Source organism: Amblyomma mixtum, chromosome 5 (genome assembly GCF_055824585.1).
Source record: "Amblyomma mixtum isolate Tamu chromosome 5, ASM5582458v1, whole genome shotgun sequence".
NCBI lineage: Eukaryota > Metazoa > Arthropoda > Arachnida > Ixodida > Ixodidae > Amblyomma > Amblyomma mixtum.
The window spans coordinates 93,326,082-93,435,897 of NC_143016.1; the positions used below are offsets into that span (position 1 = coordinate 93,326,082).

General features: G+C 46.7%; 4 protein-coding genes, 1 long non-coding RNA gene and 1 pseudogene across 5 annotated transcripts; 3 read left to right on the forward strand and 3 right to left on the reverse strand.

Moving 5' to 3' along the window:
• Positions 1-6,592: 6,592 nt before the first annotated feature.
• On the reverse strand, positions 6,593-11,674 carry LOC149343070 (uncharacterized; annotated as a pseudogene).
• Positions 11,675-19,747: 8,073 nt separating this feature from the next.
• On the reverse strand, positions 19,748-22,717 carry LOC149343071 (neprilysin-2-like). The gene is made up of 2 exons (XM_089542290.1): positions 20,508-22,717; positions 19,748-19,991 (listed from the first exon to the last, which is right to left on the reverse strand). Exons 1-2 carry the CDS (start codon positions 22,715-22,717, stop codon positions 19,748-19,750), a joined length of 2,454 nt encoding a protein of 817 aa, XP_089398416.1.
• Positions 22,718-33,687: 10,970 nt separating this feature from the next.
• LOC149343072 (uncharacterized) lies at positions 33,688-37,815 on the forward strand. The gene is made up of 4 exons (XR_016283091.1): positions 33,688-34,173; positions 34,562-34,630; positions 35,145-35,209; positions 37,668-37,815. It is a non-coding gene; the product is annotated as an uncharacterized LOC149343072 (long non-coding RNA).
• A 5,148-nt stretch (positions 37,816-42,963) lies between these two features.
• P58IPK (dnaJ homolog subfamily C member P58IPK) lies at positions 42,964-50,486 on the reverse strand. The gene is made up of 9 exons (XM_089545593.1): positions 50,279-50,486; positions 49,684-49,794; positions 48,400-48,524; positions 48,201-48,275; positions 47,889-48,032; positions 46,206-46,387; positions 44,852-45,198; positions 44,119-44,394; positions 42,964-43,559 (listed from the first exon to the last, which is right to left on the reverse strand). Exons 1-9 carry the CDS (start codon positions 50,352-50,354, stop codon positions 43,417-43,419), a joined length of 1,479 nt encoding a protein of 492 aa, XP_089401719.1. The 5' UTR covers positions 50,355-50,486; the 3' UTR covers positions 42,964-43,416.
• Positions 50,284-85,384, forward strand: LOC149343074 (ecto-NOX disulfide-thiol exchanger 2-like). The gene is made up of 12 exons (XM_089545594.1): positions 50,284-50,903; positions 51,036-51,165; positions 56,111-56,283; positions 57,673-57,808; positions 60,118-60,324; positions 66,228-66,461; positions 68,072-68,284; positions 72,043-72,149; positions 75,278-75,398; positions 77,749-77,987; positions 80,097-80,232; positions 81,739-85,384. Exons 2-12 carry the CDS (start codon positions 51,036-51,038, stop codon positions 81,948-81,950), a joined length of 1,908 nt encoding a protein of 635 aa, XP_089401720.1. The 5' UTR covers positions 50,284-50,903; the 3' UTR covers positions 81,951-85,384.
• A 5,391-nt stretch (positions 85,385-90,775) lies between these two features.
• LOC149343075 (uncharacterized) lies at positions 90,776-104,023 on the forward strand. Its single transcript, XM_089545595.1, has 4 exons — positions 90,776-91,023; positions 95,190-95,422; positions 97,104-99,798; positions 102,629-104,023. Exons 1-3 carry the CDS (start codon positions 90,776-90,778, stop codon positions 99,002-99,004), a joined length of 2,382 nt encoding a protein of 793 aa, XP_089401721.1. The 3' UTR covers positions 99,005-99,798; positions 102,629-104,023.
• The last annotated feature ends 5,793 nt before the right edge of the window (positions 104,024-109,816 follow it).

Consider the following 109,816-nt stretch of genomic DNA (forward strand, 5'->3'; position numbering starts at 1 on the left):
AGACACTGATCTGGACACCAAATGGCGACAGTACCAGTTGACGACTTTTGTGGGTGCGAGGTGGCGTAGATCTGCTAGATCACAGAGAGAAGCAATTTCCGGCAGAATAATCGCAAGACTAACCCACCTGTGGCTCGCAACCACCTCAGTGGACTGAAAAATGCTCGGGACAGAGCGAAGCAATAAAGCTGCACGGTGCGAACGCTATACATACGTTGCTTACGTCTCATGTAGTACCTATCTGAATTGAGTGTTCTGGAATGCACTGGCAGTGTGTACTTCTGCTCTTGGGCCGAGTCGTCCTTCATGGCGCAGAAAGAGTGCACTGAACGCATGTGCATACGCCGGGCGGCGCACCTTAAAAGTAAAATTGTTTCCATGTTCACTGCATGTTTTCAAAGGCACATGAGTTCTAAGGTAATCCTCTGAGTTCACGTTCTGTTGGCATAGTCATATTTGGTCTGTGCAATCAATGACTCTGTGCTCACATACTGTCAAAAAGCAAGATTTTTAATCTTTGCCAGCCAGAGATGATGTGCTGGCATGCATAAATTAATATATAGCATCGTAACCGTGTGTTACTGAACACTTTATTATGATGTAACAGCAAGTAATTTCGATGTTTGTGTACGCCAGTGTATTTGCCTTCATTGAAAAAGATATTCAAGAAAGTGTTTTGGTGTTCATTTGAGGCGGGACAGAACTTGTGCACGAAGTATGTGATAGCCAAGTGCTCAGGGCGAAATGTCACCTCTCACTGCCTCTCGCCGGGGCCTCTCTGGAATTCTTTACTTCAGCATACTGCAAAACTAAAATATGTGAAGAGCTGCGCTCAAATTTCACATTACCGACTGTAGTTATTGGCTGTCGATTTTTTTTTTTTGCACGTGGTTTGCTGCTGATTCAATAACACACATGGCTCAGTCTGTGCATTGTACTGTGTGCTACTTACTACATGCAATGTGCAATTCTTCAAAAGCAAGGGTTTGGGCAAGTTGTTTGTTCTAGTTAAGGTTGGTCGCCAAACAGAAAGGGACGACACGGGATGTGTCCGGTTCTCATGTTCGTGCTGTCTTTATTTCTGTGCAATGTGACCAACCTTAGCTTCAAAAGCAGTCTTTGCACTATGTATAGGGAGAGTGCACATGCACTGCTGATTGCAACTAGCCACACTGACATGCTGCACAGAGGGACCCTGGTAATAAACTGTCCATTTTGTGCTTATGTCTGTGTACAGCACCTGGTGCCAACTGCTCGCTATATTGAGCATTAAAATTTAGGTGCCAAATTTACTCCCTTGTGATGCAGTGTGTGCACACCAGAAAATTATCTCGCATTTTGCATGGTGCAGCGAGTACTCTTCTCCTTAACATGTAACAAACTCTAGCTGTCTTTCAAAAATATCATTTTAGTGCATCAGCATCAGAACCCCCCATGCTGGAATAATCCATCCGTCTGAAGCCTCAGGTGACAGAGTGGACGGAGTGAAATCCACCTTCACGAATTTGCAGGGAAGAGGGAAGGAGAGAGGGTGCGAGGAGACTGTTGGCAAGCGGTTGCAAATCAGAGTCGAGGGGTGGAGAGAGTGGATGTGTCACTGATTGATGGATTTCATTGGGTGAGTGGAGTGAGGGTGTCGCGTAGTGATTGATGGGACCCATTCATACAGTCTGACCCTGTCAGTGGCTGCTCGGTCCAGCAGGAACATAATGCTAACTTTGGCTTATGAGGTTTATGTCCCAAAGCGACTAAGGCTATGAGGGGCGCCATAGCGGAGGGATCCAGTAATTTCGACCAACAGTGATCTTTAACGTGCACTGACGTTGCACAGCACCCGGGCCTGTAGCATGTCACCATCGAAATACAACTGCCGCAGCTGGAATCAAACCAGCGTCTAATGGAATTTGTTTAATTTTGTCATTACACTCACAGTAAGATTAGTCTTTGCCAAGTACAAGTTGTATTTAATGTCAAGAGTCCAAGGAAGGGTTGCTTTCCAAACCCACAGCTGGGCTTGTAGGGCATCATTAAAGGTGCAGTGAAGAGGAATCTGAACTCATCTTTTTGCCGTGGGAACTCGATCTACACGTTCCGAGCATTCTTAGAAACTCTGACTTATTGCTTTGTGTGGCCGATTTCCCTAATTAAATTGAATTAACGTCCGGCTCCCGCCTTTATATTTTGAATTCTCCCCGTACGGTGGGCAGAGTCGACCAACGCGTAAAGTCGACCAACACGCTGCAACTAAAGCAAAGTAATGTTACTGTTCAGCAGCACATGCAGCATGGCATCATTTGAAAATGTTCATGGTGCAAGGTCACTGCAATGCTTTTATGTACACCCAGGATGCAACTGTCAAGTATCGCCTTGAGCAGTTCTCTCAGAACAAAATGTCTGAAAGGTTCATGTGCTGCTCAAGACGAAAATGCCCAGTCCACAACACAGCACCTTGGAACACATGTTCTGTTAAGTATACACTCACAGGAGTGTTCAACTTGTTGCCTTGCGTTTGTGAGGTTCTCCTGAATTGGTTTTTGTTGTACTATCGCGCTCAATATGAGTTGCAACGCGCGGTCATCGACCGGGGCTCGTTTCGTAGTGTGCCTCCTCCAAACAGTCCCTCAGAATCCTGGGAGAAACTTTTTCCTGAGCGGGGGTGGTGTTGTTTCCTGGAACAGCAGTTTCTCCCAGAATTCCGAGCGACTGTTTGGAGGAGGCACACCACGGAACGAGTCCCGGTCGATGACCGTGCGTTGCAACTCATATTGAGCGCGATAGTACATACCAATTCTAAGGAACCTTCGCTATGGTAAGTGTACCAGAGCTTATATGCACATGACACTACATGGATGTCAGTAAAGCGCACCACGGCACGAGGCTGCATGCATAAGGAATGAACAATCTGCAACATGAGCAATAGTTGTTTCAAACTGCATGTTTATTCAGTTGGTAAGAAGAAAGGAATCCACAAGACGGTTGCCCGCGGTGCTCCTAAGCGAAACTGCATCTGCCTGTTGGTCCGCGAGGTGCAAGCACCACTACTGTAGACTGTGCTTATCATTGCACTGCACTACAGCAGGTCCCCTATCCGCCACCTGGGGACCGCGCTCTCTAGCAGGCAGGTGCTGCCGAGAGTGCCGCTGCATGGTCTGGTTTCCCAGCCGTTGAAAGGATAGGAAGGTGGAAACGTGAAGCACACAAACACATAATCAGGGCACATAAACAATGGTGCTGGCCGAGGTGATACTCGACACAGTCCAGAGAACACATGGAGTGGCATATACACAGGCAACAATCTTGGAAAAGGATATGCACACGACCGCACTGTGGGCTGCAACACCTCCATACAGCTTCACAGCAACCTTTGCCACAAGACTGAAAAGAAAGAGACACGAACAGACAGACACAGGCACAAACAGACAAAGGGACGAAACAAATGAAACAATGTCATCAGGCATGGCACACGCAAAAGATGAAAACCTACAGGCAACTTTCACGCAACAGACTGACATGCACATGTACATGTGATGCGAGCTGTGCAGCCAGGCCAGGGCACCAAATGTGGCCGGTTGGTCTGAACCTGGGCCATCCAAGCTCCTCTGAAAGGGCCCGTTGAACCAGGCTCAGGCTGAGAACTGGTAGTGGCAGCAGAATGACAACACCGTTAAGGATTCAAGAAATGGGAACCCAGCCTACAAGTGCGCAACACATGTAGCGTCCTAGCGCTGTGCTGCCACTGCAAGCCAGACATTGCTTGAATTACTAAATGCAGCGCACAGAACACATGCAGATGGTTATTTACAATGCAGTGCGAGCTGTGCAGCCAGGCCAGGGCACCAAATGTGGCCGGTTGGTCTGAACCTGGGCCATCCAAGCGCCTCTGAAAGAGCAAGTGATCGTACAACACCATTCTGCCCCACGCCCGGGCGGAAGCTGAAAGTGAGCGGTCTGCCAGCTGGCGGATCCGCCCAAAAACCGATCATACAATGGCCTTAACGCACACACCATCCAAGCCATTGCCACATGGCTGCACAGCATACCACGCATCTATTTACACTACATGCACACATACCCACCAGCAGCACACGTGACAGGGTTGGAGGTGCCTCTCGCGCTCTAACGCACACACCATCCAAGCCACTGCCACATGACTGCACACAGTGTCACACACAACAGCAGCGCACATGACAAGGCTGGAGGCGCCTCTCACGCACCATCCAAGCCATTGATACATGTCTGCACTCTGTGTCACACATCTATTTACACTACGTGCACACATACCCACCAGCAGCACACGTGACAGGGTTGGAGGTGCCTCTCGCGCTCTACTGCCACATGTCTGCACACAGTGTCACACACAACAGCAGCGCACATGACAAGGCTGGAGGCGCCTCTCTCTCACGCACCATCCAAGCCATTGATACATGTCTGCACTCTGTGTCACACATCTATTTACACTACATGCACACATACCCACCAGCAGCACACGTGACAGGGTTGGAGGTGCCTCTCGCGCTCTAACGCACACACCATCCAAGCCACTGCCACATGACTGCACACAGTGTCACACACAACAGCAGCGCACATGACAAGGCTGGAGGCGCCTCTCTCTCACGCACCATCCAAGCCATTGATACATGTCTGCACTCTGTGTCACACATCTATTTACACTACGTGCACACATACCCACCAGCAGCACACGTGACAGGGTTGGAGGTGCCTCTCGCGCTCTAACGCACACACCATCCAAGCCACTGCCACATGTCTGCACACAGTGTCACACACAACAGCAGCGCACATGACAAGGCTGGAGGCGCCTCTCTCTCACGCACCATCCAAGCCATTGATACATGTCTGCACTCTGTGTCACACATCTATTTACACTACATGCACACATACCCACCAGCAGCACACGTGACAGGGTTGGAGGTGCCTCTCGCGCTCTAACGCACGCACCATCCAAGCCACTGCCACATGGCTGCACAGCATACCACATATCTATGTACAGGTGCAAGCAGTATAAAAAGGAACATGTGGCCAAGAACAGTTATTCCAATTTACCAATTCAGAGTGTACTGCTGTTCCGTTTTTCATGGGAGACAACTCAAAAGCGTGACATACCTCTGTTTTTTTTAAAGACAAGTTGAGGAAAGCACTGGCCTGCTTTGGGGCATGCTTGCGTGTTCCCTTCCGTAATGATTGCACCAGTACGTTACACGAGCAGCAGCACACATTAAGTTAGAGGTGACCCTTATGTTATAACAGATGCACTATCTACAGCCTCCCTTATTTATGCTTGCTATTTACTGTTTTCAGTCTATGCAGTCCATGAACATTTTGCTGCACAGGGATAAATTGCACATTTCTCGGCTTTGGTCAAAGTTCGATGTGCAAGGAAGCATTATTTTACTTTACAGTAATCGTGGTCATTTCCAGTATGAATAATCAGGACTTCTTTGTCCAGTTCATGAGAGAGAAGCTGCTGTTTTACTGTTTCCTGCTGCAGCAAAGTGGGAGGACGACCCAATGCAGGCTTGATTTTGGCATGTTTTGGTGCTCCATACCGTGGCTGCTTTTCAATGTTCTTATTTGCAGGCACCAGCCGCGGTTTTTTTTCAATGGGCTGTTTTGTGGTTGCAAGGCTATGCTTTGCAGCAAACTTTGTCAGGTCTTCGTCTATTAACTTTTGCTCCTCAGCAGTTTTCTCTGAAAGCTGGCTAATCAGCATTTGGAAAGTAGACCCAGCTTTCACTTTCAGCATTTCAGTTCTTTCTGCTGATATTTTTGGTGTGGAGCCTTGCTCAATGCTCTGCATAATATGTTGAGCACTGGCCATTAAGGAGCCTGCATCATCAATCATAGCACAGTCTTGGCTGCCATCTTTGGAAGGACAATTGGAGCTGGCCTGGCTGCTCTGCATCTGGCACCACTGTAGCTCCATTATAGCAACAGCATGCATGTGCTTGCACATGTGTGCATGCGTTGCATGGTCAACACATGTGCATGTGTACATGTTGTGGCAAGCCTTGCACTGCTTACAATGAAGCTCGCAGCCACTGCACGATTTGCTAGTTCTTTGCACTGTGTGCTTGAAGTTCACCAAACTTTGTGACTTTACATGCCACTGGCCATCTCCCACTCTCTCAGTACTGGACTTAGAAAGCTCAATCCCCACTTTATGCTTCCTAAATAGGGCAGATTTGCGGTGGTCTGCTCCTCCTTTCACGAGTGCAATAGCCCTGTTGTAAAGCTTTTCGGATGTGAAATTAAAAAGTACTTTGATTAATCTATCCAATCGCCCATTAACCTTGCCACCAAAGTGAGAGTACTTCAATGTCTTGTGCATTGACTCCAAGTGATTATTTGTTGTTAAACCAATGTACTGCCGATAGCAGTAAGCCCACTGACATGCCCTCTTTGCGTATGTTTTCTCAAAATATCTGATGAAGCCATCCAGCTCTTCCAGCTCCTTTGGAGAAAGGCGATTAAGCTGCCGCTCTTTGGAGTGGATACAAAGAAATGCAGGGAGCAACTGCTGAAACTCCGTCTCATCTGTGCACTTCATCAGAGTGTGCAGCATGTCCCTTATTGCACTCCTGCAGTCCTTGTTTGTGACTGTATTCAGGCGCATGCTCCAGTTGTGTAGCACATGCCAGCTGCAAAGCAGTCGACTCTTCAAGGGACCCATCACCTGCTCCCATGCATTGCCATAAACAGGGGCATCATCAGACATAAATGCCTGACACTGTATTGTGTTTGTTTCTTTGATGGCCTCGAAAAACCTCACCATGGTGCCCATGTTCACCCTTTTTGAAATCAAGTAGGCACATGGGATACCAGATCCATCTTGAGAAATTGTGAGCAGGGTTGTCAGTTGGAATTTGTACTTATTTGTGCCATGGGTGGAGTCAATGCACAGTTTCGCTGCCCCCAATTTATGAAGGAACTCTCGTTGTGGGAGCGTCATTAATGCTAGCTCAAAGTCACCATCATGACTGTTGGGGTCACCCTTCTTCCTGTAATACAACAGTGGTGACTCATTTTCTGCCCTCATTTCTTCGACCCATAATTCAACACTGTTAAAATCGTCTGGATCTCTCTGCTCTGTTTTACCAATCCTAAACTTATCTGCAATGTTACGGAGGTCCTTAGTGGTCACTAGTTGCATCCGTGGGCTTGATCCACTTGTGCCTGCTCGGATGTTGTGCACAATAGTTTTTGCAGGCACTCCTTCTGCTAACCGACCTGAAAATTGCACAGAAAAAAAAATTGTTAACATCTCTGGTACATCTGCCTACAGCCATGTGATAAAGTGACAAATACTTCTAGTCACATTCCTTCATCTTCAGCTTCGTTCCTTTTCACAGGTGACTCAAAATTCAACTTTTTTTTGACACAAAATTCATCAACTTTCATTTCTCTTTTCTGGCACTGCAATGCACACGACAAAATGGTTGTTTCTCTGCGTGTTATAAATACAGAATATAACAGCACTGAAAATGTGGACAACAAAAGAATAAGGACATGTGCTTCTCATCCTGTCCCGTTTCATTCTGCATATTCAAAAAATGCACTGATTCGCCTGACAGCAACCTTTAAAGGAGTAGGGACACCAAATTTTTGAATGCGATCTTTGTTTCCTTGGACTTGTGCACAAGACAATACTTTGCACCAGTCACAATGTAGAATTCACTTACGCCAGGTGAATAATTTCTGAGTGAATATTTTTCTGAAGCTGTTTTGGTTTCAACACCTGAATGACTGCTGCTAAGTCAGAGACAATTGGAGGGCATGCCAGTCATGCATAAGCTGAAATATAAATGCTGCTTGTTCGTTCTATATTAGTGGTTTTTGAGGAAAAGAAATGGCACAGTAACTGCCCCGCTTTCTCCATGGACACCTCAAACTGTGCCATGAGGGAAGGGAGGAGTGTAAGAAGCAAGAGAGAAAGAGGTGCTGTAGTGGAGGGCTTGGTAATAATTTCGACCGCCTGAGGACCTTTGAGCACTGACATTGCTCAGCACATTTTGCCTCCATCGAAACTCAGCTGCAGCAGCCGGGTTCTAACCCGGGTACTCCAGCTCAGTAGCTGAACACTCAAACCACTGAGCCATTCCTGCGAGCGTTACTGATGAAGTGCCAAAACAGTCAAATAATTCGAATTAATGAATGCTGACTGCAGACAAACCTGTCTTATGTGAAAAAACATGCCCCCTTATACAACCGTTAGACCGGTGGCGTTGCGTATCTGCAATGAAATGCCTACGCTTTTGACAGGCAGCCAAGCTCAAGCCGACTTCTTACACATAAAGTTCAATGTCAGCCGATTGAGCGACAGACCTAGGATAGTCAATGAAACCAGCAGAAAAACAAAAAAACAGACATTGGAGTAGATCAATGCTAGATGACATTCGTAATTATGTTCAGTTTGAAGGACTAGACCCCTTCCACAAAGCACCTCTAAACTAGACAGCATGAACTTCATACAGACTGTGCTGTGCCTGCAATGTGCCGTGGATCAATTGTTTCTCACCCTTTCATGCGACCAAGCAGGCTTAAGTCAATTGCACTATAGTCAGATACAACTCGAGAATGAAGTGGCAGATGGCTCTCAAAGGAGACCCTCCAGTCAGTGGTGTCAGCTGATTTTCATCAGTTAATCCAATTAAGCCGTAACTAATCCCCTTTCATCTGCCACCCTCCTGCAATGCTACCCCCTAGGATTAACCATGACATCATGAGAATTGGTAGATGCCATTGGCTGGCAGGTTTCCTTTGAGGGGCATTGGCCGCTTGGTTCTTAAGCTGTGTCCTACTATAACCTCTTCCGCCCCCTCGTTTTGTGGGACATTCCTCTTTTGTGCCATAGATGCATTGCAGGAGAATGAATATTATTGAAATGATCACTCAAGTTCAATGAACAATATCTTCCCCCTAAAATACATTTCTATTGCACTTTCGTCTCCTATTTATGAAGGGTTGGCGGAGTGTAGCTTGTAAACGTTCTCACATTCCGGTACAGTCAACACTGCATGCACAAATGCTTTGTACAAGAGGAGTGGCTAACCTGCAAGCACTCTGGCCTCATCCTGGGACAGCCTTTGGTGGCAGGCCTCATTAAAGTGTCCGTAGTGTTTCTTTTGAAACACTACATACACCTTGCCGTCTTTCTCCGTGACCTCTAAAGTAGCAAAGCAGTGTCTCCCGATTTTGCAGCTTCCTTGCCCCTTTTCCTGCCTTTGGCGCTGTTCTATAGGAAGCTCTTCCTGCGAGCCGGAACGGTGGCAGTGCAGGTAGCGTTTAAAAACACTTGATCCACATTCCTTTTTTCCTGTTGAAGCTATGAAATGGCAGCAAGTTTTGCTTTCTTCTCCGTCTTTCCAGGAGCAAAATTCTGAAACGGAAAGATTGTAAACATAACTAAGCACTCCACATAGTATTAGTTAATTATTAGTGTGAAAGCACTATTCCGAACGGTAAACCCCGAGCAAGGTCTTGCGATGTATATGGCTTTGTGCCAAAAGCATAGCAATGACGACATAGCAACCACAGCCTCACAGAAGCATTGTAACATAGTTATGACACGATGCCAACATATGATGTTAAGTCCATGACCACTCATGACACACCACGACTAAAAAAGAAATAAAAGAAAAAATTGAGGCGTGAACAAAGGTGTGCTTCATTTTGATAAAAACATGTACACAATGATAGCACATGAATAACGGCATAAGGCATCCTTAGAAAGCCAACAGTAAAGTAACAAGACGAGGCAATGTTCATGCAGTTCTGCTTTCGCACGTTTAAAGAATTTCGGCAAAACTTCTCTATTCGTTGTGTATCACACTGCTTGCATTGCACTTTTTACATGCAGTAATGAAAAATGCATGTGCTATGGAGTGGGAACACAATGCAATACTGTCGCGCTACTACTGGCGCTCTGCCTCTGCCAAGTGCGCATGACAATCACGGATTTAGCTGCAAATTTTTTAGCCTTTAACCTGCAGTGCAGAACTGCATTTCCCAGCTTTTTTGTTGTTAAGAATTTATCAGTCATTTGCTTACTGTTTTTTCCTGCTACTAGCGCATGGGGAACAATTTTTGGAGAAAATATTAAGTGCAGGTTAAGTGATAGCACAGACTGTTACATGGAAGTATTTCAATTTTACTACCCTCTGCAAGAACTCATTCCTGCACAGCAACCTTTTACATGGCCCTGTACCACAAATTCAGGGCAGCGCTGTTGACTTCCAAAGGCAGAACAACGCTGGGCATTCATCCTACACGCTTCTGCGTGTTGCAATTGCGATGGCTTCAGCGCTGCTAAGCCAGCGCATGCCGCGGCAATGTCGTGTGTCCTGTCTGCGCGTGCCTGCGTCACGTTGCAGTTGCGACGGAGATATGAAGTGCAGTTCTGTCAACATCGCAGGTGCATGCAACGAAGCATAAGCAAGGCCTGAAGCATCGAGTCTGCTGCAAGGACGGGCCGCACGACCAGTTTTTTTCCTGCAGTGGTCAGTCTAAAATATGAAAGAGTGTGCGCTGCTTGCCTCTTTGCTTATGGAGGAGCTAGGATACCAAAAAAAAAAAATGCAGACACACACTCATCAGCGAGAATGCCAAAGCATTAAAGTGCGCAGTCATGCTATGTTGCATTATGACGGGTCATGAGTGCGAGGCATGACTGCAACTTTGTACAAACTGCGCACCTCACATTACTAGTAAAGTGCTGAGTCATGCTACACTTCAGAATGATTTGATTACGTATGCTTTGTACAAACTATACACCTTACATTACAAATAAGTGCAAAATAACTAAGACAAGTCATGTCTTTCAAAGTTATAATACATTACGTTTCACATTTCACTCGAATACCCGCAAAGGCTACCTCTACAGATCTGTTGCACTAGACTATGCCCATCGAAATCATTTCAGGGTCCCTTTAAAAAAACGTGCATGTCATCGCGAAGTTTTTGTGCACAAAACCACGTGCAAGTTTCCCCAAGTGAGTGTAAGCCCGTAAATAAAAAAAAGAACGCGCTTTGTGCTAACAAACTTAAAATGCGCTCATTCGGAAGGTCAATAAACTGCAACTTTTACTAAGCTATGACGAGCGCGCGACTGCCTCCCGCTTTGGTCCTTTGTTGCCTTGATCACTGCGTGCGTGCATGCAATAGTATCGACTTCGTTCTTACCTTTATTAGAGTGGAAGACTAGATTCTCCACTTCTTCCTCGAAGTTGTGCTCTTGCACGTGGTGCCGCCGCAGGTCACGAAGGGTGGCAAAATGCTTCGCACATAAGTCGCATGAGAACGGCCGTGCCTTACTACAGGTGAGCGCTTCCTCGTCTTTTATACGTTGCAACGCTACTTCCCCATGAATATTCTTCACGTGTTTTTTTAAATTACTAGTATTAGAGAACGCCTTGTCACAAAACTTGCACCACTTCCTTTCGGAATTTTTGCCGGTGGCCGCTGAAGGAGCGCCGTCGCACATGTCAGTCTCCATGCTCCAGGCAAAAGGAAAAGAAAAAAGAAGCGAGCAAGAGCAGGTGGTGTTGGCAAGAGATGCACCTTGGGATATGCGCACCAATCGCGGTAAACGCGGCGCGAGCAGGGATTTTCACGAAGAGTTGAAATTTTCCCTGTGGGTTGAAGCGTAATGTTCCCCAAAAGTCCCCAAAAAGTGACGTAGCGTAGCGCTGTGACGTCTGTTCTCGGTTGGCCAATCGCAACGAGGATCACCTTCCTCTGAATACGCCCTCCGGATTTCCGCCGCGCGGCGACAAACATGGCGGCGCCCGTCGAAGCCGGACCTCTCGCTTCGGACTGAATTCTCGTTGTTGCTGCCTTTTTCAGTGCGTTCACTGGCCATAAATAGGGCGCCTGTCTTTCGCTTCGTCTCATCTCGCCTATAAGAAAACATATAAGAGATAAATTTGCTTTATTTTAATAATTAGAGTGACGATTCTGCCGCTCCTAGGCTTAAGTGGTGAGTCGGTTTGTTTACAGCAATGGTTCCCGTCCCGACGACCAGATGGCGCCACTATAGGCTAAGTTTATTTTTGCATCTCTGCTAGCATACGCTGAACTAAAAATGGGAATGTGCCTGCGTTTTGCGTACGTGTAACTATAAATATTCATGTGATTTAAAAAAAAGCGAGCGGTATGCCTTCTACAGTTTACTAGAACAAAACGTGCGGTTCTCTGACATCGGGGCATACAAATGGTACGTAGTATATTCACTTATGCTTCTACAAAAAAAGACTACCACTTTCTTGAACAAAATGAACGTTTGGGGTCGCCACCATGCTTTTTTACGCGACTTTTAACGCCGAAATAAAATATAAATTCCTGCCTAAACCGGGCGCAGACCCCTCGTTATTGATGTTATAGGGTGCCAACTACCAGAATATGCCATTATTTATACACTCATCTCGGTGAGTAGACTGACCCTTTAACAAAAAATATGGAGGGGTACTTAAACTCCGCCTTAACGGTATGACGCGCTAGCGTAATGGGTTATTCCCATATATGCAGAAGGTCATACTCTAGTTTACATTCATAGATCCCTGGGAGGCCTCATTACCCCTCCTGGCGCAGTGGTGCAGCGGTTAAGCGATGCGCCACTGCCCTGCGATGGCAAGTGCTCCCAGCGTTGGACCCTGTGTGGCTCAGGCTGCTCTTCCTAAGTGACCAATCATTAACTTAACTGCCACCTGCCACGGTAGGCAGTCTGCTCACTATCCAGTGGGAAGATTCTGTTGACGTCGCAAGGTCACGTGACCTAGGTGGCCTATCAGCTTCCTTGGTTGCTCACTGGGCACCACCTGCCAGAGTCATTCTCGTGGTTTTTTGCTCACCAAGCCGACTCCGGATTTCCCGGGTAACGGAGCCTTTAACGCCATCGTGTTAAAATAGCTGAAGGGGCGTTAACACCACATGAGTTTCAGTAAGTTTCAGTAGTTAGGGGGGTCATGTTGTGTCATAGGGCCATGGCGGATCACTTGCAAGGGGCTTAATAGGTCACAGCACCCACTACCAATTCAGGGTTCACAGGATAACAATTGGTCACATGGCTTAGTAGTGGTGATCGTTTAAATTGATCACGTGACCCACTGTCCTAGGTCACGTGACAACGGGTCGTGTCAATACGCACGCTAGCTACCTTGCCAATAAGCAGAATATGCGACCAAAAGGCGTAATTTCGCTCACCCTCGCAAGAACGAGAGCCGCGCGAAGACGGCGTCACCGAGATCGTGGGGCTTCCCATCACCGGGGTGTCTTCCTCCTCGAGACTGTCCGGATCGATCGAGAAGGGCGTCGACGAGAGACACGTGTCGTCGTATCCTGAGACGGCGCAGACACGAAAGACATTAACTGCGCGCGATCATCTTGGGACACGCTGCAATGTGGAGGAGTGTATACGATCTGCAGTACATGCTCTTTGAAACTTCCCAGAACACTTAGATTGTGATCTAAAACTGCACAGCCGTGCACTAGACATCCTGCAACATACTTGGAGTTCTGGGAGCGTTAACAACAACAGTAAACAAATAAATAAAGGAGCGCCTTCTCCTCTGGTCAATGCATCCAGAGCCCATTTGGTAGAAATCAGCCTTGCAACTGTTAAGGTGTGAGACTAACCAGCTTGTAACGCTTTCGGTTAACACATTCGCTGCTATCGTCAGTGATCACTGCACCTTGAACGGAGACAGTGCCCCTCCTGGAGGTGCATTTGCAAATTGTTAACGGTACATGTGGCGTTGAATTTCTCAGATTTTGATAATGAAATGCCCGTTAATGTTTTTAGTGCCTTAAATATTGGTCCAAAGCCAAAGAAATTGGCATTAATATTGAAAAAGATTTTCACATTGAAGAACATGCACAAGCGCTGCAGCGGATGACAGCACGCAGTTCCTGGCTGCGACTGAAAGCTTCGCGTTCAGCATGCTGAGGCCGACGAGACTTGCCAGTCAGAAGCCGGTTCAGCGGATGAATCACACTAGAGTTCGCAGAAGCCTTGGATATACATTATAATCAGCCGTATATGTAGCTCTACAAAGCCTTGGCATCCTGAGAACGGTGTTGTTCCATCACCGCTCTATTCTGTACATGAACTGCGATGAATTCTCGTAGCTGTGATGACATGACCAACGTGCTCAAATTGATGTGCCATGTACTTGCATTTTTGTACTTGCACGAAATGGATTCTCTGTCTTCCGCTCGAAAATCAACGTTTCTGAGCCTCCTGACGTTACTCTAAACCCACCTGAGCTTAATATTCTCCATGTACTGTAAGAGTATAGGCACTGCCGTTCGACCCTACTCGTGCACAGCGGAACTCGAAGCCAGCAAAGCAGGCGTGATTCCCGCCATGCGTGCTCATTTCAATGCGACAGCAGATGCGGTTCCACCGAGGGGTTGACGGCTTCGGCAGAAGCCGTTAACCGTCGCTCTCTTACCGGCCATCTTCGAATCCTCCGAGGCGCAGCTGTGTCGGTCGGTCGAGCGGAATCCCTTGTTCACGCGTGGTGCGATCGCGCAACGTGCGCGCGCTGCCCGTGGATAGGGCAGTGACGTCATCAGCCGGCTCCGAGACTGAGTGGCTGCTTAATGACGATGATTATAACGATTTAGGTTCTCAGCCATCAAGAGTGCTGGTGTCGTAAACAAAGTCTAACGACGAAGGTCGATCGTTAGACTTGTGGTTAGAAACTGAGGCAAATTATTATTAGGTGCATTATTCATGGGCAGTTTCTGATCCCTCTCTACAGCACCCGCAAATATTCGAAACGTCGCTCGCCATTTTAATAGAGAAAATTTTCTTTATAAATATTCTGTATAGGCCTGAAGAAAGCTATCTCACGTGTTCTGCAATGAGAAACACCCCCTAATTATTTTTATGAAAGCGCGTTCGCGGTCGCAGATTTGGCACTGGGGAGAGTATAATATAACAGCTTTATTTTATTCCTGTTATCCTCTGCGCCGCTCTCTGACCCAAGTTATAACGAGGGAATGGCGGACATTGAGATAGCGACTAACCGCGAATAGAATGATTCGAGTAAAATTGCTAACTATTCTTGCTTTGCTTTTGGCGATGATGATGATGGTGACGAAATTTAATTCTAATATTGGTGGTCGGTCCCTATATTCCGGGAGTCCGTTGGACCTTGAAGCCGCTCTTGCCTTTTCGATCTGCTCCTGCTCAACTTTCGGGTCGGAACTGGACAGCATTTCCTCCCACCGCTCAATCGTCGGTCAGAATAATCCCTCCCTCTTGATCAAACTGCCTTTCCAAGATTAGAAGTCTACGGTAATCAGCGCCAGGCTGAAGTGTATGTGGCTTACCCTTATGGAGTGGATACTAGCGGAGCTTTCTATTAATTAATTCAGCACTGTCTTACTGTAATCCTGATGAGGCAGCACTGTTCTGAAGACAGATCTCTTCATTCACTTCTTCACCCGCAAGTTGAAAGGTGGCTGAAGCGTAATACACGCTCCATTCTTTCGTTGTCTTTTTTTTTTTCTACGCAGACAACATGCGGGATGGTTCTCGATCTAGGATAAAATGTGTGTTAGGCATACTTTTCTGTCATGCTACACATTTTTTTTTTTGCCGCCGCGGTGGCTCAGTGGCTATGGTGCTCGGCTGCTGACCCAAAAGACGCGGGTTCGATCCCGGCCGCGGCGGCTAGAATTTCTTTGGAGGAGAAATTCTAGAGGCCCGTGTACTGTGCGATGTCAGTGCACGTTAAAGAACCCCAGGTGGTCGAAATTTCCGGAGCCCTCCACTACGGCGTCTCTCATAGCCTTAGTCGCTTTGGGACGTTAAACCCCACAAAACCAAAACCAAACATTTTTTTTTTTTGGGGGGGGGGTGGGGGGGGGGGGGGGGTTGCGGAATTTGGACAAAACGCTAGGAACCCGCAAATACAAATATGCGTTGCTGAGCGCAGCTATAGATGCCCAGATACCCACTGGCCGGAAGCATACATTTCAGTTCCACCAAGGCGCTTTGTGCTTATCTGTGTACATGCGCATATTGTGGTGGTGGAAGGTTACCGCTCCCTGTTATTTGCTGGAATTCGGTGATTGAGTAATGTAAAGATTTTGCAATCAAGTAAAAACTTTTTTTTCTAAGCTGCACTTGACGCCAAAAACCTTGTATAAAATGGCAAAATATGCCTTCTAGGCTGTGTTGAAGCGCGTGCGGGAAAGTTCACATTTTGTGAAACATTATTTACTGAGCTAGTTACGTAAAGTAAAATACACACCACTCACATTATCAGCGTTTCTAGACACGTATGCAAAAGAGAAATCATGGCTAGAGGCAGCATACTCTCACAAAATCTGTGACCTTGCAATGCACACATTGTGTACAGAGCACCTTTAAAGAGTCAAGAAAGAAAATAAACCCTGCACTTAAAGGGACACTGAGGAGAAATTGAAGTTGGCTTGTATCGACAGAATACCAGCTCCTGATTACAAAAACGCCACTCATACTGACAACAAAGCTCTTGTAACGTAGAAAAGAGCAAGAACCAAAATACAGGTATCGCCGCCACAGGCCAAACTCGCAAGTACAAGCGTCATGACGTCATATAACAAAACAGTGTTGCTAGAACAATAGCAACGCTAGGACACGAGAAGCACAAATCACTGAGGCGCAGCCAATGCATGCGCAAATCTCCTTGACGTCGCCAGATGGCGCCACGTGCCGGGCAGCTACGCGCTCGCCTGAAGCATCGGGACCAATCAGCGCCTGCTCGCCGGCGTTAGGCGGGCTCCCGGTATTCCGCTAGCGGTATCAAGGTACACGGTATGCTAAAGGTGTCTATTTGAGAGAACTTCGTTGACGACTTCGAGAACGAGATCCATCGTAACGCTCGCAAAACGCCGGTGCAAACGTAAGCGAAGCGACTGTAGCGACGGCCGCAATAGCCGATAGATGCCTTCAACGTGCGGCCGGCGGTAGCTTTCTTTTCGGCTGCTGCTAGGCCGCACTGCTGGCTGCCAGAAATCACGGAGTCTGCGTTACGTCATGTCACGTCATGTTTCACGTCACTTAGTCCTCTGTCGTCATAGCCGAATCCCAAGTTTGAATCACAGCGGCGGGAAAAACCTTTTCAACTTCGAATCCAAACCTCTTAGAAATAAATGCATTTTTCGCTGCCGGCCAAGTGGCAACAAAGCCATGACATGACGAACTATCGGATTTTGCTATAAAAAATATATTAATAGTGCTCTCCTCAGTGTCCCTTTAAGGTACCTGTAAACAATGCATACGCATGCGTGACACAAATGCGCGCATAACTTCTCTGCAATTGAATTCGGTCCATTCGTTTAGAATTGTGATTAACTCAAGCGCCATTCTTTCTTAACACACAGCACAATGGAGTATGCTTTGTTAAGGCTTTGAGCCAGTAGTTGGCCCAGATCAGCTTCATTGGGGCATTGCTGTGCTTACAGCCAATGGAGCAAGTGTTTAGTGGAGAGGGTCGTGCCGCTCATTGGTGTGTTAGATAAAAAGGGAAAGGAAGAAAACTAAAAAGAGAAGGAATAAAGGTCAGGATGTCCGACTGAGGAGTGCGTGAAGCTTACGGGAGCAGAGAATATCTTTGCGGTCAAGGCCTCATTAGAAAATAGCATGCATGTGCATTTGTGACAAACATTGAAGAAGAGAGCTGCCTATATAGCACCCCTTTCAGAGTGTGATATGGCCCCAGTTTTCCCTCTCTTCCTTATTCCCGTTTCCATTCCCACAGCTGAGATTTATTTTTTTTTGAAAATTAGCCATGTCGTCCCAGCTTCTCGAGTTAACACAGATAGGAATATAAGGAAGTCCGAAAACAGTCGATCAGGACAGGTGATCATCTTTACATTGTGCATTCTTCTAGGCGGAATTGACACGAGATTTTCGATCAAACGCTGATCATTCGCTAAACCATATGGAATCATGTTACACAGACAAGTACAGACATAGTCTTGCAGCTGTCTGCAGTGTGTCAGAGGGCAGTCGAGGGAGCTTGCGATACGACCGAACCAGTGGCAGTCTTACTTCCAGAAATACTTTGATTTGAGCTAGTTGGTTGTAGCATGACATGTGGCGCCAGTCCTGTCTTGTTGTGTGTGTTGTCTCCGTTTTTTAGCGCCAGTACGCTTTTTGCGTAAACATGTTTTACTTCCAGAGTACATTTCCTGTGTGTACTCTATTCAGTATTGACATTTTAATGATAGGGATAACACTCTTCTACACCTCCGAACACTCACAAAGAAATAAATTATCAGGAGCACGTCAGTGGCGGTCCCAGAGCGTGGTTTTAGGGTGGGCAGATTCCCGTATATCAAAAAGAAAAAAAAATAGAAACGATTTCATTTTATTTACACAAAAATTTTGTGCGCTTTGTTGTGAAACAATAAATGGTGAACGGTATAGATGTTATACCATTACTCAATATTTGAATAATAACGTTTACGCGAGCAATATTCATTTCGATACAAGGAGAAACAAGCCGATGGCTGAGATATCCCGCCACGGCATGTCCACGAAGGTCAAAGCACCTGCCCGGACATTTCACAGTGGGATTAGCGACCTTCATTACTCAGTTCTAGGAAGTGACTCTTGGAAGTGAATGAGTGGCTCTTTGCCGCCCCGACGAGGTTGCTGGCCACCGCAACCGCAGGTGAATGGCACCGCCGTCGTCGCCGCGCACCGGCGGCATGGCAAGACAACGGTGGGGTCACGGCAGGACCACGACACCTCGACAATCACTACGAATTGAGCACGTGTAACTACCACCGTGTAGAACGTGGAATTGTGTGAAGTAAGACAGCCGCTAACACAGCGAACGTAAAAAGCAGGGGACTACTTGTCGCATCACGGAGTAAAAAGCTTTCCAGTTGTACGTCAAAAGTCACATCTCGCCCTATGAGAGCCCGAAAACGGACGTTCGGGAAAATGTGCAAAGGCTTTTTTTTTTTTTTGGGGGGGGGGGGGGGGGGACCGCCCCCCCCCCCCCTTTAGGACCGCCACTGGAGCACGTGAAACCTCCGCGCCTCTACGACTCTTCGCAAATCGACCGAAAAAGATTCGTACTAAAGTGCGGGGTTAATGAACACAAGTGCGTTGATGACACTCTGACATCCTTTCATATTTCAACGCCAAAACCAATACACCGAACTCAACACAAACTGGCATTGCTACCGATCCAGCCTCGACTGAAGTTCTTTAATCACTGCAACGCGGATTACACTTAATTGATAAAGAACTGGTGTTATAATTAGCATCGCAATGCCCGCCGTGCATGATAATGAATTATTTATTCAGAGTGGAAACAGAACATATACATATATTTTTTTTTTTATGAGCGCACGGCAAGCCAAAGTTAAACAGTGAGCCTATCCTCTTTCATAATAGTCAGTCGTTCGTGCAAAACTGACCCTTCGCAGGCCTGACAGTGAGCGCCTGTCACAAAGTTACTCTATCTGAACGAATGACACAGAACATTATGGAACTGATTAATTTGTTTGATTGCACACATAGTCTATGTACGAACAATGCACAATGCGGCCAGCCTCCGGCATTTAAAACTTGCTATACAAGCGCCTTCGGCGCGAACAAAATTGCTTCGAATATTTTGAAGCGCCGTGCACTACGCAGCTAATGACGTTGCACCGCGACACACATTATACCTCCCGCTTCCCTATTCCAGCACATCCCCAACTGCCCCAATCCCATGCGCCCTCAGAAAGTGCAAGCTTTCGCTGCAACCATGTCCGACCCGTGGGGACAGCCGAAGGCCTTGGCGAACGGGGCAAAATTGCGCAGCGGTCCATTGACGAAGAACGGGGCCGGAGACCGGACGCCGTGGTGTAGGCGCAGGTGGAAGTAGGAGTCGTCGTACGACTCGCAGCGGTCAAGGGCGAACTCGTAGAAGAACAGCCGGTCCGTCGAGTAGGCGCCGGCTCGAGATTCGCGGAACCTGAACCTGCGACAGCCCGGATAATGCGAGGAGCAGTTTGGTTGTGCGAATCGTTACCTGCGTATACTGGCGCCGCTGCGGCCTTTGTGGCCGATAGTATCTGCCTGCAGGGTCTGTTATATGCGTTTTATTTGATATCAAGCACATATCCAGTGTCGTTACTTCTGTTTGCGGGGAGGTGGACGGGATTCCACTAGATTCCTAGGGAAGGGATGCGTAGGGGGCGGCAGAAAGTTAGGTGAACGGTTGAGATTGAGAAGTTTGCGGGTACCGGGTGGCTGCAGCTGGCATAGGACAGGGTTAATTGGAGAGATATGGGAGAGGTCTTTGTCCTGCAGTGGGCGTAGTGAGGATGATGGTGGTGAGGACGGGGGAGGGGTGTTAGGGAGGGTAACTGGGTGGCGCAAGCCCAACGAGAGCATGCCAGAAGGGGTAGGACAGTGAGTCCCCACGCCCCTCCCTCTCTGGTAAAGTGCCTGTTCGACATGCTATGGATAATTACCCCGTTTCTGGAGAACTCACTTTTGGCTTCCGTGGGCCGCGTCTTGCAGGAAGACTTCCAGGGCCACCGGCAGAGCAAGCAGGTCGCGGGCGTCTTCTCGCGTAGCCACTTGGCTGGAAGACGCGTTCCCGTAGAACTGCTTCTGCAGACAGCTGGACAGCAGCTCTAGCCGAAGGTGCGCCGCGTAACCTGGTGGACCCAGCTTCGAAAGCGAATCCAGGTCTGTGAGGCGAGAGAAGGCTGCTCTCGCCAAATCTAAGCCAAGCCTGGGGACGTGACGAACGAAGAAGGCGTCCTTGCTCAAATTCCTATCGACAGCCGCCGAAGGGATGCCTAAGCAGTCGTTGTCGAAGTCGAGCCAGGGTGTGTCACGAAGCGGTGATCCCTTCCAGAACGTTTCAAAACTGCCGTTGTTCAGCCTCTGGAAGGTGTTGGAAACAGAGGATGCGATGGCACCGTGAAGTGACCACAAGGACGAGTGGCTGCCTTTTCCGACAAGTCGGCGGGTATAATTGCCTCTCGAGTTTCTATCTTTGAACCAGTTCGGCACGAAGATCTGTCTTCGCAGCCGGAACAACTCGTCGCGGAACCTGTTAGTGACGGTCGACGTTAGGTTCAAGTATTCCTTGGCGCGACGCACGACTTCCCCTATCACGTCTTCGGCGAGGGCGTCCGTTGAGTCTCTAATGCGACGCTGGTTGCGTAGCTGCGCGTTCCAGTAAAGGTACGCGAACGGTTCGGGCATGCTGTTGGAAAGTGCCCTCAGGCAACGAAGGTCTGCGGCTTCCTTGGCCGGATCGCCGTCTTCCCAACCGGGCAGTCGCGCACCGGCCAGAAGGACAAGCTCCATGAACTCCACGAAGTTCAGAAAAGGCGAATACCGGATGTATACTCTGAAGGCCAGGTAGTTAAGGATGCTACTGGATCCGAAACGAGCAATCAGCGCAACCAGCATCCTCTGAAAGGCGTCGCCCTTAATTGTCACCAAGGTGGTACTGTGGACGTGGAAAATTCCCTGAAACACCGTGTTGAGGTACCGAAGCCAGTTCCAGTAGCGCGTGCTGAGGAGAGCTGACACTGGCTGCACGACATAATTGTTCACTGCCATCCCTTTACCGGCCAAGTCGACGAGCGCCTGTTCCAGCTTGAGCAGATGTACCATGTCTCGGAGGCCGTGCATTCTCTCCACAGCTGAGTGAAACCAGTCGGCGTTGACGTCTCGCATCCGGACGAACTCTCGGAACAGTGTCTTTGGTGGGCCTATCCTGATGACCCACTGAGCAGGCTTCCCTCTCCTGAGCGCGTACTTCGTGATCTGGACGTCTGCCAAAGCGGGAATGGCCGATTGTGTCAAGACCCTAGCAGCAGTCACGGACACGTCACGCGTGTGATTGTCTCTGAAAGGGAAGCCCCCAAGACCGTGCATGCGCAGAATGTTCTGGAAAGTATCGGTAGAGTCTCGCTCCCCGTGCTTGAGCCGGCAGGTCTTCCACATTTCCAGCGGTAGCCCCAGGAAAACATCGTCCGTGCCACCCTTCATCTCGTCCAAGAGCACGTGTTCGAAGTTTTTCAGACGCAGCATTCGCGGGGACACTAAGGCAGACCCTTTCGGTGGCCTGTGGTTCGCGAGCCATTTGCCGCACACGTGGTGGTAGAAATCGCGGCATGGGTCCACGTTGTGGTCGAGCAGTGCCTCCAGTTCTTCTGCTAGCTGCCGGCAACCGATACCGTGGCAGAAACGGGTGGAAGGCCTCGCCGATGCCCAAGATTGCGAGGGGGGCTCGTGGATGGTCTCGGATTCAGCAACGGGTACTGTGGCATCCGTATGCTTGAGCGATTCAGCAGTGGCAGCAGTTTCTTCTGGAGTCTCTGTGAGTGGCTGGTGAGTAGCAGCACTGCTGGAAGTGGTTCGAACCGGCACATGCCGTCGTGGCGTGAGTCGTTTGGTGCTCGTTCTGGAGGCCGTGAATAAATATTTGGGGGGAGGAGACTGGAACTTGGCGGCCATCCCCGGAATATGCTGCGCATCGCCGTGACCGGGCTTTTCGGGGAAGCTGCGGACGAACGCGGCCAGCAGAAGCACGACGGTGAAGACGAACACGAAGAGGAGGACGTAGTCAACCTTTCTCGACGCGTAGTCTTCGGATCGCTCGTAGAAGCGTCGTGGATAGTAAAAGCTCTCGTCGGTTGTGTCCCGGCTGGATAACGTCAGGCGAGGCGGCGGGCGCATAGCGTGCACGACGTGCTTCTAAAGCTCCTGCGCCGAAAGCCGCCGGGCGCCTTGGTGCTTTTCTTCTTCTATTCTGAACGTGTCGCGTGCGGCACGTGCCTCGATATTTTGGCAATGGTGGTGGTGCTCGCTAGCCGCACGTAAATTTCACGAGGAGCACTTTTCGAACATAGTTTTTTTTTTAATTGGAACATTTTCTATGCGGCGTAGTTTGGGCTGCCTGTACGCTACGGAAAGTCGCGTAAGCAATTGCCTTGCAGGAACCTGAGCAGGCCTTTTGTTGTCCGTCAGCCATTTAGAGATTTCACCCTTCCTTGCGGTCGTGAGTCGCGCTTCCTGTAATATTAGAAGCCCTTCTTCCAGCACAAGTCCACAGCAGGTGGCAAACATCCACCTCCGCGGCCGACATGGAAGACTTGGGGCATATATATATGCTGGGTCCTGCGTCTTCTAGGTGAGCACCATCGGCACGTCACCGATGGGGTAAGGGAAACACCAGCTCTTATTCTTAGAACACCTCTTCGGATCTCGCTAAGTTAAGAATTGAGCTGGAATTACTAGGACAAAAATTTTATCCAAATTGGGACAGATAATACCATGAAACCGGGCACTTTTAGGGACAGCGTGAGTGCTTTTAAAGTGCATTTATTTGCATTTAGCTCAAGCAACACGGTGTCTCAGTGATATTTTTAGCACCGAAACGCATCTTTTTGTTTCGTGAGTTGAATGAAACAGTCATGAACATTTCTAGGGTCTCCTTGCTTAAGCTCTTTCGTTTCACCGTTAAGATATTCTTGAAGGCAGAGAACGATCGCTCCACTTTTACGAATTTTATAGGCAGATATTTCAGCTCTCGTTTTCAGCCAGGTTTTCAGCGTCGGCTCGATTTTGTTTTTTTCTGGTGAGCGCACCCGAATCTGGTTTTTTGTCAAGCGACTTGGCGACTGTCAAGCGAAGATTCTCTTTTGGCGTGTCATTCCACTTCTCTGCGACAGAATCCAGAACCTCAAGCTGGGTCTCTAGCTCGAGTGCCGTCGTTTGCAGTTTTGCAAAGGCGCTGCGTAGAAGTCCGTAATAGGCGAGGTATAACTTTAAGGGTACGGACAAACAGCTCATCGAGAAGCTCAAGTCCACGTACGTAGCTCCCCCCGCCACAGCGCATTACAGAGATTACAACGGACCGGCGAACAGCGAGCTTGACGAGCCCATAACAGTGGCAGAAGTCAGAGCGGAGCTGCACGGCCTAAAAAGACGATCGGCCCCCGGGCCGGACCTCGTTATTAAGCAGATGCTCGGCAATCCGGACGACGAATCGATCAGTGCCCTAACCAGATATCTAAATCAGGTGCGGGGGAGTGGTCAAGTACCCAAAGAGTGGAAGAGGGCTAAGATCACCCTAATCCACAAGCAGGGAAAACGACCGGGCTTAGAGAATCTCCGTCCAATATCACTAACCTCCTGCGTAGGCAAACTACTAGAGAAAGTCATTCAGAGGAGGCTAACCAAAAGAGATATATGATGCGTGGCCGGCTGAATTGGTCGGATTCAGGCCCGGCCTCTGTCGACGCCATTCTCGACGGGCGCGCTGAACTAAGAGTAGGCGAAAGAACCTACAACTACATTAGATCATTCCTGCGAGATAGAACGGCGATCATCAGCTTTCAGGGCTGTTGGGGACAGAGGGGTCCTGGAGATGACTGACTTGTTCAGCCCCGCAGGTCCCGACTCTGAATGACAGTGTCGGACTGCGTTATCGAGGAAACTGTACAGAAGGGTTTATTTTACATATTTACAGACGAGAAGGCAATGCTCTGATCACAACACAACATCCCGTTAAATACGGTTCGTATTCCCCAGGTTCCTGACTGGGGAATTTAGTTCGAAGAACGCTGTCCAATCGGATGGGCAGTTGATGACGCTGGCGGTACCACCCACGGCAGGGGGCGGTGCTGATGCTCTCTCGCTCTCTCACAGCTCGGGGGATGGGAAGGGGAAGACAGAGTCATCAAACACTGATGCGTCACCTTGACCACTGCCGCAAGTCTTCTGTGCGTTGCCTCCGCGGGAAAGGAGTATCCCGCAGTCTCCCCGCAGGTGAATGAACCTCCTCGAACTCCCCCGCCGGATGGCCGAAGCACGAGACCTCTGTCGAGGACACAGCGTCTTTCAATTAGCAGCTTCAGCCTGACCTTGCATAGCATCACCCCGTGCGGTGACCCGAAGACCGACTCGGCCAACCTACTGCTGCTTCCGCCGTGCTTCCTGTGCATCTGTGCTTCCGCCGTTGCTGCTGCTGTCGCAAGCCCTCGCCGCATCTTTTGCTTCGCGATGAGTCACGTCCGGTACTAATTTTTCCCAGACCCATGCTCGTCGATCTTAACAGGGCTTACATTCGGAGGAGTTCCCGCTGGGTAAGAGAGGCAGTCCGCAGGGGGCTGTGCTCTCACCCTTCCTTTTTAACATAGTAATGAGGAAGCTCCCCCGTAAGCTTGGGCATCTCGATGACTTAAAACTAAGCATCTACGCGGACGATGTGACCGTCTGGATCTGCAAAGGGACCGACTGGTACATCACATCCAGGCTCCAAGAGGCAGCAGATATAGACCTTTTCAGGACCCCCGGCAAAACCGGTTTTCTGGGCTGTGCCGGGAACGTGGGGGAGCTTCGTGCCCAACTCTTTTCTGTACTACGACCACAGCCCAGCGCACAATATGGCGGCGCCCATGGACCTCTTTTTGAAAAGGTTAATAATCAGCAAACACGCAGAGGACGTAGGTCTATGCTGTTCGCCAGAAAAATCGGAGCTCCTGGTAATGACCAGCAGTAGCGGGAAGATATCTCCAGATATCAAAATTAAAGTAAACGGGAACGAAGTCCCGAAAGTAGATGAAAGTAGAATTTAGGTACGATTATCAACTGCAGGGGTAGTAACAAAAGCCTGATTAAGAAATTAAAAGACCAGGTGGAGCTCGTAGTGAGCGTATTTAAGATGACGTCCAACACAAGGAGTGACCTCACGGAGGCTAGTAGACTCAGACTCGTACAAGCTTTTTTCATGAGCAGAATCTTCTACGCGACTCCATTCCTAAATATCAACAAGACCGAAGAACTGGAATAAACACCATAATTAAGAGATGCACGAAGTGTGCTCTAGGACTACCCATAACTACTTCTAACGACATTCTAGAGAAAATGGGGTTGCATAATGAGTGGAAAGAGCTGGCTGAGGCGGTCAGGATATCCCAGAGAGAGCGACTCGCAGGAACGACGGCGTGTAGACAAATCCTCGAGGGTAAACCTACTAGCGCCCGGGGAAGGCGAAAGTGTCAGAGGAAGCATAGATCAGAAATCAGAAAGGATCTATACGTCTCGCCCATACCGAAGAACATGCACCCCGTACACGACGAGGGGAGGAGGAAAAGCAGAGCTAAGCACCTCGCTAACACATTGGACAAACTCCCGCCGGGATCGGTCGCCTAACACCGATGCAGCGATCGGGAAAGAAGGCGACGTAACCTCGGTCGCCCTATTAGACATCGGGATCGCCATAGGAATCGAAAGAAACCAAGATCTACAGCCGGTAGAGGCGGAGGAGATTGCAATAGCCATTGCCATTGCACGACCAGGGGTGAAACACATCGTCAGCGATAGCAAAGCGGCGGTTAGGAGTTTTAGCAAGGGTAGAGTCAGCAATCGTGCTGCCAAAATTTGAACGAGTCGTCTCTCGCCGAAAGCGTGATAATAATCTGGACCCCAGCACACGCCGGTCTCGCCGGCAACGAGGCTGCCCACATGCTCGCCCGCTCCTCGCTACCTCGGGGTGCTGCGGACGCCTCCACATCATCTAAAAGCAAAGAAAGTATTGGTACGTTTAGGGATGTAACCGAAAATCTGAAGAAAGACCGGAGGATATATCCGCTACCGGATAGATCCCTGAGTAAAAAGGAGTCGTACGACTGGAGAAGACTCCAAGCTCGAAATTTCTTCTCGCCCCTGTGGAGGAGTTGGACGGGTGCCAGAGGGCGGAAGAGGGACGGGGCAGAAACAGAAATTTGTAAATTTTGTGGCCACGTGGCAGCATTAGATCACATAATTTGGAGATGCGTTCGTGCCCCAGGGCGCAACGCGATTAAATCTAGCGATGAATGGGAGACCATGCTGAGAAGCTCCGACGAAAAAACTCAGCGCTTCGCCGTCCGCCTGGCGGCCAAGGCTGAAGAGACGGGGTCGGATGCGCTTCGGCCGCGGTGCGACAGATTGCCTCCACGGACGCCTGCGTGCGGACCCGGAGGTCCGCACGCAGGTCCGCGCCATATTCGGAGGAAATAAATGTTGTTCCTCCTCCTCTCGATGCTGTGCAGCTCACTGGTAAGAGCATCGCTGGTCACAGTTTCTTGCAGCAACCTTGCAGCAGCAGATGACGCCTTCATTTTTTTTTTTTACACTGTTCTACCTTGACATTTTTCCGCATAATACTTCGCTGTCTTAGGAAAGTGCCCCATCGGGATGCCACTGGTTCAGGAAGCAAGGGAATATTTGAATTCGATACGAAAAGCGAACGTCGCTACGCAGATTTACTTTGCACGCAAACGTATTAACAGTAGGGTGCATGCCGCGAATACCTTCTGCGATGCGGTGCAAAACGTGTGCAATGCAAGTGGCGTGCTTTAGGTTAGGAAACATAGACTTGAGACAGTGGAATGAAGCTTTCGTATAAAAGCTTGGTCACTGTTACGACAATTTCATACTGGACGCGGTCGGGCCACAATCTGTAGTAGTTTGCAAATTCACGCTGAATGGTCCCTCTCTTAGTCTTTAATACTGGACCCCTTCGGGCCACGATCTGTAGTGCACAAATTCACGCTGAATGGTCCCACTGTTAGTTTCCACTACAAAGCTCACACTCACGATCGCAGGTCGACAAAGTGAGGGGGGGGGGGGGGGGGACGCAACCGCGTTAGTAACGAAACGGTGGCCAGAATCAGGTGCTTCGTCCATTTGGAAGTGAACGGCTGAGTCAGCCACATTCGCTCGAACCCTCTCGGTATTTTCCCCGCAAATTGTTTCGAGGTGCGACTTCATCAGCGTTGTCCTCTTTGGGCAGATTTGTCCAGTCAACTTAGAAAAGAAGCCGCTGGATAATCCAGCTGAAAAGGAATGTTAGCACTCACCAGTGCTTTCGGCAGATCTTCGTTGAATTAATATTGGCGATCGTAGATGATCTACTTCTTTCAGAAAAGGTCCTGAATATGTCTACCTGTTTCCCAGAATCACCGGCTTCTTGTTTTTTCCCCTCGTGAAGTTGTGTTCTCACATGCTCTGGGGTCTTGTTTCGATCATACCGTCCATTATTGAGGTGATTTAGATACTTATACAACATTCGCATCTCATCGTGCTTTCCTCTTTTGTTCCAATATCTCCTAGTTTATGCCAACAACCATCTTACACCGGTGCACATGCAAGCACAGAAACAAATCCTTTCAAAATAAAGCCTCCGTCAAAAAAAAAAAGAGAAAAAAGACTGTACAACGGGAAGGATTCAACGTGCTTCACTTTCAGAGCATAATTCGCACTGATGATGATAGTTGCTGCTCTTGTGTACACGGCGCTGTTCGTTGCATGCCAGCGTTGCCATAGGAGAGAACATGAAGGAAGAACAAGACTTGCGAGAATGGGCAGACTGGTGAAATTATAAAACTGCGTCAGTCCGCTGTAAACAGGCTGCCCGATATACTCTCAACCGTTTCTATATAGAGATGGAGACTTTAATTAATAATGGAGAGGTCTGCCTCGCTTCTGAAATGGCAACTTTGACGAGCTCCGCGCCATCTTCTAGATCGTAGCCGAGGGCGGCGGGCAGCGGCGACAAGCAGTGATCGGAAAAATGTAATCATTTGTTTCTTCCAATGTTACTTTGAGGGTGCAGGTTGTCTCAAGACTCGTGCTTTTGAAGTGGCAAGCACGCGTGGTTCGCGTGCTGTAAGTGTCCAGCATTAGCGAAATGAAACACTCGCTTTCTTATGATACGAATATATATTACCCATTGAAAGTGCTTTGGTTGGAGGAGTGTCTTTGAAATAACGACACATTTCGGGGAAAATCTGGATGGACATTCGGGACACTGTAAAGTTTTGCGTGCGTGTGTTTCAATGAGTCTTGCTCCTTCATACTCATACGCTTCATTGTACGTTCATACTTTTATAAGCCCTTGGTAAATTGGTAAATTGGTTTTTAAGGGAACGAAATGGCGCAGTATCTGTCTCACACAGTGGAGGTCTCCGGGATAGTTTCGACCACTTGGGGATCTTTAACGTACACTGACATAGCACAGCACACGAGCGCCTTTGCGTTCCACCTCCATCCAAACGCGGCCGCCGCGGTCGGTTTCGTACCCGGGTACTCCGGCTCGGTCCGAGCCATCGCGGCGGGTTCTGTCGTGAATTTGGTTATTTTCACGATGGGACGACATCATATAGGTGCACCGTGAAATCAGAAAACTGCTTTGAAAACTTTTACTTCCATGTATACCTACAGGCGCTAAGCCTACTTTTCACCCCCAAGTTTTGCAGCCGGCGACGGCAGTGCCACCGCATCTTGATTACGTCACAGATCGGTGACGTAAGCACCGAGGGATCTATGAAGGAAGGAAGAGATGCCGTAGTGGAGGTCTCCAGAATAATTTCGACCACCTGGGGATCTTTAACGTGCACTGACATCGCACTGCTTACGGGCGCCTTTGCGTTTTGCCTCACCGAAACGCGGCTGCCATTCGTTGTCAACGTCCGTAGAGAGAGAGCGCAGGAAGGCGCTCATGAAAGGGATCGCAAGTGGTAAGGAGGAGAAGGTGCTGCCCTGACCGGCACCATGGCGCCTGCCAGCCAGAGCCCCCCGTCTTCACCGCTGTTCTCTGTACATGGGTATGCGCCATTTCTTCAGAAGCAACGATAGCAACGCGCCGTACGAGGCACGTTACACAGTGAGCAAGTGAGCGTTTGGCGGTGCAGTCCCGGCTGACATGGGGACAAAAGGGCACAAGGGAGATCTTGGAGTATCTGCTGTTTCAGCCAGCGTCTTCGCTTCGGCGGACGTGGTTGTGGCGACGCGCGTCTCTTCTTTCACTCTTTGCTCTTATCTTTTAACTCTCCTCTATCTGCACGTGGCAGCGGTGGTGGCTCGACTGGAGCCAGTCGGCAGGCCCATGCACTTTCCTTTTCATCCTTCTCTCAGTCGCAACAACAGCAGCAGCCCCGGCTAGAGATGGACGAGTCGGCTCGGGTGAAGGAAGCCAGAAACAGCTGTTGGAATGAAACCATGCGGCGGCGACGTGCAGAAGAGACCGAAGGTGAAGCTATCGCTTTTTACCAGGTTTAACCATGCTAAACCATCAGCCAATTTTTTTTCTACCCAGATCCTAAAGCACCAAATAAAACAACTCTCTCTCATCATGTACAAATCAAGCGCACTTAATAAAATGCAACGTCATCTGTAAAACGAAAGAAGCGGGTTCGATCCCGGCCGCGGCGGTCGAATTTCGATGGAGGCGAAATTCTAGACGCTCGTGTACCTTGTGATGTCAGTGCACGTTAAAGAACCCCAGGTGCTCGAAATTTCCAGAGCCCTTCACTACGGCGTCCCTCATAGCCCGAGTCGCTTTTGGACGTAAAAACCTCAAAAATCTTTACTTGCAAAACGAAACACTTGCTCAGTGCAGCTTTTCGCCTACAAGGAGCGCGCGGCGCACAGTTTCGTTTTTCGCATGATTTTTCACGTCGATCGCCTCCTCGCGTTGGAAAATTTTGCTCGGAACCAGAGTGTCCATATTAACCATAATAATTTAGACCACCTGGGGATCTACGGGCGCCTTTTGAATTTCTCCTCCGCGGCCGCCGCGACAGGGTTCGAACCCGGGTTTTCCGGCTCGGTAGCCGAGCGCCGAAATGCAAGCTGCCGCTCGTGTGCTGTGCGACGTGAGTGCAAGTTAAAGATCCCCAGGCGGTCGAAATTATTTCGAAGCCCTCCACTACGGCACCTCAATTTCTTCCTTCACGGCGCGGTTGAGGTGACCACCGAGAAGTTAGACTGTTACCAAGGGCGTCCGCAGAATTTTTTGCAGGGGGGGGCCCCATTGGTTGTTGGCGCCGGAGGGGGGGGGGGGGGGGGCATGTTCGTAGCAAAAACCCAACAAGCACAAAACCTCCTCAGAAACTCCAAAAAAGGATGGAATGTCCCAGTCCCAGTACAACGTTTCTCAAACGTTTCCAGACCATAGAGGCACGACATAGAAACACAAGCAAAAAGGCAGTGCTCCCACTAAAGGTCTAGAAACGTTTTTTCTGGAGTGTTAAGCAGCAACAAAAGCGAGTTAATGCATTTTCGTCCCAGAAATGTAACTGGGCATAACGTTTTGGGACCAATGATTTTCAACAAGAAATAAAAATCGACTGCTCGCGCTCTCTTTTCTCTCTCCTTCGCGCCACAAGCTGCGGGGAGAGAAGGTTTTGCTCTTGCACTCGTCGTTTTGAGAGATGAAACGGCAGTTTCATTCGAACAGCCGAAGGAAGCGGTTAACCCCGCATCTCTCTCGGTGCATGCGTTTCTCGCACGTGGGCCGTCGGCTTCATGCTGCAGGCAGGCGGCGGCGGTCTGCATTTTCATCGCGCCGCCGGCAGCGGCGGTCAACATCTTTCCCGTCTTGTAGCGTTTTCCCAGCTTGCGCCCAACTTCAAAATTGTGTGGTGGTCCCTCCAGGCGTCTCCGACTATCGGCACTCCTCGCTGCGCCGCTGTCTAGCAGAAGTGCGGTAATGGCCTCCCGTCGCTCGCCCGGCTTCCTCGCTGGACGGACGCCATTTTGCGCAGGCTTATTCGCGCTGCCCCAGACGTTCGAGCACAAGCCCCAGCGCGCGGCAGTTCTTGCTCTCGTCACTGCGTCAACTGGGCTGTCGTGGACTTCGTAGCTACGGATTCACGGAAGTTTTCCCGCGCACCTCGGCGTGCCCACACCATTCCTTTTGGAACTGATGCCGCGGCTGCGCATCGCAAGTCCTTTGCGCAGCTCCACGGCCCTACTGATGCCGCTGTTCGAGGCGGCGTTCGTGCCAGCGGAGTTCGTGGCAATAGGTGACTCCTCGCACGCACCCTGCATTCCTCAGCGCCTCCGACGACTGCAGCACGTTGGTGGTGGCAGCGTGGCCGTCTACTACGGTCTGAGGCGGGAAGGACCTTCCGAGACCCGCCACTCTCTTTCTGCGAGTGCCCATGCATGGATTAGCCTGCTCTACCAACTTCGCCACCGCGCAGCCATCCTGCCGCAGCGGTATAGTTTGTGCAGTGTTCGCGTGGTTATATTGACTCTCTCCAACTGGATTAATCGTGCCTTGATCTCGACTCCCACGCTGGACTGTGCCGCATGCGCGGTCTGCCGCACCATGGATGCAGCGCGCCACCGCACGTACCTGAGCACGTTCACCTTCCCGCCTGGCTCCAAGCAGTCTTATCCCCACACTTAGTCACAAGAAAATAAAACTCCCAGGATCGTTACGAGGGTGTAACGCGTAGTTTGAGCGCTCGCTGTGCTGTGAGAAGGCGCAGGACAGAAGCCTGCGTTTAATTTATGGTTTCAGCTGTTGCAGCCTTGTATTTCATCCCTGGGTTTCCGTAGGCAACGTCGTCAAGGTATGTTGGTTTATTTTAATTATTTATTTAATTTATTTATTTAAGCATACTGCAGGCCCTTTTCGCATTTTTTTTTTATTTTCGCCTAGTAGAACTAATATTTTTTTTCTGTTTGGTAACACGTCGCTGAAGCTTGCTCCGAGTCTAAGCGTGAGGGGGGTTTCAACTTGAAGAAAATCCGTGACCTGAAACTGCGTGTCTGCAGCGTACGCCCATCTCGTCTTTTCTTTTGTCACCGAAGTTGCTCTTTACATACGTTTGCTTTTGCATGTGCATATCTGCTTTTGAAGCCGTTAGAATGCTCGTTTAAGGTGCATCAACTTTCAGCCTGTATTCTGTTTTACTTGCTTCATATTGCAGATTTCTCAGGGCTGGAGAAAAAAGTGGCCATCATATGCATGGCGCCGTAGTGTTATGTACACTGTGTATTAAATGGTGCATACGTTTGCGTCTGCTGTTTGTATTCATTCAGATTTGCGCCGTTGAACGTAAGTTTTTCGGCACGGACTTTCAATTCGGTCCGTATTGTTTTTCTTTGACTGAAACATGAATGCATTTTGATTGTGGTGGTGTATGGTGCGGTCGCCGGCATGGACGATAGGATGCAATTCGTGCTAAGAGCACACCTAGTAAACTGAAATTACTTCTGTATGGCGCTGCTATTTGCTCTTATATGAGCCAAATCGGGTGACTTTTTGAGTTCATATTTCCTTTGTGTGCAAAATGCTAGGACATTTCACGTAAACGGATAAGTGCAGAACGGCCGAGCCAGCACGCATTCAGACGAGTGGAAAGGTGGATTACATCACCTGTAACGTAAGTATGCACCTGAAATTTGGCACATACGTGCGCTTGGATGCCTGCAGGCTGCACGAAAAATGAGGAATAACTTTATTGAACCAGAGCCGAGAAATCGAGCATTAACCTTTTGGGGCTTTCCATCCCAGTCAACCACGGATATCCGTGGTATATCCGAGTAAGGTCCGAATCTCCAGTGCCAGGCTGGGATGTCCATAGGGCATGCCTACGTATGTCCATATTCGGATATACGCATCGGAGATTCTGTGTATGTACGAGGGACGTTCGTTTTTGGATGGCTGGCGGACATCCGCCGGCGGATGTCCGAGGAGTATCCGTAAACATCCCTCTTGGGATGTGAGCTTACATGACATATATAATTTGTTTTCCCTCAGACGAACATTTTAAAACAAATTCTATTTTGCCAATGCCAAAATTCACACAATCACATTTCTACCACCAACTAGTTTAATATTCAGATTGATTAAGATCACTCAACTATGGTGCTGATGTTAAAGAACCAGAATTAAACGAATCGCTTGGCTTTCTGGCGCCAGTGCTCATAATTAACGCCCTTTTATCCTGCAGCACTCCTTCGAGGTAACCGAGGCATGTAGCCATGCATGCTGCCTTCCATGAAAACAAACCCTAATAAACTCCTACCAGGGGCCGCGGCAGAGCGGTAAGCCTAAAAGTCAACCCAATCCAATCTATCAGCCAAGCCAATATTTGTGGCGCGATGGTCTCGTTGGTTTTCGTCGCGTGGTGCTCCTTTCGACCTTTACTTTTGCTGCAATGTGCGGTTTGTTCGCTCTGTGGTTGCTTGGCTGTGCTACAAATGTGTTGTGTCATCTACGCGCTCGAAAAGACGTTCGTTTGATTCTGAGGCTCTCGTGAAAAAGCTCCGGTGTCGCCTGACCCCTTGCCGAGACATGCTTTGTTGCTTTGGATGAAAGAAGCGGCCATGGTGTTAACACTTGCGAGGTAAGTAACTGTGCTTGAAAATTACTTTCAGGGTGTTGCTGTGGGATGACTAAACCGCATTAACGCAGTTGTACTCTGTTGCGCTACTTGTTTGCCACGGAGTGGAAGTTGCAAGCACTATGCATTAGCAGCCGCAAACGTGTTTCTCGTGTTTGTGAAAAAAAGTTGACCTACGTTTCTCATCAAAGGAGGTGATTCGTTGCCACCCCTGCAGAATTCTGCCATGGATGGAGACGGTGTGTAGTTGCATGGTGTGAATCTTAAGGCAATTGCGCGTAGGTTCATAATTACGATGAAACAGAATGCACGAAAAGCATAGTGCCAGGACGGTGTTAGTTTTTCAGTGCTTCGCGACTTAGTTTTTCTTACTTTTCTGTTGCCTTTGCAGTGTGGATGTGGCCCGGCTACCGAGTGTATTGGTGCCTACATTAATTATGCCAAGCCGTGGAAAGCACAGGTAGGTTGAAAATGTCATATAAAAGTTGTGCATACTTCCACAGCTTATTAATTTATTTATTAGGCTTGCCAAATGGAAGTCTCCAACCATCCACTCACTACACAGTACTTTGCACTGTGCAGTAGCATTGTTTAGGAAAGCTTAACTTTTGTGTTAAATTTGCGAGCTTCAGTCACATTTTTCACTTACTTCCCAATCACTGAGTGCAATGAGCTCTTGCAGTGCTTTGGTATAACTTTGCCAAACATGTTATGCCCACAGGGCTCAATGCTGAGCCAGATAGCAGGACCATATATGGCACCCCTAGAGCCACATGTTCCTGGATTGTGACCAGACCTCTCTTCCTTACTCCTGTGCAGCTGTGGATCATCAAATATGCTGTCAGTGCCCTGATGCGTGATTCATCAGTGAACCCTGTGGGCATTGTAGTTTCGACAGAGATTGTGTTTTGCTGCATCATTGACAACGTGCAGTATAAGGTGCTCTCTCATACTTTATTTTCTTGTCCATACAGTGTGGATGTGACTGACCTAAGCTAGCAGCTATATAGTACCTGCAGCTTACAGCAGCAACCTTCAGGTAAGTTTGAACTACAGTGCAAGTTTGACCCTGTCACATAATGGATACTTTCCTTCTGTTTGCTCTGTGCAGCGGAGGGTATCTAGCTATACTGCAGTGTACTTGTACAATAATGGATAAAAATTTGTGGTATGAGAGTTCTTTGTGAAACATTTTCTCTGTGCTGTTAGCCAGAGCAATTTAATCAAAAGCCTAGAACCAGGAGGGGACATGGATACTCGATCTTATTGAACAAATTTCAGCTGACTGCCTGGCGAGGCAATGCAAAAATAAATATTTTCGGAAAATCGACATCCAGCAAACTTTTCTCTATGAGTGTACCTTGTGCCCAACCTAAGTCATTAGCTAGCTTGCAACGATGTGGTAAGGATCCCTACTCTTGCACTTGAATTTTTTTGACCATCAGTGTGGAAGTGACTGCCTGTGGGAGTAGCTGTGGTGTCTTGCAATGTAAAAGACAAAAGAGCTACTACTGGGGCGAGTTGGAAATACATACTTGAAGGAATTGGTGAGCGCTAAAGAAACACTGAAAAGGGACAAACGCACAGGACAAAGCACTTTCTAACTACTGTTTAATCTCAGAAGAAATATGACTATATACACACATTTGACGACAAGAATGAAGGAAAAACAGGTAAAAACTACGCGCGCTTACAACAGCTGAAGATTACTGTTCTTGAGGGAGGTTAATTCTGTTCCCCCTAACATCACTGAAGGGGAGCTGACGCATTGCTTATCTGGAGCAATGTGCATTGCAAAAGCTTCGATAATTTCTTGTTCCCGTCTGTTTCTAGCCCTTTTGCAAGTTGTTCACTTGATCTTTCGTGTTCCCGGAGCCTCTTGTTAAGGCATCTTCCCGTTTGCCCTGCGTAAGTTTGTTGGCAGCTGAGGGGAATGCTGTAAATGACGTTTTCGTCACACTTTACATAGGTGTTTTCGTGTTTGGTGTTGCACCCAGGTTTCTTTTTGTGGTCTTCATTCTCGTTGACCTTTTTACACATTCCAATGAGCTTATTGGGAGCTGAAGAAACCACCTGGACTCCGTACTTGTTAGCTGTCCTCCTTATTCTGTGGGAGATATTGTGAACCTACGGCATCACGGCAGGGCGTCCCTCGTAGCTCATTTTCTTAGTTTTGTGGGACCCAGTAACTTCTCTTAGTAAGCTTTCAGCAATGCCGCAAAGTAACTGCTCCGGATAACCGCTCTCCTTCAATTGGGAGACCTGTTGGTCTACGCTCTGAATTATCGAGTGGGGGCAAGATTTTCTTATAGCTGGTTTCAGGCAAGACGTAGCTACAGCTCGCTTTACAATTCTGGAATGACTGATAATTCACAGCGTAGACCAACAGGTCTCCCGATTGAAGGAGAGCGGTTACCCGTAGCAGTTACTTTGCTGTACTGCTGAAAGCTTACTAAGAGAAGTTACTGGGTCCCACAAAACTAAGAAAACGAGCTACGAGGGACGCCCTGCCGTGATGCCGTATGTTCACAATATCTCCCACAGAATAAGGAGGACAGCTAACAAGTACGGAGTCCAGGTGGTTTCTTCAGCTCCCAATAAGCTCATTGGAATGTGTAAAAAGGTCAACGAGAATGAAGACCACAAAAAGAAACCTGGGTGCAACACCAAACACGAAAACACCTATGTAAAGTGTGACGAAAACGTCATTTATAGCATTCCCCTCAGCTGCCAACAAACTTACGCAGGGCAAACGGGAAGATGCCTTAACAAGAGGCTCCGGGAACACGAAAGATCAAGTGAACAACTTGCAAAGTCCGGGAATCTGGCACCTCATTTCGCACACTGTAAATGCATACCCTTGCTAAAGAACACCAAAGTAATAGGTAGGGCTAGAAACTGACGGGAACGAGAAATTATCGAAAATTTTGCAATGCACGTTGCTCCAGATAAGCAATGCGTCAGCTCCCCTTCAGTGATGTTAGGGGGAACAGAATTAACCTACCTCAAGAATAGTAATCTTCGGCTGTTGTAAGCTCGCATAGTTTTTACCTGTTTTTCCTTCATTCTTGTCAGCGCGTGTGTTCCTCCCTCTTGTGTGTATGATATGAAGTCAAATGTGTGTATTTAGTCATGTTTCTTCTGAGATTAAACAGTTGTCCTGTGTGTTTATCCCTTTTCCGTGTTTTTATAGCGCTCACCAATTCCTTCAAGCTTGCAATGTACACGCATTTTTCATGAACTGGTACAAAGCTTTGCAGTCGGGCATTTGTTTTTGCAGTTTTTTTTGGAAAAGCAAAATATTTTGTATTGCAAGAAATATTCTCACCTCTGTTGCTTACAACTTACTAGTTGTTCAAGATGTAAACATGCTTTCGGAGCGGCAGATGACTAATTTACTTGGCACGGTGGACTTACTGCATACAACTGAATGGTGTCTGTCAAATTCGCTTGCTTTAATGACATATTCTGAACTTAATGTTTACTGTTTTCTGCAGAAGACGTCCCCGGCTTGTCTGCAAATTCATCATGGTCTGTACAGTATCCTTCCTGCTGCTGTGTATGGCCGGCTTGATGAATTCCTCATGAAGACTGAAGACGGCATTTATGTCATAATAAAATCATCCCGACTGATATGCTTTGCCATTTTGGTCGATTGCTTTACAGATTCATGCAGATTACATACAGCAAGGTGTATGTCCGATTTCAGACACTCTGCGGGCTTTTAATAAGCCCAGTGGCCCTGGGAGGTGCACTGATTGGTGGTTGTAGTTCTGGCTTGCCTCATAATGGTGAAGAATGCATTACCTGCAAATATCCTCAAAAGATCCGCCGGCGGATATCCGAGATGGATATCTGTCGGCAGTCTAAATAATTATATTTGTACCTCCGTCGGAGGTCCGTGCGAGAGCCGTTGGACGTCAGCGGATCTCCCACGGATATCCGTATATCCAGTAAAGGACATACCTCGGACGTCCATTGAATGTACACTGGTTGATTGGGATGGGACGCACAACTTTTTGGACATTGCTAGTTGTGGGGACGTTTTTTAGATGTGTTCGGGAAAAATGAGCACCTCCTGGGGAGATTCGAAATGTCCCGATGGGTCATTTTTGGGAGATTTTGAGGAGGTTTTGTGTTTGTTGGGAAGGCACTATTTGCGGTATGAATTTATTTATTTATATATAAATAAAAAATAAGTGAAATACACACATGAAATAAAAATTACAAACAGCAAATTAAAGTGTGGCTAGGAGAGATACATTGCAGTTTATCAACGAAGAAACAATTAAAATTAATAAAAAATCCAAAAATATACTGTCACTTCGTGGAGAAGAGTGCTCAGTATTGCTGCATACGGGTTCTCGACTCACCCGGATTGATGACCAGCACACAGCACAATATGGTCACAAACACGCAACCACAGTCACTCAGTCAGTCTTCCTTGAACAGCAACTGTAGACTCCACGGATTTTTCTGGGCGAATTGCGTGATTACACGGGTGATAAATTCATTTCTGTGCTTCATTACACGCTCTCGGTGCACACTCGTCACACACATTGATTGGAAAAACGTTTGAACGCGCACGTTGAAAACAAAAGATGTCTATACATACAACGAAAACTTATTTACAAGATAAATGCACGCTCGCAGCTTCATACACCTCGCTCCATCTTGCTCGCGCATCCGCACAGTCGAGCAACCGCACGCACACTGCTCGCCGCTCGTAGTTTTCTCGTCCACTGTCTTGGTTGTTCTCAGCTTCGTTGACAAACGGCCACTAAAAACACCGAAGCACAAATACAGAGGCGCGCACACGTGCAAGGGCTTACTTCCGTGCGACTTCCAAGGGGAAGGGACACTAGCCACTCCGGTAGGAAAATTTATTTTGTGTGTTTTTATGGGGTTCAGAGCCCCAAAACGACTCAGGTTATGAGGAACGGAGTAGTACAGAGCTCCGGATAATGTCGACCACCTGGGTCTCTTTACCGGGCACTGACCTCGCACAGTACACGGGCGCTGTTGTCATTTGAGGCCCAGCCAGAGGTGACAGGCGAGCCAGGCAGGCGCCATCGGGCTGCGTTGACCAAAGGCGCTGGTTTTCGGAGAAGACGCAAGGGACGCTGGTGTGGGGGCGCCTCTGGAGACTGCGTCGCCGTGAACAAAAGATGCTAATCTCCTTTGCCGAAGATTCTGATAGCGGCGCTTCTACCGCACTGCGCTCTCCCGTGGATCGGAGGCACAGCGAGCGGCGGCGGCGCCAACTGATCGCCCGCTTGCCCATGAGCAGCCCGACAAAGCGGGGGTGGACACGGCTGATTTGTCTTTCCCTCCTGAAGAATTCATCGGTGGCCGGCATAACGAAGGCGAAAACAAGATGCACTGTGCACTGTCTGCCTCCGTGTCGCTATCTGTCTAGAGATCAAAGAAACAGGCACCCATTTCAAGACGGCTTGAAACACATGCTCGCCGGTGCCGCTGTATGTCTGCAACAGGTCGGCCTTCAACAGAGCTAACGATGGCGTGGTTTGAAAACGGCATAAAGACGCGTGTCCGGACGCGGCATTTCGCAGATGTGACCCAAAGCGTGGAAGCGGAGCTGCTTTTACCCTTTTGGCTGAGCCCACCACGGCCCCTGGCGTGCGGCCATCACTCACGGTTCGAGGGAGTGATTTTCCAGGGGGGTGCAGCCGCCCCCCCCTCCGGACGCCCATGACTGTTACTGCTTTAGTGAAAAAAACTTTTGTTTTCTTAGTCGTCAGAGCGCTGAGTCCACCTAGAAATGAGATAGTTGCGCGCCTTTCATTTACTCATAACGAATCTTTTACAGAGCAATAGGAAAATGAAAATTGGTTTTGAGGAAAGGAAAGGGCGGAGTAACTGTCGCATATCTCGGTGGTGGTCGTGGAAACATTTATTGCCAAGCAATGCAATGGGGCAACCCCCCCCCCTCTCTCTTTACGTGGCACGAGGCAACCCTTTGAAAGCTACCCCCCCCTCCCCCCATCTCTTTTGGAGGGCTATCCGCTTCAAGGTGTCGGTAACTATCCGGCGCTGGTCAGCAGCAGGGAGCTGGCCAGGAGGGTCTCCCAGTATGTCTGGATCCGCCGTGATTGCGGATAAAGGGTGTGGTAAGGTAGGACATGTGATAAGGTAGGACATGTGATGAGGATGTGAATAAAGTCTCGATACCGGTTTCCCGCAGAGCTTATAGGAGGAGAGGAACTGATCAGGGTAGCGGGCATGAAGAAGAATAGGGTACGGAGCAGTACGGATCTGGAGTTGACGCCAGTGGGAGGCCTGGGTTAGGGAGGGAGCCGGCGGTGCGTAAACGCGTCGGGTATATCGGCGGACTCGGGTTCAGTTCCGGCCTCGTTTCGATGGAGGCGAAGCGCAAGAAGATGCTCGTGTGCTGCGCGGTATCAGTGCACGCTGAAGATCCTTATTCCGTCGTATTCCACTATGTCACTTCTTCCCTTCTCTCACTCTTTCATTACTTCCCGTAGGACGGATGGAGGCGAAGCGCCAAGGCGCCCGTATGCTATGCAGTGTCAGTGCACGTTAACGATCGATCGCCAGGTGGTTGAAATTATTCCGGTAGCCCTTAACTACGGCGCCTCTTTCACTCCCGCTTTCTTCGATTTTGAAGCGAAAAGCTTCACTATAGTCGGATACAACTTAAGAAGGCAGCGGCTTTTCCCCGTCAAAGGATCCCCCTCCAGCCAATGGCGTCGGCAGATTCTCATTGTCCTGCTAGTGTGACAATGCAGGGAGCGGTGCCACAATGCAGAGAGGGGTCCATCCCCGTCTATAGAGGGGGAGGACTATCCCCTTTCATCTGCCACTCCCTGCCTTGTCACGCTAGCAGGACAATGAGAATCGGCCGACGCCATTGGCTGGAGGGGGGTCCTTTGACCGGGAAAAGCCGCTGCCTTCTTGAGTTGTATCCGACTCGTCAACACCGCGCTTCGCGTGAGCCACCCCTTGGCGCCGCCGCGGCGCGCCCTTCCTCCTCCTCGCCACCTGTTTACCCTTCGCCGCTGCTAGCGGTTCTTATCGCGCTCTTATCGCAAAACGTTGCGATAACGCCCGAGCGGCGGACGTAAAAGAGGCCGCACGCCGCGGCGCGCGCTCCATCGCCCTCTTCTCCTCCTCGCCACAGGTTTACCCCTTGCCGCCGCTGCGCGGTCTGCGCCGCCGTCCCAAGAGAAGGTTCTTTCGCAAGGCGTTGCGAGAACGCACGTGTGAGCGGCGGCGGCGGTCGTAGAAGAGACGATGACATTCGCCATGGAAGGAAGAAAAGAAGACCCAGAAGTGGTAGCGAGCGAGTGCTCCCAGTGCATTGTGCGCCAACTGCGACAGCCATGACGTCAAACAGAGCATAACTGCAGCTTTTTGCTTGTATATCCAGGGTTAACCAGAGCTAAGCCACTACCAATTTTTTTTTTTTTTTTTATGGCGCGGTTGAGACGTCTATCGAGAAGCGACAGTAACTTCGCCTTTAATTTCCTCAAAGCTAATTTTCTTCCCATTGCAGATTCGGCCATTCCAGTTCGTATTCTTCCAGTCGCCAGGCAACGGGAAATGGCACTGCTTTCCTCAAACCATTTTTCCCCCCTTAGGGTGCCTTACCCAGAAGTAAGACATTTACTGAGAAGTAAGACAGTTACTGCCGTTGAGGTGTCCACTGAGAAGTAAGACAGTTACTGCCCCTTTCCTTTTCATCGATATAGGCGAAATTCTGTTTGTCATGGGCTTGGCGTCTGGCAGGTTGGCTTCGTGGGAAAATTATGAACTGACGCCCCTGAAGTCTCATGAACTCCGAATTGCCATAGCCATACGTTGGGTACCTCCTTAACATTAGGAAGCATGCTTCCGCGATCGAACTCTTGCTGTGCCTTGCCTAAGGAAAATTAAGAAGTACTTATACATAGGCTACGACATGCTCACACATAAATCTAAGGAACCATTATATTTTCTTAAGGGTTAACACGTGAGAGAACAGATGTGCTCCATAATAGTTTGGCCGCACCTATGTAGAATCCTCTCACCATTGACGCAGTCTGGATGCTTCAGGCGACCCATCTTCAAGGTAGCGAGCGACTGCGTAACGCCACACTCTCCAGACCGCATGCCATGAACATGTGACGTCAGAGTAACCCCATTGCCGAACGCCGCAAAACTGACTCACCTCCAATAAAGTGAACCTCCGAGCCTCCACAGCTATGCACTCAGTTGCCAAACTGGCCGCCATTATGATGTACATAGAACATGGCAAAAAAGCCATGCACATATCTTATCGGCTTATCACCTGTTGCTCCAGTCTGCATTGCTGAAGCTGCGGGCTATACAACAAAATGGCACCCATGACATGTGAATACAGTCTATATAGCTATCCCTACAAAATTTTAGAAGGTGCGGCAGCACATGGATCGGAAAACCAAAAATAGCGTACTTTCTTTTTCCTGAGTGCGAGCATGCACAACCTGGTATGTTAACAGCAACAGCACGCACTTTGAACCTTATTGAGCCTAGCAGTGCTTTCATACTGACCGCTAACATGTTGCCCCATGGTTAGCGTAGCTACATTTGCTATCAACACATGGCTCCAGCCTTGTGAACTGTTGTGTTTAGCTCGACCTACGCAGAACGTGAAATTACTTTGGTGTCCATTAACCAGCTTCTGCATACTTGCATTCAGCACAGCAATAAATATTTTAATCACATGTGCACAAATCTGACCATAAGAGAACAAACTAAATGCCAGCCAGAAATAACAAAAACTAGCGTAAGTGACGCCAACTTGCTTTATTATAAAGCAGGGTGACTAACTTGTCTTCAATTTAAATCGTTCTAACTGTACACAGGCCACCGAACTTCTTGAGAAGCTTTTTTCTTGTGGCATGGCAACATGTTCCGTGAAACTAAAAGAAAATTTACAAAATGAACAGCTTGGAAGGACACTGCTGTGATGGTGGCACCAGAACACTTTTTTTGTGTCTTATGTGCACAGTTTGTGCATCCAGCGTTGTGTCTCCGAAGTGCAGAGTGAGCAGAACAGTCTGTACACTTGTCACCCTGTGTGGTTTGCAATAGTCTACAACACCACCGGTCTGTCATTCAGTGTTTACCGTTGTGCCTCTTCTGCTATCACCATTGCACAATTTGCTGCACCTTGCAGTGGCCACATGCACGCACACAACGCCGAGAAACGCATCTCTTTTCCTCCCATGGCACCATCGAGCCTCAGTTGAAGACAAACTTGTAGGTGAAGCCGCCACCCGAGCCGCTTCCGAAGGGGTTGAAGCCCTGGAAAGGGTTGAAGCCTTGGCCTTGCTGGGACTCTGGATCCAGAGGATCCTCGCCATTGTCGAACTTTTGCCTCTTCTCTGTAGTGAAAAAAAAATTGAAAGAAAACTTTTCATTACTGTTTCAGTGCAGGCTGCAAGTGACATTAGAATTTCTTCACAAAAATTTGGAAACTGCTAACAGTACACAAAGACATACAGAAAACGAGACATACTTTCAGTTCTCTAAATAGCGTAAAATGACTAAAACTGACATACATGCTTATGTGCGAAGCATGTGTTTTTAACTATAAATATGCCAGAATTATCTAAACTAACTCGCACACAATTCAAGAGCATAGGCCAGCATGCTAATGCATGTTTCCATGTTTTTAAGCACTTGGCTCCATGGCACTTTAACCCAAGCATCCAGAAAGGCTTAGCACAGGCCAGAAATAAAGAGGGAGAGCTTTTTCTTCTTTTCCTACAGCACAGGCCAAGAAACATGCATTCACAGCACATTTGACTTTTCTATCCTTTTGCTTGGCAGCGGGGAGCAGATTAAGAGTCAGCGCACATCAGCATGTTCATCTTGACAAGGAAGCTACGAAAGCACGCAAATGCACATGGAGCCAGGGAAGAGAAGGGAGAGAGCACTGACCAGGATCACTGAGCACCTCCTTGGCAGCAGCAATGTCGATGAACTTCTTCTCGGCCTCTTTCTTGGAGTCACCCTGGTAGTTGTCTGGATGCCACTTCTGGGCCAACTTGCGGTAGGCCTTGAGGATTTCCTTCTTGGCAGCTGTGCGCTTTACTCCGAGAATCTTGTAGTAGTCCCGCTTGTGTGACTGCTTTTCTAGCCGCTGGGCCCGCTTGAGGCCCTCGTGACCACAAGAGTGCTCGTCGAGGTTGGCAGCTCGCTGGAAGTCTTGGGACGCTGCAAGGAACAGAGGAGCGGCAAGTCGCGCTCAAGGCCCATGCTCAGATATTCACAAGTGACGGTGAAGAAAGAGGTCTACGTTGCACACTGATGAACCATTGTTTTAAAGAAACTTGAAAAATCTGCTGTGCTGCCTATGATGATTGTCAGGTCCTTGCACAACTGTTTCCAGAATGTCTTCCCAAAACATGCGACTCACTTATTTAACCCTTAAAAAGAAGAAAAGTAGTAATTGACATGTGAAAGCTACAGAATATGCAAGATAGCATAAAATTTAAATGTTGTTGATCATCTAGGCATCCAAAAAGTGCATCGCACACCTGATGCTGTACTCAAGTGGACAGCAAGAATACAGATGTGCTTAGCGTTTTGCTCCAGGCCTAGCTATAGCATATTACTACAGCGACCAAACTAGTAAGCTCTGGCACCACTACGAAAAGGAAGTCAGACCGACCTCGGTCATACTGGCCGTCAGTGAGGTAGGCCTCGGCCCGGTCGCAAAGGACGCGCACATCGTCTTGGTTGAGGCGCAGGGCCTCGGAGCAGACTTCGACTGCCTCGTTGATGTGGCCCGCCTTGCTGTGGCAGTGGCACAGGCGCCCCTTGACGTGCTGCACCATCTGGGGCAAGTCCGGCTCCGTGCGCAGGGCCGCCTTGCCCTTCTCCACGCACTCGTCGAAGCTGCCCTTGCCAATGAGCTCCTGTATGCTGCGCAGCTGTGCCGCCAGCTTCTTCACCTTCTTGTAGTGCGCAAAGCAGTCCTTGTGGTCCGGGTCCAGCTTCAAGCACTCCCGGATGACACTGCATTAGTCAAGGGAATGGCAGAGGATCTTAAAAAGTGCGACAGAGGAAAAGTTTGCAATAACACCTGAAAATGAGGGAAAAGGTTTCAGCAGGAAAGCATGTGCCTTTCCTCTCCTCGTAATCTGCTCCTCCTCACAGCGTCTCAGTGGCTAAGGCATTTCGCTGCTCAGCATGAGTCTGCAGAGTTACATTGATGGTAGTTCCTACAGAAACCTATGCAATCAGTGGCTAAGTCGCTGCTCAGCACGGGTCTGCAGAGTTGCACTAACGGCAGCTCCTATAGAAACCTATGCAATCTGCTGCAGCTGCCTTATGTGGGTACCCTATCCTTCTACCTACGTGGCCACGACCGCAGTACACGCTTATGAAGAAATGTGCACTCTGTACTAGAGGTGAAACTGCTGTTCTGCTTAGACAAAAAAAGCCATGGATGTGAAAATCACGAATATAGACATTTAACACAGGAATGAAATGTAGTGGGCGAAAAAGGCTATATTTACAAGAGGTGAGGAAAAGGGCCCTGTAAGCTGGAAACAAGAGGCAGCTGAAGAGTATGTATTGCCAAAGGGATTGTTTCACTCTTTTCCACATCCAGGAAAAACAGTGGTGCAAAGATAGTGAAACACAGCAGTAAGCTCGGGTCTGTCAGGGTGCAAATGATCGAAACATGATAACTAGGTCGATCCACTTCCAAGCTTTACAGAGCAGACAGGATGGCCTTGTGATAGCTCCTGAAGCAGCATTTTCGGAATATTATAAGAAATATTGTCACGTTTCACCGTTTGCCGAATTAGTTTGCAAAAAGTTTCTATAGAGCTTAGAAAACCTATACCTATACTTCACCTCACAATTTGTTTTTGCTGAGGTGGAAATAAGTGTGTTGATCTCGCACACTCCCAAGCTGGCCACACATGCCTGTACCCGCAGCTCCTACTAAAGACAGGAAATAGGACAGGAAAATATGTAAAAAAAAATAAAGGAGAACAAAACAGAGATCTGCTCACGTGAGAGACTCATCGGCCTCTCCCAGCTTGTAATACAGCTTGCTAAGCTTCAGGAAGCCAACGGTGTTGTCTGGCACCATCTTTGTTGTGGGCCGCAGATCGGTGATGGCGTTCATCAGGTCCCCAAGTTTTTCGTAGCACAGTGCACGCATCTCACGCAAAGACACATCCCATGGGCATTCCTGAAAGTGCCAATAAGCAAAGGAGCTGTTTTTACATCACTAATAGAGGCAGGCATATGCTATATGCACAATAGGAAGGAATCTGATCAGTTCTAAATTTATATTTTTAACATCTAAATTCATAACACTCAAGACCAGCGGAAAATTTCATTTCTATAGCTTCGCCATTAACTGCCCTGTTTAGCAAGCACAATACAAAGTACAATCAGGTAAACTGGCACTTTCCATATAGCCAAATGTTACCATCGCTTGTGGGACCCATGAATAATTCTATTTAAATTCATATGGCCGCCTGTGTCAGAATTGTCTTATGCAGATCAAGTTTAAAAATACACAAAACAGGGCTTTCTAACTATATTGCAGCTGGACTGTATTTCCACGGGGTCACCTTAAAGGGTGACTCCAACAACTGACATACAATTGTCATATGCAGCTCAAGTTTAAAAATACACAAAACTGGGCTTCCTAACTATATTGCAGCTGGACTGCATTTCCACGGAGTCACCTTAAAGGGTGACTTCGACAACTGTCATAAAATTGTCATATGCAGCTCCGACAATTGTCATATGCAGCTCATGTTTAAAAATACATAAAACTGGGCTTCCTAACTATATTGCAGCTGGACTGCATTTCCACGGAGTCACCTTAAAGGGTGACTCCGACAACTGACCAAAACGTGTTACGAGACTTTGATGGAAATTAAAAGATCCTGCTCATAATGCAAGAATCAAGCGGTGTAACAGAAGAAGGAAAAAAGTACAATTTATAATTTTAATTTGGCACTGAAAATTTAAACAAACTGAACTGACATACTGCGGTCAAACGTTGCCATTAACAGCGCATCCATCTGTGTGACCACATCTCAATAAAATGATACATATAAGTTGTTAAGTGCATCGTGTTTTTTTTGTTTTAGAAGAATTCATCATAGTAGTTTTCACTCTCTCCAGTGCACCCTTTGATAAAAAGCAACATTCCTTTCATATCAAATGAAGGGTTTTAAGTGTTTGTTGATAGATGACGCCATAGTGCTTTGCAGTTCTTGTTTGAAAGAGTAACCATGGTCCAATAAAGCACTGTGCCTTAACAGGTTTCGGCACACAGACTCAAATGGATGCTATGCTACACTAAAATTGCCTAATTACTGTCTGGTGGCTGGGACTACATCAGTTTTCTTAGTTGATCACTTTTGTCAGCCTGCAGTCATTATCGCACTTGCCGAATGGTTCCCAGCATAGCGATACATAAAGACGGGGGCATGTGTTAATAACAAAATCATTGCGGAATCGAACACCCTGGCCACTAAGCTTCCCACTGCGCCAAAAAAAAAAAATTTGGGTGCTTGAAATTCAGCTGTTGGTCCCTTACTTGAAGTTATTAGAAAAGGAAACAAAATTAGCTTGAGGCTTCCTCCTTGAGAAACAGGCTAAAACTAAAGCAGATAGTGCAAATGAGAAGAGAGTAACTTATAATAGACTGGTGAAGAAAAGTAGGTACTTACTGCAATAATCCTGGTGAGAGTGTCAATGGCTTCCACGTAGTTTTGATCCTCAATCATAGCCTGTGCGACTTGGATGTCACGCTTCAGAGGCTCGATGAGTGTGTATGCCCGGTGGGCCTCACCATTGGTTGGGTCTAGCCGCAACTGCAGCAAAAAATCACACCAGCTCGTTATGCTGCTGACACTAGCTTTTAGGGAGTTGATTTTGTTTTTTGTGAGTGTGTGGCTTTGACATTTCACAAACCTTTGCAGCCAACCGTATATTTTCTGCAGAAAGCTTTCAAGAAGAAAAGTACAAAAAACAATACTCACCACCCACTCAAAGTCGATGTGAGCTTCATCTAAGTTTCCTTGCTTGAGGAGTACTGTGCCCCTCTGATGCCTTGCCTAAATCAGAAAAAGGGAGAAATACAAATTGTCCCCCTTAGACAATGTAGCATACAGTTGCAGCAGGGCACCTAGTTTCCAATTTCTGGATGCAAATGGTTAACATAAAGCACAGGTCACTTACAGCAAGGAAGTCTGGCTTCAGGGCAATGACCTCGTTTAGGTCTTCGAGTGCTGACTTGGACTTCCCCAGACCCAGGTAAGCAGTAGCGCGTTTGTAATAAGTTAGATAGTTTTCAGGGTCTGCGTCTGCAACAAAAATAGAAAAACAGAGTCTGTAGTCTTAAAGAAAAAAAAAGGACCATATGGTTCGCTTCACAATGCAGACTTGCAAACGGGACTATGTCTGTGACTCACAGAGCTAGAACTGCTACTTGCAGCTTTATTTTTGTTGAACAAATCTGCGGCCAACGACCACAATGGAGCACACAGGAAGATCTTTTGTAAGAAAGGCTTTTATAAGACAGTGTAAAGAGATTAGCCAGATCAGCATTTCTGCAGCCTACCACTGTATGCACAGGAAGATGGAGCATGACAGGAAAAGAGGGAGAGGGAAACAGAAGAACACAGCTGTTCAACTGGCAAAATGTCACGAGTCAGGCTCTCGCTAGTACACATCATCTTTACTGTGAACTGCAAACAAGTACAATACATCACTGAAATATCAGGAAACAAACAGCATGACTTTAATACACAGCACACAAAGGAGGTCCTGACGCAGTCACCAACAATAGGACCGCCTTTTGCATATTATTTTTTTGTGCTTTCTTTGTATTAACTGAATAAAAGCTTATTCTGATTCTTCAAATCACCTTTAAGCTGAACTTTAGGCGAACCAGGAGCAGTATACACTATGCATAGTAAGAACGGATGGCTAATTAATGTTTCCATAACTGATTACACTTTAGGTTTGACGTGAGGTCCTGAAGGCTGATCTCATTTCAACAGATGTATACTGAGTGCATCCTATCTTCCCGATCAAGTAGAGTACAATTTAAGTGTCAGGATTATATTGCACCACATACAAGCATTACACCTTCCTGTTTAATGTAATACAATGAACTGTACATCATCTCAGCATACTTGCAAATGTACACATTTCACACATGAAAAGTTTTGTGTGTAGCATTTTAAACAAACTGGTTCCATTGTAACAAAGGGTACACTCAGCAGTGCAATGCTGGTCGCCTCTCCCGTCGACCGAGCATCTGATAAGATGCGCCGCGACCAGCGAGACGAGAAACTGCCATACAGCACAAGTAACGTGTAGATTTTTGTGGCCAACGTTAAGCAAGCCCGTTTATCGCAAAACTAGCCCAAACTTCGCAGCCAACTAATCGCACCGGCAGCGGCGCGCAGAACCAAAGCGCTGCCGCCACAATATCATATTTCAGACGCCACAACTTACCAATGGCCGCGTGGTAGTGAGACAAGGCGTCCGCGTACTGGCCTTTGGACATCAGCTGTCGGCCCATCTCAAGATGGCCCTCAATCTCCGCCTGACTGATGCCTGCAACACCTGTGCGGTAACGAGGGGAGCGAACCGTCAAGAGGAGTGATTAGTGGGCGCGCTGCGGGCAAGCCCACACGCATACACGCTGCAAGCCACCCGGTTCCGCTCGTGACAGATGTAGGGTAGCATTAAACACACTCGCGCATAGCGCAACCGTTTTCCAAGGCGATCGGGTCCGGCAAAATCTGCCGGACGTCCTAATTCGCAGCGCACGCGGTGATGCAACTTCACCGCCTCTTGTCACACTGCAAGTGTACGCTGTACGCGACCTTACAAACCGCGTGAACGCTACCATTGTTAGTTTAAACCGGTAGTTGATCGCACTGCGACCTAAGATTGTAAACATGCACGATGCTACAGTCACTGAAAAGAGCGTGAGAAGAGTTCAGCATGCAAGCGAGCTTCCTTCCAAGGCAAGCGCCGGTCCGCAAAGCACGCGACACGGTCGAAAGATGGTCGGGACAGCGGGTAAATGAAAGCCAGCGCTTACCGATCAGTCGCCTCGTTGCGCAGGCGAGGACGTACAGGTAGGAGACGAGCTGGTACGCCGAAGGGTAGCCTGTCATTTTGTCAGCAGTGCGCGAAGGGTTTAATTTCAAATAAATACTAGACCATAATTTCTATCCCGCTGCCCAAGCTGCACAAGCGCAAGTACAGCTCATCGCCAAGTCGATGTCGACTGCTTGTACACAAAAATATCGTGTTCTTAGCTGATTGGTTGCCGGCCTGATCTCTATGCAGCCCATTTTGATGCCAATGCAAGCGTAGTTTGAGTAACACAATTTTTAAAGTTGATTTACATTTACAGCAGCCCTATCGGAATTATCATTGGTAGGTTGTATAATAACTGACATTTTTTTTCTAAAGACTGCCGAAACAAAACACGGATGGTAGCGTGCGCTCCCACGCGGTCGTCGCGTGCACCAGCGTATCGGATGTGCGGCCTGCGCGAGTTTAGTTTTCACCGTGTTTTCGCGTTGCGCTTGATCGTCTGCTGGCCGAAGTGTTATTGATCAAGCGTTACGAATCTTGGTTCGTCCGCGCGCTCTCGGATGGGTCCATGAATTAGCCGAGTACGCGTAGAGCGTTGCATTTTGCCCAACCGACGCACAGAGGTAAGCTGCGGCAGGAGCCGTCGCGCGTTCCTGCATCTGCGGATGACAAAAGCGTTTTGGGGACCCCCGATCCCCCACCTCCGCAGCTTGCTATCTGGTCACTAAAATAGCGCGCCAAATATCTGTTTATAGATGATGCAGGCGGCGGCAGTTTGCGGGGGATCCCCGGTCCTTCCAACAAGCACGGTGGATCCGGCCACTAACGATGCTCCGCTCGAGTTTGCGGCGCGAATCAAGACAACTGTGTCCCCAGAGGGGCTCGGTGAGTTATGTGTCAGTTTATGCGTGCGGTGTGTCTGATGGATAATAATCTTCTTAGCAACGGCAAGCGCTTTCCGTCGTCATTAGGCGCAGTTGTCGAACGCTGTTTTTCGAACGCGGTGGAATGCGGTTTTTATCTCCGCAGGTTCGTGTGAGAAAGAGCTCGTTTATACACCCGTGTCACGACCCTAACGTCACGCACTGCGGCCCCTCCGGGGATGTGCCGGCTCTGCGCTATCGGCGCCCGGCGCAGGGGTTTCGATCGCTTTGCGCCGTAGTCGAGTTTCGCTCTCCCGCGTCGCTCCCCCGCGTGTTGTTTACTCGGTCGCCAGGTGCATGCTGTCTGTACGCATTAATTTTTCTTTTTCGTGACTGCTTCCCGCCTGCTTTGCGGGAGTGTCTGCTGCGCTTGTTGTTCGATTAGCTTTGCGGTTTTACTTACTTTGTTTGAGGCGGTTGGATTTAAAATGCTGCTTTGTGATTCGGGTCACCCAAACTTAGAGCTTTTGTTTATAATATTCTGGTTTGGTATGGTTTATGGGGTTTAACGTCCCAAAGCGACTAAGGCTATGAGAGACGCCGTAGTGGAGGGCTCCGGAAATTTCGACCACCTGGGGTTCTTTAACGTGCACTGACATTGCACAGTACACGAGCCTCTAGAATTTCTTTCTAATATTTATGTTTGTTTCAGGATGTCTGACTGCGTTTTAAGGTCATTATAGTTTTATACTGCGAAGAAATAAGAGAAATTGTCTTCCATGTAGAATGTTTCGACTGTGGGAACATTTTAGATTCAAAAGTTGATCCCTTAATTTACGAGGCTTCTTCAAATATTTCTAACTTGCAGTTATATTCCTGCATTTGGGTATGACACGAACAAAAATTGTCTGGCCACAGGTATCACCTTGGGCAGTCATGGTTACATGAAGTCTCCAGCTGTAAATACGTAGGCATAACATTAATGAACAATCTGTCCTGGAATTGACGCGTGGAAAATATCTGCTTGTTCGCCTTCCGCAAGCTGTGTGTTGTACGGAATAAACTTTCGAAAGCCCCTGCTCATGCATGTGTCGTTTCGGATACATATACTAAAACCAATATTATAAAGTTTAAAAGAATCCTGAGGAAAGCCATAAGATTTATTTATTCCAAATTTTCACCCTTTGATTCTCCATCTAAGCTAATGAAATCTGACAGTATCCAACCCCTTGAGGCAACAAGAAAAGTATTTGTTAAAAGTTTCTTTCTTTGCTCATAAATAACAAATTGGCACTTGACCCTGCATCCTATCATTTTCAGTTGCACGCTTCGCATGTCACCATCACATGCCTCATACTTTTCTCGAACTGACACATTTAAATTTTCCTTCATCCCACGTACCATATAAGAGAATGCAATTTGCTTACACAGTGATTGGCTGTGCGTAGTGATGCTACATGTTTTTTTTTTAAGTTGTTTGTTTTTTACTTGTTGCCCTTGGATCACTAATATGACCTGCAGTTTAAAATAAATAAAAGAAGCCGTCTAGCTGGCATTTTTGGGTTAAATTTCTGAAGCATATAGGTATAAAATAATTTTGTCAGTCTTTTCATGGGAGTGTATCAGTTGAGTGAAGCATCAGCATTTCTCATGTGCAGGCCTAAATATGCAGGAAAACTGAGCATGTACCAGTATTGGGACTGTGCAACACCTTCAGGGCTCAGTACACCGTGGCAGAAATGCCACCAATGGCAGCGTTCATGTTCGCATGGGTGCTTGACTGCAGACCGTTGCTGGCTGTAATGTAGTACAATGTTGAATGTGATGGCAACAGCCGTTTCTGGTTGTCAAGGTGTCAGCTGCACTTTATTTATTTATCATGATGTCAGCACAGATGAAGAAGCAAATCTATGTGGAAGTAAACATGCATATTTTTCGCGTGTCATAAGACAATCAAAGCTACTACTGGAGAATGGTAGAGCAACAGTGCTTATGGTATATGAGTGTGATTGAACTGAAGTGTGCCCTTAAACTTAAGGTTTGTGAGAATTTTTTTATGTAGAGCTAATTCAGCCAATGCAAGCGCTAGCACTTGATGAATTCCGTGTATATTATATTCGATTAGCCACTTAGACAGCGTGCGACATGTGGAGATGCAAAACATACCTTGCATGATTTCTGATTGTATGTAGCAAATCTAAATTTTGCCTTTATGGCAAGTGTGTGAAAAAAAAAAAGCGTTGTACTGCTGAAGTGAAACTAGCATTGTATCTACCGGAACCACATGAATATGTCTAACAGCGAGTGAATAAACAGTAGTTTTAACTACAGCTACTTGCAATGCTTAATAGCTGAACCGTTGTGTAGTCTGACCACGTGATCCTGTGACCACTGGTCAGTCTATTAATTGGTGCTTTTCATATAGCGTATGAAATAGCTCCTAATTCTACGACAGCTCTCGCAACTGTAATGATGTGCTCAGTTCATCAAAAGCTTTCAAATATCACACTTGATGCAAGCGTTAAAATGAACTGGCTTAATTTATATGATGTTGATGTGAATTTTTTGTGCATTTTGGAAATTAGTTTTGTTTTAATGTTTAATTCTCTTGATTGTATTCACGTAAGCCTGTTATCCCAAACTTAGGGGCCTTTAAGGGTTAATAAGTGAAGATGATGTGATGTACAAGGCAAGACAGCTGCTCTGGTTCACAGCACTGGTGTACAGCATTTGACACACAAAACTCATGAATAACTGAAGGAATTTATGTTGCTACTCATGGTAGAATGGCAGAAATATTTTTGAAGCATGTGACAGTTATGCGGCATCTGTTAACGGCTTGCTGCCAACAAAGTGAACACTGCAACTCTTTTAACGCTTCGTGGATTTGGCAATTAGCACTCGTACCACAAGCATAAGCATAAATGTGTCATAGGTGTTGGTGAGTACTCATTTCATACCTCATGCTCTGCAGATACAGCGATGTACATGTTGGTGTTGAAACCATAACAATGCTGAGGAGCTGAAAGCCCAGTTCCAGGCTGGTGATTCCGGCAGCTGTGTGCGCATTTAATGAAGGAGCAGTTGAGATGAGACATTTAAAGGATTGGGCGTACAGAAAAAGCAGTCAGTACCTAATTAAAGCTGAAGAACTGTGGAGGTTTGCAGACGCTCACAAAATGTGATTCGCAGTGCGCACTCAGTGCTTTTGCCACCGGATGGCTAGCATTCGAGGCACTTTTGCTGGGGGCCGCACCATCTTTCTGCATGCTCCCAGTATTGTCAAGAAAAACTAAGCTTTCATTAAAAAATTGTAGTTTGGACGCCTTGACACCTTTCTGTCACGTGAGCAAAAAGTGCAGAAGGTACTGTGCTGCGACGTCTTGTATTACATTGTACTAAGGAGTAATGAGATTACTTACCAAGACCTCTTTAATGAGAATTTGCAAGTTGAATTTTTCAGCATGGTGAAAAAGAAAGCACTTGAGGCAGTGATCGGTAAAAAAATGCAGGGCTATTACTGGTCTGCCTTCTCAAGCTCTGTTAGCGCGAAAGCACTAATCAGGAGGTTCAGCGCCTAGCAAAATCATCTCTTGCCGATTGTATGTCCAAGAAGCGCGAGTGCTCCGTCCTGCAGCCCTGCCCACTCAGTCTTCTTCTACATGGCACTAATTCAGTGGTCCTTACCCAACAAAATCGTCTCTTGCCGATTGTAGCATGACCACTCGTCCCACTGCACTGCCCACTCATCGTCGTCTTCTACATGGCACTAATTCAGTGGTCCTGAAATGAGAAAAATCGTCTCTTGCTGATTGTATGTCCGAGAAGCACAAGCACTCCATCCCGAGACATTGCCCACTGCGTCGTCTTCTACGTAGCACAAATCGTGTCTTCACACTGATTCGAATTAGTAAGCATTCTCAGTCATTTTTTATTTGTCATGAATGCAAACCAGCTGGCCCAAAATCATTTGTACTGTTATTGTATTTGAAGGCATTATAGCGAGTATAAATCAAGAGACCCGCTGAAAAATGATGTAGTCAAGATTTTGACATATAGCCATTGTCATTGCAGATAGCCATTGGCATTGCACAATGACCATAGGGTGCAACATCACCACTTGTTTCCAAACTGATATCATGGAGTCCTTGTACAGTATGGAGATCATGAGTTTGAAAGAAGTGGTGGGAAAATTTTTAAATACCATTTTCCAATAAATGTGTCTTCAGCTATTGGACAGCCATGCCAGTAAAGGCCAGAGAATCAATTTTAATACGATAGCATTAGAACGCTCACTGTCTGGCGTTGTCAATTGTTCTCTGAAGCCTCCGAGAACCACCTGCCACGGTCAGCAGGTGTTGAAGTGGAGAGAGGGAAATTCTCCCTCTCTATATTTAAGGGAGAGGAGGTGTAGGTTGTAAGGTGGCTGCCATGGGAAGAATCTAGAGGGTGGCTACCGTGGGTGGAGGAGGCTCTGACTTGGGTGGAAGTATTCATAACCTGAGGGTGTTTGCCATGGGAACAACCGAGCGGGTGGCTACGATGTAAGGTGGTGGGTGATTAGGAAAGTGAGCTCAGAAGAGGAGCGGCGTTAGCAGAGTGGCGCTCACTCGCAGAATGTCACTCTTCTGTTGAAGTGGTTGTTTGCTAGCCACCTCCAGAACCGAGTGTCAGTGGATACTGGAGATCAGGTATGGAATAGAAGACCAAATGTGCAAGGAAGCCAAGTGTAAAGAAGTACAAAGACTAAGTGCACAATAAAGGCGTATCTTATCATGCAAAGGGTAATGAAAGTCTTATGCTCCGCATTTCCATCAGGTCAGCCCACTGATTGCCTGTAAATTCTCTTACTGAGATCAAAGGTTGGACGGAGTTGACCTCAGTGTTCCTTTAAATAAGGGAGTAGCTAAGATTCAGGTGGGCTGATTGTATTAGAAAATTGCATTAGAATGCATCTCTTCCTGCAGGGCGTCCAGTGGGTGCGTCATTTGGAAGCTTTGCTGCTGGGCTGGCTGAAGGTGCGGCTGGCCTTCCCTCCCTGGCTGGGCTCATGGGCAGTCCTACCCCGTGGGGTGTGCCCCCATTCATTGGACTGCCTGGTGATCCTGCTCTCATGGGTGTTGTTTCCAGCTACAGCCAGGTACAAACTGACACCCTGGGTTTCAGTTGTCTTTTTTCAGAGATGCAAGACCCCACGTTGCTTGTTTTATGGTATGTGTTTTTGTGCCTGCAAGTAAACCTGACTGCAAAAGTTTATTAGGTGTGGTAGTCTTAAAGAAACTGAGTTTCCTTGCTGGGAATGCTCTCATCCTGAAAGTGAAAGGCATGTGCATGTGCAGCCTTCAGGGTGTGCACCTCAGCTCCAGGCTAGCCTTTCTTCTTCGCCTGCGCCTCCTTTCAGGCTATGCTCTAAGGCCACAAGAATTTTGAATTTTTCAATGCCTTGTATCCTGTATAAACTTCTGACCGTACACATTTGTCTTGTGATATAATAGCCTCATGCTTTCCATTGCACAAGCAATTTGAACATACTAGAGGAATAAATATTTCATAGCTAAGGGTTTGGTGAGATTTCTTCAGGTTAGGTGCCATAATGGAAATGAAAAAATGCAACAACTGAGTGAACCATAGATAATTCCCACACGTTTCATCAGTCTTCATGAGTGAAGGCGTCTCTTCATTTCCAGTAAATTTTGTTGCTGTGGGCAGCCAGCAGGCATGGCTTACTTATGTTTTTTTTTTATTTTTCATTTGGTGTCACCAAGTCATTTATTGGTGGTATGGAAGGTTCCATGTATTAGTAATCATTGAAACCTGGCTGCTGCCACAGTGTCTACTGGTTTGTGAGTCCTTCATTATCTCTATAGTCATCATAACAGCTGCCTGTGGCTACGCCATTGAGTCTCTGTTAGCTTTGTAAGATCTCGATCTTTGTTGCTCAGTTGTCTGTAGAGTACAGTTAATGGGGCCTGTAAAGAATTTTCCTGTGGGGGCTGTGAGTGATTCCTATTACTTGCACTCCTCTGGAGTATATTGTATACTACCGTGTTTATGCAAGTTAATTTAATGAGTGAGAATTTTTATGCATGACTCTTATGCCTGTGCTTACTGTCTGACTTCTATTTCTCTGAGAAATATGCAACATTTAAAGCAGTGTTGGGCATGAACAGTGCCTAAAAGCAGTAAAACAAACTGTCATACCACGTGTGATTAGGTACCTGATGACAAGACCAGAATATACATATTTGAGCCGCCGCGGTGGCTCAGCGGTTATGGTGCTCGGTTGCTGACCCGAAAGACGCGGGTTCGATCCCGGCCGCGGCGGTTGAATTTCTTTGGAGGAGAAATTCTAGAGGCCCGTGTACTGTGCGATGTCAGTGCACGTTAAAGAACCCCAGGTGGTCGAAATTTCCGGAGCCCTCCACTACGGCGTCCCTCATAGCCTTAGGCGCTTTGGGACGTTAAACCCCATAAACCAAACCAAACCAGAATGTACATATGCGTCATACGAAATTTACTCTTCATGCAGTGTCCACAATTTGGTTTTCTTGGGCCACCCCCTGAGATTGGGCCTGGGATACTTCCAACGAGCATTCTGAGCGCTAATACGCCCGTAAAGGAACTCCTGCGGTTTCCAAACTGTGTCCTTTATCCCCCAAAACCAAGTGAGTGCACCTTTTGACGCATGCAACAAATGCCCTGTTAAAATTCCTCAACAACGTGAGACTTGTATGAACCCTGTGAAAATCTTATATTTGTATAAATGTCAGTGTACACGAGCTTTGTGTGAATGTATTTCACATCATCTTAATTGTCCTTACCTGCATTAATTTTCCAGGTTGATTTCCAGGCCACCAACATCCCCAGTGATCAGTAATGAGTGCCAATTCCCCCTACTTTCTGACTGCATGTAATTGTCAGCCTTCAAGAGCAGATTTCCGTTTTACTTTCAGATTGTACCAGTAAGGTGCACAGTGTTTGAGTCTGTTATCTATCGTAGTAGCGCTGGTGATCCCCAAATATCACCTGAACACTTGCCTATGTAGCTTTTTTCTTTGGCTTCTCCGAATCCCAATAGCAGCACCGAGAGTTAAAGAGATAGGCTTTGCTCTAGATTCCAGTTTGTACTGTAACTTTGCATGGTCATGTTTAAATGCCTGTTTTCGTTTTGTTCTAGTGTGACCAGTCAGGATTTGCAAGAACCAGCATAGAGATTTCGATTACATGGGAGCTTTGTACTGTGGCCTTTTTATCTCACTGAACATTGTATGGAAGTATTCTGAAGCACTGCAGTGCAATATGTCACTTGGAGAAAGTAATGGTGTTAGCAGAATGGCTGTAATTTTGTGTTTTGTCATGTCTTGCTTTTGAAAAGTGTGCAGAATGTGCATTGTCTGGTTTCTTAGGTACAGGTATAGATCCCCACACCAGTCCTATTAACAGCAACTTGTCTAATACCCCTGTCACACGGCCAGTTTCAATGGCCATCAAGTCGAGGGCCTTTGAGATTTTCGATCGCCATCGAGCTCGAGGGAGTTGTGGTGCTGCTACACGGCAAATCTCAATGGCCATTGAAATCGTTCTCGCGTCTTACGCCAAGCTCGTGCGGCACCACAATCGCTACGTTCGGTTTCGCGCAAATAACAAAAATATATTGACGAAACTTAACTAAATGTAGAAATACACTTTTTTGCAGTCATAAGGCGCGTTCACACTTGTTCAAAAATCCAGCAAGCGAAGCGGATTCACTCGCCGCAAAAATTAGGACCTGTTCTCATCTGTTGACGCCCGGCCGGGTTGGAACGGCCGCGCCGCTGCTGCTTCTCGCTGTGCGCACCACGTTGCCGTTCGCGGCGTACAGAGATACAGTCAGAAAAGAGCATAAATTTTTGCTGTCTACGTACCACGAGCGTGTGCACGCTTACGTACGCTACACGCAGGCGCATTCCCACATTTAGTTCAGCGTATGCTAGCAGAGACGCAAAAATAAACTCAGTCTCTAGTGGTGCCATCTGGTTGTCAAAATGGGAACCATTACTGTCAACAAACTGACTCTCTTAGGCCTAGCAGCGGCAAAATCGTCACTCTAAATGAAAAATAAAGCAAATTTATCACTTATACGTTTTCTTATAGGCAAGATGAGACGAAGCGAAAGACCAGTGCCCCATTTATGACCAGTGAACGGACAGAAAAAGGCAGCAACAACGAGAATTCAGTCCGAAGCGAGGGGTCCGGCTTTGAAGGGCGCCGCCATGTTTGTTGTCGTTCGAAGCAATGCTAGCAACCTTGGGCAACGCTCGAAGGCCCTCGAAATCTCGATAGAGTTCCGGGCTGCTCCGTCGACTCGATAGACTATTGACTCGATGGCCATTCAAACTGGCTGTGTAGCAGCGCTCGATCGCCTTCGAGTCGATAGACTATCGATTCGAGGGCCTTAGAAATGCCCGTGTGACAGGGGTATAAGCCAATGCCTTTTCTATTTAAATGCCAGCCACGTCGTCCGCTCTGCCAAAGGACCTTTTTGGGCAGTTCTGTTCGTTTGCTTGTTGCGGTGTGGCAATAGTAATGAGGAGCGGTGGCTTGTGTCAGTGCGTGAGCTGCTGATGTGGTTGATGATAGCTCTTGTATAAAGTGCCACGTTGTGGAGAAAACAAGAATGAAAATTTGTTTGCCTATTTCCTGCACCATGCCACTAGTCAGGGAGTGCTTTCTCACTCTTACTACACATGCAGAGGAGACACGAAGGCTGGCAGATGGGAGAGTGTAAGAAAGGGTAATAGGAGAGTGTCCTATTTGCCAAAAGTGGCTGACCTGGCTAGAAGGCATTGTTTAAACCAAATTACCTGTCATGTAACATCCATCATCAATACCTTGGGTCATAATTTCATGCGCACCTTGTGTCCGCTTAGCTACTGCTTTGCAATCGTTGTTGTTGTCACACTGATGCGTTGGTGTGCACGCCATGCTGCTGCAGACATGCCACCGCCAGCCACCCGAGAGCGACCGCCTGGGTGTCGCACCGTGTTTGTGGGTGGCCTCCCCGAGAGCGTCACTGAGGAGCTGGTGCGCGAGGTGTTCCAGCACTGTGGCACCCTCACCGCTGTTCGCATGGGCAAGAAGAACTTTTGCCACATTCGTTTTGAGACGGAGGAGCAGGTGGATCGTGCCATAGCCCTCTCCGGTCAGTGGCATACACACATCTGTATTGCGTTTCCTTTCTCAGCCTGAGAGGTAGCCTGTGCAGTTAGCCAAGCGGTTGAAATTGGTAAATGACCATCACAGACTGTCTTGCATATGTGGTATAGCCACAAAATTCTGCACTGAACATAAACACTAGGAATGTAAAGTGAAATCAGGACTGAAATTCAGTGATGTAGAGCCTTTGCATGATTACTGATTTGCAGCAGCCACTGCCAGAACTTGTAACGGCCTTTTACTCATTGCTCGGTTTCAGGGTTAGTCTAGAGGGACTTAGTGATGCTGTAATCTTCTACCGCATTAGGGTACATGGTACTGTGCTGATCATATGTGTTTCTGATAACGGGTTAAAACTTATTGCCCATGTGCACAAAGGAAAGAGAAAAGTGAATGTGATAGCAGGGCAGCCAGTTGTTGCAGGCCAACCTCTGTTGAAGTGCTTTTGTGCGCTAATGATATTATGCCCGTACGTACTGGGCAGTGAGCCAGCACATTACTTCACTGTCGCGACAAGAAACCTGCAGCACCTGACTGGCACATGCTGTAAGTTTGAGCTTTGGAAGTCTTGGTATGAAGTTGTATGTGCGAGCAGTAACTCCAGCTTAGGGTGCTGTTTTTGTCAGGTGTCATTGAGGGCTGCACAATAACCTTGATGTGAGTAAAGTTCAGGTTCTTTTCCTTTCTTGCACCAGAGGTGCCCCTTCAGGGACGGTTGGTTTACTTGGAAGACTGAAGATTATCTTTGCACCAGGGTGTGCCCCGCCAGAGACGGTCTTGTGATGAGTTAGGATGCAGGGATAAAGGGAGTACTTGAAGTTTTATATACAGAAATTTACACTACATGCCATGTTTAGGCACTAGAGACATATTAAGCAGCAAAAAGATGAAACAAAAGGTGGAACTGGCTAACACTAGGGGAGGCCCCTATGCGGCATAGCTGACGATGCATAACATCTGACCATAGCCCAGAACCCTTTTGCTGGCTCTGGGGCCCGGTTTTAAAGACATAAAGGCCTGGCCCACATTCGGCAGCATCCAATCATGTTCCACTCTTAACATGATTGGTTCATCAAGAGCATGGCCAGCCCTCTAGCTTTCGTAAAGCAAAATAAAAGTTAAAACAAATACAAACAGAAAGTCATGCCAGGACGTCCAATCGGTCTCCCCGATGACCCGTCGACCTAGGCATTGTCCCGGAGTTAGGTGTATTATCAGTATTATTGGGCTTAAATGGGCTGTTACCACTGTAAGCCACCGCAAGCTCGGACCCGCGTTGCCGGCGACTTAGCTTCCCCAAGGCTGTTGACTAGTCAGCGCCTCACCGACGTCCGGTCAGACGTGTCCTTCAAATCAGGCCCTCGCTGTCCTCGGCTAGCCGCGCTGTCACCGGCTATTCATCATTTTTATTGCCCCCCTTGTCAACAATGCCTGGCACCGTTCTGTCCGGCAGTGCTTAATCTTCAGAAGATCTGCAGACCTTCCTAACAAGACGTTCGTCGCAAGGTTGTGTCGCCTCTGGTGTCCGTTAAGACGAGGGGGCAGTCGTCGTGCGGCGGCTCCGTCAGTGCAACAGTTCTCACCGCTGTTTGCATAGCCGGCGCGAATCGGCTCCGGAGGGTGAGGGACACCTGCGCGGCCCAGTGCCTTCGTGCGCAGCCGCATCGTTCTCAGAAAAGGGATACTTCGCTTTGAGCGCTCCTCGCACCTCCTCCCGCCGGGGGGGGTCTAGGGAAGACTGCAGCGGCAGGTTGCTGAGAAAGGACGACCGGTCCTAATGACCTCGCGCGCACCACCGATCCCTTACAATGTGTATGTTTACTATGCACAGACTGGCACTGCAGCAAGCAGAGGATGCTTCCTTGCAAATTCTGGAGTGACTGGCTACAGTGCAGTTAGCCTAGATAGCTTGCAAGACAGATATCTCATGAATGAAAGGAAGTTGGTGAAACTCAGGTCCCTGTAAAGTGAAGCTTGCTGTGGCTCCTTGGCATACAAAATATGAAGGGCAAATAAGTGGTTCCTTAACTGAACTGTTTACTGGAACCACTTCTTGAGCAGTGTTAATTCACTCTTTCGAGGATAAGTTGTATGTTTGTTGTATGTATGTACAGTAAAAGCTCGTTAATTCGAACTTCACGGGACCGGGAAAAACGTTCGAATTATCCGATGTTCGAATTATTGAATGGCCGCGAAAAAACCAACAAGAACCATTTGCATTACGGTATATGTAGAGTATTTACTCGCATAACGAACCCACTCGCATAATAACCCCCCCACCCCCGATTTTTGCCTAAGAATTTGAAAAAAAAAGCGTCAGTCGTTAACGCTTCCCTCCGTTTGGCACCGTCACAGCCCACAACGCATTTCTTGGCCGTGCGCCAAGATGCTGCGCAGCGATAACATCACGGTGTGTATACTTTTGACGTTAGCTCTAGCAAGGGGGAAGCGAACTTTGGCAGAGTGCCAGCGCTTGTTGGGTCGTGCAAGCCTCGTTTTCAGTAGGTTCGCCTTATGTGCCATGGGCGATTGGGGTGTTGCCTTATGTGCCATGGGCGATTGGGGTGGACGCCGTCTACTGCCACTCAAAAGCCGGCGTCTTGTTCGCGGCTGAGCGTGTGCTTCGGTTGGCGATGGACCAATGGATGGAAGCATGGACGACACTCGCAAAGAAAAAAAAAGTTTTTCGCTCGTAATTTGTAGCGCCTGTCCGAAGTCATAGCCTTCATGGGCGTTGGCTGGGACCGCGCTGACAGTGCTTATCCGTATTTTCGAATTAACAGGGCTCGAATTACCAAGTATTTAGTTGCGAGTTCCGGAGGTTGCACGGAAAAGAGGGTAGGCAGCCGCCAGCGCGGTCGCCAACCCCTAAACTCCGGTGCCACCGGCCGCTGCGCCGGTGATGGGGCCATTTAAGCTTTACCCACTCTTCCAAGGTTTTATCTAGTTCCATCTTCTGTCCCCGTTTAGGACGTACGCAGCCTCTAACTATGCGGAGGAGGTGCTTTTTTTTTTTTGGCCACATGCTGTGTGCCAAGCCGCCCAGACACGGTGGCATGTAGTTCGAATTGTACGTAACGGAACCGACTCGCTTTCGAATTAACGGGCTTTTTTATACACAGATCTCTATGGAGCTTGGCCGGACCAAGTAGTGTAGTTCGAATTATCCGAAAATTCGAATTATCGAGTTTCGAATTAACGAGCTTTCACTGTACATAGGTACTACCCATAAAGGTAAAATTGATCCACCACTGCTGTTAATTTCGTAGTTTCTTTTAGAGCATGGCATGCACTGTGCTCTAAATAGCTCTTTATATACTGCTGTCTTTCCCTGTGCGTTCTTTTTATCTCTCTCTGTTGATAATTTACCTGCTTTGGCCCACTTTGGTAACTTGGTGGCTGCAGTGTTTGGCTGCTGATCACAGAGTTGTGGGATCAAATCCCGGCATCCCGGCCACGGTGGCCACATTTCAGTGGAGGCGAAGCGCAAGAATGCCCCTGTGCTGTACGATGTTGGTGCAGGTTAATGCAGAACCCTCCTCTATGGCGTCTGTCGTGGTTCATATGCAGCTTCAGGATGTTAAACTCTGTGTGCCATGTTTACCCACTCCTTCGGCAAGGAGCACCTTCCACTTGCTGGCTTATGTTCAGATGCCAGCCTCGATATCGGTAGTTGTGGTGTGGCCAGCACACATGCTTTTTTTTCCCCCAAATAATTGCACCACAAGCGTGCGTTGTCCTTTTCACTTGTTTTATTTTTATTTTTATTTTCAGAGGTACTGCCAGCCTTCGCAGAAGGCCTTTGGCAGGAGTGAGCATACATGGTAAAGAAAGTACAAAAAAAGCGCTACAAGACATGATAATAATAAGAGTGGTGTCATCCGCCTGCTTGAGCAGATTAACACCAAGAAGAAAAAAAGAAAAAATAAGAAAGAAAAATGCTTTGTACAAGCTCGTGCTGTTCAGGCATATAAAAACAACACTGGCACATAACACAAGAACACTGGCATCAATAGCACGCTTGAGGAAATAAACACTAACGGTAGACATACGCTGATCCGTCCGCAATCACAATAATGCCAACCACAAAGCAATATCAATAGCGGGAACCAAAAACGCTTACGTTGAGCTAACTGATGGCCTTCAATTTTGATAAGAAAGTTTCGACAGACGGGCATTCCACAGCTTCAGAAGGCAAAGCGTTCCATTGACGGACGGTTCTCGGAAAAAAGGAATTTTGAAAGGTTTCTGTTCGGCACATATATTCTTTTAATTTTTTGGAATGGTTTGATCGTGTACATCGCCGTATAACAGGTTCGATATAATTGCTACTATCTATACCTATCTTACTATTGTAGAGTAGATGCATGTATTTCATTCGTTCATAATACCGTCGCAATTGTAATGGTTCTAAGTTAGCTTTTTCCACAAGTGCAGTTGCTGAGGTACGCCAACTATATGAGCTATAGATGAATCGAGCTGCCTTTTTTTGGATGCTTTCGAGTTTGGCAATGTTTAATTGAGTGCACGGATCCCAGACTACAGAAGCGTATTCAAGAACGGGTCTGATAAAAGTTTTGAAGGCAAGGAGTTTTATCTCTTGTGTTGAATTGCGCAGGGTTCTTCTCATGTAACCGAGTTTCTGCATAGCCTTTTTTGTAATGTATGAAACATGTTCATTCCATCTCAGATCTGAGGTGAGGATTATACCTAAGTATTTACAGCTTTTAACGGAAGATAAACTGTGTCCATTGACGGAATAGGGAAATAGGAGGGGTTTTCTTTTGCGTGTTACTGTCATTGTTACCGTTTTCTTCCTGTTTATTTTCATTTGCCACGTTGAGCACCAGTTTTCTATTTGAGCTAGCGAAGAATTTAGTTGAGATTGGTCATTCGAGTTTTTAATTTCTTGATAAATAATACAATCATCAGCAAAAAGTTTTATTTTCCCTTATTTATTTTTCTTTTATTTTCCCTTATTTCCCTTGTTTATCCCTTCTTGCACCGTTTCACATTCTAAATAATCAGGAAGCTGTGCAACATGATTAGCTGCTGTCATTGGTCTTCACATAATGATAGCATAGTTTTTTTTCGCTTCCTTTTGATTTCTCATGCTCAAACCTTAACATAAGCATTTTTATGCTGTTGCAGTGCTCCGTGTGCTTTCCTTGGTTTCAAGGGTACACTGTTATGCTGCTTTGTGGTAGCATATGCTGTGGGATTTGCTGTGAGTCTCGAAGCATTTGGGAGAGTATGTTAAAGAGTGCTTACATGCCAAAGCAACACTCTGGGCCATGGAGCATGCCAATGTGGAGAGCTCTGGGTTAATTTCAACCGCCTAGTGCTTTCTAACATGCACCAAATTGTCAGCACAGCAGTGTTCTTGGTTTTCACCTTCATTGAAATGGAGTTGCCGTGGCTGGAGTTGACCCTGTAAACATGCTCTTAGCAGCCATATTTGATCATGGTAGATTCGTGTCCAGTGGGTCTACCATGACTGAATTGCGGGCTGCTGGCTGTACTGACTCCACGTTTGTGTGCTCTTTTTGTTTGCAACCCTCTTGTTTGTGTTATTGGTTGTTTCTTTTGTTTCTGCTTCACATAGTTTGAGTACCTCCTTGTTTCTCTCACTTATGTGTAACCTTGTTTGTGTGCCACCTTGTTTGTATGCCACCTTTTTTTGTGTGCCACCTTGTTTCTCATGTTTATGTGTCGTCTTGTCCACGTTTCTTTTATGAACCCCTTGTTTATGTGCTTGTTTATGTGTTTCCCTTGTTTGTATGATCCCCTTGTGTATGTTCTGCCTTGTCTGTGAGCCCTCTTCTTTCTCTTCTCTGTATGCCCCCTTTGTTTATGTGTTCTACCTTGTTTGTGTGCCCCCATGCCCAGGGTACCGCATGAAGATCCGGGACCAGGAGGAAGCGAGCCAGACAGGGAGGCTGCACGTGGACTTCGCACAGGCCCGGGATGACCAGTACGAGTGGGAGTGCCGCCAGAGGGCCATGCAGCGTGAGCTGCGTCACCGTGAGCGGCTCGACCGTGAACGACTGCGGCCGCCCTCCCCGCCACCCGTCGTCCACTACTCGGACCACGAGGCCCAACAGCTCACCGAACGTCTGAAGGGTGAGCCACTGTCCCCTTTAGTCTTAATGCCTAGTGTTTCAGTCAATTCGTGGAAAAAAAAAAAAATCCATTATTTTTAAATTCAAATTTCTCAATAATAAATGCGAATTTTGCTACTGAACAAACAACATAGCCGTAAAGAGCCATGGAATCGATTTTTACTTAAGAAAGCAAGGCAGACAAACCTAAATATAACGAACACTGATAGTATGAATTATTGGCTGTTCGAACTGTTCCTAAATGTTTTCAGCTAACCCGTGCATTTCTTACTTCATGTGTTGAACAAGGTTTGCCATGAACTTCCGAGCACCATGCTGTGCCCGCTCAAATGGCAGGTGGCAGGCTTTGCCTCACTGCACAAGTGGTTGTGGTGGTGAAGTGAGCGGTGTGAACAGCTGGTCTCGCAGCTGTTGACAGTTCCCCAGAACTAGAAACATGGTCAGTTGCTGTAGCTCTCCTGTAGCCATCCTGTGCTCACGTTGACTGTTATGGAGCAGAGGTGGTGAAAACGGTGATAGCTTTTGTCCTGGCCTCCCGTTTTTTTTATGCAACTCCAATATGATGCGGGAAAGCCATCCTAGCTGGCACTTGCCGTTGCCGCATGCCTCGCTGCTGTACGGGGAAGCCAATCTGACTAGTGCTTGGTTCTCGGCTTTCTGCGGCTTCCACAATCGCCGTGAGCGGTTACAAATTTCAGCTATATTGAACTATTTCACGATTTTTTACCTGTTCACTATGACGAGGTTTCACTGTAGAATCACAGTTCTTGACCATGCTGTTTTGGATAAAAAGATGGTTCAGAACCCCTTAGGATTTCTTTGTTCATTGAGGTAGCCATTGTATTGTAGCTTGCTTCACACCATGATATGGCTCTGGACACAGCGTTTTTTTGGCTTCTCAACGCTAACTGGTGTTGATTAAGTAAGGACTACTTCAGAACATAATATTCACTTAAGACATGGTCAGTGACTCCAGTTGCATCTTCCTGCTAACTTGTGTCCTGACATGATGGAATTCTGTCAAACTCCTAATTATGAACATCCATTTGTACCATACCAATGCTGATGAAGAACTGCACAAATTTAGTGCATTTTGCTGCTTGGAGGCCTTGAATAAAAAAGCCAGGATTTTAGCTGCACAGAGATCTTGCACTGCTTTGAAGCCTCTAGTGTGGTGTCATCTGGTCTCACACTAAGAGGCTTTGCCATTTGATATCTGATGCCATTGTTGTCTTTTTACTAGAACTTCATTAGCTGTGCTTCTTCGCGCCTAAAACCAGATGCATCAGTCTCCTACTGTGCAGGCTGCTGTTCTTGCAGCGCCACTAAAAATCTCGCTCTCTTGCAACTGATGGCCAGACCCCTGAGTCTGTTCGCCTTTGCTTGAAATTTGTTTCTTGACACTTCTAGTATTTCAGGGCTTCAGGAGTGTAAAGTTCGGCTAATTGGTTTTCAGGCATATTTGAAACAGTACCACAGACAGCGCAAGTGCTATGTTGCAGTTGTGGTGTCTCTGCTCTCTGCTGAGCTCTGTCTCGCACACTGTTCCGAAGGGGACAGCCCTTCTTGAGTCCCAGCTGGCAAGCAGCTTCCTGTGCGTGCTGTGTGCAGGGGACGAGTCCTTCCAGAAGGCGGTGCAAGTGCTCACAGTGTGGCTGGACCGTGGGGAGTGCACCAAGCGCAATGCGGGCCACTTCTACTCGATGCTGCAGACGGCCAACGGCCACATTCGCCGCCTGCTCCAGGAGAAGAAGGACCACCAGGAGGCCCTGGACAAGGCCCGCATCCTCTTCGCCCAGAGGCTGCAGGGGATCCTCGTCCAGCGTGAGTATGCCGTCATGTTTGTTTCTCGGTGTTCACCGACTCATAGCGTCCACCTGAGGGGTCTTCTTCTGGAACCATCACTTATGGGGACATCACCTTCTGTTGTGTGCATCAATTGGCTGGAACAGAGAACCAGAGGAAGTGGGAGAAATCTGAGTGCATACACTTCTGGACAGTATCTGCTTGACGCCAGGTAGATTTCGAATGTTAGTTATTTGTACCTTGAAATGAAAGTCTTGTCTTTAATATCAAATGCCTGGTTTCTTACCAAGCATGTGTGCTTCATCAGCTGGCATGCTGCAGATAAAAAAATGTTCTGACACCACCTCTGGGGCAAAATATGGATGCGCTGTTAAGTGTACTGGACGCATTGCATTTGGTAACATTAACCAGCAGTGCTTTTCGCAGGCTTCATTCTCTTACCAAGGCCATATTTTTTGGTTTGTTCACTTTCAGTTATACTTAATTTTAAGTGTGCACCTGTTAGCAGAAGCAGCGTAAGCCTGTGGGTCATGATTTAATCTAGGAAAGCACCCTTCATGGTCATGTCAGCTTATTATTTGTATGTTAATTGTTGTTGACAGGTTTCAAGACACAAATCCTCTAGGTATGAATCGTGTTGGGTGCTAGGGAGCATGAATGGAGCATGCTGACCTCACGAAAAAGAGTGATTTGCTCACCATTACCACAGCTCGTTTGACATGCCATGTGAAGTATGCTCCAGCTTTGAAAATTGGCTTGGGATGGGCTTGCCCTCAAGCGGGAATATTTTTATTTGTGCACTTACCCATGGCTTTGCCAGCCTAATGAAGCATTTAATTTTGTCATCTTCCTGATGAGACGAGGTAAGAGTGTGAAGAGTCCCTCAAATTTTATGGAAAGCGCTTAAGAATGTTGTTGCTTAAAGGGGCACTGAGGACAAATAGAAGTTGGCCTGTATCGATAGATTACCGCATTCTAACAACAAAGAGACTGCTTTAAATTTAAATTGAGCTTTTATAAGCAGGAAAAGACCAACATACGAAACACATTGCGCATCACTTCGCCTTCACTGGTTGATTTCACAAGTAAAATGCGTGCCTTGACGCCAGTTTTAGCGCGATAGCATTAAGGAGCTCATGTCGCAGAAAATTCGATGTCATCATTGGTATTGTCATCGGTGTCATTGACTTCGAGCGAAAAATCCACGAAAAATCCCCAGAGGAGCAACCTAGGAGGCAGGTGGGCCACCTAGGTCATGTAACCTTGTGGCAAGTAGCAGTTATTTTATTGATTGGTTGTGAGAGGTTGCCCAGGAAGAGCAAGCTGGATCACACAAGTCCCACCCACAGGTGGCAGCACCTGCCATTGCAGGACAGTGACGCATCGCTTAACTGCAGTGATCCACAAATGCGCCAGGAGTGGTACGAGGACTCCCAGGGATCTATGAATGTCAAGTAGAGGATGACCAATTCTGTATATACGGGCATTGAACTATTAGCTATCATATCATACCCTTACGGCGGAGCTTAAGTGTCCCCTCTGACTTTTTTTAACGCAGATCTCAGAGGCTGTGCAACCTATGCTACACCACCATTCACTTCAAAACAATGGCAGCTCGTGCTTTTTGGTAGGGATGTTACGAGTTTGAATCTATTGGTGGGAAGATTCCTGAGTGAAATGTAAATGGGAAATTTGCTGCTGGAAAAGCATCAGCGTAGCCAGAAAGACTCAGGGTCAATTTTTACGGAGAACAATAACTCGATGGAGTTGTCTTCAGTGTTCTTTTGAACTGCATCGCATGCATTCAGTTCTGCCCAGGTCCATTTGTAAGTACGTCAGATGATGATATGCTTTATGGAATAGCACAACTCAGTGGCATGTCTCCAGGTGACAGCTCAAGGTAAGTGCCGATGTGTGTGTGTGTGCTGCACTAAACTTTGTTGTATGAGAACTCTACTGGAGAAGGAAAGAGCCCAGGCACATGCATTTTGGAGCCATAGATCTTGTGCATATTTCTGGACACATGTGTTGCACTCTGTCAGGCCACCTGCTTACGGGGAAAGTGCACCATTTTTTCAGTGCTATGAGATTATTTGGACACCAGTGCTCAGAAGCCCTTAGCATTGTGAGAAGGAGGGTAGGAGAATGAAAAAGGTGCATGCGATCCTACGCTAGTCTAGTCTAGAAGTCGAGAACGTCACGGAAGGCACACTCCCCTATTGTAATGGTGGATGCCCAGTCGGCCCAGTTTTTGCCAGGCATGTCGAGAGCACAGAAGGTTGGAACGTCGTCCGGGGACTTTCAGCGGTGAGATCGATGCACCAAGCAGAAGAGTTGCAGTGATAACTATGTCTGGAAAACATCTCTCACAAGTCTATCTTATCATCTTGTTGCATCTTATCATCTAGTTGCATCCATCATCTAGTTGCATCTTATCAGTGGGTTATTCATAAGACCTATGCTTTTCTGTGCTGGAAAGTTTTAAATTCTGCAAATTGAGAACAAAGAATCCTCAATATTCCGCAGATAGCTTCCCGCACAGTAACGCATACGGTCTTTCGCGCAGAAGCGGCTGCTCGCTTCACCTCGATAGCCCATTGTAGTTGAGAAGTTGGCTTCTTCTCGCAGCGCGAGCCTAGTGAGCGATTGCCGTGGGTATTTCTAAGAACAGCCAGGAAAAAAATCGCGCTATATTTGTAGTTTGGTTCCATATAACACAAATATGAAGCAAATGATTGGCAAAGAAAAAAATCTCGCATTATATTTGTGCAAATGCGGTAATATTGCTTTCGAGAGGCACCACTATTCACGATTAATCCCATAGAAGTGCGCGAGTCTGTTGCTGGCAGAACTGCAGCACGCGAAACGCTAGTTGCTTGAGTGGATTAGGGAGCAAGCGTGTCAAGGCACCAGCAGAACTTTGTTCATTATCATATTCCATGTTTCAAGAGAATTCAGACGATTAAATTAATCATATTCCTGTCATTCTATTACTCTTACCGACGTCCACAAAGACAATATCATCATCAAAAAAAAAAGTATGTATGGCTACTAATGCACATTTCCAAGAAGAATGCTAAAATCCACGACTTTTCGGGGTAGCTTGGAATCATGAGGAATTAGGGGGCCTTATTGATAGCACTTTTTTCTGGAGACTGTCTCACCAAAGCAGTTTAAGATGATGCACATGAAGAACAAAGGTCATTTGTTCCTTACGTAGTTAGTCCTTGTTTCTGTTGTAGCTCAGTAACGTTAGGTCAATCATGAGCCAGTACCATCTCGCCCAACTTGCTGCTTTAATACTAGATCCTCTTAGTTTGCTTTGAAACTCTACTTTATGAAACTTGCCAGTAGTTAAAAATTTCTTTTTGAGTGAAAGGCTCTTCTAGAAAAGTTTGTGCACTTTCCCTTTTAGGCTCAAGCAAAATGTGTTGCGTCTGACATGGGTAGGTGCGAACTTCACAGAGCTATATTGACCAGCATTTGTGCCTGTGTTCTTAGTCATTGCACTTCCATAGTTTGTGCGGTACCATTTGGTAAGTAATAGTAGACACCCTTCTGTCATCCTCTCATACCTGGTCTCTTTCTCTCTTTCTCCCTCTCTCTGCTCCACTCGATACCTCTTCTGTCTTCCCTCTCACACTTTTTTCCCCCCATCTTCACCACTCATGGTGTAATCCCCACACCCATTCCCCACGCCTCTGCCCCACCTTCCTTTTCCGACTCTGGTCGGCCACTATCAAACCTGCCTCGTCATGTGACCGGACGGTGCTTAGTGGGCCAAATTGAGAAGGTATTTGCTGTGGCCAGTCACCAAAAGGTCTGGGACCATTTCACCAAGGCCCAGCGCAAGAACATTGAGTCCTGGCGCAAGCAGTCTGAGGTAAGCCGCATGTCAGCAGCTGTGTTGCAGATGTGAAACAGTGTTGCTTGTGTTGGTGGGCTGGTGATGTGCTGTTCGAGGGCATCAGAGTGCGCTTCAAGAGAGAGCAGGAAAAAAAAAATGGTGTCAGGACAGAGATGGAGGGATAGAGGGGGGATATGTGAAATCAAGTCGGCCATTAGATGCTTGCATGACGGGACCTGCTTAGACATACACACTTGCATGTGTACACTTGCACACTTGCACACTCGCACATGCACGCACACAGTATGTAATCTGCACTTTTCCTCATTTACCATAGCATTTCAGTCATATCGAGTATTATAGTCAGATACAACTCAAGAATGAAGCTGCTTTTCCGTTTTGTTCTTGAGTTGCATCTGACTGTAGTATTACTGTACTGCTCACATCAAGCCAGGCTGTCTGGGGTTCTCATGTGGCCATTTTACTGCTTCACTAAACCAGTCTAGTGTTGTGCCTGGGGATTAGAAACAGTGCCATTGCATTGCAGATATTTAAGGTCGGGGAACACTGCTCCGTTTATGCCATCTTTAGCAGCTGAATTCAGATTAGCATTCATTGAAATGAATGTATACTGCCACACCTCTGTTCACACGTTTAAGTAGCTTCAGGCTGATGTTTGCATGCTTTGCCTTTAACTCACCAGTTCTTTTTGTTTTTGTGACGCTAACTGAGGGCTAGCTATACATCTGAAATGTGAGGGACTTTCAGACTGAAATAGTTTTACTTCCAACTTCCAAATGAGATTATTTCCCTGTAATTGGCACAGAAAAAGTCCAAGGTGCAGTCTTTGCATTGAAGATAAAATGACAGCATTCATAATAAATGGCAGGTTCAGTAACTTTCTCTCAAAGGTTGTTATGCGCTTGAAGAAGGCAACTTGAAAAAGCACATATCTTGTTCAGAATTGAGCTGTATGCTCTCCTCTTTGTGTTATTTGTTAGACTGAAGGAAATTTTTATCAGGTAGCCTGCTCAGTGGTGTGTTGAAAGAAACTTAAGATGCAGGCCAGTATGGCAGTCACAAATTGTGGAAACTTATGAATGGATTAACTCATTACAAGGCTTTGTTTGCTAAAAAGTTTAAATAGCTACAGTCTTTGCTATATAATAGCTGAGATAGCCATAGTGAGCTGTGAGGTCATCTTCTTCAGCTATGATGCTTGCTTTCTTGGCCTGACAAAGCACTGTCGAAATGCTGAGGTGTATAATCTACGCTTCGGTTGAACCTGTGCGTGACACGCAAGAAAATTCTTGAGCTGCTTCAAAAATGTTTTTCTTTTTTGGGTGTGTGTGTGTGCGTGTGTGCGTACGCGTGTGTGTGTGTGTGTGTGTCGCAAGGGCATGGAACACTTATTACCTATAGTAATATCCGTGGCATAAAATGGTCAGCTGCTGCGCAGACAATACTGTGCTTATCTGAAATATACTATCCCTTATGATATTTCAAGTCATCTCTTTTGCCGTAAGCGTAATGGGCTTAAGTTATGCTTGTCTTTTATTCATCCCTGCTTGCTGACATGTTGCTGTCTGGCTTTGAGGTCTTTGTGTCTCTGTCTGTGCATATGTCTGCACTAAGTGCAAAAGCCTGATGTCCTAACTCCTTTGCCATTGCCTTAACACTTACCGAGGTCAGGTAAGTTTCGACCATTTGCCTTCTGCACATATGGATATCTTCTGCTCTGCTCAACATCGCACATCGGTTTGACTCTCAGGTCCACACGAAAGGCTTGTTTCTTGTTCACTAGGAGTTTATGCATGGAAGCATGGCAAACTCACAAAGCTGTGCAGTGGTTTTAACAGTTGTTTCTAACCTGACTGTATGCGAGTGACTGAAGACTGCCTGGCTTGTTAGTTGCGAGGGCCTTCTTGCAGTGTGAGACGCTTGGTGGGCTCCGAGCTGTTTACTTGTAGATCTATAATTGTCTTAGTATTAATGTTTCATTTTTTTTTTACGAGCCATGTTGCCGTATGAGGAGATGCGAGTGTACTTAAAATTATTCGGATGTTTTTACCCAAATATTTACCGCTTTCGTGCCTAAATCTTGCAAAGGGATTACGTGCATCTCTTTTGATTGAATCTGGTACCATGGCTGAGCTGTTTGCTGAGTTTTTTCTCCATGAGTAGATGTCTGCTGTCAGCTGCAGTTACTATACATAGACTGATGATAGAAGTCACTGCCTATGAAGACACGGGCATGTATCCTATTAGGGAGTCGACTCTGAGAAGCCAGAGCAAAACACTGGCCTAGTTCATGGTTCAGTCTGCATGTTCTCCGGGGACACAGGTGCCCATCGTAGTCTTCAGAGATTTTTGTTGAACCACTAATTTGGTGCTAATATTGGGTTTAGATTGTAGAGGAATTAGCCAGCTACTGTCATCAGGTTTGCGGTTAGTGAAAACAGACTGTGAGCTCTAGCGTGCGCTTGAATCAGCTGTGGTCTGGATAGTACGGTAGTGCACTGTGCGCATGTTAGAATTTTTTGCAATATAGTATCTTCAGCACGATTGTGCTACATATTGTGACGGCCAGTTTATGAAAGCATGAACTGACATGATAGTATTGCTAAAAATTGATGTAATAATGTGAGTTGAAGCAGCCTGCATTTTTTAGCACCCCTGTGTTTTGGTAACCACCTATGAGAAAAAAAACTAAAGTACTTTTTGTAAACACATTTTGATTCTAAGCACCCTCTACTAGTTTCGGGGTCACAGTTTTGTAAAAACGGGCGTTTAAGTTTTCATTATAGTATGGCAAGTTCTATTGTAGCTGCAGGTGTTCGAGCTCAGTTAATTCTTTATGTGTGGTATATTATGCCACTTTAAAGAGCGTGAAGGATGTTTACAAAGAGAGGTTCGTGATTACATGATCGTTGTCAACCATTGTTAACATCAACTTTTGTTTTTTTAGGGGCCCCTGTTACAGGCAGCTGAGGGAAGCTTAGTGTCTTCTGGTTTTTGCTGATGTGTGCAGATACTTTGTCATTGTGTAGAAGGATAGCGCTTACTTTAAAAGTATGCTGCTAGGTCATTTCAAGCAAGAAAAATGGCCATGGTGGTGTTGGACATGGCATGGCCCTAAATTATCCGTGGCTCTGCCTTTGCAGGAGATCAAGTCTGCCCACCTGGCTGATGTGTTGGACAAGCGCCAGGAAGACGAAATGGATCTGAGTGATGAGGATGAACCACCTCCCGCTAAGGTCTCCAAGATTTCGGAGAGTGGCTCGGGTGAGTCACGTTTTGAAAACTGCTTTTCATTCAATTTCGCCTGCACACACAATATATAGCTGCCTGCAATGTCATCTGAAATTATAGATAGCACACTGCAGAGAAAACCTTGAGCAATATTTTCTCTCAGTGTACGAGCTGTATTGCATTCAGTGCTTCACAAGCTGGGTAGACAGGGAAGCATTTCCTGACCGCTTTTAGAGCATAGATACGATATGCACGTCCCGTGACGACCCATGCATGGCTACGTTCCATGATCATGGGACCACCACCCGCTGCACATGCGCGGCCTTCATCATCTTCAGGTGGGGTGCACGCTGCGAGGGGGGTGTCATCGGGTGGTGCACATGATTGTGCGTACCCTGTGTACGCACAATGCGTACCCTTTATTTTGCACTTATTAATAGTCATTTAACATACTGTATAGAATCATGGGGTTTGACATACAATACTTACCTTGATCCTATCCGGCGATTACAAAAACGGGCTGTCCGAATTGTAACACAAAGCAAGTATACCGAGTCAAGTAAACCACTTTTCCAGTTATTAAATATCCTTCCTTTTGACCTTTTGCGCTCTTTAAAGATAGCGGTGTGTGTAAACAACATAGTCAAATATAATCAACCTTTCAATGCCTCCCTGTTTCGCTCATCTTCTCGACTCACAAGAAACCTTACACATAGTAACTTTAATCTACCACCGAATTATAACGTTTACAGCGAAATATTGGTGCAGTTTTCAGGAGCCAAGGTTTGGAATGCTTTACCCCCAGAAATAAAGCAGTCTCATGAAACAAATAGAGAATTGCGAACATACTTTATGAGCCTTATTTGACAAATGTGACAGTTGTCTTCGGTTTGTGTCTGTTGTACCATGTTGCTCATAAAAGATTTTTTTCATTCTGCTGTAAAATGCACATTATTTTATTTTTTCTTTGTTGTATGATGTATTTGGGTCTTTCGCCGTGATTTTGTGCTTTTCATTTTTTCACAAGTGCTGTTTCATTGCCTTCATATATTTTGTTTCTGAACCCCACACTAGCCTCTGGCTATGGGTTCAGTCAGTGTTTTGATAATTTGTATGGCAAAAGTAGAAATAAAAATGAATGAATGAATGAATGAATGAATGAATGAGATCATGTGAGGACGAAGGAAGAGAGAAAAGCCAGCTTAGTGGAGGGCTGGGGATTTATTTTGACCACCTGGGTTTCTGTGCTATGCTATGCTAACACTGGGCTATGCATACAGGCGTTGACACAAACGGGACTTGTTTCACCAAGACGTTGGCATCTGAAGCTCCTCATTCACTGGACTTGTAGTGGGCTGTGGTGAAGTGTTGCGAGAACTGTTTCATCATCCATAGGGAAAAATGAAAAAGTCCTGCACATTTCACCTGCCTTACTGAATGGATACCAGTAGCACTAATCCCTTCCTTCTCTCATCAGAGTGCCTCCTTGCCAGCCTACCTGGATAACACTTATTGGCCAGAAGGTGAACGAGGGTGTTTTCGATTATGACATCGTTGACACCAGTGCCGTTGATTGTGGAGAAAGTCCTCCTTTTACAGGCCTCGCTGTAAAGAAAAACAGAAAGGAGGAGATGATACGCAATTTTTCTGTTATGTTATTGTTGCAAAAATCCGTATCCATAGTTCTGGCACCGGGTGACTGTGTCTGTTGTCAAGTACAGTTTTGCAGGTTTAGATGAAGCATAAAATTCTTCCTTAAATTAAGTGGGACCCTGATCTGGCCTGAGCTTCAGCCTGAATTGTTGTAATGTTTGACTCAAGAGAGCCCTAATTGTTCAATTTGCTTTGCATATCTTGAATGGATTCAGTTATTGAATGTGTTCAATGTATAGTGCAGCAGGAAACTTTAGAACAGTATAGAGCACCCATCCCATGCATTTGGCATGTCTTTTATTCCACTGTTTTATATGCCAGAAAGTAGAGAGAGAGAAAGGAATTTTAATGAGGGAAAGGTGGAGAGGTCGGCCGGTGGTAACATGGCCCTGGCCTGCTACTCCACACAGGGGAAAGGGAAGAGGAGGAAAAGGAAAGTGCGAATGAAGGCTGATGATGCCAGAAAGTAATGCAGTCAATGCTTTTAGGTCCATCCAAATGTTACTAATAAGCTGTGTGGTCTACTATGCTATTGCATCCACAAGGAAGCACAACGCAGCGGGGCCTGTGTTTCATGCCACGGACTGCGTTCTGTGCGTCTGTAATGCCTGGTTTTTACATGGCATTGTTATACCGTTGTCTGGCTGTGATGCTCCGTGATCCCTGCTCTAAGAGCAGGGCTAGCTTGTGACGAGGCTGCCGTGTCACTATTGTGGCCACTTGCTTGCAGACGGTGACAGTGGAGGAGCCGGTGGAGTGCTGTGCACTGAAGAGGAGGCAGCAGCGGCAGCTCGGCTGGCTCTGCAAGAAGAGTGCGACTCGCTTCGGTGTCAGCTGGAGGCGTACCGCAACGAGGCGCAGCTGCTCAAGGCCGAGCAGGAGCAGCGAGACCAGCAGCTGCGATTGCTGCAGCAGGCCTTGCAGGGCCTGCAGCAGCAGCGGGCCAGGGACATCCAGGAGATGGAGAAGGTCAGTGCTCTGGCAGAGACACGGGAACGCTTGTGTTGGATTGAGGTTGTGGTACTGGAAAACAATATTCAGGATGAGAGTGTGTTAAGGGGGGACACTGGTCTTAGGCCTATTTTCCTTATTTTTAGTCCAATCCTAATGAAACTGTGCGACCTTGCTCAGTTTTTTATACTGATTTCAACAATGAAATTACCTTTCTCATAAATTGGTTGGTTCACAAGATTATTAATTTTAATTAGTCATTCATCAGTACCTCTGTGCAAAAAAAACTCCTCAATAAAAAATTATTTTTAATCTATGGCTACATAGTATGGTGAGTACAGAGTGCAATAATCAAAACCACTTTTCCGTTTTACTCTCATTAGTAATTTCACAGCACTTGGGATATCAGTGTTCAAGGTGTGAATGTAATGAACCGATAAACTCTGCGAAATTTTAAATTTTTGAAGTGCAGTTGAACAAATCTGCTTCATTTATTGCACATACTATGCCTTCAGCTTCCTTTAACAAACAATGTGACGTCTCTATCTGTCCTAGATGTTGAAATATCGACATACTAAGACAGCCAGATGTCCACAATTTCCATGCCATTAAATTGTCTGCTCCTGCATAAATTCAGCCCACACGATGATCTGAATTTAATATTATGCTCAAAATGATGATTTCTTGAAGGAGAAAATTGGTACAGTTAGAAAATAATAGGAGTAGATTCCACAAATGTCATTTCTTGAAAATCAGTTTTTTGGTCTCAAAGACCAGTGTCCCCGCTTAAATTCACAAACTGACCTTTCAGAACTAGGAGAGTTTGCAGCTGGGTCAGTGCAGGGCCTTTCAGGATCAAGTTAGGCTAGTTGGTTTTTAATTGCTGTATGACCAGCAGATAGGAAATAACAGCTTGTTTGGACTGGAAGGCATGGAAACTGTGGGTCATTATTACCTTTCCTGCATGTTTGTCCAAGGAGATTATAGCGTACCTGTTGATGCGTTACTTGACAAAAAGATGACCTGCTAAAAAAGTTACTCTGTAATTGATGTGGCAAATATATTTCTCTCTAAAATAAGTGTTACTTCCTGGCCAGCAGTGCCCTCTCTTTCTTATCCTTGTATGTTCAGTGTTTCCAGTCAGCTGTATCACTGCCAAGTCTCCTTCCAGAAGTACAGATACATTAATTTTGTTGTGAGCATGGCTCCAGCGCACGCTCTGACATAGCTGTGGGATGCGAAAAAGAAAGGACGTTGTTTCTTTGGCTGAGTGGTGCCTTGGGCTGCAGAGTAATTGTACTCCCGGGAATTATGATCTAAGTTGTGCATCCACATTGCTGTATAGAGATACATTGGCTGTCTGAATTTTAGACACAAAATGACTGGTGCAGGAAAAGCCCAGTGCTTCACACACCATTTTTTTTTATATTTATCTTCATTGCATGTTGCAAAATATTAAATGCTTGGGAGGTCACTTTGCCCATGATGAACAGTGTGTTCCACGGTGATCATATTTGTTTTTGGTGTGCATGGCTGCTCTATGTCACGTAACTCGCGCTATGTCTGGATTTTTATGGGCAGCCGCTAATATAGAGGTTTTTCCCGTTCAGCCTGAGAAAGTTTTCAAGAGTTCCATTTCATATTTGCTACCAGTGCACTTATGGCTTGGAGCATTACAGGGCGTGCACATAACTGCTGATAATGCGAGTGGTCATCAGCCGGCAGTTTAACACGCGTCACAGGCTGCCTGCTTGCACATTTCTGACAGCATCAAGATTTGTACTCTGATAAAAAAAAAAAGATGCGAATGCTTTCTCATGCTGTCTGAGACACAGAGCTCAGTGAAAGCTGTTGGTCACTGCTACTGCTGTTATTGGTATTTTTTTTATTGGGGGGTGGGGGGGGAGGTGCAACTTGAAAGCCTATGGCAGGGCTGTTGTGTCACATGACTGCATGTTCTCGCCCTGCAGAAATGTCCTCCTGCCAAATTTGTGACGTCACATGTATGTGACGTGTCTCATGACTGAACCAGATGAGGTGGTACTGCTGCAGTTCTAAAATGTCTTAGAAAGATCTCTCGCTGTAAAAATTTCAACTCCTTGTGTATGTGCTCTGCTCTTTGCACAGCTGCGGTCATCTAAGAGCAGCTCAACACCGAGCCCAGAGAGGGAGCTGTGCTCTGCATCTGGCTCCCGGAATGAGGTTTCCTCATCCACCCAAGTGGCAGGAATTAAAATCACCGAAAAGGATGCTAAGCTCATTGGTATGTATCATCGTTGGCTCTCTTGCTTTGCATTTCTCTCTTTTCTTTTTCACTGTAGTCATGCAGTTTTGACTGCAGTGTGTGAATGTCTCACTATTCTTGACACCTTGTGTGTTTTGACTTGCCAGGTAGTTCAGAAATTTGATACACTGTAGCGTGCCACAAAGTTCTTGACAGTAATGCTACCACAAATCATTAACAGGGGAACGTTTGGAACTAATTTCCTCATTACTTTTGCCAAACGGCTGCAGATGGAATTTGGGGAGTTTTCTGGAATATTCATAGTTGAAGGAAAGTTTGGCCTTGGTTGGAAACTAGTAATGTTTTTAGTATTCTTCGCAGCCCCTTGCAAATGGAAGAAATGGCACATAGCACTTGTTACCACTTGCGTACACCCTGTTAATAGGAATGCCCAGAAAAAGTAAAAGAAGTGCTTACACGAGCTCCTAATGTGCTGACCTCTTTGGGTGAAGCCCTACTTGAGAACACATAAACAGTGGTTCCCACGACACACAGGGGGCAGATGATGTGAAAATGAACATGATGGGATCCTGTAAATTCGTTCATCTTAACCATAGCATACCTTGAGCATACAGGCAGTGTTAGTAAACCAGGAATGAAGCATAAACGAAGGAGAATTTTGTGCTAACAAATCTGAATTAAGCTGTGTGAAGCGAAATACATGCATATAAATCTCCAGGGTTCCCATGCAAGGTCTGCTGTGACCCATGCAACTGGTGTGGATGTTAGCAACCTCTGTGACCTGTGTCACATAGACATGTCCATAGTTTGCAAAGGCCTGCTTGCGACCCTCATACTTCTGAAATAATTTATCATGCTTAAGGAGCAGAATATGACTAGTATACACAATGCATGCAAAGCTGCTTGCACTGTACCATATGCCTTACCTGACTGGAAAAATTTTTGTTTTTTATGAACCCATTTGTTTTTGTTTTAGTGGCACTGTAATCAGTGTATAGAAGTTGATGGGTTTGTGTTAACTAGAATTCTTTCAAATTGTGCCAATGACAAACTGTGGTCTCCAAACTGGTCAGCCTACATTTGTACTAATTCATTTCAGATTTATAATTAATAATTCAGTTTATATTAAAGGAATTCTACTGCAGTTCAGTGTAGTGTAGAGACTAGTTATTGTGGCCAGTTAAAATATAAATTGGGTCTTAGTTTTCTCCGAGGGATTTGCGTGTAGTGGCACCACCCCTTTGTAGCATAGCGTCTTGCTAAGCTGTGACCATCAGTTGCACGTTTATCATTGTCTTGGCATGCTTTTGTGTTTTGCATGCCTAGAAGCCTGAAAAATGAAATTGGTGGGACAGTTGTTTAGTGTGGCTGGTTCCTTTTCACGGTGCTTGCGCTTTAACTTCTCAATCCTGACTGGGTGGCCCACTTTGGGAGCGTGGTCGTGCTAATGACATTGCTCTTGCTGTGATCGATCGCTCCTTGGTCTGACGTTGCCTCGACGGTGCTGTCCCTCCGCCTGCCCAGGATTGGTGTCCATGTTCCTGCACCTGCACCCGGATGGTGCCAGCCTGGACTACCTGTGGTCGTACGTGCACACCCGCGAGCCTGCGCTGCAGCCGTGTGACGTCGAGGTGCTCCTCTCCAAGTTCCCCACCCTGTTCCCACTCGAGGTCACTGGCGTTGGTGCCACCCTGGAAAGACGATGGAAGTTCGGCGGGTTTGCACCGTCTCTTTGAACCACTGCTCTCAACTTTTGTCCTCAGCCCTTCTTCTTTTGTTTTTGTTTTTTGCTCCCTTTCACACTCTGACATTGTTCTCAGACCTTTCATTGCCCTTTCACTTGACGACCCTCTTTGTTCCTATCCCCTTGCACTGTTCTCATCCTGTTAGCCACGACGTGGGAAGATTGAGCCTCGGCCGGCTCTGTTATAGTACATACTTTGACACTGTAGCACCATCAGAAGGACTTTGCTTGAGAAGCTTGTCGGAACATGTGTGCCACATTGTGACTGGGGTATGCACAACTTGCGTGCGAAGCAATCAGATTGCGTGTGAACGCTCATTCAGAAGAGTACGCGATGGACACTGAGGTCACGGCACATGCCTTGGAGATGATTTGAGTATCTGCGCTTTTCTGTGTATGTTTTGGCTACGTTGCATAAAGGTACAGGTTGGTTGCTTATTTGGGCAGCAGGCAGGAGTAGTCTTTGATGTCCTGCACCGAAGTTTATTCTTTGTGAAGCCGTTAATTCTGTTACCGTAGAATCTCAGTGTTGCAAACACAGTTGGTGCGAATTTTGTGATGATACGAATTCACAACATTCCCTGGCCAGTGTGCATTGTGCACTGTATGCGAAACTCTGGATGTTCTGAACTCTCTCCCACGCCACTACGGATGACGCGAATGTGCGAGCCACGGCCACATCCTTGAGTGCTAACAGCAGCCTGTAAATCTCCATCGCTGCAATCGCTAATCGTGCGATATGCACTGGTATGCCCACACATCGTCCAACATAGTGATTTCCAGTTGCTGTACGCACCGTGAGTAGCCAGTTGTGACCGCACAGCCGTTAATAAACCTCATCAGTCGTAAACAAATTTGTGTGAATGCATTTTCTATGCTTCTGCGTGTGAATTTTGTTCGTTTGGACGACAAAAAATTTCGGATGATACAAATTTTTTTCGCGACCCCATGAGATTCATATTACCGAGATTCTAGCTGTTGTTAGGTCGGTTTGCATCTAGGAAATACTGCTTGAGAGCTGTCATAGCTTTCTTTTCCTTGTATAGTGGCTTTTAGCTAAGTGTTTAGCCATGACGCCTGAAAGTGGCGGCCAAGTAACGAACGTTACCAAAGGGGTTCATACCTTGTGTGGTGTGCACCGCGACATTGTGTTATCAAATGCTGTGCTGTGCTATAAGACAGCAAACTCATCTTAGTGCCAGAAAAGGAAGCTGTCTACCCAGCTGGTCAGATGAAAACAGAGTAGTGCACCAGAATGCTAGCAGGTTCTCTCCTGCCGCACAGTGCCACTGAGCAGCTGGTGAAGGCATGACGTCATTAGCCCAAATGAGTCCTTTCATGCACGGCTGTGCCCTTGACCGGTTCATCATGATTTTTAGTAACGCAACAACTAAGGGAAGAGACCTTGCGCATTGCGATGTTCCTATTTTGTTTTTTCTAGTTGTTGAAAGTAAATTAAAGTGACATGAAGCAGAACATGCGTTATTCACCTTGAGTGCATTCGAATGCTGCTTGTGTTTAGTGCCATCATTGAAGTTCTCTTTCCATTTTTTTTTTAGTACTATAATGTGATTAAGATGTTCAACAAGCATACATTTTTATCAGACAGATATCGCCATTATTTCTTTCTTACTTGAGGCGTATTTTTGCCTTTCTTTGGTGATTACTTTACTGTAAGCTATTTTGTATCTCATTAGTGTTGCCAACACATACCTGGCTACTGCCAATCTTGGCTCAAAAACTGCGTGTATGCACTTTGACATCACATTGCACATTTTGGGCTTTTCAGTACAGATGCTAACTCGTAGCACAGGGTCTTTATAGATTGAAGAACTGTGGTAGTGATTCGTTCGAGATCACTTTAAATAAATGTGAGCATCACATTTGCTTGCAGCTTTTTCTTGAAGTGGTGCACTTCTGGTGATGTATTAGTAGGTGCTTCACTTCATTAGAATACTCCTTATATGCCAAAGACACGGTGATGCGGCATGCTCATGGCTATAGCATGCTTAAGGTTTGACGGGAAATGTCAACGTCTTTCATGCATATGAACGTGTGAAGTTTGATCGGTGTGCGATCGTCACAGAGGAAGATGGACATACGTGATTGCAACTATGCACGTCACTGCAACTATTTTACAGCGCGACACATTGTGATTACAAGGCAGCTACTGTGCAGCAGTTTTGACGGTTTTTCAAACACTTGATGCGGGCTTTGAATGTTTTTATTATAGAATCGTGCTATGCTGTTGAGCTGTTTCTGTCACATGTAAAAGACAAGTTGTAAAGACAAGTTGTTTTCTGCTCAGGTAATTTAATTATTGTAGCTAGCTTTGACCGTCAATTTTGTAACATAACAGTGGGCTCGCCATCAGTATACATGAGCAGCTTAGTATGCTTACTTGGCTCCCACATTTCTCTATTGTCTGCTTTGTGCTTTTTACGACCATTAGTGTTACTCCGAGATATTTATTGGTAGCATTTATTCTTCATGCAACTAGCGCTTCTGTGGTGAAATTGAATGTTTCAGTGCATACGTGTTCTTGTGGTCTTAGCTTTTTATTTTTTTAATGAAAATTGGCACCATTAAATATTTTCGTTGCTGTGCAGAATTCAGATTGGCAAGAATGTGTTGTTTGATGCTTGTCTTGCTGGCTCAGATCTTGTTCCTTTTTTTTTTTGGCTTAGTGTGTTGTACGCCTTTCACTACCCTTGTGGTAAATGTGAAGGCTACTTCTTAGGCTTTGCTCTCGGCTCCTGACCTCACAGACTAAACCTAGTGGTATCTCCATCTGGACTTTGGTATAATAGAAAATCTGTTGATTTCTGAACATAGTTGCCTAGCTTGGCGAGATTTTGTTGATTGCATAACACTAAACAATAACGGTTCATATATTGTATACAGTAATGTCATATATTCAGCCAATGATAACCTGTGGAACGATGGCATGATATTTTGCCTATGTACTAGTGAAGCTAGTATGGTGTAAATTTCAGTGCAATCATCCACTATATCCTGCCAAAACTCCTGCCAAGTTTGAGTCATTAACTGGATTTCGTAGTGCGCTCTCTTGTAACTTGAGGCATTGCTAAAAGAGCAACAAACCCAAGATCACTTGGAATGGCTGCATAGTAGGTTAGTGGATAGATGAGTGCTTTATTCGAATAAAAACAGCAAGTGACAGGTGTTAAAGCAGTTCCCCTTGCCGTGCAGTGGAAGGCAGTTCATTAAATAATTCACAGAAAATTCTAGAAATTCCATAAGACTCAAGGTGACCAGAAAAGGTTCACTTGTCTCATTCCCAGTTCCTTGCAATGCGCTCAGGAAAGTGGTGCGTCTTTAGCTCACCAAGCCAGATTTTCCAACTGTCTTAAAGCTCAGCTAAACTAGTGTTTCTCTGAGCTTAACTCAGAGAACCCAGTCTTAACCCAGTCATCGCTGTCACTTCTTTGTATTGGGGGGAAGTGAAAATTCTGGGCATGCCTTTTATTTTTCTCTAGATTCATTTTGCTTTCTTAATCTGACGCTCAGTGAATAGAGAAGCTTGCTCTTGTACTTAGTCCCATTAGTGGTAGATTAGTGATACCCTGCAGCTCTTTTCATTTCTGACTTTTCAGTGTAGTGACATAAGATAGCCAACCAAGCACTGCCTGGTTAACCTTCCTGCCTCTCATTTCTTCTCTCTCTTTCTCTGTCAGTGTAGTTAGGTGCCAGAGAGATTCTCTTTCTTGTTCTTTCTTTCCTAGATTGGATAGTGCTAAAGCGTGTTTGCCCAGCTTGCTGTGATACTGTCGGGACAAGGTTGCAGTTAGAAAGTGAAATCGAGCTGTGAAAAAAAAGAGTTCTGTGGAAGGAGTTTGAAGCCCTTGAACGTCGTGTAACCATGTTGGAGTCCTATGCTTCAGCACTGGTGAACTTTTAAAGATGCTCTGGTTGTGTCAAGACTAAGGAATGAAGCTAACAGTTTCTAGTTTCTGAAAGAATACTGTGTCCATGATGTGTGTGAAGGCAGGTTATGTTGAGGCCACAGAATAGTTTGCTTGGCATATGGTATTGTTGTTTTTTGTTTCTGTTAGCCTGAGTCACTTTAGGACGGTATACCCCATAAACCATTGTTTCTCTAGCAGTTTCTTTATGCGCATTTACCTGTAGACTTTACTGTGCTTATGTTTCTCTGAGCATGATTTACTCTGAAAAGCATTAGGTTAATAACTGCACTGCAGCAGCTGCTTTAATTTTTACTGTTTAAAAGCCATCCAATTCTTGCTGATAAACGTTCTGTCGTCTCTTGTATGATCTGAAATCCCTTTTACACATTTGTGTTTTTTACTTGAAATGGTTGCTTCCCATGGCGTTGTCATGTAGTGTTTTTCCCTATTTCACACATGTAATTCACGCGCTACTTCCATGCTCAACTGATGTGGCATATCTTCATTCTTCACTGCGTAGACGTATATAGAGATGGAACAGACAAAATCGTTCACACTTTCCAGTCAAGGATGGGAGCTTCCGTCCGTTTCATAGTTTTGTGCCCATTTTAGATCGCACTTGCATGAACTTTCGGGCATCGTTGAAGGGTAGGTATTACAAGCAGTAATAGAGTTCTTGTCAAGGGACTTGTGTAACGCTGTAACAAGTGAGAACAAGTCTATGATGTGCTTGTTAGTTATGTAGCTAACGCAGCATGTCAACAATGCCACAGAGTATTAGTCCTCGTATTGCTCATCACCTTACAACTTTTTGCCGCAGTCTTTTACCATCTGTGCTGTTCACGATAAACGCTTGTGTGAAGAGTGTCCGTGCCTGCTAATTAAGAGTGCTGTGTGTATATATTGTGTACAGCTTTGCAATGCTTTTTTCACTTTAATTTGATCTTGTGTTCAATTCTCTGTATAGTTGTAAGCTTTTATGTGTCAGACTTTGAACTGTAAATTCATACTCTTTATTTGTGATGGAAGGAATAGATTGCTACACATGGTTGTGATGGCACTGTACGTGGTGTACACTGCTGGCTCGGTGTCCTGTGGTACCTGCAGCTGCCTCTGAAGACCTTTTATTTATTACGTACCTTGCAACATGCTGCGTAAGTGATCAGTCATATCTTGTACATCACCAATCTTTTCTTTATTTGATGTGCTTTGTGGACGTGCATTACTGTTTCGTTGAGGTTTTGACGTGAATTGGAAATCTGTTTCCTGCATTTCAAGTAAAACAAAAAAAAGCGTAAACAACAAATAAGTGTTAAACTCTCCTGCTTTGATGTTGCTTTTGTTATGCTCTTAATGAGGAGTTTTAGTGTGCTTTGCATACTGAAACCAAAGCTACATAGAGCAAGAGTTGTCGATTATTTTTCCTTTATTCAGATCTGTATTGCGCGCTTGGCTATGTGATACTGATTTAGAGTGTGTGCCAGCGAAAATGCAACGATTGTGACTGTTATGATCCACCGTGTGTGCTTTTTATAAGCAGTCAAGGTTGACTTGTTTGGTTGGTTTCCTTGTACTCAATGCTGGTCAATGCACAATGCTGTATGAAGAACTGGAAATAAAGGAAGAACAATGCTGTATCAGCCTAAATTTTAGCAATATGCCAATATGCACAGAGTTGGCCTGCAAACAGCATTCTGCTGTTTAAGTGTTACATACTAATTTCTGCTGCATTGTTTTAGTACACTTTTGAAGCAAAAACTTCACTACGCTAGGCAAAGACAAGTTTCACCTTCAAATGACCTTGAGCTTCGAAAGCAACGGAAATTCGCATAACTGCCCCCTTGGAACAGTGGACACCGCAGTAATGCTCTAAGTTACATGGCTGGCGGTAGTGACAGATGTGCGCTGCATGCGTTGGCATTGACAACATTGTGGCAGAAATGCAGCACTGAAGCCATAGGCCTTCAGCGTTCATTGTGCTCATTGGTGCTGGCATTGATATTTTAGATTCAGATGATTTTAAGGAAAGGAAATGCACATAACTGGCTCCCTGGGTCAGTGGGCGCTTTGAGGTATGCGGGGTGAAGAGAGAGAGATGTGGGCTACATGCGTTAAAACATTGTGGCAGACGCACAGCACTAGTGTTCATTGGGTGAGCAAACTCTCGCGATCAACCATTAACTGCCACGTGACAGGGTGGCAGGGTGGGTGCACTGCCTATCCAGGGTCCCCAATGCACTCAACGTTAGAGATGCCATGCTGCATATAGTTGCCCCACATGCCATAGCTTTAATTCCCTCCCTAACCAAGTTCAACAGTAGTTGAACCGCAGAAAATTTTCTATGATGGCCTTCAATTCTTTTTATGGCTAGAATTGTACTTCAGTGTGACACTGTATTGAAAACATAAGCTCCTGTATCAGCAGCTGTATACAGCTTCATCATTTTGATTGCAACAAATTATGAAGCATGCGTGTGCACTGTGCTGTGCAATGTCATTTCATATTAATGAAGTGCAGCTGGTTGAAATTAATCCAAAGCCCTCCACACTTTCTTTGTACCTTCCTCTCTTTCTTCTTTCACTCCCACCATCCTCCCTTCCCTCACAGCCCGCTTTATGTCCGACGGTTACTGCATCTTTCATTTTAATTTCCTCGAAAACCACTTTCTCTATCCTTTTCTCCATTCCCTGCTTCCTTTGTGCTGTCCAAGTGTACATCTTGAGTGAGCTGCTTGTTGCTGTGCTATTCCTTCGCTGATGAAACAATTGCATTTTTGAAACATTTTAGTTGTCACAGTGAGCCTGTAAATGAAGACCACTCAAGGTGTCTATCGGAAGTGTGCCTGCGATGATTTTTTGGTGCTGGAAAGTTTATAAACCATGCCAATGAGAGGCAGTGGCGTTACAGCAGAAGGTGAAGCCAGGTATAGAAGAGCAAGGCTTGAAGGAAACTAATTTTCAGATCCAGCACTTTTTTTGAATGTGCTATAATGTCATTTCCACAACTGTGACATCAAGACAGACAGGTGGCAGCTGTGAGCTAGGTGAATTCGTTGAGGGTAATACGGCAAGTGCAGTGCAGCAGCAGAGAAAGCAGGCTGAAATGCCTCGCCAGGTTAGGTGCCTAAGCTGCAGTAATCGGATTACGTGTAGTCGAAAAGAAAAATGAAATGAAGTTGCCAGGTAGGGGCAGACTTGGCAGAGTAGTGTATAGCTCTTTGCATTACTGGATGGCAGGGCTAAAAAAAATGTTTGCAGTTGGCAATTCCACTATAGAATAGCCATTCACACTGCACATACTTTGCAATTTAGAGGAAATATGTTTCAGGTCCCCTTTAACATTACTAGTCAGCTTAGAAACTGTGCCATAAAGTGCGACTCTCTGTAACTGTCGATCATGCACCTTTAAAAGCTTATGCACAGGGGCGGACAAAAGTAAACGGAGCATGCTATTGGCTTCTAATATTTTTCATGCATTGCCTAATTGAAATTGCCAGCTGTGGTATATGCATGTTGGTAGTGGATGCTAGTGCACTTTCTTTAGAACAATGTTTCTCTATTTTTGATATAGAAGGCATGATCGCATTTAGAAAAGGGTACCGTGCTGTGTTTATTTATGCCCGGAACTGTACATGCATTGAAGGTGAAAAAGAATGGGCGGCATATCAGATTTGTTCCTGTTTCAAAAATACTTCTAAGAACAAACTGTAAACTCTGCACAAAGAACTTAAAAGGATGGCTTCTCTGACTCATTTCAAAAAAGCTCCTCCTTGGCTACCATCTGTATTCATTATTTTTTTAAATAAAACCACTACCGCTACCAGCACCATGCATCCCAATATTAATGATGCAAACTTCTACCATGAAGAGTGATAGCTTTTATTGCACGAACTCTGTTTCAGTGAGCTGGTGCACTTTGCGCGAACACTTTCACTGTTGAAATAATGATTTTTTTTTTTTCAAGCCATATTCTTAACAATGTTAATGAAAAGATTTTTCTGGGTGGCCCACGTTAAGTGAATTATGCATTAACACAGTGAAGCCACAAAAGCTGTTTAACACAGCTTTACTTCCAAGCATCGAATACATGCATGCAGTGAAGCGCTTATGCAAGTGCAAACGCGCAAGCTCAGCACCTCGGTGCACGTGCTTTAGGCGTCTTGTTGGTCGTAAGACCCAAGACTCTGCGCACGACATCGCGAGCTCCTGCCGGAACAGATATGCGCACGACGCGACGTTACCGACCCGGCCGCGTACTGATGCGGGGTGCGCACAGATGCGCGGAAGAGGTTACTGACAATTCCATTGTGTCAGACGACTATGAGGTCACGCGGAAGGTTATAAATAAATTCGTTGTCGGCAGTGGACATGTGATGTGCACCGAATCATCGCGGTTACGCAATTTTAAATGGAAAACGACGTAATCTTTGTAGATAAAGCTGCGGTGATCTGCGGTGTCGTAATCAAAAAACCCCGCGGCAGGGGAGGGCAGCAGTTCGCATGTATCACAAGGATATCCGGTCGAGCGACCGAGTTTACAGGAGGGACTTGATAGCGGGAGCGAGCACATTCAAGCACGGGTACTCCAACCCTCACAAAAGAGAGAAAGAGGGCGCGAAGGTCGTCGTGTCGTGCGCATACCTGTTCCGGTTAAGGCACACGACGCCGTGCGCAGAGACTCGAACAGCTCTGACTCGATGAGCACGGTTCTCCGACCGGTCTGCCCGGTAGCAGCCCGTTTGATCAAAGTTTATGTACGTTTATTAGTTGAAGGAAAGCACGGGCGTTTCATACTGGTTGCAAACCGTACAAACTTGTCGCCGGCTGCATCTAGCTAGGCGATTGATTACATTCGCGGAGCGCCTTTTCGCGCCATTTCGTTGGCGTCATGAGTATCAAGCTTGGTGCGACGTTCGACACTTTCGCAGAGTTTGAAAATGAATTCCGGCAATTTCAAGCGCAAAACAACGTTCTCTTTGTGAGTAAATCGACAAGATCGATAGCAGGCCCTAACGCTCAGCTCAGCCCTGGCTTGGAAAGATTTAAACAGGAGCTGAAATACTCCCACGCAGTGTATGTGTGCAAGCACGCAGGCAGTGCAAGAATCTCGGGGACTGGAGTTCGCCCCCAGCAAAGGCAAGTGGTCTTCATGCAAATCACGTGCCGCATGCGTGTAAGCGAAAAGAACAAGAAGCGGCGACCATTTGTTGCTTGCAAGGGACCTCTGGTACATCACGAGACTCATGTATTGTGCGCAGTTTGCGCTGCAGTGGGCAGCGCATTTGAAAGAGCTTCAGAGCAGCACGATGCGTTTCCGCGATCCGCAGTCTCGAGGTGGTTGTACTTGTAGGAGGACACTTGCCACTGCCTGCTACTGCGCAAGCGCAGCTGGCTCCGCAGGCGGAGCAGAGGTGTTAGTGCATGTCAGCATTTTGTCCTCATGAACTTTTGAGTAATGATGTTTGGTAGAGGGGGTTCGATTGCACCCTCGTTTTATTGAAATCAGACCATCGCCTGATCTTTTGCTCCATCTCCCCCCTTAACACTCAGTTACAGGGCAGCATATAATACCAGTAATTTATTATAATAATGTGAGGGGTATTCAATATATTTTGCCTCCTGGTCTTTAATGTTTTTTTAACTGATCAAAATTGATCAAAATGAAAGGTATGTTACAATCAGAAGAAGGCTTGATGCTCCTGCTTTCAATGAATGTTTTCATTTGGGAGGTGGCACCACTGATATTGATAGAGGTATGGTTAAAGCAGCATGTCACAATCTAATTTCTGATGGCAGATGGTGTTCCACGTATTGATGTTCACTATCAAATGAGTGTCATTTAAGGCGAGGCACAGTCGGGAGGTGGGTACACCCAAGTCCTGTTGAGCAAGAGGCAAGGACTGCAGTGGACACCAGCTGTCTGTATCCACTCCAGAGCTTGTGATGCGCATCGACAAATTGATTCGTAGTGATTGATATTGTGGGCATTCTTGGTGTATCACTTGGAACAGCGAATTGCAGCGCAAATGAGGAACTTGGGTTCAAGAAAGTGCGTTCTAGCTGGGTGCTTCGTCAATTGACACTCGACCTGAAACAAGCCCGACTGGACCTGTGTCAGCAAAATTTAGCATGTTATGAAGTATAGGGAGATGCCTTCCTCAGCCAAACCATCTCCAGGGAGGAGTGAAGGACTAATCGCCGTGACTCCGAGACTAAATGCCAGAACATGCGGTACAGACGTCTGAGCTGCCTTCGTCCCAAGAAGTTCAAGACACAGCCATCAACTGGCGAACTCATGGTCACCATCTTTTTGGGACAGTGATGGTGTGGTTCTGATTGCATTTCTGGAATGGGGCACAGTTGTCAACTTTGCATGCTACGTGCGGATGCTGAAGAACTTGTGTGCATGTCTGTGTAGAATTCGTCCATAAAAAAGTGCACTGATTCAGCATGACAACGCCCAGCCACACACAAGTAGGTAGACAAGCACTACGTTGGAGAAGCTGCATTTCTGGTATTTCTGCTTCACCCGCCCACCCTACAGTTCGGACCTAGTGCCATGCGACTTCAGGCTGTTCCGAAAGCTGAATGAACCTCTGAAGGAAATGCACTTTGCATTCTACAAACAGGTCACCAGTGCAAAGTGTAGTTGGTGTTGTCAGATTCCTGCCTCACTCTTCTTCAGTGGTATATAAATAGTAGTGCATTGATGGAGGAAGTAGATCAACGTCGGTGAGGACTATATTGAAAAATGAATTGCTCCTCCGAAAGAATACATTTCGGACTTTCTTTTGATTGTAAAGTCTTTCATTGTTATCAGTTAATAAATTTACGGACCAGGAGGGGAAATGTATCGAACACTCCACATAATAATAATAATATATTCATCGCAACAGGAGCACTTTGCTTTGTTTAAGCACGTGAATGTAAATTTGCTGTTTAATTTACTAATGCTGTTCTGTCTAAGAAATCCTAACAGCAAATCTTCGAAGTGAATTTCTCAGTTTATGTTAATCTTATACATTAACTATTCTTGTAACTGTCTCATGCTTTTTGCTGCCATAAGAGAAAATAAACTTATACACAAAGTGAGATGTAAACAAAGGTTTAAATTAGGGCTGTGGAAATAGTACTTTTTTCAAACTGAATCAAATAGAAATACTACTAAGTTTTGCTACCAAATCGAATATGAATAGTTCAGCTGAAAACCAAGTTGAATACGAATAAAATATTTTGAGCAATTGTGAGGAACAGTGAAGTGGTGCTTTCGCAGTTATAGCTGTATCTGTTCAAAGACTCAACACTGATCACCTTTTGGGGGGTCGCAGCTTGAAGTCACTGTATTTTAACTTTATCGTTGTCATGTTATGCTCATAGAAAAAGTATCTTTTGCTGTTGATAACGCAATATAATAAACTAGCGTCACATCTCAGTGCATGCGACGGGCTAGAGTTTACATTGGAGGCATGGCCTCCGGGGTCAGGCAAAAAGGCCGGGTTAGTTGAACCTGCCTGGGCCCTGCCGCGTCGTCCAATCTCTGAGGCTACGTATGAGCATTACGAACACTGCACTCCTGTGGCAGCATGGCAACGTGATGTGTATGGTCCCTGTCTTTGGAATAGTCATGAAGAAAAATATGGCGAACCTCATTTGAACTTTGCGCCATTTATTCAAAAATTATTCGAAAACTTGAGGGCATATTCTATTTTTTTCGAATAATTTTGAATATACACTATGAATAACTTTGAACAAACTATTTGATTTGTTCGAATAATCCAATACGAGGATATTTGATTTGGTATTCGAAATTTTTGAATATTCGCACTCTCCTAGTTTAGATGTTACCTGGCAGAATGAGTTCAGGATTATTGACCACCAAGTTACTTAATGTAAGGGGAATTACGGCCCCCCCCTTCGGTCACAGGAGTGTCTGTGACTGTTTCTGTAGAGAAATGGCAGAAAAGGAAAGTTAGCTAACTACTGACAGGAATAGAGTCTTGACTGAAGGGAAGAAACGGTGATATAGACCTTTGCATCGGGCGAGGGAGTTGTCGAAACACCGTCTCTCTGGGCTGCCGGAAGCCGGTTCCGCTGCCGCTTCCACTGTGCTAGTGCAAGGTACTCCGGACAGTCGAGTGAAGAACATGGCAGCGCTCAGGAAGCCCTTATTGCAAAGTTTTATACCCAGAGGAGAAAAAAACACTGTTTAGAAAAATTAATTCTGTAGGCTAATAGTTCATAATCATTATCAGCTCAACTATGTCCTCCGTAGGACAAAGGCCTACTCAATATCCCTTTAATTGATCCGGGACTACTTAGTTATGTGGAACAAAATGTTGAAAAAGTTCTTAGCATCTGAAAAAACATTAGAAAGGCAAAGGAAGTTCTGGTAGATAGCAGTGCTGCATTTGCTTACGTGTAAGTTGGCCTGGTTTTATTGAAATGCTCCTCTCCAAACTTGGGAGTCAACCAGTGTGCGAATCATGGCTGGGGTAAGGTGTAAACCTGTCTGTAAGCTCAGGAATGGAAGGGATAATGACGGCAATGACAAAACTGCTGAAATTCCAGCGTTCTAGCCTCATTCAAGCCTTTACAAGCCACAGCAGTGGCTGTCACCATTATTGCGGAAAGGTTTCATGTGGAGTAACTGTGCGTTCATGATCTGCATTAGAGGTGCTGAGAAAAAGCCAATCGAAGATGTGGAACCCCACCACTCCATTACCGTGTAGACGCCATGCTTCAGAGGCGTCGTTGTGAAAATAAAACTTCTTTCTGTCGCTCAGCTAGGTGCCTCATGCCACCCCATACATAGGTGACCATTGTCAGCAGCATTTAAGTGATCTATCGTCTTCACATGCTGATGTGCCAAGGAATTGAGTGACAGCACGAGACCTTGATGTCGTCGAAAAGTGTGTCATATACAGTACAAAGCTGCGGGAGTACCTTTCTAGTGATGAGTTTCGCGTAGTGCCATTGCTGCTCCAGTATGGGGTGTGCTGTACCAGTTACCTTAATTTCACATTGGCAGCTCGGAGCTTCTGTTGGTCAACCAATATGACATTCTAACTTTCTTTTTTTCTTCCCGTGCTCGCGAAGTTACAGAGTCCACCTGTACAGTGTATCAGCCAATATGCGAATAAATACGCTAGTCCATAATATTGTTATATGGCACCATAATGTACTGCATTATTACCAAGATGTTCTGTTGAACATTATAGTAGATGTATATCACATATGTATGCATATTACGAGTTCTTATGTGAACGACCGATTTAAGAGTGGTTCAAATTCCTTGTTTTCAGGACAATGAAGAAACAGTGTCCTGCCTTGCTTGTGCTCGTAGCGCGCCGTAAAAAGCAGAATCTTGAAATCACCAAGTTGGATCTGAGCCACAACCATGAAGTTAGTGCTGAAATATACCAGTCCTACCCAGAGTGCCGACGTTTGACAGAAGAAGAGAAAAACTATGTGCAGCACTTGCTGGAGCTCCGAGTGCCTCCCAGAACAATACTTGAAAAACTCAACGAAAAGTACGGTAAGTGGTCACTCTCATGTTGTGTCCTGTTTGTATATCCTCCCGAGATATGGAGTGTAAATTGCCACTTTTCTTATGTTTAGGGTTAGCAATCTTGAGTTATCATTTACTGCATTTCGAACTTCTGACTGTGTGCTGGGTGATGTCTAGTACATAAGAAATTGTGACATTTCAGAGGCACGCGGGTAAATTAAAACCTTCATCTCCAATGTGCATCTCCACTGCTTTAGAAAGTTGTTGCGTACTTTAAAAGGAATATGAATCCACTTAGCTTTTTTGACTGCCACTGCAGTCTCGCACTGACTCCCACTTTGAAAGAAGTGGGAAACAATGTGACTTGAAGCATACTTGATGACAGTTCATGCTAAAAGTAACTGTGAAACAGCCTTCTACGGGAGCCTGCCTCCTGCCGTGGCTGCTGCTTCTGCGATTCCAGTGTCCAGTATATTAAGCAAAGGCGCTGTTGTTACATCATGTCCAATATATTGAACATATTTTTCATTGCCTGGTCCTGGGAAAATATAAGTTTCTTAAAAAATGCAGGTCTATAGCACAGTTCTATGTGCTAGCTTTTATGGTTTGGTGCAATGGCAGCACCTGCATGTTGCTGGCGCAATGCATGCATAGTTGGAAGCAAGTCTAGGCAGATTTCACTGTGATAAAAGGCTCGTTTGGGCATTTTAGCTAGATTGGCATGCTGCCGCTTTTACATGGTGCCAAATGTGCTTACACTGTGGCAAGAATGCACGTGTGTATTCGTTGCATCCAGGCAGGGGATTTTGGTTGTGCAGAGTGTGACTGTCACACTGTGTGACCTGATTGTATTACCATTTTTCTTTAATGCATGCATTCAGTGTGTCAGTTGGTGTCAACATTTAGTGGTTATAGCAAATAGATTAGTAGTGTGGCAGTGCTGTGATACTTTCACTGAATGCTGACTGCATTTTGTAAAAAATTTACGAACAACCTTTTTCTCTGGTTGTTTCGACAAAAGTCAGTTGAGCGATGTGTAGAAGGCCTTTTCCTCAAAAATTACGTCTGGCATCTTTTGTAGCCAGAGTGATGAATCACTAACTTGAAGTTATATATTGCATCCGTTGAGTTGCGCATGGACAAATGCATTTGCAGTGTTTATGTAGAGAGAGGAAATTAATCTTTTGTGGAAAACATTGGGTGCCATAAATCAATCTTGCTGCATTGGTTGGTTGGAAACATACGTGCACTGACATCACACAGTACACGGGCCTCTAGAATTTCACCTCCATCGAAATTGGACTGCCGCGGCCGGGACCAGACCCGAAAGACTCGGGTTCGATCCCGGCCGCGGCGATCCAGTTTTGATGGAGGCGAAATTCTAGAGGCCCGTGTACTGTGTGATGTCAGTGCACGTTAAAGAACCCCAGGTGGTCGAAATTTCCCGAGCCCTTCACTACGGCGTCCCTCAAAGCTCGAGTCACTTTGCGACGTTAAACCACCAAACCACAAATGTGCATTCATGCAAATACGCATTCATATACTGCATTCATTCATGTGTGGACATACACTCCATGAACTCATGCATTCTCTTTGAGGTGTCGGCAAAGAGTTAGAACAAAACCTCTATTGCACATATTGTTTTTAATAACCAGTGATATTGCCTACTTTATCTTCATTTTTCCACACTGTACTTGTCTGCTTGCAGGGAAGAAACTGATGGCGAAGGACATTCATAACTTAAAACATGACAGAAATGGCACAGTTGAAGCTTGTCCGTTGGAAGAAGCAATCCTGAAATGCAGAGAGAAATTCCATGCAAAAATTGTGCAAGTCGTCAGTGAAGGCCAAGAGCTACAGATGCTTCTAATGCAAACTCCATACATGCAGAAAACTTTTACATCGTTCCCCGAAGTGCTCCTGCTGGATGCAGCACACCGGGAAAACAACTTAGGCATACCTCTTTTTGTCTTCATTGTTCAGGACGGTAGCGGCACCAATCAAGTTGTTGCCTATGCTTTTGTATCTTCAGAGGAGGACCATCTTGCAACTAAGCTTCTAGAAATATTTGCTGAAGAAAACCCCTGCACGGCAAAAACAAAGGTGGTAGTTGTTGATATAGACTTCCCAGAAGTGAGTGCAATCAAGCGCACGTTTAAAAGCTCACCAGCTGTTCAACTTAGTCCATCTCAAGTTATGAAGGCTTTCCGTACCACTGTGGGCCAGCTCTCAAAAGCAGAAAAAGAGCGCGAGCGCCTTCTGTCTTGCTTTGGTGACATGCTGCGTGCTCCTACAGCCAGCCAGTTTTATCAAGCAAGATCTAAGTTCACCAGGTGCGCAAGTGAGGCTGCACTGAGATATTTTGAAAGTAACTGGGGAAACATTCAGCACATGTGGGCACGACACCTTTGCGACCTCCAGTTCATGGGCAAAAATAGTGTAACAAAACGTATGGAGTCACACAATTCCATGGTAAAAAATGTCTTGAAATCTTGTACTCAGTTTCATGAGGTGTTGTACAAACTTCTGACCGTGGCAGATGACCTGCGAAAGAAAGCACAACAAAAGCTGATGGAGCTAACAACCTTCGAGTTTTACTCCTATGGTGCAACCGTAGTGGAACGTCTGTGTGCCAAAGTGCTCACCCCATATGCTTGTAGCATAATTGGAGAAGAAGTTGAAAAGGCAAAAGGTGCCAGCGCTGTAGGGAAGCAGACTTCAACCCAGGAATACACTGTTTTGTGCAGTGATGAGGGAAAGTACAGCATCTCGCTGGAACAGCAGCGGTGCAGCTGTGCATTGTCTTCAATGATGGGCTTGCTGTGCAGGCACTTTCTTGCTGTTTGTGTGAAGCACAACATTCAGCCAAACCTGGAGAAAGCTGTTAGCCAGCGATGGTTTAAGTCCTTCCAGACAACCTTACTCGCCCCATGCGAAGAACTTGTTGAAATGTGTGACAATGACACTGAACAAGGGATGCAGGATCCGTTGAGTTCGACTGCTGTTGAGGAGTGTGAAATTGACACTAAAGAAACCATGCAAGATCTGTCGACTTCAACTGCTGCTGAAGGGTGTGACACTAACTGTGAACAAACCATGCCAAATATGTCAACTTCAACTCCCGACGTTGTGTGTGAGATTGGCACTGAAGAGACCGTGCAAGATCCATTAACTTCAACTTCTGACGTTGCAGCAATGAACAGAGATCAACGGTACAATTATGTGATGAAGTCTCTAAAATCTCTAGCTGACTGCCTAGCTGACTGCCAGCCTGACGTGCTCAATAGCCGGCTCTCGCTTCTTGAGAACATCAAATCGTCATGGGAAAGAGGTGGTAATCCAGCTGGAGAAGAGCCCACTGCGGGTAACCTTAATTGCAGCACTTCACCAAGGTCCATTTTAAACTCCACGACGTCGTATATCTCACTACTGCGCTCAAATGAACAGAGAAAGGAATTAGACAAGGAGCAGTATGCAGAGCCAGAACCCAACACGTCAACTGTTGACAGTAACAAGGTGTGCCAGTTATTTGCGGTGCCTGTAGTAAACTTCCGAAACCCGCCGAAACATGTATATCTGCCCCGAAAAAGGAAACGAGACTCAATCTAAGGCCATCTGGTGCCTTTCAAGCATGTCTCACAAATATCCCAAAAATGCCAGCCTTCCTGGGTTTCCTCACTCTTGGAATGCTTTTTGCAGAAATTTCTGAATCATCTCATTCACTGCATCGTAAGTGGGAACTCCGTGAAGAAATATGTGCATACTCATTTTATCCACAACCATCTGGATGCACACCAAGGTTCATCTCTCACTTTGGGGTGATGTGCCAAGGTATTTTATGCTACCGGAGTACTTTTCTTTGGGAGCAGAAGCACTTCTAATCGCACTGCATCAGCTACTGCAGTGACTTATTTCAAACTATTGTGAAGAGTACACAACTCGTACGAATGAGGATATCTGAATTTGTCAGTACCTTCCACTCTAAACTGTTGACTCTGGGGCTTCAATCAATGTTTCGTGCAGTGGTTTCATTGTGAAGTGCAGCACTTCTTTGATCAGGCTTGCTGGCTAGGTCACTGCAGAATACTTAGCCAAATGTGTTCTATGCAGAGGAAGGTGTCTGATATCTTCTGCTGTGGAGACTTTTGGCTGCAGATGGCCTGCAGTTTTTATGGCATGGGGTTACTGTACTAAAGGTTCAAATGCACTGTACACCGGCATGCTGGAATTCTATATGAAGAGGAGTTGGTGAATCTGGAGATCCATGCAAATATTGCCACTGGGTCCACCCACCCTTCTGTCGTCACCAGTTTCATCGTGCTGCTAAGCGACATGGAGGGCTTGCGCTGAAGGAGCTTGGCAGACACCGCCCACTACAGCTGACAGGCTGTACTGAAAAGAAGGTGAGGGCCTGTTTCTAACTCACTAAATGCTTTCACTCATTCCTTTCAGTCAGAAAACGTGTGGAGAAGATGTAGTATGAGGTTGTTGCTTTAGTACCATCAACCTATCTCTCTTGCTGCATTGCGCTGAAAAGGCTTCGCTTTACTTGTGTTTTCTCTTTGGCCACCTTCAATGAAACTTGGAAAAACTTGCAGGAAGAAATCCAGTTCTGGGCTTCCTCGAGACTTACTCGTGTGGCTGGGAGCGACATGATACAAAATGTGGCTAAAACTATTAGCCTCATACTAAACTACAAAAAGTCCTTGAGGCCGTAGAGTGGTTGCAGTCTCGGCTTTCTGAAATAGGACAGAAATTTCGCAGCAGAAGCAAGGTAAATTTCACCTCTGCAGGAGTGTAAAGGCTGGACCACAAGGTAGCGCTTCTTCGGCGTCGCCAGAGGTGAAATTTTGGCACTTGAAGCGAGGCGTTGTAGTGATACGCAGATATCTGGCGAGGCCAGATCTCAGCGCCGCCGCTGGAAATACTTTGTAGGTAGGGATTGATGATGACAAATGACTAGCCACGCATTGGCAGAGCCTTCCAGATTAATCTACACTGCTGCTTTACCCGCCATAGGCGCGGCCAGTTTCTGCAATGGCTGCAGCCCCCCTTCTGTCCCTGTGCTGTTGTCCCCCTTGCCTCTGCAGTAGGTTCCGGTCACCGCTGAATAGTACGGCTAGTCACGGACAGGGTATAACTGAGGGGCTTTATCTACGATCCCTCTACACCCCTGTCTGGAGACGCCATGTCCTCTTCTGCGGGCACTGAGCTACAATGCTGGTAGTCGAGACGCGGACATGACACTGAGGAAACACTTCCTTGAGGTTCAGTCTTAATAGTGTAGTCAAGGATTCAGTCTCCTTTTCTCTATGAAATTTAAATGCTTTCCAGTCGAAGAATTGCAGCACATGAAAACAGCATCTTTTATGTGTCTAGCAGAAGAGTAGTTAATAGCAACTTCTTTCAGAGGCCTACCTCTTGCCTATCCTTGGCTAGAATTCCATTGATTCTCACTTTGTCAGTGCTGTGACAACTTTGCTTGAAATGTCCAAATTAGAGTATTTTCATGACCATAGCAAAACCACACATAAACAACTAATTGGGACACTGAGTGAACAGAGACCAACATCTCGACATGCCACAAAGGCCTTTAAGTCAAATGCCTTTGTGGTGAAGGCCTTTCGGGTAAATGCTTTCCAGGTAAAGGCCATGAACCATGAAACATTCTGGCCATGAAGGCCAGAAGGTTTTGAAAGGTGAAAGTAAGGGTGCCCTTCACTCTGCACAGATTTAGAGTGAGAGAGGCACCATAAGTGCCCCACTACATGGCAGAAAAGCAGATTGTGTGGTCTGTAGGCTTTTGGCCAATGCTGTGCATATATGCAGGGCAGGAAGACATGAAGCACACAGAAAGCACCAGCCAATTTTAATTAGAAAACATTATATGGCTCAACAGCAACAAAACCCGGCTCTGTTGACCAAGAAAATTTGTACTAAAACCGCATGACGTCGCCACGGTCTTGCATGCTGTCAGCAGTAGATCATTAAGATAGTTATGGGGAATTATAGGCAATGAAGCAAAGGCATTAGACGAAACAGTAGCAGTTAGCGATAGTTAGGGATAGTTAATTATAGCTAGTAATAGTGGTAGCAGATGTCTGTGGCTACATGTAGGCCACCTAATGAAGGTCATTAAGGACTATAGCCATTATTATCCATTGTCAATAATGAAAATGACGTCATTAGCATTATCCATAAGCTGTATTGTGGTGCCTGCAGTCAAGAATACATTGGCCAGACAGAGAACTTATTCTGCCTATGCTTCATTTATCAGATACATTGCACCATCTTGCTTCCTAACTTGCCCCTCACCAGACACCTGTGTGGCAGTGCTCACACTGGCCTTTGAAATCCTTGAAAACTCTATTTTCTAAAAAGACATCTAAGGGCCTTTGAAACGTCCTAAATTTTGATGCAGTCCTTAAATTCCTTGAAAGCTTTAAATTGATCTGTCCTAGCTAGAGTGAATGCTATTTTTCTGGAGCAGTTCTTGATGGTTGAGCAATTAAACCTGGCCATGAACTGAAGATGATCTGCACAGTCACTAGTAGTGTGAACGTGAACTCAGATCTGAGTTGGTATTCCCGAGGAAGAGCGACCGCGTCAAGCACAGGCGTCCTCAACACGTGCCAGGAGTGCAGTGACTTTTAGTTCAGTTTGTCATAATGCGTTATTTCGTTATGGCTATAAGAACTGTTAAATGCCGTGGACCATTATTCCGGCAACTTTTGTAATGTGGTGCTTATTCCCATAAGTGCCGATACGACAGCTTCAGGAACCAATGGGTTAAGCTGTACTACTCAAGCTGTTGTGCATGTGCCAGTTATTTTTGTCATCATTATCGTCATCACCGTCAGTCGGATTATGATTATTGCAGAACAGAGGCCACTGAAACGCTGTCCACATATCCCTGTCCTAGATTGGCCAGATAGTTATGTTCGCTCATCTCGTTGCACTTAGTGCGACCTACAAAACGGTGTGCATGGTCTGAGCTCATTTTGTTAAACAGTTCCCGAGATACTGGAGAAAGCTTATTCATTTAGCTGTCAAAAAAGTAAGGTGTCTTGCCCTTTCTATGCCCGTTTGGTGCTATTTGATGCCGGGTATCATTATATATTTATTGTACATAAAGTTTGAAGCGCTGTAATGTCACTACTGGTAGGTTGTAGGCTGTGTTTAGTATGGCTACTTGCCCCTGTTAACCATTTGTCCCGTTTTCTTTCATTTAAGGCTGACCATAAAATTAAGAACTTGCCCAAGCAGAAAGCAGGCGAACTCGCTTCCAAGGACACAGACTGCTCCGTCCATGACCTTTATGAAGTGATCTTTGCCAAGTGAATATACAGTACTAGACTTGGGAACTTCTACATCCTGACTGCACCCCTTGACCGAGCAAAGAACTGGAAAGTCGGTACCTTCTATCTGATCAAGGCAAGTTGACTGAAAAAAAAAAAGAAGCAATTTCTGATCCATTTTATCCAAGTGCGCGTTCCTTTGCATGCACTTGGTGAAATGCCGCTTAAAAGGCAACGTGTTTCTCAACTGCAATCATTGTTCAGTGAGCTCTTAAGAAGCAAGTGCCACAAGCATTATAAGGCATCTATGGCAGAAATTCATTGTTAGTCGCTTTGTGATCTCAGATTATCTCGTATAGGCTACAACAGCACAATTAAAAATCTGGTGCTTCTGTGTTGTGCTTGCAACATATGAGCTGAGCCTAGATTTTCATGATGATGATGATGATGATAAAGAGTCATTTAGAAGGTAGTAGGTATACTACAAATGTAATCCTAGTAAAAATATTTTGTCAGTTGTGGTATTTAACGTTCCACAGTGACACGCGGGCTGTGAGGGATGCCTTAGAGGAGGACTCCTGATTAAATTACACCCTCTGGGGTTCTTTAATGTGTGCCAACTTTGCTCAGCACTCGAGGGTCGTTTTATTTCGCCTTTATTGGAATATGGCCACCACGGCCAGGATCGAGGATGAGCAGCCAAACACCAAAGCCACTGAGCCACCTTGTTTGAAAAAATGCTGGCTACTTGAGTGCCAGCGGCACTGTCTTCTAGGGCATGCTATTAGACTGCCTGATTCACAAAATGTGTTGGAGGTGAAAAATGCTCCAACGCTTGCTGCACCGTATCTCTCGCTTCTGTCTGCATAGGTCTTCCGTTCGTCCAGTGCATCGAAACTGCGCGTTCGTCATAAATCGCCGTTTTTCCCGTGAAGCCTCCACTTGCAACATGGTAGCGGTGGATGGGTTGCTGTGAAAGATGCCACGGAGGCTCTTGCCATTTCGGAGCAGTTCTGTTTCGACACTCCAGTCAGTGTGCACACAATAAGGCATTGAAGGAAGTGTGAAAAAATTTGTTGCAGTGCAGGCCTCATCTCCAAACCGGGCGGTCAGTGCCCAGTACTTCACCAGATAAATTTACTGCGATGTGAGAAGCTCTGCAGTCTTTTGTGTGGTCATTCATTAATTCAGACGTTCTTCCCAATCTCTTGGAGTCCGAATAAGCAAGTTTTTTGCTGTAGGACATTTTTTCTCACTAGTTTTTTTTTTCCTTTCAGGTGTTCCAGTTTCATCAGCCAATGAAATCATGCCGTACTTCTTTTTTCTTAAATAAAGAGCCCCATTTATTTATGAAATAAATCATTATCGCTGTTTTTGCCCCATCGGAACCTACAGTGTACTTACCTCATTTAATAACGCTGGCCACAATGGGCTGTTACAACTTTGTGTATTCGTGATAATATTGCAACGGATATTCACAGAAGACGATGAGAAGGAAGTGCCTGACTGGTGTGCGCGCGCTATTGTTCGGTGCCTCCTGTGTTGTTCGCTCTGCGCTCCAGTCGCCCTTGCTTGTGACTAGCCTTTCGGGCAACGTAACATCTTTGGTGGAGCGTGCCGGGTATTGTTCCCAGTACCACGGAGCTCCGAAGCGGTCGTCAAACCGGTGCTACTACCATCATGGCCCCACCCAGCGAGTCGCCGACCACTTCTGCTGCTCCTTTCGTGGTCATGGCTTCGTCCCGTGACCCCGGTACATTTTCGGGAAACGACGGCACCGATGTCGACGACTGGTTAAGCCTTTACGAAAGAGTAAGCGCATATAACCGGTGGGATCAAACGTTAATGCTTGCTAACGTAATTTTCTATCTGAATGGAACGGCGAGGGTGTGGTTTGAAACCAACGAAGAAGAACTTACAAGTTGGGATATATTCAAAGAGAAATTGCGAGCACTCTTCGGAAGACCTGACGATAGGCAGATCACTGCGAAAAAACAGCTTGCTTCTCGTGCGCAGTCGTCGACGGAAAGTTACGTGGCCTATATACAGGACGTACTGGCACTTTGCCACAAAGTCGATGCCACCATGAGCGAGTCCGACAAGGTGGGCCACGTGCTGAAAGGCATTGCTGACGATGCCTTTCATCTGCTCGTTTGCAAAGACTGCACAACTGTTGACAGCATTATCAAGGAGTGCCGTCGCTTCGAACAAGTCAAAAGCCGTCGCATTTCTCAGCAGTTTTCCCGACTTCCAAACACAGCCGCTACATCTTCTTGCCAGGACCAACGACTTCAAACTCAAGTGCCCTCAGAGTCTCCTCCTGTCACCGACACTGTGACAAGAATTGTTCGCCGTGAACTCGAAGCCCTAGCCCCTGTGGTAACATCGTCGACCACACCTAATGACACACTGCCTTCTGTGTCGCTTATTCAGGCTGTCGTGCGGCAAGAACTCGCCCATCTCAACCTCCCTCCGGCTTTGTGCGCAATCGGAAACTCGTCCCCACAGCCACCACCTCCAGTCCCTTTCCGACCCACCTATTATTCACCACGGCGTTACCGCGATCCGAATGAGTGGCGCACGCCAGACGACCGCCCAATCTGTTTTCAATGCTCTCGGGTCGGCCACATTGCCCGCCACTGCCGCAGCCCCTGGTCGTCACCCCCGCGAGACACCTCCTACTACCGTCCAAATTACACACGCCGCTTTTCACCCCGCCGCCCATCCGAGACGTCTGAGGCCGCCGATCAACCTCCACGACAGTCCTCCCGTTCGCCTTCGCCGCTAGCCCGCCGCTCACGCTCACCGCAGTCGCCTCGTGTTTCGACTGCTGCGCCCCTCTCATCGGGAAAACTAAGTGATGCAGCTCCCGGAGGTGACGCTGCATCACGACCCGGACCTCAAACCCTCTACTGACGACTCGACCCAATCTGCTAGACGTTACAGTTGACGGTGTTCCTGTGCAAGCCCTTATTGACACCGGTGCCCATATTTCCGTGATGAGTGCTGCCCTCCGCCGTCGCCTACGCAAAGTCCTTACGCCTGCAACGTCCTGTGTGCGCGTCGCGGATGGTGCTATGCCTTCTGTCGAGGGACTGTGCACCGCTCGCGTGACAATCGGTGACCACAGTACGCCGGTTCAGTTCACCGTCCTTACCACATGCGCCTATGACCTCATTCTCGGTTTAGACTTTTTGTCGGATCATTCTGCCCTCATTGACTGCTCGCAGGGTGTCCTTCACCTTGAGCTTCCCCAACTCAATCCTGACCCCATCGACTCGTCGCTCCGGTTGACCTGCCCCGACTATGCCCACCTGCCCCCTCAAGCCTTATCTTTCGTTTCCCTCACACCTTCTCGCCCTGTTCCCGATGGTGACTACATCGTTGCGCCAGTCCTTGACCTCGCACTGACCCGCAGTGTTGTCCTGCCCCATACCATCGTCACCGTCACAGCCAACAACCTGTCTCTACCTTTCTTGAACTTCGGCTTCTCCTCACAGCTGCTTCCAGCCGGCATGTGCGTCGCTACGTTGTCCCCACTCGCCCAGTGCCCTGTGGCTCCATTAGATGCCTCTCCTAATCGCGACCCACCAGACCCACCGCGGTCCACTCCGCTGTCCTCGGACGCATTCACGACCTTGATGCCCACCGATCTCCGCCCCGCCCAAACTTCTCAGCTTCGTGACCTTCTCCAGTCGTTCTCCGACATTTTTGACGTCTACAACACCTCACTGGGCCAAACTCTCGCTGTGACGCACCGCATTGACACCGGCGATGCCCCTCCCATTCGCCGCAGGCCCTACCGTGTCTCCCACGCCGAGCGCAAGGTCATAAACAACGAGGTCTCAAAAATGCTTTCCAAGAACATAATCGAACCATCCCACAGTCCCTGGGCCTCTCCAGTGGTACTAGTGAAGAAAAAGGACGGCTCATGGCGGTTTTGCATAGATTACCGACACCTCAACAAGATCACTAAAAAAGACGTCTATCCCCTGCCGCGTATTGACGACGCCCTTGACTGCCTACACGGAGCCAAATTCTTCTCCTCCATAGATCTTCGTTCCGGCTACTGGCAAATTGCCGTCGATGAGAAGGACCGTGAGAAAACCGCTTTTGTGACCCCTGATGGGCTATATCAGTTCAAAGTAATGCCTTTTGGCCTATGCAACGCGCCTGCCACATTTGAGCGCATGATGGACGCCCTTTTGCAGGGATTTAAGTGGACCACTTGTCTGTGTTCTCTGGACGACGTCGTTGTATTTTCGCCTACATTTTCATCCCACCTAGAAGACCTTTCCCAGATTCTTTCCCTCTTTCGTCGTGCCGGCCTACAGCTGAACTCCTCGAAGTGCCATTTCGCGAGACGTCAGATCACTATTTTGGGCCATATCGTTGATTTCCAGGGGGTTCACCCTGATCCCGATAAGATCCGGGCCGTGAAAGACTTTCCCCTTCCCCGATCTTGCCACGACGTCCGAAGCTTCTTGGGGCTCTGCTCGTACTTCCGTCGATTCATTCAGGGCTTCGCCGACCTCGCCCGTCCCCTTACCGACCTATTGAAGAAAGACGCCACCTTCGTCTGGGGACCTGACCAAGAACGAGCCTTCTCCACTTTGATCGCCAAGCTGACCACCACACCAGTTTTGGCGCACTTTGATGTTGCGGCCCCCACCGAAGTCCGTACTGACGCCAGTGGCTACGGCATCGGCGCTGTGCTCTCTCAGCGACAGTCCGGTCAGGACCGTGTCATCGCCTACGCCAGCCGCCTTCTTTCTGCGCCCGAGCGCAATTACTCCATAACAGAACGTGAGTGCTTAGCCCTTGTCTGGGCAGTTGCCAAATTCCGTCCTTATTTATACGGCCGCCCTTTTACGGTTAAAACCGACCACCATGCGCTATGCTGGCTCTCCTCTCTGAAGGACCCTACAGGGCGGCTTGGGCGATGGGCATTGCGTCTGCAAGAGTACGATTACACCGTGACTTACAAGTCTGGCAGGTTACACCAAGATGCCGACTGCCTCTCACGTTACCCCATTGGCCAGTGTGACTTGTTTGGCACTGCCACCGAAGCCGACCTGTTTTCTATCTCTGTCCTTGCCAACATGGGCGAAGAACAGCGCCGCGATGACGATTTGAGATCAATTATCGACCGCCTCAATTCCACTCCGCCTGATTCCTCGATGCGGCGCTTTGTGCTCTCTGACGGAATCTTGTATCGCCGCAGCCTCAACCCGGATGGCCCCAACCTTCTACTCGTTGTCCCCAAGCACCTTCGTCCTGCTATCCTTCATGAACTCCATGATCTCCCCACTGCTGGCCACTTGGGTGTATCGCGTACATACGACCGTGCGCGACGTCGCTTCTTTTGGCCCGGCCTGTTCCGCTCCGTACGCCGCTATGTTGCAGCCTGCGATGAGTGTCAGCGCCGGAAACGCCCTGCTACTCTCCCAGCTGGCACACTTCAACCTATTGATGTGCCCCCAGAACCTTTCCATCGCGTCGGCTTGGATCTTCTGGGTCCGTTTCCAGAGTCCACCTCCGGCAACAGATGGGTTGCAGTTGCCACGGACTACGCCACCCGTTATGCGATCACGCGGGCACTGCCAACCAGTACAGCTACAGATGTTGCGGACTTTTTGCTATACGACCTCATATTGCACCATGGTGCTCCCCGCCAACTTCTTACCGACCGCGGCCGCTGCTTTCTGTCCAAGGTTGTCTACGACATTCTTCAATCCTGCTCTACTAAGCACAAGATCACCACCGCCTATCACCCGCAGACAAACGGACTTACTGAGCGTCTCAACCGCACTCTGACCGATATGCTCGCTATGTACGTTTCCCCCGACCACCGCGACTGGGACCTCGCTCTCCCGTATGTTACCTTCGCATACAACTCCTCCTGCCATGATACAGCCGGTTACTCCCCTTTTTACCTTTTATACGGCCGCGAGCCCCAATTGCCTTTGGACACGCTGCTGCCTACTCCTGCTGCTCCGTCCTCTGAATACGCCCAAGACGCCATTGCCCGTGCTGACTACGCCCGTCAACTTGCACGCTCCCGACTTCTCGCCTCGCAGGCCTCCCAGCAGGAGTTCTACAACCGCCGTCACCGCACAGTCTCTTTCTCTCCTGGCTCCCTCGTCTTGCTTTGGTCCCCATCTCGCCGCGTCGGCCTCTCCGAAAAACTTCTGTCCCGTTATGTTGGCCCGTACCGTGTCCTGCGCCAGGTAACTGCTGTCACTTACGAGATCGCTCCAGCCTTCCCGCCCGCTTCCTCCCGCCACCTTCAACGTGATATCGTCCACGTCTCTCGCCTGAAACCCTACCTCTCGCCCTGCCGCTCGACGTCATCCAGTCCACCGTGACGGTGTTTTTCCGGACGGGGGGCCATGCAACGGATATTCACAGAAGACGATGAGAAGGAAGTGCCTGACTGGTGTGCGCGCGCTATTGTTCGGTGCCTCCTGTGTTGTTCGCTCTGCGCTCCAGTCGCCCTTGCTTGTGACTAGCCTTTCGGGCAACGTAACAATATGAAGGAAGAGGTAGGCGAGACAGAGATGCCACTTTTCGTTCTGTGGTTCAGGTACATTTTATTCAAGGTTTTTAGGAGGCTAATAACGTGAATGAATTCACAGCAGGAGGTCCCACTGTAGAGACCAAATGTAGGGCCTACTGTCTTTGGGCAGTAGAAATGTAAAAATGTGATGAGTACATAGTGATGAAAATGCACATGATACGGGAACAAAAAAAGTGCAGCTATGTGTAAGTAGATGGAGCATTCAAGTATTTGTTTACCAGCTTCAGAAAAAGCTGATGACAAACTAGGTACGCAAAATGAATTATAACTGCAGGCTTATTACAGAACAATGTCTAAAAAAATTCTTATACAACACATTCGAGTATGTAAGATGAATTGGAATGTTAATAGTGGAGTGCATGAAAGGTAGCCCAGAGGAGAGATAATTTAAAGTTCAGAATTTTAAAACAAATAACTTGTGACAAATAACGCGTCTATGAGAGTTACCGGAGGAGTGACAGAGTAGCCTAAACCCTAAGTACCACTAGCAGCTGTGGGAACGATTGCTGGACATCTTATAAGCGGTAGAAGATATTGCTATTT

What these genes read in the sequence shown, in the direction of transcription:
- LOC149343071 (XM_089542290.1), bottom strand. Translation starts at nt 22,717, where the DNA reads ATGCGCCCGCCGCCTCGCCTGACGTTATCCAGCCGGGACACAACCGAC. An exon ending in GCGGCCCACGGAAGCCAAAA is followed by an intron (nt 19,992 to 20,507) that starts GTGAGTTCTCCA and finishes GGGCTGTCGCAG; the next exon opens with GTTCAGGTTCCGCGAATCTC.
- LOC149343074 (XM_089545594.1), top strand. Translation starts at nt 51,036, where the DNA reads ATGATGCAGGCGGCGGCAGTTTGCGGGGGATCCCCGGTCCTTCCAACA. An exon ending in TGTGTCCCCAGAGGGGCTCG is followed by an intron (nt 51,166 to 56,110) that starts GTGAGTTATGTG and finishes CTCTTCCTGCAG; the next exon opens with GGCGTCCAGTGGGTGCGTCA. An exon ending in CCTGGCGCAAGCAGTCTGAG is followed by an intron (nt 72,150 to 75,277) that starts GTAAGCCGCATG and finishes CTGCCTTTGCAG; the next exon opens with GAGATCAAGTCTGCCCACCT.
- LOC149343075 (XM_089545595.1), top strand. Translation starts at nt 90,776, where the DNA reads ATGAGTATCAAGCTTGGTGCGACGTTCGACACTTTCGCAGAGTTTGAA. An exon ending in GGAGTTCGCCCCCAGCAAAG is followed by an intron (nt 91,024 to 95,189) that starts GCAAGTGGTCTT and finishes CCTTGTTTTCAG; the next exon opens with GACAATGAAGAAACAGTGTC. An exon ending in AAAACTCAACGAAAAGTACG is followed by an intron (nt 95,423 to 97,103) that starts GTAAGTGGTCAC and finishes GTCTGCTTGCAG; the next exon opens with GGAAGAAACTGATGGCGAAG.
- P58IPK (XM_089545593.1), bottom strand. Translation starts at nt 50,354, where the DNA reads ATGACAGGCTACCCTTCGGCGTACCAGCTCGTCTCCTACCTGTACGTC. An exon ending in TGAAGCCAGACTTCCTTGCT is followed by an intron (nt 48,276 to 48,399) that starts GTAAGTGACCTG and finishes TTTCTGATTTAG; the next exon opens with GCAAGGCATCAGAGGGGCAC. An exon ending in CTCTCACCAGGATTATTGCA is followed by an intron (nt 46,388 to 47,888) that starts GTAAGTACCTAC and finishes TGGCACTTTCAG; the next exon opens with GAATGCCCATGGGATGTGTC.